Below are 144179 nucleotides of genomic sequence, written 5' to 3'. Positions count from 1 at the left end.
GTGCTCCGTGTGACCGACCCCCCCCCCCCCCCCCCCCGCCTCTTCTCTGTGTCCACTCTGCCCTTCCTCAGGCACTAACAATGTCAAAGCCTCCCTCTCTCTCCCGCTCTTGCTCTGTCTCCCTCTGCATGTCTCTTTATCTCTCTCTTCTATCCCTCTTTCTCCTTATCTCTTTGTGCCTTTCTCCATTTCTGCCTGCTCTGTCTTGCTGTTGCTTTTTCTTTCTTTTTCTGGGGATGTGGTTCAGGGAGAGGTGGAGGAGAATGTGTTTCAGAACACGCACGCAAATACCAACATCATTGATGATGAGATCGCAGCCCCTGAAAGCATTCTGAACTCGGAGTGTGTCCCTCCCCCCACCACCACCGACACGAAGGTTTGCAGATGGCTGGCATAACGCACGCACCTGCCAACACAGTTTTGCTGCGTTATACCAGGTAGTGGCCGGATGACAGCAGATGCAGTCTCATGGATCAAACCAGGCTTTTGAAACAACCGTCATGAGCTCGATATGTGCGGAGCGGAGCATGCAAACGCATCCTTTGACTTTCCACGCCCTGTGGCACCCCCACGTTGACAGAGGGAATCCTGCAGGGTGTGGTAGGCAGAGACAGGGTACAAGAGCCACCCCCCCCCCGCCCCAAAATAAAAACTTTCTAATTGTGGAGAAATGCTTGGATCTATGCCGCTGTTAGCCAGGTGGTGACCTCCCAACCCCTCCACTACAGAGCCCTTACATTCCCTCGAAAACACATTGGCGAGGGGGTGGGGGGGGGGGGGGGGTCGAGCGAGCTGGCACTCAGCACACATCTGAAACCCACCTTCTTTCTCCTGTTTCAGCCACGCAGAGAGGGAGCTCACAAACACACCCATCACCCAGGCTTACACAGGTTCATCTCTATAAAGAAGGGGAAAAACGTTTTCACGCTTTTTGAACATAATTGCAAAGTTCATTGACACGGAAAAAAAAACCTTCACTGCGCCACTGACTGCGTTTGTCTGAGTAGGACTCTGACACAGAGGAAGGCTGCCTGATTGGCCACATGGGCCATTCAGAATAGCCAATCAGGCGAACCTGCATGTGTGCCATCACGGGAAGTAGAGGTATCACACTGAACCATGCATGGAGCACGTATTAGCTGCAATGGCTTATCCACTCCCAAACTACTCACACTAACACAGAGCACCCCGGATTTCAGGGAATAAGGACATAAAATTAGCCCACACCGGAATCATCAGTTTCTCTTTTCCTTAATTGGGTAGAAGTAAATGATGGCTCATATCCGTAACAGCATCTGATTGTGATGGTACCTTGACTGTCATTAAGATATTTTGTTTCTTTGTGTTTTTTGAGTTACTGGATGTTTCTGACCAGTGGGCTTCAATAGTACCTTGGGGTGTTTTTTTGAAAGCATCATCTAAAGTTTATTGTAGTTATCTTAAGCTGGAACTAGAGGTTAACGTGAAGAACGAGCTGATGGTGTGTGTGTTTTCTGTGTTTATGTAATTTCCTGTAGTTAATGCTGTAATCCGCCCCTAATCCTTTTTAGAATGACTTTTTGGAACAATGCCCTCTTTCTGTACATCGTGGCAGATAGCATGTAGTTCCTTTCAAGTGTAAATGAATGCTTCTAATCTGTTGTGCGCAGACTGGGCAGTACCAGCAGGGGGTGCTGTGACCTTGGGATCCAGAGGGAGTTGGTTTGGCTCTCTCTGCGAAGGACGCCTTTTCTGAAAGCTGTTTTGTGTAGCTGTATCAGTCTTTCTGTGCCTCCTCGGTTTTGTAATGACGTCTGAGGCCCAGAGGGCTGCTCCGATCGCCTAATCGCGTACTGCAGTTAATTAAAAGCGCTTCTTTTCGGCGGTCCAGCCACAGGCAGGAAGAAGCTGTGGGAAGAGCAGTTAAGCACAGATCAAACCTGTGCTTGGTCCCCAACCGCCTGTGGAGCGAAGGCTGGGAGTCGTGTGAGAAAGGTTAATGCTCTGCCCCGAGGACTCTCCGCTACTTTTAATTAGTTTCCATAATTGGCCCACAGTTCTGTCTGAGGCTACAGGCCACGGTCTCTCCCTCTGTTCTCCTCTTAGAGAGCTGTGTATTTTGTGTGTGTGTCTGCGCATGTGTGTGCGTGTGTCTGTGTGTGCCTGCGTGTCTGTGTGTGTGTGTGTGTGTGTGTGTGTGCATGTGTATGCCTGCTTGTGTGAGAGCATGTGCTTATACATGTGTCCATGTGTTTTTGTGTGTGTGTCTGTACTTGTGTGTGTGTGTGTGCATGCATGTGTGTGTCTATGTGTGTGCATGTGAGTGTGTGTGTGTGTGTGTGTGTCCGTATGTGTGCATATGCTTATGTGTACATGTGTGTTTGTGTGTGTGCCTGCGTGTGTTTTTATGCATGTGTATGTGTGTATACATGTGTCTCTTTATATATTAGTGTGTGTGTTTGTGTATGTGTGTGTGCCTGTGTCTTTATGTATGTATGTATGTGTGTGCATCTCTCTGCGTGAGCGTACAGTCATTGGCATTCTCCCGACTCCTGCCTAAGCACACATGAAAGCCAGCTGTCCCATGCCAAGGTGTCAGAGCACTTCTGAGTGCGTCACTCGGCTGAGGACGAGCAGCTGGGCTGGAGATCACCTTCCGGGGGACCGTGGCAGAGCTACGATATTAACCCCTCACCTGCTGGACCATGCAGCCACTCTCGCTGAAAGCATTTCAGTTTGGCTGGTGTTGGAAGGTGCTCCCGTTGTGACTTAATCAAACCACATGTAGGCACACTTAAGCATCATGGCAGTATTGGCGGTATTGTATCTCAGAGAGTGTTTCTTTTTTTGTGAATTTGCTTCCACATTCACCATTTCAAGACAGTTACAGAACAAAAAACCACTGAATGCTCACATAAATGTAGAATTAATATAAAACTCCTTAGGTAAAGATTAACATTTTATTATTAAAATCACCTTTCAAATCATTACAAATACAACGGGGAATCAGAGCATTTTAATCTGTTTGAAAGGGATCACATTTGTCAATGGCTTTCTTCACCGACATCCCTTCAAGGCTTCAAAATGCAAGCCCATACTGCCACCTTGTGGGCAGAAGGTGAACACACAGGCTGGCTGCCCTCTGCCAGCACACACAGGGTTGCTGTCTGGGTCCCGCCCGCTTCCTCCTGCATGGCCTCCACATGCAGTTCATCTGCAGCCAGACTGGCACCTCCCAGCAGCCACTTGGTCAGTGGGTGCAGCTCATGGTGAGGACAGCTCTGGCCAGGAGATAAGCCCCGCTTCCCAGACCAGATCGAACCAACTGGAGCAAAGCAGTCTGGGTCAAAGCGGTTGGGTCAGGGCAGGGCTGTGCTAGGTACGGCCGCAGAGGATCCCATCCTACGTGGATGTGTAAAGTTTCATGTATTATTATGCATATAATGTATAATTATATATGTGTACGCATATAACGCATATTACGCATATAACTGACGCTCTGTCAGTTGGGTTACTTAATGTTTCTGACCAACAGGGTTCAATAGCACCTCTGGCTTTTTTTAAAGATCAGCAGCAGTTTAACAAACTGTTATCTTAAACTGGAACTAGAAATAAAGGTGAAGAAGGAGCTCATGGTATGCATGGTAAAAATGTATCCCGTGATACCAGTCCCACTAAGCACATGAGTCAGCTGATCAGTGGTCCAAATAAGGCTGATTTATGTAAATTCTTGATAACACCCAGCCAGTGACTTTCTTAGCAGTTCATCAAAGAGCCACCCACTGCTTCTCATAGGTCTCTCTCAGGTCTTGTGTGAACAAGATGTGTGTCAGCATCACGTACAGAAGACCACACATTAATGATGTATGGCTGAAGACTGCTTGTCAACCACACGCCATGTACATGCCAAATGATTTCGCTTCCTCCTTTGTCTGACTGTTTGGCTGCCTTAGTTTCTGTCTATTCTTTAGTCCTAAAGTGCAGCAGTCCATCTGTAAACCCACAGCCACAGTGGTTTTGCAGTGTAAGCACAGCTTGATTTGAGCCACTGTGCTGCTGTCAGAGTGTTTGCGTGCTTTTCTTGGGTGAGCGCCATTGCGACGGGCCCTTCGGCACCCTTGGCACCAGAGTGTTTGTTTGGGAACACCTCAGTTTGGCGGGAAAAGAGAGAGGGGGGCGTGGAGGCGGAAAATTCCCGCTCGCTATCCCAAGTCGCTGCAGCTCATCGGTGATAGCTGAGATAGTAATACGATGCTGTAAGGCAGAGTTCTAGGTGTGGAGGGTGAGGGGGGGTTGGCAACTAAGGGGGCCCAGGGCCTGAACCCCCAGACAGTAGCTGTGAGGGTACCCCGTCCACCCCCCCCCCCAGACCAGCAGGGTCAGGACAGATGTGGAGCTAACACGCACCTGTGTTTGGGAAGGCACAGCGCCAGAGGATGGCAAGTCGTGAAAGAGCGCATCTGCCAACGCCACTATTGTGCCTGGCCACGCAGTGTGACCAAGCAGTGTGGATAACAATCAGCAAAAACAACAACTCACAAAAAATAACCATTATGATTAAGAATAACAGCCACAGGTGGGAAGCACCCCCATGGGCAGGGAGCTGAGCCACAGCTGGGTCAGGGAGGGAGGAGGTCGGACTGGGAGTGGAAAATTCTCGGTAAACACGTCAGTCAGGCACGGACACGTCGGGGTGACCAGAGTCAACCAGGGTGAAGAGAAGCACACACATACGCGGACACACGCGCATACACACACGCATATGCCCAGCTGCCATGGTTCTGTCCGAGCTCCTGGAGGTTGTGAGCCAGCCCTACGAGGGTGCGGGGGCCCTCTATGCCCTGATCATCCTGATCCTGTTCCCTCTCTCCTACTGGAACTTGAGAATTGGTGAGTATCCAACCTCAGATTACTCCTGTAATGGCTGTCTCTGCAACAACAAACAGTAGGGGGGGGACTCACAATTGCCTTGTGGCGCTGGTGGTATATGTTGATTGTGGGTGTTCATTGAGATGTGGTTACATTTCATCTTCTGGATTTAAGGGATGCTGGAAGTTGGGACATACATTTTACATAACATTACATTGTCATTTAGAAGACACTCTTATCCATAGTGACTTCCATACATGTAGGTTAATTGTAGGTTACAATTTTATCCATTTATACTGGATATAGAGAGGCTGTATATAGGGGCTACTATGGGTTAAGTGCCTTGCTCAAGGGTACAACAACAGTGCCCCAGTGGGCAATTGAACTGGCAACCTTTTGGTTACAAGCCCCTTACCACTGCGTCACACTGCCCTTGAGCTCTCACTGTCAAAGGACAGGGCTAAGACAGTCACTCTGAATTGCTCTGTGACAAATGACGCTTCAAGTGTCTATTACACACCTGTACATAATTGGCAGCTTGAAGTTAAATCTATATTTTCTAGAAAAAAAAATGTACTGATGTGTTTTAAAACTAATGTCAGGGAAACTGTTTGGTTGGACGTACCAGGCAAGCATCAAATCAATAGCCTTGCAAGGCAGATTTATAAATGCCCCGCACGTCCAACCAAACACTTTCCATGGGTTTTTATTGTCCTATAGTACCACCAAAGTGCCTTTTAGATTTGGTCAGTACAGTACATTGCAGATTCCAAGTCAAGGAGCTTTTATCAGAACCGTCACAGGACTGCCATTTATCTTGTCAGTGTTCCTGAAGAAGCTGGCAAATGGAAGTCAGACAGCATGAAATATTACTTTTCCTCTTAGTCCCTAACAGCTGAAACTGTTACAGCATGTTATTTATTTACTCTTATTGTGTTATGTGTAGCGAGTCTGTGCTTACTCTTTCACATTTAACGCACACCAATTCTGAAAAGCATGCCTGTTTAATGCCAGCCAAAATGGTCTGCTTACAACCGATTTTTCCACTGTGTAGTAAAACAGATATTTTAGTTAACAATTAATCAACTCACGCAACAAGCCCCCCTCCTTCTGCAGCTGAGGACACCAACAGGGCTGTTATTTTTAGATTTCAGGGCTTGGGGGATAGGTGATCATGTGATCTGAGTATTTCTCCAGAGCGTGGTTTTATTTTAATGTCAGGCAGTTTTATGGTTTTCCTGGCTCCTCCTGTTGCTGTGCATGCTCATGACCACAAGGGGGACTCATTTAGCTTGCAACCCAGCTCAGTGTGAGCTTGGCAGATAGGCAATGTGGTACCGTAGTCATTAAAGGAGAGAGCCAGGTTTGTTTTGCCACATCTGTCTGTTGTTAATGCCACTCTACCTGTGTGTTGAATGGCAGCACCTAGTTGCCCTTGTTATGACTGTTTGCACTCAGTTCAAATAAAATTGCAGCTATTTCCCATATGAAGGATCTGGCCACCTTTGCCTTGGTCACAATGCACATCTGTGCTATGGCAATAAATATACCATTCTCAAAGGCTCTCCTCCCTTGGTGATTCAGTTGTCACTCAACGTGGGAAGTGGAGTCTCCTCCCACTTTGCCTCATGATGTGCGGTAGAGCCGCATGAACAGCCTGCACTGTTGTTGATGCAAGAATAAACACGTCTCTGGACCAGCATTGCTTTTCAGCAGCTTTGTAGTTTGCTTTCATCAATCATCAAGCTGATCAGTTACTGTGGAGTGTCCTTTGTAGTGTCAGTGGTCAGTGCACACATACACACAAATACATGTGAGCACAATCATACTTACACACACACATGTATAAATGCACACATACACAAACATACCATCACTTTCCATGTCTCACACTCACAGATAAACACACACACTCAAATTCTGTCGGTCACACTCACACACACACGCACACACACACACACTGGTGTTGTGTTCATGGTGCTGTGGCTGCTCTTTGCTCCAGAATCCCCATAGCTCCTCCCTTTCCCCCATGGTTACTTTGACCCCTCCCCCAGCACACCCAGGCCATAGTACTGTCCTATGTGTCTTTAGTCCAGTGTCTCCTCTACTAAGATAGCTCATTGTCTCTCTCTCTCTGCTTGGCATTGAGCATGCCTGGGTTTTCTGTACAGAGAGATAGTGGGTAGAACTGTGGGCAGGGCAGGGTATGAATGGCCACACAGACAGCAGTTCTCAGACATTTAGCCATCTTAATTCCACCCCCGCAGAGATGCCTGTGTGTGGAGGGAGCTGTCCATGGTGCTGATGCACCAGAGACACTGTGAAAACCCCATGGGATTTTCAATAATGCAGTGATCGTGACTTCAGAGAACAAGCTGTATGCTGTGTTACATGTGCAATGATGATGAATGACTCAAACACTCTATCAAACCATTTCCAACGGACATTAATAACATTGTAAAAGATTAATTGCACAGTTCAATTTCTGCAAATGAGACACTAAAGCCTATTGATTATTCTGGTGGGAGCTGACCTTCACGTCTCCTGGTACTCTGTGTCACGGGCCTGTAGAGGGGGCGTGTGCCATGCCGCGGAGCGTGTATCACACAGACAGAGGCCACGCCCACTGACTCCGCCTCTCTGTGGTGGACGCGCACCGCCCGTGCCTGGCTGGGCCCTCAGGTGAGTTACTGCCGTCCCTGAAAGCGGAGGGCCTTGGTGATTAGAGTAATTACAGCGGTGGCTGCGGCCCAGCCTCCGGTCATCGGCAGAGGTTAATCAACCTGACACACTTTCAAGAGAGGTTAATTACCCTGCTACCGCTTCCAGCGAGACGCAGACGCCACGATGGCCCTGCTTTATGGAAATGGACTCACCCGGATCATGCTTTTTACTGCTCGCCATTACTCACTTAATGTGTGTTTTGTTTTTAAACTGTGATTGTAGGTGCTTACATTTTAAAGAAGAACAATGTTACAGGGAGAGAGAAGGATCATCGCCTACTAACCGGCAGGGAGAGAGAAAGATATTAGTGAATGACTTAAAGTGATCATGGCCTGCTAACCAGCACCTTACTGTAAGAATTGGAAGAACTCTCTTTGTGAACAAAAATGAAATCCAAGCCTGAGAAAAGTGATGTTTTCTGAGCTGTGTCAGCATTTTCACTGCATTGGCCAGTTTCGATGTGTCCTCATGTTCAACAGTCATGAAAGCTATAGAATTAGAAAAAGTCACCTCTTATGTAATTGATACAAACAAAGTGGGTTCACATAGTGTTAGTTTCTTCCTTTTTTGATTTGGGGAGGTGGGACTGTGTTTTGAAGATGGGAAAAGGGAGATGGAGCTACAGTTCCAGGTTGTTTTGGTCGGGGCTTTGGAACTGAGCTGAATTTGGAGAGCATTGTTCTTTACTGGGAGAGGGTTCTCAGCAAACACAGAAAGATTAAGATGATACTATGAACGGTTGGCCTATGTCTGCTAATGTGTGTGTGTGTGTGTGTGTGTATGTGTGTGTCTGTTTGTCTGTGTATGTGCCTGTGATTGTATTCTTTGTGTCTGTCTGTTGAGGAGGCATTATGTGAAGAGGCCATCTATAATGACAGTCAAACCCTGACAGTTATATTTGCTGGGGGCAATAACTGTATCTTTCTGCAGACCAGGGCTCCAATTAACAGAAACTGCCTGCCCTCAGATACCAGCACAAACACTCAGAATTCCATGATGCACTTTGGTTTGCTTAGATGCAACATTGGTGATCTTACTGAATGTGTGGCATACCAGTCACATCGTGGGGTGGGGGGGAGTCTCTCTGTGTGTCAGCAGAGATGCCTAATGGTAAACTATGACGTGTATCCCACACAGGTGTTTAGTTATGAGAGAAACAGAACAGGTGGGAGGGGACCAGTGAGAGGTGGGTAACCACTATAGATGGCATCATCCCACCACAGAAATAGATGGAGACGAGAATCCCCCGAACTCAACGAGCACCTCTGAGCACGCCATGAATCTTTCAGGTGTCCACATTCAACCATCTGTTGCACTTTCGGGGTAGCCTTTGTCAACTATCCCACCAGCACCGTTGGATTTACAAGAACCCTAAACCCAAAAACACACAAGCATACGTGGCCTTCCAGTTTGGTCTGCCAGCCAGCTGCCTGACCTACACACACGTTCAGTGCAACATAAAACTTATGGCCCGTGGTTGATGTGACTGATAGTGCTCTCTGTAACCCACTGATGGCCACTGCTGTACACTCGACTGTCAGGCATTGCTGTGGACTTGGCTAAAGTCCTGTTAACATTGCTTGCTAACATCCCCTCCCTGGGATGGTCGGGCAAGGCAAAAAAATCAATTGGAGTGCGAAGGAGAAGGGCGTGGAGTGCCCACAGTGAGATGGTGTCAAATCAGGGAGGAGAGGAGAGGAGAGCTGCCAGCTCCAGAGGTGTGAATGAGGTGTGAATGTCTCGTTACAGATCCCCCTCCCTCTGTGCATTCAAACAGGCCCTCTCTCCTTGAGAACAATAAACCCCGCACGGCAATCACGATTCACCCCGCAAAATCGGCATGTGCACTGTCATCACTGCAGCATGATGGGATTGCACCCTGTGGTTCAGCCCTAAAACCACAGCAAGAGAATATGGCATATTTCAATCATGTAGGCATCACCGCTTTCGTTACGCTAATGCCGGATCACACACTGGCCTGGCTGTGGGCAGGACTCAGTAAAGTCCATTCTCTGGCTTGTACTATCAGATGAGTCCTCAGGAGGTGTTATTTGTAGGCGCAGTCAACAAAAGAGGCCGTGCCAGAATTATTAACTCAGATACCCCTGCTGCCCTCCCCCAGCTTTAATTCGCTTGTGGCTGAAGTACAGCTGCATAGCAATTTGGCCTTCGATCGATTCATCCTTCGTTTCGCAAGCAATCTGGCGTTGCTGCATGCCTTTTAATGGCTGCTTGAGGCAGCTGGAGTGTGCAGGGATGCAGCGAAAGAAAAGAAAAAAAGAAGGAAACGCCGAACCGTTTAATGGTTGTTTCTGCCACGCACACGTCCGGACAGCACTTTAGAGGTGAACCGTAAACCGACAAGCGCGTCTGTCAGGTCTGCGAGGCAGAGGGCTGGTGCAGGGTTTGCTGCTGTCTCTCTGCCAAGCCAGCCACACTCCCACTGACCTTGGATCTGTTTCTCTCCACCCCTATGCTGCCAGTGGTGGTCATGACCTTTGAGTTCAGACTGAGCCCAGGTCAGCGAAGGCATCCAGGCCACACATTAGATGTAATTAAAAAAGGCCCTGGGGTGGTTTGTGGTATGATGGTGGGGGGTGTGACAGCGAGAAAAAAATTCATCCCGTGAAAGGGGATGTGGGGCAAGAATAAAGAGGAGCTGCTCTTCTCTCTCCCTCCCTCTATCTCTCTCTCTCTCACACACACACACACACACACACACACACCCCACCACAAGCGAGGTGGCCCTCACACAGCCAATGACAGCTCATCAATACATTAACGTCAGACACAGGGACACTGCATGCTGGAGCTGACAGCAGGATTCTGCCACTGTGTCCTTGGAGCAGTCTTCACTCCCCTCCCCTGAAACAGCTACGCTTACTCAGTCTACCGCCACCTTCTGGACTGGAGCAGCCGTGCAAAGTCTGTAAAATCCTCTGCCCCTTCCAATGTCAGGGACGTCTGTCCGCTGATAAACTGCCAGCAATTAACCTCAAAGCTGGCACGAAGCGTTTACATTTAATCCAGCAGCAAAATGAAGTGGAATTTTCCTGGCTAAGGTGAAGTGTCTGACAGTGAATGTCACGGAACGCATTTAATGGGACACGTGTTCCAATCACACACCTGTCTGTACTCTGTAGAAACCTGGGTGTGAGAGTGTGTCCCAAAGCCACTGACAGTATTCAGTATTCCCCCCACATGCATACACGCACACCAGGCCTCAATGTGATATTGGCAATACATTATGCAGAAGGTCTCCCAGTAAGGATAAATAAGTAAAATACTTACATATTTACTCTTACTAATATAATTCATTTTTAATTTATATAATTTAATACTGTTATTATCAAATAGTACTTACATTTTTTATTCACAAGGTCCTGCGGTTATTGATATATGACCATACAGTGAAATTAAACTGCTTATGTATCTGATCATACTGTCTGTGTGCTTACAGAGGTTTATGATGCATGGCGCTGTATGTACCAGCACCATTAATCTGCTCTTCTCTCACTCAGAGTTACAGCCAGCCATTATCCAGGAGGGATCTCTTCGTATCTGTCAGGGAAGGAGTCCTCCGGGTCCAGCAGTTCCTCCATGCTTTTCTCTCTTAAACCTGTAAATCTTGTGTCTGTGTGCACCGTTGAAGGATTACATGTTGCGCGGAGTCTCCCCTTCTTCCTGGATTGGCTGTCCACAGATTGAGCCTTGCAAACCCCCAAAAAAATCTTTGAAATACTATCTGATGAGCAGATTTGACAATGGCTGAAGAGGACAAAGGAATACAGGGAGAGTAGGAGCGAGCTGACCACTGACCTGCTCAGATTATGTGGTATTAGTATTTCGGCATTAAATGTCTTTTTCAGTTACCCATGTCAGTTTTTCCCTACTGTATTTCCCCTGGCTGTGTGACTCATCACGAGCACAGAGCTGGGACAGATGGATTGATGGATTGATAAATGGGTGATTGAAAGGAGGCTTTATCTTCCCCTCAGGACGATATTCATTCATAAAATACAATGGCACAACAAAAAGAGACAGACAGAAAAGGGGACATAAAGAGAGAAGCGTTGTAACTGCAAAGTGAAAATTTGTTCTGTGGCAGAGTAATACACAAACAAATACATCACAGAATCACTGGCTTAGATTTAAAGTATCCAGAGGCAGTTGGGATCAGGGGGTGCCTTTCAGCTCTTTGGAAGGAACCAGTACCCAATTGACCAGACAGGGCGCAAACTTAAAAGTTATTGCAAACACTTCAAGAATGCTATTGCTATGGAAATAAAAGGTGTCCTGGCACTATTACTTCTGTTGTGTGGGTCATAAAACATTCCCCAGAGAGGGGGAAGCTTGAGCTCAGATACGAAAGAGCCTTTCTTTTGTATAGTGCAAGAGCAGTCCTCTGAACCCCCATAAATTTACCACTCGTGAAGGCAAGTCCCCATGTTTGTGAGTGTGTGTGACACATGCTCATTCACAGCCAATCAGTAAGTGTGCCTGCCCATGCTGTGTGCTGGTACCAGTAAGCATGCAGCAGGGTGTGAGCCTCAAAGGAAGTTGCCATAAGTGCAGGGAATCCACCAATCATTCTGTGCACACTGGGAAATCCCTGTACAGTCTGGCAAGCCTGTAGTGAAAACGTTGCTCTTAGCCAGCCTGTCCAACTGAAAAAAATTAATCTGAAAGTCTCGGTAGAGTACAATTGAAATAGGAGATTTCTGTCGATATTCAGTTCCAAAAATGGTTGAGGAATCATGTATGAAATGCTACCAAAAGACGAGGAGATAGCAGACTGTGGGCTGTTTATGTACACAGCTCCAAAGATGAGGCTTGGATCTCTGGCCCCCCTACACGTGCTGGGCAGCAGTGTACTGTGGTGGTAAGGAGTAGAGCTTGCAATGTAGAGGTTTCAGGTTTGATTCCCAGGCTGGGATCATCAGTTGCATTTAACTCCAATTGCCTCAGTAAATATGGAGCTGTATAAATGGATAAAGTGGAAAAGTTGTAAGTTGTGGCAATTGCTTTGGACAATAGGGTCTGCTAAGGTAATGTTATATGTAATATATTACATTACAGTGCATACAGTGTCAAGCTCAGGGAAAAACACAAGGTTTGAAAAATGTCATAGATGTGCAGGAAGAGGAAGCTGTGCCCATACAGAAACAATGTGGACTGTAGTGTGCAGTGCTACTCAGGGAATTTGGCCAGCGTGGAAAGCAATGTACTTAGGGAATTGGGCTGTTCCCGCAGGGTGGGACCCCAGATACCAGCTGCTGTCATACCTATGGGCACTATACTTAACCTGAGTGGCCACAGTGAGTGGTCCATCTGTTTAAATGGACGCTGTGTAAAAATGTGATAATGTGTTAAATGGTGGTGGTAGGGGGGCATGCAGTTGTTGGAGGAACACCCAGAGAGGGAGCAGGAAAGCTGTGAACGATGTGCAGACTGAGCCCTGAGTCCAGGCCCACATCCTGATTTACAACCCCTGTTGTTTTTATAGCAGTAAAGTGAGAGGTGGCTCCCGGCTAAGTGTTTTCAGAGTGCTGCAGCGCGCTGTTCATCACACCCAGAGCCAGACTGCTAGGACAGGGGGAGCGGTCGGATGGCTCTGGGCCAGGGCCTGGGGACACGAGGGCGGACGGAGAGGCGCGAGATTCGAGGACAGGTGGGCGAGGGGAGTGATCCTTTGACTCCTGTGATTGGATGCATTGCAGTGGGTACATTTTTGGATAAATAAAATTATAGCAAACAAACTCTAGACAAACACCTTGTCATCAGCTTTCTTTAAACAAAATTCAAAGCAATAAAAACCACCTTCGTTTCTGCAAGAGACAAAGAAACACATAAAGTATGCTGCGTGTGTATTGATATTTTGATATTAGTAGTTGTCATTATGTGTTTGTTTGTCAAGCCATGTGTTTTTTAGGAATAAAAATTGATTAGTGGACTGTTACACCCCACATGATCTCAGCCAGTATTGTCAGCATGAGTCTGGCAATGCAGCATGGGCCTCAGTGCAGTGTAGTGTAGGAGCAAGGCAACCTCTGAATCACACGACTTACTCCTTACCACTGCTTACCAGCACAGCTCTACTTTTACTCCATATACATCACATTCTCTCTTCAGCCCACGCTGGCTATGGATTTATAAACGTGAGGACTGGGAACATGTGTTTTGGGGTCTCTGTGGTTTCAACACCAGCTGTCTGAGGGCTGAGGTGCTACAGCAGTGCAGTGTAGTGGAAAGGAGCAGGGCTCAGAACCAAAAGGTCACTGGTTCAGTTCCCCCGAGAACACTGCTGTTGTAGCCTGGGACAAGGTCCTTAAACCACAATGGCCTCAATAATTATCCAATTGTATAAACAGATAAAATTGCCATCTGTGTAAGTTGCTCTGAATAAGAGCGTCTGCTAAACAGCAATAATGTAATGAGTCTGTTATCCTGGGTCAGTCAAGCTACACCAGTCTGCTACTGCTGCTATCCTCCTGCGTACAGCACATTCAGACAGCTCGTCTTTAAATCACATCATATTACATCTGTTAAAGGAGCTGGACAGAGGCCTTCTGAGCCCTGCACACAGTGAGATTCCAGATTCACAGTGTCATCTGAGACACTCGCCGAGTGATTGATTATGATAATTGCAGCTCTTACGTAGTAGCTGGAGTTTCGAGTGTAGTTCTAGTTAATATAAGTAATTTAAAGAAGTAAGTGGACCTCTGCAGTAAGTTAAGATTTAATTGGACCGCCACTTTGGTTTTGGGCCATTGGATGCTTTTAGAAGGCTGCGCCTTCACATCACTGTGGTAGAGATCTACCCAGCACTGGGAGAACTGAAGGATGGAGAGATGGGTGGAATGATGTGAGGGGAGGGAGAGTCCAGGCAAAGAGGAAAGATAGAAGAGAGAGGCTGAGGTCACTGACTGACAGTTTCCTGCACTCAGGGGTTTGAATAAGGATACCTAGGCCGGAGCAGGGAAGACCGGACATGCAGCTCTGAGAGCTCCGCAGATGGGACAGCAGGCACATTTAACCTCTAAGTGCTCCAAACCTGCTGCCCCCGCCCTGTGCTATAGCCAACGCTTCACTGCAGTGATTCATCAAATTACGCCCTACGACTCACCGATACCCCTGGTTTGTTTTTCAAGACGAAAGTAAATACAAACACACTTACCGAGGGGAAAATTGCCCTGGAGAGATTGCCTTCCTGGCATTCGGCTGCTCTCCGGTTTTCGAAAATAATTCAGCAGCTAAATGCCAGTAAAACATGAGTTGTGTTTACAAGCCTGCCCCACTTGATTGCCAGAGACAATAACCTCAACCCTACTGCACAGGAGCTTGTTACACCTTTCCACTCTTTTGGTCACGGCAATGTCTTTGTCGTTTTTGACCCCTCCCCCAGTTTCAATATACTGTGCACACATCGGGTCCAAATGCAGAAAAACAACACTATTTCACCCCAAAAGGATTGGGTCCATCTTCAGCCTGATCTAGAAAGCTTGTCTGTGCCATGGCATCTCTCTACTGGCTAGCCATCAAATTCAGTGCAGAACATGAAATTTTAATGGAGGTTAATGGTAGTTAAGCCTTTAAACGGCACGGGCTGGGAGATTTGCTCCCCCCGGGAATCACCACGGTCTCTTATGTCACGCAGCTGTAGACTTCCCCTCAGGATTGGGTTTCACGTGGTGTCAGGTCTCATTTTCGCTCACTCTCGCCCCTTTGGGTCACCCTACCTGACCCAGCGTCCCCTAGCTACTTGTTCTTCTAAATCTGCTCCTAAAACTCATGTTTACCACTTATCTTTACATAAACCTTGCTCGCTTTTGTTGGCCTTTATAAATAAAAGTTTTATTTATTTATTTATTTAATTTCTTTTCCTGGGTTTATCTACAATATTTCACTGAAATGCTTTTAGTTTTAAAATAGTTTTTTTTTTATCTGCAGTTTGATTTTATTACTATTTTGCAATTGTCAGGCACCTGTAAAACACTGAGATTTTGTATATAAAAGAAAATCCCTGTCCAAATATCATACATCGCTATTATTGTCATTTCTGGACTGGGAGACATGAGGGTGTGCGTTTGCACTGTAAGCTGTCTGCCACATCTGTGAATAGATTTTAATGATCGTTTTCAACATTGCACTTGTGAGATGTAGGACCAGAGGATGCCCCTGAGCTACTGTCACTGTGTGTCATTGCTGTTTCTCTGACCAGGTTATAAAGAGGAGCCACAGCTTTGCTCTCGCAAGGAAACTCATATTGCTCTATGATAATAAAACCCAAGGAAAGTGCTTGGGTGGACTAACTATACGTCAACCTGAACCATCCCTGTGAGGATACGATACTGATACAATGTACAAACTGAACACTTTCCCTTGGGTGCATTTTCAAATCACACAGGAACTTTTTTTTCAAGCTCCTATTATGTGCTTGTTAAATGGTGTTTATGAGTAAACCCAAGGTGATCATTTGGAAGTGAATGACAGGAAGGACACCCCGCTCCGATCCCCTCCCTCGATTGCTATTGATAGTATTGGCAGTGTGTTGGGAAGGACAGAAGAGAACAGAAGGAGCACAAGTAGTCGTTTTTGTCGCACCAATGTCAAATTAACTTCCAAACCCAGCACCCATCCCCAGTTCTGGAGCGGCTTTTCTGTGGATGTCACCCCTCTCCTCTCTCTGTCTCAGTGACAACCAATTTTGTCTCCGGAGAGACACAAAGGAATCCTACCTTTACTTATTAATGCACGGCAAATCTCTCGCAAGGCATTGAAAAGACAGCGAATAACAATTACCTTCTCATTACTGCGCCCCTCACCAGAGAAAACAACAGAGAATGTAATGCACCAGTGGATGATAGCTCTTTTTTCTCTCCTACCACCATCTGCTTTATTTTTCAAATAAAGGAAAATAAAAAATAAAAACCCCCCATCTCATCTGAGACAGTGGTAGATGAGAAGATCCTCCCGCTTCTGTCTGTCTTTGAAAGCTCCTCGCTCGCGGCATCTCAGCGGGTCTCCTTGCTAGCCGATTTGTACGGCTTCTCCTCCACAGGATCGACCGCAATCCCATGAGGGGGCATTGAGGGATCTAGATCAAAACCCTGGGAAAGTGTTTGGATGAAGATACCATTAAATCGTCCTCATGAGGGACGGATCCTTTTGGATGCCCACCCTAACACCTAGCCTGTATTATCATGTATTCATATTTGATGTTAAATCGATCCAGGCATGTTTTGCCAAAACATACTGTTTGAAGGAGTAATACGTTTTCAGAGAAATACCCCAGGCGCAAAAAGTCTGACCCTTTAAAAAGTACTTTCTTGTTTGGGAGACTTCAACATTCCTGTTACATAAGAAAATCATACATACAAATTTAAAGCAATGCATAAGATATCAGTCAAAAATGAGCTGGTCGTCGCACGGCCGCTCTGTGTCTTGTCCTGCACTTCGGTCCCCAGGAAACTTTCAGCAGCAGAGACTGGATAAAGTTTGGAAAAACTTAGTTGATAAAACCTTCCGTTTTTATTGGTAACAAAGCAGTTAAATAAGAGATGACATTCTCCATTCCCTAAAAGGAAGTGAGACTCTGCTGCTGTTGTAAACTGAACATTCATTCTTTTCTCCATTTTTTTCAGTACAGTCTGTCCCGTAGGCATGTTTGTGTGTGTGTGCGAGTGATGAAAGGGGGACTAAAACATTGTTTAATGGAGAGATAACCGCTGAGATCCACACCATCTCCGCAGCCGGTGGCTTGAGCGTGAGTGTATGTGTGTGTGTGAGAGAGAGAGAGAGCGACCGTCCTTGTCTCCCCCTCATCGGCACCATGAAGTTGCTCATTCCGATAAAATAAGAAACCAACTCCGGTGGCGCACAAGCTAAACCACCGTTCGAGAGCCCTTAGCGAGAGGGAGGGGTGGGGGGGGGAGCGACTGTCTGGGAATTAAACAGCCTCTATAATCAACTCCCCTACCCCAGGTTAAACAAGCATGTAAACGCTTTTATGATAAATGACTGGAGCTTTCAGTAACATTTTACTTCATCGCGCCCCCCGCCCCTCTCAACCGCCTGTCCGTAGCCATGAAGAAGATTAGCTCTATTGAATCCCCCCTCTCTCTCCCTCCCTCCCCTCCCCTCGTCTCTCTCTCTCTCTCTGCTTCTCTGTAGTTGACTGCAGCGCCTTAGCAGAGTCACTGTGTCTCAGACGCAGCTCCCCACAAGGTTCCACCTCATTATAGAGGAGAAAGAGCAGAAAGAGCTTCATATGGCTTGCCCTCTGCTGCTATGCAGTCAGGGTATGAGGCATGTCTCACACCCGCGCAGCCACCGATCCCATTTACGTTTCACATGCCAGTTTCCCAGGCATGGAGTTTGATGAGTCTGTGCCCTCTTAACAAAAAAAAAAAAAAAGAAAGAAACGATGACGATGTTTCTGTAGGGAGATTCCCACCAGTACTTTCTTTGTACATAAATACTCAATATGCCTCTCATGAGTCCCCCTCTGTGATGCACACTCTTTCGGGGCTTTTAGAAGTAGAGACGCAAGGAGATAGTGGCGATTTCTTTGCAAGCAGTGTGACAGGCATTTTCCAAGCTGTCACAACAGTTTTTTGTGACAGGGTGTTCCTAAACATCCATAACCTGTTACCTAGGAAACAACGTTAAGCAAATCAATGTAGGTAGTTTTATTGGAATGGGAGGGCATACCTCCCACTCTCTCTCCCTCTCTCCCTCTGTCTCACTCCCTGTATTACTGACTGCTTCCCTCCCTCTTTCACTCACACTCTCATGCAGGCGATCCCTGCTCAGGGAGGTGCGGGTTGACAGGACTCCTGCATTCCTCAGCTCTTCCTCTCAGAGCAGGAGGAGGTGACTTCACTCTACTTCACCCTGGCAGGTGGCTCAACCCCCTCTGCACGGGGTGCCAGGAAAACAAGGTTATCCCCTGCTGCCTGAAACGCCAGGGTCGTCACTGTGCCCCCCCCAACACCCGGGGGGCAGCTGAGGAGGGAGGAAGTGGGGGTGGACCTGTTGTTTTTGGTCTTTTTTTTTCCATTCCTTGCGGTCGGTGGAGGACGGTCAGGGATAGTCTGCTCCCAGGGATATGCTGTGCAATGAGAAAGCTCCACCATGATCACCCTGGATGGCCTGGAAATGATTGCAGTCCTGGTAGTCATGGGGCTCTTCATCAAGGTGCTCGAGCAGTTTGGACTCTTCGAGCCTGTCGGAGCAGAAGGTAAAAAAAAGTTTGGGGGGTGACAGTGGCACACCCGTTGCTCGCAACTCTGCCCGATTGAAGGGGCCGGGGTGAGGGTGACGGGAGGGGACATGGGGGAGAGATTCATTATAGCGTTTGTGCCTAGCGTCTAGGAGCCCATCATAGCCTGGTTTACAGAGGTCTGGATACCTGTTGTCTAAGTTTCCATGTGCAAAGCTCTCTGTCCCCCACTCCCACTTCCCCTCAGTCTGTGCATTGTGTATTTATCAATAACACAGTGAGAAGGTTCTACGGTTTGCTTTGGTTTCTCTCTGTCTGTGAGGAATTCTGGAGGAATTTTCTTTTAAAGTCAGGAAGTAGGTCACTTAACTCAGTAGGTATTGGGGTTCTTGGACTGCGAAGCACTGCATTGATGTGGTAGCTCAGGAGTGTTTCATTAGTCTTGTTACAGGGAACTTATTTATGTTGCTCCTTGCTTTTTTGCATTTCTTGTATCTTCAATACACACAATTATTTAATGTACCACAAGCTGGGCAGATTTACCCTTGCTGCTTAGGGACAGTTGGCTTCGTGGCTTGGTGTGTTTTTGGAATGTCTGCAGCGTCCAAGCAGATCCCCAGTCCTCAGAGAACTTTATGACAGTCACAATGCTACCAGCATTGTTTTTCTCAGTCCAGCTTCAAACAGCTCCTACCCTTCCTGTGGCTACGTGTGTGTGGTGGAGCTCTCCCCAGGGGTGGCTCCACATCACTGCAGGAGGGTGGGTGAGGGCATGAGGGGTATCAGCACTTGCATGGCTTTTAAAAATAACTCAATCCCTCTGTCCGGAATGATGCACTATATCTAGGGAGGCTACCTGTGTACAGGGCTTATAGGGGGGTTTAATGTACTCTAATACTCTATTCAAAATCATTACAGACATGCTTTCATCAATAGGACTGTCAGCGGAGTAACGTTCAAAGATTCAGTGTGAAGAGTAAGCAGGAAGGGAGAGCTGTGTCTGTGGGGAACAGAGCTGATCAGCTTGGAAGCGCACTGAGAAATGGATACAGTATTTCACACTGATGCAATATTAATGCATAGTCGGGTGTCAATATTAATATGGCCCTATTCAAAGGGTGCTTTTTAATCTTCTGGTATAAATGTGTTTGCTCAGGATGAGAGAGCCTGTTTTTGGCAGCATTTATTGGCTAAAGGTTTGTGTGGATCTGGGAAAAATGATCTATCATATTCTAGCAATGCACTGTTGTGTGCAGTGTACGGGACAGCCAGTGGTTTCACCAATATTTGATACTACAGTTTTAGTTTTAGTTGCACTCAAGAAATAGAACTGTTAAAAAGACACTTAAAAGATTACAAATATGTGTAGGTGAGGTGCAAAAAAAAACCTCTAACCCTTGTTATGTATAAACAATGGGTATAAAATATGGGTACACATCAAAAATTATATATCATATATCATAAAAGTATATATCACAAATTTTAGATCATACACGCATACATACAATGTTGAATAAAATATCCACAAATCTGCACAAAACAGACTAACAAACTAAATGAGACACATCAAGAAAATCAATGTCAGTTGTTAATATTTAACAGTGATTTTTTAAGTGGCTCTTGAAACCAAATAATTGACAATATTTGCAGAAGCGACCATTACCATCCCATAACAGAGAGCCCCTTAATTTAATGGAATATTTTCTCAGAGATGTAAGAAACTGAGAAGGAAGCTATTTATTATTCTGTCTGGTCTTGAATGAATGAATTTGTGATTTGAAATGAACACGCCCATGAAAGCATTTTGGTAAGAATTACAGGACGAATAGAACATTATGAATAAAAATATGGACAATAAGTTTTAACTTTTGATATGTAGAAGATTTTTGGAAACCAGTGAACATGTGACTATTGTTGCAAATCTTTTCTGAAAAGAAAAGTACAATCCATCTTTGGATGGATCCTTGGAAAACCCCACATGTTATCATAGCCATGCTGGATATGTATCCATTTGCAAAGACATTTTCACCATTAATTTAATAATCACCAACTCATTTGATAACTATTCCTTGGGAACCACAGCAGTTGAATTCAGAGAGGCTTTTGCAAGGTCTAACTAAATACCTAGGCTATATTCTTTATCCTAGTCTATAGAATCGTTTGAAGTGTCAGAAGATGTATTTTTAGTGGTCATTACTAACCCTATATTCATGCTCTTTTTGTTGTTGTTTTGATGTATTAGTAATCACCTCATGACTAACCTGTCCACAACATTTGAAAAGAATGGAAAGAGATGCTGGGAACTAGATTGTGAAAGTACTGGAATCCTTAGTTTTAAAAGGTGGAATCATCTTAGCAACTTAGCGAAACCAGCACCCAGGAAACGTTAAGTAGCAATTGAGGAAATGACATCTTTCACTAGGTAAGGGTTGATTGAGCCATGGCCAGCAGCTGCATTTTAAGGATAACTATGATATCAGAAAACATCTTTTGAGGCACTCCTGAGTGAATCAGTAGGCAAGTCACTCATTTTGAGCACAGGCTGAGCCCTATGGCCTGGGGTAGATATTGGCTGGGTCTTTTGCCAGCAATGCCAACATTCCACAGGGGTAGGGGTGGGCAGGTCGGCCAGGGTTTCCTTGTGTCATCACTCTTAGGCTGTCATGCAGGGCTCTATCCTTCGATTGGCGCCCACCTCTTTATGATGTGCTGTAGGACTCGTGGTGCCAAAAATACCCATTGGCTGCATGCAAGTGTGTAGGAAGAACGCATTTATCTTACTCCTGCATGACAGCAGAGGTTGCTGTGGTGAGACGAGCTTAATGTGCCATTGGCAGATCCAAAAAGGGTTGTACTGTAGACAGGGAAAAGTCATTAAAAAGTCTGGGGAGTCAAATAACCTAAAATAAGAGTAACGGCCTTTGATATACTGTGGAGGACCACTGTTGCTTGGAACAATTTTCTTGGCAAAAGCAAAGCCGACACTGACAAATAAATCATTAAAATTTTTTGCAATGTCACCTTCATTGAAGTGAGTGGGAATTCGCAGCAGAGGACTTCATATCTTAGCAGTGATGTTCATTATAGCTTTAATTTTTGGATGATTAAACAAGTTTATCTTTGGAATTCTTTGGCCATACATTCATTTGTCTAGCTTTTGGGGTTATCTAAATGTAATGGAATTGTAGTTTGGAGATACCGTTTATTCAATTTGTTTGTCCTCCTACCTAATTTCCAAAAGCCATTGGTGAACCATGTCTTATTATCATCACAGTAATGTTTTCAACATGATTTCTATGTAATGGGAAGCATTTGCTGAAAACTGAATTGAATAATAAAAACAGCTCCAAAAAGCACCTTCCACATTAGATTTGGTGTGCATCTCTTCCCAAGACCTTAGGAAAAATGTAACTTCCCAAGAACTTTGAAATCTAAAGGTTTGTGTTCATTAGCTACCTTTTGTTTATTTTAAGGAATAAAGTAAACTGAAAAATTGGAAAGTTATCTGAGATGTCATAATAACCTGATATCAGATTACTTTTATAATTGGTTACTATTAATATTATCAATTCATATGATAGTTTTGCTAGTCACTCCTGTTTATGTATCAATGGATAGAAATAATGCGAATATAATGTTTGGACAGTCATTTATGAATGATCTTACCTTTTGAGAACAGCATGATAACTACTAGCATAAAGCGCATTTTGCCCTTGTTGATGAAATCCAAAGTAACAGCAAGACTGTTCATTAAGATCATTAAAATTATTTGTATCAGTGTCAGTTCAGAAGGATGCATATAACTTATAATGCACTTTTTTACCATTAGAAGAAGATTTACTAAAAGACAGATTCGGTATCAACTACCTCCGAGTTTAATTTGAGGTCATTCTGTGAGGACATAGATACTCTGATTATTTTACTCCTTTTACAAAGATGGACAAGAATGTGTTGTGACAAGTCAGATGAAAATGATGTATTCTCAGTCAGACACGTCTCTGAAAAACAGTAATGAGAGGACTGAGGATGAATAAGATGAATGATCTTTCAGTAGACTGCAAATGTTAGGATGAAAGGCTGAGAGTACTTTGCCCCCTTAGATAAATTTATAGTAATTGATTTAAGCTATTGTCCATTTATCAAATGGGCATGGCACTTCACTAGTAAAACTGAGAAAGTTCAAGTCAGAATCCAGGCTGTCTGTGTAATTGCTACAGTGTTTTACTTTATTAAGATGAAATGGATTAAAACCCGGCTGATCTATAGATTCACAATAAATGCTGGAGTCACCAGACTCAGACAAGATTATAAAATAGGCAGAACCTTCTAAGTTGTTAACAGAAAACAGAGTAGAACAACTTTCATAAATCCAAGATGTCCAGTCATGGCAGTTTGTTTTGTTGAAAGCTGTGTATTTTGCACAAAATGCCCATTTGTACTAGGAATACTGTATAACTGATGGAATTTTAACCCTACCAAGGCATTTTATTATTGGAAACTATCTACATGTATAAAAGACATTATTTCTCTGAGATGAGAATTAAAAGCCCTCTATATGAAATCAATATGAAATCTTATTTTTTCTCTCCTGGTTCCTTTTCTAGTCCTTAGGGGTGTGTATGATGAGTGATATGCAATATGCGCCACATTCTGCTTTCACGGCTGGCATGATATCCTTTCATTATAACCAAACAGACTCTGAAAAGTCCTCATCGGTGAAAATATTTGACCCTTTAATTTTTTTGTCTCTGTCTAGTCCCAGCTGTTTGTCCTTATATTTTAAGAACCCGATGGCTATGGGTTGGGGGTTATCACCGTCTGATTCCTATTTGCCGAGACTAGTGAACTTGCTCAACTTCAGTCTGGGTGTGGTGAATGTTCAGCTTCTCCCTGAAAATTTATCCAGTACCCCTCCTCTGATTCTGACCATCTCTTGTTTATACTCACATACATACACCAGCCTGCTGCTCCCTCACTGGTAGGCCCTTAGCAGGTTTCATCCCAAACAGCGTGTTTGGAAGAATGTCATCCTTACTCTAATTGGAGTATGTAACAAAGTAACTTTACAGTTTATTCCCCACTACAGAGACTGCAAAGACCAGACTCCTTTTGTGTGAAGAAGGGTGGCTGGTCTATGAATTGAATGGGATCAAACGAGATCTTTTTGCCCCTTGAGGAATTTGTCTTGCACGCAATAACAAAACCTATCAACGTGACATAATCAATCACATAAAACAGTCAAGACACCATGAACACATTTACAGCTGTCCTTATTCAGCTGACTTTTATTGTGCATCTCTTCTGTGTTATTATTTTGGGGGCAATCTTATTTTGGAGGGAGAGTAGGAGAACATTCCTTTTTCGAATGCTGCAAAACTGTTTTTAGAGTACTGTCCGATAAATGGGTAAGTCACTTGGGCTCAGTTTGAAGGGAACATCAGGCCTTTTCTTGTGGGAGTTTTAAATGTAGGACAGAGATGGGACAGGGTGACTTAACCCCATGGCTCTGATGCATCTCCTGGAATACACCCAGGGCTTTGGGTGTGTCAACATGCCTTCCCTCTTTAGATTAAAAGGACACATTTGTCTGAATTTCCAGGTTAGCACACAGCATAGGGAGTGCTTGCTGAGCAGAGGGAAGGGGGAAAGCAAAGGGTCTCATAGCCGAGCCATGGTGTCTGAGAACATGGCCCAAAAGCATTCTGGGATGGGCCCAGAGCTGACATTATGCTAAACTCTTTCACTGTTGGTGTGTGCGTAGCCTGAATCACTGCTTGTTTAGTCCCCTATACTGTATCTTGATATTGAAGGCTGCTTTGTTAACAAGAAAGAGGAGAAAAAGGAGGGGCCTCCATTTTTAAACAGGGGTTTCTCCTTTTTTACGTTTTCTCTTGGCATGACCTCTCCTTGGATGTAGCTTCGTTTGCCATTCTGCCAGGTGTTTGCATTTTCATAAACACCCTTTTTATGTGTCAGCAGAGGCAGTTCTGCACTGTTGAGATAAAGGGTGAGGAGACAGACTCTGAGCCAATAAAACTAATTTCATTCACTTCTAACTACCTTCAGAAAAGTTTTTAGAAAGTTATTAGAAATTATGAAAATCTGAGAAAAGCTTGAAAGTCTGTCAACTACACTGGTTTAGAGACAATGCATTTCCCAAATGAATCTAGACTAATCATCCACAGCTGAATTTCAGAATTGTGTTTAAACTTGGTAAAGCACTGCAATTCTCACTACACAGATGAAATAAATCAAATATTAAATGGATCAGTAGCTATCTAAACAGCTCCCATGTGCAAATACAGCCTCCATAAATCCATAGATTGACTCTACTTATGCTTGACTCATTCACCGCTATTTCACTATGCTTTCAAGCTTCTTATGTGGAGTCACTTTATCTGACAGATTAAATTGTGTTGTTGGAGTCATGAAAAAACATGTATTTCATAGGTATGAAATACATTCAATCTGCATTCAGTCTGGGCCAAACTGACTGCTCATAGGGTTCAGGTGTGTCATTGCGTCCTCCTTCACCTGTTTATCATTCATGCCGCGTCTGTTAAATTTCGTTCATCAGGCAAACAGCCTAATGGTTTTATTAGTCATGGGCCCATAGACAATGGCCCTGAATGGCATTGCGGATTGTGCCTGCAGCTCAGCAAGGCCCCGTCAGGCAGGGAGAATAATCACACATTAACAGCTCTGCTAAACAGAGGCGCTGCAAGTTAGACCCATTAATGAAACTGATCTAAGCGAATAAAGCGTCTCCGAGCTCAGATCTGATACTCATGTTCATGCAGGGTAATGTCTGCAAACTGTGTCTTAACACAGTGAACTGCATGCTAGCTGCTGATGGTCACAGCGTGTTCATTGTGATCATACAGCTTTCTTTACAGAGATTTAACTACATTGTACTAATTATGTGCTTAAGATTGTAAGTGTTGTAGGCTGTTACTGTCTTTATTGTTATGATGATGATGATGATGATGATGACCTGCCAGACATTGCACTCAGCTTCTTCAGGTCACAGGGCTGTTCTTCCATCCCATTGTCTCACATTCCAGTCACACCCACTGTCTTGGCTCATATGTGGTGGAACGAGCTTCCTGTTTTGGTCAGAACAGCTGAAACACTGGCCATCTTTCAGCACAGACTGAAGACCCACCTCTTCATGCTATACCTCAGACCCCCTACCCAAGTGTGATCTTTTGTCTCTCTTATGTGAATTTATGTATGTGGAAGTATATTTCAGAGTTTTATGTAATTGGGTATGTGGAGGTTTACTTGCTTGCGTGTAGTATATTTTAGCATTATATTTGGAAAGTTTAGCACTGATGCCTGTTCTTGTGTTGTTAGGGATGTCCCATTTGTGCCACTTTTCATGGAACTTCATTAGAGTAAGTCTCTCTGGATAAGAGCGTCTGCTCAATGATAATAATGTAATGATGACGATGATGACGAAGATGCTCATCATTCTCTTGATTCTTAATCTAGTTTGGTAGGTTTACTACACGCTGTGTTTCACTGCTCAAATTCCATCAGTCAAATAGACACATACTCAATGCTCTAACCACTGCACCTGGTGCTGCCCTGCTCACACCAGGTTAAGTAAACTGCTGCTGTATGTCTCATCCTGCAGCTTATTATTCTTACCATGTATTCATTCATAATAGGTCTTGGAGAATTCTTCTGTCAAGGGCTGCTCTGAAAAGAGGGTAATGTATCATGTAAGAGCTGATGAGAGTAGCATGTGTTGATAGGCATAGAAACATGCGTGTGATGGGGAAAATGGCTTTAGACAGAAATTTGACCAGGTACCAGGTAGACCAAGTATCTACAGACCTAAAAGCTTTTGGATCCCTAAAAGGGATCCAAATGCTGGCTTGGAAAAAAAAGATTAATGGAACTAGTGTGGAAAAAATCCATTGGTGTAGTCAGCTGGACAAATTCTATAGTATCTCTGTGCTTGAACCTGTGCTGGTACCCTTGCCATCCTGCTTATGTCTCTATTGAGGGGGTTTCTTGTTCCAGCTCTTCTGTTCAAGCTTGTGTATTTTCCCAATGTTAACACAGAGTGGAGAGACAGGGGGTATCATCAGTGCATGCTGACCTTCAGTGAGACACTGAGAATGCTACCAGTTATTCAGGAATGCCTCATGGATATATTACCCTTTGTAATAACTAGGGGGTACTTTTTCAACAAAAGTGAACACAAGCTCATCGACTTGTGCATCATGAGATTTGCGTCCATGGCCTCTGAGAGTATTGCCTTTCTGCCATACATCGGAAGGAATATCACCAGAATGGCCTTGAGTTGCTCTTTCCCTCTAGTGGGCAGTACATCTGTGGCTAGAAACTTCCCAGCCTGGATCTTGAATTTCCTTCCCAGCCATCCAACCAATGGAAGGAGAGGGCAGAATGACTCCTAGAGGAGATGGCAGCCCTCACTCAAATTATGCCCCCTCTAACCAGGTTGTTCTGTTTGTTGTACCCCACGGGCCCCATCATTACTGCAGATTTCTGGAGGGAGGGGGACTGTTATATCCCAGGACTCCAGGAACTCATCTTTTTCTTACATTCAATTGTAACATCCCAATGTTGCTCATTCTTCCAATGCAGATCTTTTACATATTTATTAAGATGAGAGGGGAGCATTGTGGTATAGTAGTAGGATGCAGGGCTTGTATCCCAGAGGTTCCCAGTTTTATTTTCAGTTGTGCCACCACTATCATGCCCTTTCTCCCATGGGCAAGGAACCTGCCCTTAATCGCCTCAGTAAATATCCTGTAGAAATAGGTGTAGAAATGATGACGTAAAAAGTAACATGCATGCAAGTAGCTCTGGATAAGAGAGACTGCTAAGCAAGTGTAATGCAAATATAAATGTATTCTGTGAGTCTCAGAATGAGCCTGGTTACTCTAATGAGATGCCACAATGCCATCATGCTAGTGTTTTATGATTCTACTGCCTGACTAAGGGACTTCAGCCAGTTAACAAGTGCTGCTGTGTGACTAGGCAGTTTAGGGAGATGCTGTTTCAGTAGAGGGTGGGTGAGTGGCAAAAGCTAAAGGAGAAACTGAAAGCGCTAATGGAGATGTGGGCGTTCGGGATAGAGTGTCTTGTCTTGTTGTGTGAGAGGAAGTGCTGCAGGCTGGGTTTTAATAAAACTTTGGGAATATATGCAGTGTCCTTGCTTCTGTAATCTCCCTACCCTCCAACTTCCTCACCCTATAACTGACTCCAAGATGGAGTGGAATACAGAGGTTGCACAAACCCCCCCAGTCCTAACCACTTTTCCTCTTGTAAGATTGAGGGGCAGCATGGTAATAAGAGAATAATAAGAGAAATGGCTCAGAGGTGATTCTCCAACAAGCTGGCGCTCAAGAAAAACAGCAGGATTGATGGACCTCTGCACCAGTAACGCATCTTAGGAGCAGGCAGACGCCGCCACTTCACACAAATGCCTCACAGTGCAGAGCTTGGGGCCGAGAGTGGAACCAAATTCATTTACCACAAACAGGGCCAGCGCTCATCTGAACGCGCCAATTAAAACATAACCCAGCACACGGTAACTATAGACACGGCTCATCTAGAGTCAGGAGTGGTGCAGAGATGGAGGAGAGTGGAAAGTGGAGTCCTGAAGGCAGACCCTCACCAGGGTTTCAGTGAATGCAGTAGAGAGGAGGAGCTCACACAGTGGCTTTTATGTTAGTGCCCTTTAACGAGTGTGACTTCTGGAGGGATTTGATTGGCTGGTGAGTCTTTCCACAATTGGAGGGCTCATAGAGACTTGGAATGTCTACTCAGTGCCTCAGCATGCCAGACTGATGTGTTGGTTTCAAAGTGGCAAATTCTCTGCACTTCAACACAAGGCCAGTAGTGGAAAATGACTTCAAGCACGTCTGAAGTTTTAACAAGCCAAGTTGGATGTACTTTCAGAGGAGGACGTTGCCAGGCATTGTGGAAGTAAAACTGTATTGAAATAATGAGGATCTGTAGAATGAAAATGTGTTAGGGCATCCTACCAGAAGAAAGCTGTAACTTCTATATATTGATGAGCTTTGTTGTTGTTGCTGATGGAATTTTCCTGTAAACCCTGATGTATAATAAAGTGTACAATACTGAAATAAGCAAGAGACCTCTCCTGAAGGGGGGGCTGACAGTTAACTGCTTGTGCCTGTAGTGTTTGGGCCACTATGCCTTACCGCAAGGACAGTGGAGAACCAGCTGCATTAGATAGTCAAAACAAGTAGATAGTGGAGGAATTGGTGGTGCTGCTAGTCGCATACCCGTAGAAAGGAGTCCCTATATATGTAATTGTTTCTCATCTTACAGCAGGGTTAACTGCATCTCCTGTCTTGTGTGAATGTGTTGACTCTCCTCCAGAGTACAAGAATAAAGCTTTGCTCCTCTGAACCAGAACAGGTATTCCTTTTGTCAGTGGAGAAGGCGGGATTGCACCCACCAAATCATGGCAGAAGAGCATTGTTATGCAATCCTTAATGTAAAACCATTTCTGTAGTCTCAGACTGTGTAATCGTTGACACGGTTTTAATAGTCTCATTGGGATAATGATGGCTGTCTTTGTTAACAGCATCATTTGAGTGAGAGCTTGTGCATGGGGAGGGGGTCAGTTACAAACAGAACAAACATTAAAATGTTTTATAATCTCCCAGCATTCAAAAAGAAAGGCCTTTTTCCCTCTCATAAGAAGAACTGCATGTTTGTTTGCGGTTGACCTCTCCACTGTATATTTTATACAGATCCAGATCCGGCCCTTCCCCAACCTGTCTGTCATCTGTCTCACCCTTAAGCCAGCAAACACATTAGATTTGTAATTACATTACACATAACATTTGCACTGTAACTGCATCCATTTATTCAGCTGTATATTTACTGGGGCTATTGTGAGTTGCCTAAGGCTACAACAGCAGTGCCCTAGCAGGGAATCAAACCAGCAACGTTTCAGGTATGAGCCGTGCTACTTGTCTATATGCTGCACTGCTGCAACACCTCAGCCCTCTTACAACGGGTGTAGAAACCGGGGAGACCCCAAAACACATGTCCCCAGTCCTCACAATAAAAAAATCCATAGCCAACCTGGGCTGAAGAGAGAATGGGATGTACATGACCCCAGGGTAGAGCTGTGCTGGTAAGTAATGCTAAGGAGTAGGTATTGTAACCCAGTTTTCCAGTTTGATTCACCAGTGTGGCACAGCTTTTACTCCACACTGGTGGAGTAAAATATCCAGCGGCATTATGAATGATTTGTAAGCTATTTGGGTAGCTGTGGATAAAGGCATCCCATAAGCAAATTAACAAAAGCACCAGCTTGTCCTTTGTCCTGTTTATCATTGTCAGCCCTTCTCCCTCTCCTCTGTGTAAGAGCACATTTTTGGCCTGCGTTATTCAGGATGGTCCGGTTTCGGTACGCTCCTCTGCCACCACACGGGCCCATCACTCCCTCACCACTCATCCTGGTGGCATCCATGTCAAGGACAGGCGCTCATCACTCCTTGCATGCTCCATTGAGGCGAATCGTGTCCATTTTTGCTATTTTGGGGGTGGGGGTGGGGGGGTGGGTTGAGAGGGTTTGAGTACTTTGAACCTGATTTACTGAAATTCTAAATGAAGATTTGTGAGGAGAATTTTCAGATAATCCCTGTGCAATTAAACAAACCTAGACAATCTATTCCTATCCACGACTATAAAAATCCCACTTACAGCATCCCTCCTCTTTCATCGTCATACTCATCTCCCCCCTTTCTTGTTGCTTGAGGCGTACAGCTTGTAGCTCGCGGCGATCCCTTCATTAGACTCCATGCCAAATATAAGTTCCATTTTGCCCACCTCAGTCGCAACCTTCAAACTCTGACTGTATGGAAACTCATATCTACTAAATTATTATGCATAGACCTGTAGGACTTCGCTAATAAGAACAATCCATTAGGGCAGAGAGACTGCTTTCAGATTCACACATTTATGCTGAGGGACTACATTACAAAGCAGGACTCCTGTGCTGTCTCCCAGCATGCTAATGAATGGCAGTTATAATGCAGCTCCTCTGCCACTCACTGAGAGAGGCAGACAGGGCCGAGCCTTGATTAGCAAAGGTGTGAACCTTTGGCTCAAGAATAATAATGATGATGTTTATTTTGTAAAGCACAAATCACAGGTCACAAGTATTGTATATACAGGTCAATGGCATGATTTGATGCACACATGCAGGGAAATGAATGCAGTCCTCTGTTACAGGGAAGGCAATGCGTCTTTGTTGTTCATTTCAAAGCAGACTGACAGAATGAAGCAACACAGTTGACAGGTTGTACTGGAACAACAGGTGGTTTAATAAAACTTACAATTCCGAGTACACTGATAGTAAGCATTCTCACAGCTATGCTAAATTGAAGAAAAGCAAACAAACAATTAATTTATCTCCTCTGTAGTTTTAGATATTATTTTAAGGGAAGTTGAAAGGGATGGCCAAGAAGTTTGAGATGGAGTTCAATATAAAAGTCATGTATGGCATAGCACTGTCACTGTTTGCAACTCGTTAAATCCAGCTCCACTGCAGACCCAGTAATATATTTGCTGATTAATGCTCTCTCAGGTTATATCACTCTTTGAAACACAGTAGTGCTCAAGCAATAAGTTGCTCTTAGGCAATTTAAATATTAAAGCTTTGGAGTAAAATCTGTCTTAAATTCAGTTTACTTATTTCAGTTCCAGCATCTCAAAGCTCCAGCATCTCAGATTCATTTCAACGCTGTGGTGCAGTGCATTAAAAGGCCCTGCACCACAATTTAAAAAAATTAAAAAATTAAACACAGCACAGAATTTAAAAATTCTAATTTATCGAATATTCTAATATTCTAGGTTTGGAGCCAAAGCAAACTGTAACTTTTTCACAGCTGATTACCAGATACATATGAGGATACATGGGTTGTTGCATCCAATGGGGGGGGGGGGGGGGGGGGTAGGTGCATTTCATATGGTGCAACATATGAAATGTCTGTATACAACCACATTCATCTGAACATAATGTAGATTATTTTTGAGCAGTATTGCCATGACCATTGTTCTTAATGGGGAGGTTTAGTAAAATAGATGAGATGAGATGAAACTATGTTCGCCTCTGCTAGGAAACAAAAAAACCCCACAAAAATTAGTCTTGGCTTACTAGACTTTTGATTACTAGTCCAGGTGATATGTGCCAAATCTGAGGTGATATGTTCACTTTTTCATAAAAGCAGGAAACTCGGTACACTTTGGTACATTTTCAGAAATGGAGCCATCGCAAAAACGCCTCATGTCGGCCATGGCGGTTATTTTACCTTCCTCCATAAACAAGTTATGTATTTTGCATCATATCTACTGAACCAAACATGATAACACAGAAAAGGTGATGTCATATGTTTTGATGGTCAAGGAATACAATGATACCACAACATCATAAACTGTTCAGGTTAATGGTGAATTCAGTGACGTGAAAAGGAAATCACAGTGAGACATCTGAGAACCTAAGCTAGACTTTATAATATCATGTCTGTTGCATGCATGTTGTGTAGAGTTTTAAAAGCTTAATCCTTTTGTTCATTAACCCTGACAATACAGTGACTGTAAAGAGTAGAACAATATTCAATATGAGCTTAACAACTTAGCTTAAAAATAATGTGTCAAACACAAAGATTTACTTCAAAACATTTATTTCAGAAACATGTTTGTTTGATTGTTTTGGAAATAGCATATTTGGTGCCACCTCAAGTGCTTGTCCCCAACTGGTACACTGCTCTTTTGAGATGCTGCGCCAGTGCTTCCTTAGTTGGGGGGGATACGCAAATAAACTCTTCATTCAGTCTCATCACAGTGCAGTCTTTGGGTAACTTTATCAAACAAATGAAAGCAAATTTACATAGGTGGCTATCATGCCAAAATGAAAACCACCAAGGGCCAGACTATTACTGAACAAATGTTTGGATAGGGTGGTTGACATAGGCTCAAGTTCAGCTGATGAAGTGGTCATCAGGAAGCAGTCAGGAACTGTTGCAACTCTTGTGGTCAACTGCACATCAAAAACAGACAGACGGATAGTTTGGCAGGGTGGGTTAGGGGAGTAGGGGGGACAGGGCAACCCCGGCTGGGTGCAGGGAAGGTTTATACTCCAGCACCTCTTGTTGCGTGAGTCCCATACCTGCAGGACAGCACTGCAGCAAACACACATTCCTCCGTCAGCTTCAGCAAGTCAGATTCTCTTTCTCTGCTGCTAAAATATTTATATGGAGTCCGCCTACAGGTGAGGAGCGTTCAGCAGGAAAGACGCAATCGGTCACAAATTGTGCCACCACCCAGAACAATTCTGATCCTTTCATTTCGAACGGGAAAAAAGCATCCAATAACGCTCAGCTCGGGGGAGAGCCCGAGGGAGCTGACGCACTTGTGAGCGCTTGTGCTCGGAGCACTCCACTGCTTTAAAAAGATGTATTTTCTTATTTCCTGAGAGGTGCGGATGAGCCGGTGTCATCTGAGCCTGCCCCGTACAAAAGGATCTGTGGGTTTTTCTAATGACTCTGTGCCACATTCTCCCATGCTAAATCACACGGCGCTGTCTGCTGAACCATTACACTGTCATCGCCGTGATAAATGACCCGGCACCATTACAAAAATAATTGGGTCCTTATTTAAAAAGACACTTTCAGCAGCGCCTGGGCCCGCTGGATTCAGTAAGTAATAGCGCTATCATCGCAATCCTTTATTCTCCCGTAGTAAAGAAATACATTTGGCTAAATCTCAGATGCTTAAGAAATGTAATTGTCTAAACTGCTGCCAAGCTCCGAATGAATCCATGCAGATGTAGAGGCATTGAAGTCCACACAAATTGGTCTGTGGTCAGGCTTCTGCTGTGCTCTCACGCACACAAGCGCGCACACACACACACACACAGATGGCTTGGATCATCATAGTAATATGTATTCAGCATCACTTACCAGCTGTCTGACATCCAAACATTTCAGATGAAATGAGCTATTCCTGAGGTAAGGCCGTGAATGGCAAGTAAAGTTATCCCCACTCTGTTCACATACTTTTCAGTACTTCTCAGACCCTCCAATGCTCCTCTGTCAATGTGCCTCTGTGTTTAATGGAAAGTTACAGCTGGGGGGGTTTCCTCCACTTGGGGATGTGTATCACCCTTAGTTCTCTCATGCACAGTACTGCATTTCCCTACCTGTTGTGATGCACACCCCCCCCCCCCCCCTTTCTTTAGCAGAAACAGTAGTGTATATAGACTAGATACTATAGGAATTATAGTATCTAGAGAGTAATTACATGCCATTGTATAGTAACTATATTGTAATTGTCAGTTACAGTGCCATTACTTGAGTGGTGATAGAGAGATCCAGACTGCAGGGGGACAACAGTGAGCAAATGAAATAGCAGCATTCTGGTGGGTCTGTATAAAGGTGTCCAGCTTCACCTCATTGTCCTTGCCACCCCCCACCCCCCAGGCAACGTCATTGCATTTCTGAGACACTGCCAGATCTGGGACAAGCACACAAAAGCTTGGACGGCAAGGCCGGGGAGCGATTTGCCCCGCTTCACAGCCCCGTCTCGTCCGGATCTCTCTTGCAGGGCAGCAGGTGCCAGTTTCATCAGGGCTCCTGGCTCCGAACGCCGCCTCTTGCGCCCCGGCGGGAGCCGGATAATGAGCTACCATCACCGCTCTCCTCCACGTATCCCCTGCTCTAGCCATTGCTCTGTCTGCACCGAGAAAAGGCCCCGAGACCTCAGAAAGCAAGGAGAGTCACAACCAGCTGCGCTAATCAGGGCGCGATTAAACGCTGACAGCTGAAACAGAAGATACAGGGTAGAAGGGTGTCAGTCTGTGCCTTGTGAGACTCTGGGAATCAAGCAAGGGCTCTCATTCATCTCATGTCTGAATCATTCATTCCGGATCACTTTGCTTTGACTACCAGGAGACACTTACAGGCCTGTTAGGGAGCACAGCTTACAGGCCACAGGACTCATGAGTCTGTTTTTATGCTTTATTTTTGTCTTTTCCCCCTCATTTTGGAATTATCAATTTGTTCCACCACAGTGGGTTACTGGTCATTGCTGGCAAATGACACAGCTGAGATTGAAGCCAAGCCCTAGAGCTCAGCTTGCACTCAAAGCGAACACCTTAGCCACTGAGTTTTTTCGGAAGTGCTATGTGCAATGCTGTTAAGCCTCCTAAATTATTTATCTGTTCATTTGAGCACAATGTATCCTATAGTTCGATTGAAATACAACTGCCTGCTGGCTTTGTCAAGCTGCACTTGGCATAGTTAAATTTCACTTCTAATGAATCACTGCAAATCATTGCAATCCGCCAACTTTACAGAGCTACAGACAGCAGTGGAGTGTCACTGTTAAGTGTTTAAAGATTGCATGTGAGAGTATACGGTCTACATATATCCTCATGCAAGATGTATGCGCTCATGATCTCTAACAGAGATTGTCCAGTGCAGTAAATGGCTGTGTTTGTGCCTCACAGTGCGAGAAGGCTGCTGTGTGAATGTGCTCTGTGTCAGGTTTGTATTCACTGCAGATTCATCTTGAGTTCTGAGCCTGATGAGAATGCATTACCTGCGCATCACAGCGATGTGTAATTTTGTGCCTTTTTTGAGAAATGAATGGAGAAGTGAAGTAATGATGGCAGGGTTGTGCACACTTTGTCTGAAGGGGTAAATTAAAATGGACAAGCAGAACGCCAAGATCAGGCACATTCACAAAATGCCAGTGTGTATATTGACACTATTAGTCTGCAGTGATGCGTAAGGCCAGAGCAGGAGAGGAATGTGATGGGCAGACAGACAAGACAAAGGTTAAAGAGGAGCAGCACCCCAATTACAGACCTACAGTTATCTCTTTACTCTGCAAGTGTACATGTAGGTGTGTGTGTGTGTGTGTGTGTGTGTGTGTGTGTGTGTGTGTGTGTGTGGGTGTGCGCGTGTGTGCTGGCCCAGCACAAGCCCGGAATATACAGCAGCCATGCACATGTTTTCTGAGTACTCTCTACATGTGTTAATTAGCGATGTCTGCCCATGTGGTCTTAATCATGTGGCAATGCCCTGGGTGTGAGATCCTGAGGAGGACGCATCCCCACTCTGCTGACACCAGGCTGTCAGGAGCTGGAGGGAGGTGATAACGTAGCACTGTCCAGGGCAGCTAACAGCAACACAGCACTCTTCCTCTCCCTCCTCTGTCCCCTGCAAAGCTGCAAAGAAAGCCAGCGCTGACCTTCAATTTTACTTCCTATAATTCATTAGTCAGGGCTTGCTGTGACAGTCTTTCTCTCTCTCTCCCTTTTGCTGTTTCTTTCTCTCTCTCTCTCCTGCTCTTCCTCTCTCCATGCCTTTCTGTTTTTCTACCTCTCTCTTTTTGCAGTTTCTCTTTCTCTCTCTCTCCCTCTTGCTCTTTCCCCCGCTCTCTTCCTCTGTCTCTCTCACTTTCGCACTGTCTCTCTTTGTCTCTACCTCTCTCTCTCTCTCTCTCACTCTTACTGTTTCCCTGTTCCTCTTGCTCTGTCTCCCTCCCTCTCTCTCCCATACCTCCAGCTGGGCAATAAGCAACAATGTTCTGCATTGGTTCCTTTCTGCTTGGGATCCTGCTGGCATACGAATTTAAATGGCATGGGCAGCAGCTGGCAGCCTGGTCCAGCCATTGTTCATTAATGGATTTTTCTCTCAGTGAAATTAAGAGGCTTTGGGAGCCTCTCTGTTCACTTTCCTTCCACCATTTGTTACAAGTGGTGAAGTGTCCAACTTGCATTCTATCACATTTGAACTGTCACACAAATGCCCCCTCAGAGCCATGAGGATTGATGTTATAATTGACCCACATAGCAAATCTTGTGTGTGAATGTGCAGTTTATTTTGTGCATTAGAGAAGAACTTGTTCATTAACAAAGAGTGTAATTATATTGTTCTTCATTTAATGGGTACTCTTAGCAAGCAGTCAGAATAATAGTCATATATAATGGGCATATAATAAGTGACTATAAAGCATGAAGCAGTTGTAAATATGAGCTGTTGCTCTTATGGGTATCATGGATGCAAGGGAGCAATACATTTGAACTGATGTTTCCATGAAAGAAAAAATCCTTGTCCAGTTTCTACATTACATTACATTATGTCATTTAGCAGACGCTGTTACTCAGTATTTTTTTTAATAGAAAATAGGGATAGATGGGATAGATAGAGAGGAAGGTAGACTAGAGACACAGCTTGAAGAGATGAGTTTCCAACTTTCCCTTGAAGGCACCCAGGGAGTCTGCTGTATGGATCTCAGCAGGAAGCTAATTCCACCAGTGTGGAGCAAGTACTGAGAAAATGCCCTTGTATTTCGGGACATAGAGGCACCCCGAGGCAGCAGAGCTCAGCGCTCTTACTGGCTTGTAGGCATTGATCATGTCCTGTGTGTATCGGAGGGCTGATCCATTAAGTCCATTAGAGGTTAGTAACAAGGTCTTGAACTTGATCCTTGCTGCAACCAGTAGCCAGTGGAGGGACTCAAAGAGAGGTGTCACATGCTTGGGGAGGTTGAACGTCAGTCGGGCTGCTGTGTTCTGGATAAGCTGCAGCAATTGGATGGCATATGCTGGGAGGCTGGCAAGCAGTGAGTTGCAGTAGTAGTTTCTAAACATTGATGTTCCTGCCAAACCTAATCCCAGTTCAGTCAGTCAGAATCCTAATGTCCTTTGGTGAGAAATTTGACTGACTGAAGTGGAATATCAAACATCACCTCCCTTTCAGAGAGGTAAAGAGTCTGGCCTGGAGGTTAGATTTCAAAGCTGCAACACATAAAGGTCCACTTGCGAAGAGGGGAGCAGGGGTCACAGTGCCATGGCTCTGTAATGCACATGTGAAGCCAGCTCTGACTGCAGAGATAAGAAGAGCTTCCGACTCTTTCCCCTGCTGCTGGCAGGTTGCCACGCATAGGACTCGTGATTAAAGTCACGCTGTGGAGGAGATCCTGTCATGGATAAAGAGTCTCAGATGCTGTAAAGCCGTGGCTCTGCCCGGCACAGGTTGATCTCTAATAATTAGGCAGCGCTTCCTAATTGAAATTTGAATGAGTATCACCAGAGTGTGTCCATGCAAGTTTGCAACAGCAGCTGGAACTGAACAGTAATTGAACTTAATTCCAACTCAGCCATGATGGTTAATTGGACATAACTTTTTTTTCTCCCATCCCCCTTTGGGATTTGCTGCTGTCTGTCAACTGTAAGCTGCCTTGTGGTGTACAAGGTCGACTATATGAAGGTTTGGACAATGATAGAATGTGGACATGTTTGTGTCACTGGCTTACAAAACACTGAAATACTGGAGAAGACTGGAAAAAACTCAGTGAGACGGCTTCAAAGCCCAGTATAAACATTTCTCAAAGTCTCTCCAACCACTGAAATGAAGTTTGACGTGCTATCTGTTGATTATAAACTTCTTTTGATAATCTTGTGTGTGATGTAATTTGCTTTCTGCCTTTTTATTCCTGCTAAGGTAGTTACATCGAATTACTGTCTACAGAGCTGTCTGCTCTATTACCAATCTTACATAACTATGATCTGACTTTTCATTTAAATAACTGACTTTTAACTGACTTTTAATTGTTGTTAGAGAAAAAAAATTAGCTAGACCACTCCTACTGCAATGTTGTTGCATCTGGACAAGCTTGCAGGACAGGACAGCTAGCGACGGTGCAGGACTCGGTGTTACACTTAGGCTGTCATTGATTCCCAGTGGAGTTCTGCAATGACTCGACACTCCTGCCTTGACCATCGAACTTGGACCTCCTCTCTATCGACTGGTCTCTCATACACAACAATTAATACATCATTCCATACCTCTGTACCGTGCTTTTTCATATCCAAACAGGATGGTCTGCTCAAAACCCTGATTCATCACTGGTGAGTCCATCTGAGGCGTCAGCAACACCATCCCATCCTGTTGCACGTGCTGAAATTTAGTAAGCACTTTCAGAGGCGACTGTGTACACACACCTGCCCCCTAGTGGATGTGGAGGTGTGCCTTTCTTTGAGGGATACAGGAACCCAAAGTAATAATGCTGGTTGTGTACATTAACTACACATGAACGGCACTGTGACATTCTGTGAACGCATGTATTTATGTGGACTTGTGGAGTTGTCTAACCTGTGGCCTGCAAAGACCCTGCAATCAACAATGCTCTGGCTTTGTGCCCTATGACACAGATATGTCCTCCTCTTGTTTTTCCTTCAAGATTTTCAACAGCCCTGATTTTCAACAGGTTGAATGAACTCATCAACAGGCCCCAGTCATGTCTCTGACTAATGAGGTTATTGGCTGCTTATGCTTTCAGTCATGTAATTCACATCTCTCATAGTCTGATGGGCTCTATTACAATTAAGAATGAATGATGAGAAAGCACTACATGATCCTAAACATTGAGGTAATATTGAAGAAACATTCTATCAACATGCACAGCCTTAGTTGGACGAGCAGTGCTTATCAGCCTCAAAGTAAGATGCCTGATCCCTGAACCCAACAGAGTTCAGCATTTCAGGAGGGTTTCTTTTAGCAGAACAGTGAACTGTGCTGCCTTAGCCACTCAGATGAAGGAATTATCTTTAGTTAGATACCTTTAACTACACATGTCTGGCGGATGTGTCGTAAAATGCAGGGCTTGTAAACCAAATGTTTGTCTGTTCAATTGGCCAATAGCGTTCTACAATGTATATAAATGGATAATGTGTAAAAAAAGTTTGTTAAGCTATGTAAGTTGGAGTTCAGTGGCATCTGAAACGACAAGCATTGTACATGCTGGTAGACAGCTACAGCAGCCAGGCCAGAGCGCCACCTTCAGACGACATTTAGAAAGCACTTAGGATTCTGTGATAAAATAAAACCCCAGGGAAAGCATTTGTTTGAACATACCAAGCTTTGGTGCTTGCTTGAGACTATAGATACAAAAAAATATTTTTCCTTGGGGTTCATTTTCAAATGAACAGAAGGCTTTAAAGTCCTGCCAGTTATATATATATATATATATATATATATATGTGTATGTATATATATATATATATATATATATATATATATATATATATATATATATATATATATAGTTGCAAGATGAACTACTGATGTTATTTTGGAAACCCACACTAAGCACCCTTTAAAATAACAGCAGAATTCCCTTCTTTAGCTCGCTATTTGTATATACGTAGGTGTTGTGTCACAGTAAAAGCTTTTCTCCACTTCACTTACATGTCAACAACCATTTTTTCACACTACAAGTCCCATAGTGCACCAAGAGAGTGAATACCGAATAGAGGAGCGGCACATCTCCCTGACATGATAGACTGACTGGTGGGCACCTGATGCGTCGCAGGGTGTATGAGCAGTGCAACAAGATAACATACCAAACTCCACCTTTCCCCTAACCACGCCTATTGCAGTCAGCCTCTACAGGGAACTGTAGTACTCAGCCTGTGCTCAACAGCTCCACCTAACTGATGTCATGTCAACCTTTGATTTATTTCTTTCATTCAAATAATTGAATCATAATGAAATTAGAGCATGCTCAGGTAAAACAATGAGAAGTAAACTGTCCCAGTTCTGTACAGTGAGGCCTATGCATTGTTCAGTGGCTTCATTCAGTCATCTGGCATATCAAAGATGGCGCCGTGGTCGGCCATCTCGGTGCAGTGCTCTCTTGTACTTTCTTTGTTTTTGTTTGTTTGTTTATTCTGTGCTAAGTGGAAATTTTAGGATCACTTTCAGTAGAGAGGAACTGCTGAACACTAGGTTGTCCACACCACCTGAGCTAACACCAGACTTTTTGTCTTTAACTTATTGTACAGTAGCTGCTCATGTTTATTTTTATATACCTCATTCACTCCATCCTTACTCCATTCCATGTATGGATCCTGCAATACTGTCGCTGTTTGTTGTATCGCCACTGTTGGGTGGTATTTGTTGTTGTCACCTTGATGTTGCATGAAAGCATTATGAGAGACATTGGAATTGGAGTCAAATTCCTTCATTGTGTAAAAGCATACTTGGCCAATAAAATCTTGATTCTGATTCTGATACTGATTCCAATTTGCATGTCATGTGCCCTTCGAGGTATATATGTCAGCCTTGCAGTACACATTCTCTCCTTGTATGGGGCACTGCCACGGACCAAATCTGCAGTTTTATCCACTATTGAGAGGATAACCAGTTGGGAGGGTTACATATTAACCCATCAGCTATTTTGATTGTATTTTTAAATAAACAACACATAAATCCATTTCCATTTTAATAAATGCTTTGAATTTGTATGGATTTATTTTCCTGGAACACAAGTTCCCAATTTGTTCCCAGTTAGATCACAAAACATGTGCTATAAGGGTAGATGAATGTTACACTGCTTTTTCTCCCCAGATTTTTCTTGCATTTTAAATAACCAGAAAATTAAACCTCCAAATTCAAAGTGCCTGAAATCAGTAAAATATGCTGACTTGAAGCGCATGAAGATTTTTTTTTCATTTTCAGAAGTGTGGTGACATTCAAAGGGAATATTGGCTGGTGTGTAAATCATACTCATAAAATATATATTACAGCACCAGATTATGAGGAGACAGACTTCATAGACAATATTGAGTGCACCACAAAGATTTACAAGAAAGTGATAAAAAAATCACTGCTAGTAAGTCTGTAACAATGGTAAACAGCGGTAGACTTGTGCAGTAACAGTTAACACGCCCGTAATATGGATAAAAAGATGGCTGGGAGGAAAAACTTGACAGGAAAGCCAACAGGATTAAAAAAAGAGTAGTGATACTCCCCTCAGCCAACAGAGCGATTAAAGATGCAAGGGTGCTGGAGAAACAGGAGCCCTTTAGCCAGAAATCTTCAAATAAAAGTTTAATGGCCGAACAGACACCGGCTATTACTCTTCTCAGCCCAGTTTCTTAATGATACTTTGGGGAGAGGGGCAATATTTCACAAGGGCAGGAGCTCACCCCACCGTCTCAGACACAATGCAGTGAAGGTGTCTTACATGGCAGGAGATCACTACACTCCAGTGACGCAAAACCTGTTTGTCCATGGATAAGATGTCTGTTTTTACTGCTACCCTGACTTTTCAGTATTGTTAATGTTTTTTGTAATATTTGTGAAGAACAGTTACGTTGAAAAACAGAACAAAAGAACAAAACTGGTTTGTATCAAGAGTAGATCCTTGTATATCTGGGACATGTTGATTAGCATGTTAATACAAAAGGATACGTTCTGAAATCTCTCATGACATTCTGCATTCTGAATGCTTTCTGCATGCATTCTGGAGTCTGTCATCACAGGCACTATAGACAGTAACAGGGGATTTGTGCTGGAAAGACACACTTGCATGTAACTGTGGCTGTTAAAATTGTCTCCTTGGTAGGAGGAGGAGGAGGAGGAGGAGGAGGATTCTATTATGAATACAATTGTACAGAAATAATCTGGATGAACAACACTCTTTGAAAAGTTAAAAAAGTGCGTTCACATCATCAGGCCCAGATCAGATAGCATCTGCGGATGAAATGCTCACACTTCAACAGTGCTCCAGTCCAGCAGGTCTGGACAAGTATTTTAGTGATGGCACTAACATACTGTATATGTTATGGTAACTTCGGCTACAGAATGAAAGCAAGTGGAAATTAAAAGCCCTCTTCCCACCCAGGGTAGTTGGGCTTGACATTAGATAACGTGAAACTGGGTACAACAGGAAGCCTACCCAGTGCTTTTAGTGCAGAGGATGCTTCTTAAGGCCAGCTCCACCTGTACTTTTCTTACCATCTTTTAGGATGTCTCCCCTAATTGAATTTGAATTGTCCAAGGTTATCGCAGAGCTTCACACTTAATGAGACCTGACTGACTACTTTGCACCCGTCAATCATCTGATGACTATGTATAATCAATACATAAGTTGTGCAAATCAATTTGCAGCGAGAATCTGCACTTGATTTGATTTGTGCTTTGCCATTACAGCAGTGCTCCTCCCATCTTTGAGCTGAGTTTCTGTGTCAGGTGAAAAGAATTCCCAGCAACAGCTGCCACAAGCTTCAAGGCAGAGATAATTTCTGCTTATTCTCCTCCAACTGTGTCATCTAGCATTTTGGCACTTCAAAGCATCTCAAGGTTCGAGTGAGGAAGTGTCCTCTGCCGATTATTGTGTCCTTTGTTAAGCAGTTTTGGCAGTGCCTGACATGCACACATGGTTTTAATATTTGATGTGGTTTACTAAAAATGCATTGGTCCAAGAAATTCTGGCCTTTGATTTGACAGTACGCCTTCCCACTGTCAGGGAAAGTGGTCTCATATAAAATTTATTTATTTATTTATTTAATTTATTAAATTTATTTATATCAGGGACCATGTACAAAATACATTAATCTCAAAAAGAGGAAAGATGCTTTGTACCAGATTTAGCTACGAGCAAATTTCCATCTGCAGTCCCTGGGCAGGTGAAGGAAGCAATTAAACACATAACAAGCCCTAACATTACAAATAGGCCAACATCCTATTCATACCCATGCAGGCACACGCAGATACACACACACACACACACACACATAGAAGTCTGTGCAGGTTTTCAGATTGGCGGGGAGTTTATTCCATTCTTTAATGGCTTTGGAAGAAAAGGCTGATTGTGCAAATGCGGAGCCTCATTTAGGGACGCTACAATCTCCCCTTGAAGCAGACCTTGAAGCTCTGCTCATTTGCTCAGAGCAGAGCTGGACAAAGCTCTTCAATGGCAGAGGAGCAGTATTATGAATAATCTTATATACTAAACAGATGTCTGAATGCAAAATTGAGTTGTCAAAGCTTAACATTTTATATTTAACAAGTATATCACAATGGTGATACTGTTGTGATTTCCTGTCCAGGACTTTAAGGGCTTGTTTGTGAAGTGCCCTAATAGGTTTTAAGACAGTCTTGCTTGCCTGTGACCAACATGATATGCAGTAATGAAGATAGATGTCCTCTGTGTAGTTCAGTGTCTATACTGTGTGTTGCACCGAAGTTCGCCATGCAGGAGCGTAGAGGAGGAAGGAAGGGGAGCAATGGATATGCATTATGAAATAATAAATATCCAAACTGAATATTAAATGAGGGCCGATTAGAGCTGGCTGCTTTATGAGTAATCCATCCAGGGAAAGACGATCGCTTTGGCACTGTAGTGCAGGGCTGAGTGGTCAGGGAGGAGGAGTAGGTTTGCACACACGCAGCGGGAGAAACTCCATCCTGTTGCAGCGTGCTCTGCTTCCCGACCTCGCGTCTGAAATTTCAGGAAAAGTCTGGCTCTTCTTCTGATTTGTGCTCTCTGTCCCTCGTCTCTGCCTGCCAGAAGCAGTCCTGGAACATCGCCAGACTTCACAGGCTCAGGATTCACTTTCCTCACATCCCAAGGGTTTTAACGTGATATTACAAGGGTTCTTCTTTTACAAGGCATCACTATCACAGGCATTTCACCTGATAGCATGACCTCGGTAACCCTCTCCTGGATTAACCCTTTACCAACAAGACTGTTTCCATGGCATTGAGCTGTCAAATTATTGTACAATCACACACAGGGAGTATTGAAACATAAATCAGCTAATATAAATGCTAAAATTACAACATGTGCTATTTAGTCTGAGCCTGCTATTTATTTTATGATTTTTCATTTGCTTACATTTTTCATAGAACACATTTACTTTAACCAGTTAAACTACTATTGTTTCTATGCATAACCATTTAACACTTTAAAAGGATATTTCATTAATCTGACCCACGTAGCAAAATCCTGAGTGGTTTACCAAGATAAAATGAAAAACTGTGGGTGAAATGACTTGTAAAATGGTGTGTGGCAAAATCAGGTTTTTTGGTCCATTGGACTCACAGGGGACTACTCTCGGTGCAGTGAGTAAAACGAGGACAAACACCCTGGGGATATCACAGACACGAATCCCCTGCAAACAGGGCTTTTGTGATAGGTGGGTGAATTCATCCAGTCCTGAGGGAGAGCTCATTCTTCTGCCTGTATAAACCATGCAGGTCGAACGAGATGCCTCCCTTACACGTGGGTTTGGCCAGCGAGGGGCATCACTGTCAGTGCACTGCCAATCAACAGGTCTCGTCACGCTCAATACACCCACATCCCCAAGAGCTAGTGGTGTTAGGCAGCCAGACCCTCAGAGATTAACAGCAGCGCAGTAAGGAGCAAGTTTTGTATGAGAGGGATAGCAAGGTTTAGGAGAGGGGCTATCTGTAGGGTGTAGATTAACAGATTTGCAGATCTTGATGGGATCAGTGGTGCTTTTTAAATAAGTACTTTTCGTTCGGCAAGCTGCTGTGGAACCCTCTTGAGCATGCTGGTAGAGCAGTGGATAGGGTGGGGCCGGTCTGAGTGTGGCTTGGAGGGTGGCGGACGGGCGGCAAGCCGGTGGATATTTGTGAGATATGGGACAGATTAACCAGATTAGAGGGGGTGGGTGGGAGCAAGGCCAATGTAATTTGGAGGGAGCAGTCGGCAGCCAGACTGGAGGGGTCTCCCAAAAGAATAGACGAGGGCAGACTACAGCTAGAGGCTTCAATACAAATAGACCCCCCCCAATCCCATGTGTGTGTGTCTGAAATAGAGGAGGTGTTTGTGTCTCCGTGCCTCTGGATACATTGTGAGCAAAGAAAACTTTGTAATTTTGATTTTACTCAGGTGCTTGATAAGGTTTTCCCCGAACTAAGAGCACAGCATGATCCAGAGGGTTGTGATGCAGTTCTACAGAGATCATAACCCCAACTGTGGCCCCAGTCCTAGGCAGAAAATGGAGGGAGGGATTGGAAAACAACTTTTTGGACTGTTTTTCTGTTTTGTAGCTTTGTTGACATCATATCAGATGTTGTGGCTTGAAGCAAATAAAGTCAAATCATACATTGAAGATAACTGATCTGCAAAGCTTGGTGTAATGCTTGATTAAATGCATATAAATAATTTAACTTGTTGCTATATTGTTCTTAAATGGCTTCATTTGCAAGTTCAACAATTTGCTCACTTTCATTTGCAGTGCCCTTGTGGCTTAGTTTAAAGACATCAGAACTGGATTTGAGTTGTGATAATTAGCTTCATGATGTTTTTGCAACTAAAGGCCAGATCAAATCATATGTGTCCTGTATGTTGAAGTCCAAAGGAAGCATAGTACAGCTGTTTATTCATCATTTGTGTATGATAAGTAGAGGGGTGTGTCTTTCCTCACTTGGACATAGGGAACAGAAGCTAGCGTGCCTGAGATTCTCACACTGTAAGAGCAGCATTTATCTCTGAGTAATAGCAAACCATCCAAGCTTAAATGTTGTTGGAGAAAGCACTGTTTGAGTTAACCTATCTGTCTGTGTGGTATGAGAGGGAAGCAGGTTGGGCCTAATCAGTGTTTATGTGTTTGTGTGTGTGTGTGCATGTATGTTTCTGTGTGTGTATGCACACGTGTGTGTGTGTGTGTATGTATGCATTGTGTATGTGTACGCTTGTGTGTGTGTGTGTGTGTGTGTGTGTGTGTGTGTGTGTGTGTGTGTGTGCGTGCGTGCATCAAGTGCCTCTGGGGGTCTGGTCAGTGCCGTGAGAAGGCCAGGTCTTTAGGGTTGAATTATTAATGCACTGGTGTAGACTGTGTGTCTCTCTCCAGTTCTCTCCTGTTACACTCTGATCGAGGGAGCTTTCAGTACCCCAATCTCTCGCCGAGGTACAGGGTCAGAGTGATGAGGGTGGGGGGAGTGGGGGGTTCCTTCGTGTAATTCCCTGTACCGCTTCAACATCTCCTAAAACACACAATCACTCAAACACTCTCACCTGTAGGAGAGAGAGAGAAAGAGAGAGAGAGAGAGAGAGAGAGAGAGAGAGAGAGAGAGAGAGAGAGAGAGAGAGAGAGAATATTCTCAGGGAATATGAGGTTGCATGTGAACAATGGCCTAACGTGTCTCATATGCAGTCAGATGAGCTTAATCCCTCGTGCCTGTACAGTAGTCCTTAAATAACCTCCCTTCAAAACGGTGATGGAGGAGGGGACTCCTTTCACTGGGTCTGCCTGCATGACACACTGACTGAGAGACTAGATGCTGAGATGCAAGATGAATTGGGCTGAGAACGCATCGAGTACAGAGAACAAGTTGATTTAATAGTGTGTGTGCCAGTGGTTTATCAGTATTTGTGCTAGTAGTTTACCAGTGCCTCTTGACAGTGGTTTATGAGTGTGGTTCATGGTCTGTGGCCAGGTGTGGTTCCTGCCTGCCTCAGGGGGAGGGGACAGAGATGCTGTCACTAGCTGCCCAGGACTGTGATAGAGATCAATTCATCCAGGAGAAAAAGTAGATGTTTGGGGGGGGTCGATGCACCGAGGGGTATCTTAGCACCCCCGCACGAATGATGGCTATTCTGTTGAGTCTCTCTGCAGGACAGGCACAGACAGGCGGGCATTGCCAGGGGGTGGCAGGCAAAATCTCCCAGATAAAGTGGGAAATGACATCACACTGATTAGAAAAAGACAGGGAAGAGTCAGGGATTTGCTTCAAGGGCTAAATGTAGCTCATAGCTACATAGCTGTCATAGCTCAACAGTGTGTGTGTGTGTGTGTGTGTGTGTGTGTGTGTGTGTGTGTGTGTGTGTGTGTGTGTGTGCGTGCGTGTGTGTGTGTCTCTGTGTGTCTGTGTCTGTGTTGTGTGTGAAAGAGAGAGAGAGAGAGAGAGAGAGAAAGAGAGATGCATTACCTCTTTTTTGCAGTCCTTGTCACACACCATCTTTTCCTCCAGCCATATTTGTCATTGTAGTCTCTTTCCTTTAGCCCACCTGCTGATGGTGGTGCTGTGAACTGGTGATCCAGCAGGCTTTGCAAGCTGGAGACTGGACAGATGTCACAATACAAGAGACAAAAACAGCTTGGTTTTGTAAAAGTGCAAGATTTTAAAGCTTAAGAACAAAGTGCTCAATCTTTCTGCAGCAAGACAGAAGGCTATAACATGGCCTGTCATTTCTGTTTCAGTCATGAACTGATTGTAATGTCCTGAGCTCATGGCTGTTTTCTGTATTCCTTTGAGTCTTCTTATAACTCTTCAAATGACACATTCTTTGTGTTATACCCCTTGAACTTCATGTACTGCATTAACACTATAATGTTCACAAACTATGTTAGGTATTCCTTAAGGTCTTGTCATTCAGTATATTCTGGAGCTTTTCAGTTTGGTACAAACCAAGTGGATGAAGTACTGGTCAAGATCATAACTGTAACGGTTATCATCCAACTCTCAACTGCAGATACTACCTTAATTTACTATTCACAGTAAATTAAGACTGGCACTTTGGGCTACATTTATATTGACAGCTGTTATGGGTCTTGCTATTTCATTCTGGCAATTTATATCAATGAAAAAAGGGGCAATGACTCAAAAGGGAGAAGTAAAACTGAGGTGAGTCAATCACATCATTGCGTATTGACCTTTATAAATTCTTGAGTGAAATTATTCCCTCCTCTAGAGGGTAATTGGATATGTAACAATGGGTTTTTCTGAAAATTAGCATCGTGCAAGACTGCCCTGCAAACACGGGAAGGCCGATGAATCACTCCCTGAATACAATTGTCCTGCGAGTATTGCAAAAGAGCTTGCAACCCATAGCTTGTCTGCCCTCTAGTGGTTGTGAGTGCTAATGATCATTTTAGATCTGTGGAAACTAAGGCAGACATTCAACCCACAATAGACTATGATTGATTTCACATGCTGGTAACTCCTCTGAAATATAGAATTATAGAATAATGACTTTTTTGTGTTTCATTCATCAACCTGATTAAGCATACATTTTAAAAAGCTCTTGATTGATAATCAAAGTTATTTTAACCAGTGAAACAACATCAAAGCCAACCATTTCGTCACTGATTGTGTTACTTTTGCAATTTCTGTAGAAGGATATTTAAAATACAGTATACATTTGCCATTTTTATAATGTAATGTTTTTAACTTAATCATGAAGCATACAATTGTGTTTTGGTCCCAAATGAGGACTTATGTGTCTTAGCAATATCCCCAATAGATAACACTCTAGTTAATGAGTACAGATTTGTTCCGACAGTCATTCTGAGCTCTGAGCCTAATTGCTGTAGCTTTCTTTGCAACTTGGAGCTTGGAATAATGTGTAATTGATAGAATGAATATTGTTTGTCAAAACACATTTATTTATACAGTACCTTAGAGTACTGTGCACCATCGTTTATTTTCTGCTTAGGGAAAAACAGTAGACTGTAGACGTTTTAGTCCTGTCACTAATGGTTTCTAAAAACATATAATACTGCATGTATAACAAATGGTCTTTAGCCAACTTAGTGTCTCAGGGTTAGAGTGTTTATTCTAGAGGGTGTCGTAGAAGGACAGTCTCACATCATCCATCTGCCTCTAGTACCCTAATGGAAGACAGAGAACAGGGACAGGTGATTAGACAGAAATCAGAACTAATATAGAGAGCGCAAGCATTCACGTGTATGTCTGTTTTGTGTATGCACATGTGTGTATGTATCTGTGTGTGCATTGCATGTACTGTAGGCATTGTTAGTGGGTCTGTAGAGTGGCTCTGTTTGCCACTAACTGGCACTGTAGGCAGTACCACTGGCTCTGTAGAGAGTATCAGTCACTCTGACTGGACTGTAGCTACTTACAGTTAACTACTTTAAAGTTTACTTCAGGGCCATCAAAGCGTCAACCCCTTCCAAAATTTAAGTTTATGGTATTGAGTTTATGCCAAGTTCTACAGTTTACTATCTTGACATTACACAAGTTTATACAAGTCTCAAAGGCCAATACACAGACCTTATGAAATAAACCTCATTGGAGCACATCTCTCATCTTTGCAAATAGAGTTCACACGATCCTCGCCTCTCGTGGCATAAATAAAAACCAGATGGACATCAAACATGCACGCTCCCAGTGAGTCAGTAAAGAGCTGGGAGATTTGATTTGGCCCGTTTCTGCATAGAGCGGCCCTACCTGGGCATGCCCCACGGCACACAGCATGCCATTTAGGGAGATACGTGTGGCTGAGCGCCATGATCAGACAGCTATGAGTAAGACACCATGGTCACTAGCACCGGGCTGAGGCAAACCCAGCCTGTCTGGCCACTGTGAGGGATTTTTCTGATTGTTAATGGCTTGGTTTGTAAAACCACGGGGAGTAATTTCACCTTTTCAGGTGAAATAGTGGCTAATGTATTTTTATTTTATGAAGTTAGGTATAGGTATTTCCTAACATTTCTCAGTGAGACAGGCAAACAGTGGAACCTTGAGTTTCATGGGAGCAACAGTACTTTTAAGTATATCTACAGTAAATGTTATTTATCAACAGTGCTGGAATTTGTAGTATATTCCCAAAGCAGAATATGAAGCTCTCATCTGGCACCATACCCTCTATATGAGTAGGCTAGCTATCTTTAGCTCTGTGTAGACTAAGTCATTGGTACATTTTTATTTATAAGGCCATACTGAGACAGGTCCCATCTTAGCTGTGTTCAGTACCTACATTGTCCAACAGACAAATTATAACTATCACCTGTGTTCTAAAAACTATGTATTTTTGATGTTGCCCCAAAGCATTCCAATCCCCCCCCCCCTTCCACTTAGAATGAGTTGCAGAAAGATATGAAATTACAGGAGCTTGTCTCACTGAATGACTATAAAGTTAGGGTTAAAAACATGATTGTTGATGATATTTCCTTAGTGACACCACCTTTCCCAAGCACAGTATGTTAACTGATGTTTTCTTTCAAACTGTAATGCCTTGTGTTTCATGCTGTAAATGTGTTATTCTTTGAAATGTCATGTGCTGCTATTTTTGGCCAAGTCTCTCTTGAAAAACAGATTTTTATCTCAATGAGGAGAGTACTACCATACCGGTAAAATGAAGGTTAAATAAATAAAATCTTTAAGTTTGAGGCTGGATAATAGGGGTTTGATATTATTCTTTTCTAATGTCAGAATTTATAATGGACTTTTCCAGGTCAAGACTGAAATGTGTACTATTTAAAGATGCTTTTCAAAGACAGGGAGCTAATTTTGTCACTCCCATTCTTAATTACCAGAAAATAGAGCATATTTTCCCACTTGGAGATGGAGTCAGGGGGCCAGCATGTTGTGTTTTACAGTAGCTGTCATTCAAACATGAAGATCAGGAACAGGGCAACAGACAATGCTCTGGCCATGTAGTCTTCTTTCTGTCTAAACCATCAGTTCCCAAACAGCTCTGAGAAGCACACTGGTGGTTTGATTTGTGTCATTAACCTAATTAGAGAATGTTAAATTTGTGTGGCTGTGTGTACATATTTCTGTAACGTTTTGGCAATCTGTCAGGCTCTGGAAAGAGTTTGATTCGTTCTCTATTGAAGAGGTTTTCCCTGTCTGGTTTTCGTTCTGCATACGACAGAGTGTATTTGTAGCCTCTGTTGATGTAATCTAATTTAGCGGATCATGCTCAGACTGCGGCTGTGTAATGATCCCCACGCCGACGGCTGCCGTGGTGATCTGGGTCCGCTTGAACCCGGAGCACATTAATCACACAGTCTCCAGCACTGTCTCGCCCCTCAGACACTCCCTCGCTTGTTAGCCGGCCCCATTGAGGAGGAGCCAAAGACCTCCTGAATAACATCTAGCCCCGCCTCTGAGCCCACATCCTGAGAGCTTGGCTGGGTTGCCATGTTAATGTGACACCAAAGTGCCCGATCAGGAAGATGTCCTGATGTCGCTCAGGGAAAATGCCTTAAAACGCATTATCTTAGTATTGTCTTGCAGCGTTGGCTAAGGGGAAAGGACTCTTAGCAATGACTGTAGGACCACTGCAGGCATTCTAACAACTTTCCCTCACTTTGGAAACGTGTAGTGCACATGTTTGCATGCATGTGCGCGAAGTGTCATGGAGTGTGTGTGTGTGTGTGTGTGTGTGTGTGTGTGTATATATGTGTGTGTGTTTAGTCCTCTCATGGAGCATGTGTTCCGCGGAATGTGTTCATTTGTGTGTGTGTGTGTGTGTGTGTGTGTGTGTGTGTCTTGTAGTGCATGGGGGAGGTCGTGTTGGCCCTCTTAGAATCGGGCGGCCATGGTCCAGATAAGGGAGAAGGCTGTCTGCTCCTGGCCACCGATACAAGATCAGCTTGCCCACCTTTAGTCCTAACCCCAATCATAAAGTGTGAAATGTTGATTCTGATTCAGGATCAGCTGCTAAGGTGCAGAAAAGTACCTACACTGGCGCCTGCAGACGGTCCTTGGAGAGAACATGTCACATCTGTCTGCCGGCCCGCCTTCCCCCTTCTCCTTCTCCCCCACACCCCCAGCCCTTCAAAAAACACACACAACTGACCCAATTAAACAGAGGGAGGAGAGCTGGGAGGGAGAGAGGGAGGGAAGGAGAGGGGAATAAAAATAAATCAGTTAGGGAGAAGTCCATAAAAGAGTGACCACATCTCTGCTGGAGTGGCACAGGAGCGTGGAGCTGCCTCAAAGAGAACCAGAGAAGGGACTGGGCGGGGGGGGAAGCATCGAGTCCCCTCCGGAGGGGGAGCAGTTGAGGGGGCTGCTCCTATACCAATACCCTTTTTTGAAGAGACTTAATCAGCACGGCGCACTGAACCCTGCAAGTTCATGTGATGTGTAGGGAGAGTCTTTGAGAGAGAGGGAGTCTGTCACACCTGCAGGCAGAGGCAGCGGCGCATCTGGAGTGGCGGGGGATTGGGAGGCAGCCCCTGGGGGGCCCGGAGGTGTGAGGGCGTGTCAGGGAGGGGGATAGAGCTCTGCGCAGGTTCCGCTGCCCGCCGCCTCTCGGGCACCATGCTGCTGTTCTTCAGGGAGGAGTGGGAGATGGAGGGGCTGCAGACCGTGGGCATTCTGCTAGTCATTGGCAGCTCCCTGAAGCTCCTGCACTTCCTGGGGCTCATCGATTTCTCCAGCAGAGGTAAGGGAGCTAGGGGTGGCATCGGGCAGGGCACAGGGCGCTCCCAGGGAGAGAGGAGAGGCAGACAAAAAGGGGGAGGGGTGGTTCCTGGAAACCTGCTGTTGTGCTGAGAAGTCACATAAAATCCATTTGGCGAGTGGTAACTTATCAGAGTGGTTTCAAAGAAACAGGTTGTGTGCCAAGAGCTTCTATATACAGTATTTAACTTCATGAGGTAAAGGAGCGGTATACCCTATGTAACCGAATAACAGCAACCAGAGGTAATAGAGAAAAGGAGAGGCTTTTAATCAATGCCGTGCAAGTTGTAGCCTGTGGGGGTATTGCAGCAGTTCAGATGGGAGATGGTCAGATGAAAGATTGTAGGTGTCTCCGTCTATGTTTAGGGAAGGCATGAAGTAACGATATGGATTTGATCAAGAAACTTTTAAAATCCAGTAGCAGTAAACAGTAGCTGGTGATGGGCATTTTTGTCTCATGATGAAAGGATTTAGATGGGTTGAGCTGAAGTACACAGATCTGTTGTATCACTGCACACTGCCTGCTATAGTACAGTTGGGAGATATTTCCATTCACACTTGATGGAGTCTTGAGCAGAGTATTGTTATGAGTCTGGTCTGCCCTGATTCACACTTTTAATCAAATAATTGATTGTTTCAAATGCAAATATTCAAATGCATCAACGATAAAATATTAATGCAGGATTAAATATATGTGACAAATTTGAGACAAAAAAGGAAGCAAGCTGTATTGTGGTTGGCTGAGGTACATGTTTGTGTAGTATTTAAAAAGCATCAAGCTTCAATATCTTCAAAATCTTATGACCCAGAACAACAAAAATGACTCACATCTGCTCTCAGGCACATTTCAAAACAAGTGTTCAAGCAGCTGAATTAAGACAGCCTCCGTGAAACAAGTATATGCGTCATACCAAAATGTTATTGTGACTAATCAATACTTCTAGATAATATTTTTATATAATGCTTCACTATAAGAAGTAGAATATAAAATAATACATTTATTAAAATAATATATTTTATAATACTATTTTGTAGTGTATAAATTTTTGTTGAATTGTTATTGTGTGCATGTGTATTGTAAAGTGTGAATTTAAGCAGTTAGTCCTACAGAGAGTCATTCATTTCCTGCTTTAAAAATTACATCTGCTAATCACCTATCCAAATGTAGACTCTCCCCTACCTCCTCCCTCTTTCCCCTATTTAGTGAATTCCCCACCCTTCCCCCATGTGTTCTGAGCTAAACAGTGCCACACTTGGTCAGCACACCCAGTGTGAGAGATTCCAGTTGGGTTAACTCAATCAATGGTGATGCATTAACATGACCTGGTTTTTAGATCCGTCATATTTCATATGGGCCACCTGAAGTGCATGCTGTGCTCTGTAGGGCACGGGAGTCACAGCAACAAAAATCTCATGCGTTGCACAGGTGTCAGGCGTAAGTAGCGCATTGGTTATCATCCCTGAATGGCTGCGCTTATTGCATTCTGTGTGTTCGGAGTATGATGTTTCCATGATGATTCCATGTTTATGCGTATTTCATGATCAAACCTACCTTTGCAAATTTTGCCATAATGCCAGCACCTCACCATGTTGCCTGATTTGGGAACAGTCAGTATTCTTGGACTAACAAGTATTCTGGACACAACAATGGCCAGATGGTGGCAGTAAGATCCTTGCCAGAATGGGATTAGCATCAATGTCTCTTCCTCCAGCTGTAAGAGCACAAGCTTTTAGTGTGAGATTCTGACTGGCACCCTGACTAGACATTACTTCTCCCCTTGGGGGTGAATAAGGAAGGTTTTGCCCCTGCAGTGCCACCTTTACAGCACCAAAGCACCACCCTGCTAAAGCACTATGCCACTACTCCTTCCTGGAAAGCAACTGGACTCTGCAGGAGCCACTGCTGTGGCCAGCATCATTTCCACGGCAGCCAAGGGCCACTTAAATCTTTGCAACCTCTGTGTCCTGGAGGTGTACAAAAAGGGCACTGAGCGTTGGCTGTGGTGTCAGGGGTCTGTGCCTGCGGGGCATGTGTGGTGCAGGGCTCAGATTGGCTGAAAATAGGCCCCAAAGCGCCAATCAGGCACCTCAGCTGAATGATTAAGTCAGTGCCCATGGAATTGCACTTCTGCTGTGTATGATTTATTGTCAGGGTGAGTCATGGTCAGATCGGCCTCTGTAAATATTAATACAGGTACTCTGTGTCCCTGCTGTTACTCAATAATTCAACTTCATGGACAGTTTGTGGAACTGTAACAGCGAGGCATATATATACGTACAAGTATAGTTTTGTTTTTATAGTCATTGTATTGATTTGTTTTAATGTTGTTATATGCACAAGTATGGTTGTATGTTGCACCTGTGTGTATGAGGTCTGTCTCTGTTAAATGGGCTCAGAGGACAGTGTGATAATCTTTTTACAGGGTGCACTTAATACTGGGTAAGATGCCAGATATCAGAACACACATAAACAAAAACGTGTATAAACAGACATGGACACACACACACACACACACACACACACACACACACACACACACGCACGCAAGGGCGGGCACACGCACACACACACACACACACACATGCACTCCCTCTCGCTCTCTCACGGGCTGAAGGCCGAGGCCTTGCTGTGCTTCCGGTGCCGTTAATCTGAAGCCCAGCAGTCTGCGTTATGGCTGGTCAGCCTCCAAGTGACGTGGATGAGATGGGCAAAAACAGGCTAGGATGGGCGGAGGAGAGAGAGAAAGAGAGCGAGAGAGAGAGAGGGGTACAAAAGGAGAGAAAAGGCAAGGCTGAGAGAGGGAAGAGTCTGGGGGACTGAGAGGTTGACTGAAAGAGCAAACTCCTCTTTAAACATGGCTTTCATTCCTCAGACAGCAGGAGCATTCTTCAAAAGCATAAAGGAGCTGGTCCCAAGGAGACACAGTGGAAAGAGTGAGTGTCCTGCTGCGGGTTTATTCTGTTGAGTATATCCCAGTAGAGGTTTCTCTGTAGGGTCTCTACCAGTCAAGGTCTATTCTACAGGGTCTAAGTAGCACAGTGAGGGCTGTACTCACGGTCTATTCTGTAAAGGCGAACAAGGTGGACAAGCTAATTTTCTGTATTCAACAACAGGTTTCTGGATGTCTTGATGTCATGGGATTCATGTCTGATGTCTTGATGTCATGGGATTCATGGTTGGGGACTGGGGTCTTAAGGGTTTGTGCTACAGTTCTGTGAAAGCACAGCATGCTGATTATAGATGTGCAACTGCAACTTGTACTTGAAGCCTTAGGTGATGTGCTTCTGTTGGAGGTGACCTGTGGGCATTGTTTCAGTTGGGAGGGTTAAGGAGTCAAGTGCCATTGGAGGCAGCGGCAGGGGTGGGTGTATGTGGACTGCAGTGGTGGAGTTGTGGAGTAGCAGTGGTGGCAGTACCGTCTTAACTCTTCTATAGACACTCAGACCCAGTCTCCACCTTTCACTGGGGCAAGACTGGAAACCACAACACAAGCATAGCACCATTACTGCCTAAGGAGAACAGAACAGAGAGAAAAATAGGAACAACACTAAGCAACATGGTTGGGATTGTGATTCCTTTATGATCACAGTGAGGTGTAACGGTCATTTATACCCCCCACTGCCCCCTCCTCGCCTGTTAACCCAGCTGGTGTCCACTTGCGTCCGATGTCCAGGGGTGAAATTAATTAAGGAATAGGATCTAAAGCCAGGTCAGCAAACTGCTACGCGCCAGGTTATGTGAATCCGCCTTGCATGCCTCAGAGCCTCGCATGACACTAAGTTTGCCATCTGGGAGTTTTACTATGAATGTGTGCATATGGGTGAGTGGGTGAGTCTGCTACTCCAGTGTTTCCTTGCATTCACCTTGCGGACTTGCGGGTCATCTTTCATTTCATATAGGTCAAAGGTCTGCTCACATGTCCCCCTCATCACTCCATCAAGTTATCTCTATACCCAGGGCTCACTCGTCAGCGCTGAAGGGGATGAAAACCCATATTCATGTGTACTCCACTGCTGTAATAGGGCGTAAAAGGGAGCTGTTGGTGAGATGTAAATTTGCATGCAGGGTTAGATGCATACATACCAAAGGCCTGATTTGATGCAGCGGTTGATGTTGTTGCCTTAGTCCTCTGTCATCAATTCAGTCAAATGAACAGAGGCAAAATGTGTTTGTGATTTGTACCATTGTAAAAAAAAAATGAAAAAAGGTTTTGGTGTCCTTGGAATGTCTATATTATGTATTTATTTGTTTCAATATTTATTTATCTGATTTATTTTATGTGTATATTACCCATATGCAAGGAACATCTGGGTAACTTACCTAAACAGAGGAAATTATTATTATTATATATTAAACAATACTAAACCACAGTTGGAATTTTTGTAGGGGGGCTTTTGTGCCACTTTAAACTCTGATTATTGTGTTTCATACAGAGCAATTATATAGAGCTATGGGGTTTATCACTGCTTATTTACAGTGAACTGTGTTGAAGGGAAAAAAACCTGGCAATCTCATGCACCCAGTCTGGCAACCTCAAACTCAATCTAACCCAACAGAGGGCTGCAGCTCTGCTCCTGGCTGGTAACAGCAGCATGAGCCATAAATCTGTTGTTGTCCAGTGTGAGGCAGCCAGCCAACTCTGACAGGTGTAGCAATTCTCAGAAACAAGACCTTACTGCATCTTTCAATGTCCAGACACAGCACACAGATACTGAGTCACTGGGCTTATGTTCCTGATTTTGATCTACTTTACAGGCTCACATTGCACACCATTGTATTGCCTATGTTTGCTTTAAATTTTGAGCCAAAGACAAGGCCACATTTCGATCCAGCTGGACCTTTGCCAGGACAATCAACGCAAACACATTCACATATATAAAGGCAATGGACATTTTTTCATTTTTTCACTTTTTCACATCACCTGAATTGCATCACAGTGAGAAGTAAGAATGTACATTGTGCTCATTAGATCATAATTTGCATGAATGTGTTGAGCAGTTGCCCAGAGAAATATTCATTCAAAGTGACAGATGAAAGGAAAAAAGATGAAAAAAACTAGAATCTTAACATGTGGGGCCTCTTACTTTATACATATAGCTAATGCTCTCCTTAGCAGCTAAACAATAATATGGGGATGCATTTAATCGCTACTTCTCACCTCTGTTTTACTTTATGTCCACCTTTTTTAACTCTCCTCCTTTATCATGGAACCTGAGGTAGCATATAGGTGAGGCAAATACTGACACACACACATACACTCACAATCACATGCACAGAATAAGTACAGCAATGTCCATAAATTAACACTTTCATGTAAGATCCTGAGTGGCTCAGTTGGTTAAACCACTTGGTGTTTCAAGAGCAGGCTGAGCCCTACAGCCCGGGTTAGATCCCAGCTGTAGCATATGCCAACAAAGACCAGGATCTCACGGCAGAGGAATAAACTGGTTTCATTTTGCCAGGGATACACAAGTGGGATGGACAGCCAGGGACTGGTCTGTCCCATTGCTCATCAGTGACCTCTGTTGGTCAGTTGGCACCCACAGTCTGCCTGTATAAAGCTGCACATGGAGTATCTTCCTCCACCTCAAATTTGCGTAAGCTTGGCATGGGGACTACAGTGTATAAAGAAGATATATTGGCATCACATGTTTCGGAGGAGAGCTTGTGTTTGCCTAATCCTCCCAGACTGTCAGTGGGGGTTGCAAAGATGGGGTGGCATTATTGATAGGAACTAGGGGGAAACATAAATAAAAAATGAAAATAATGAAAATAAATCCATTCATCTGTGAAATCCTTTCTGTAGTATACTATAAAAGACACTGTATTCACTCATGTAGGCAACACACAGTTCATGTTAAGAAGTATGTGGTGTGGGACTCAAACGGATGGCAGGTCTTGCTTTGCATGTTACCAGGTTGGTTTCATTGCATGTGAGTTTATCCAGCACATAAATCATGCCCAGTGATTCTAACTGCTCAAAAGCATGGCCTCCGCATGCTAAGCTTGCTCCACAGATTCCCAATGCATGGGCCAGATATTCAGCAGCGGAACCTCCTAGACAGGGTGGAAGAAACACTGGAGCTGAATGTCTGGTCATAATAAAACATCTGTGTTTACTCTGCTCTACCAAGGGCGCCAAGGGCTGTTCTCTGAAAAATGATCAGTAGTTCACTTCTCAGTAGCAACAACATTTAACACAGCATGTAACAAACGTGCTTGAAGGCTGCCTAAAGTTGAGTTAGAAAATTGAAACTCCTGGAAAAAGTGAAAAATTATTTGAAAATGAATCCCAGGGAAGCCTTGGTGGAGTTACAAAGAACACACCCAAGTAGATGCCCCTAACAATGCTGGTTTATATATTCTTGGTATATGCAACCAATCTCCCTGGTTTTACTTTCTCACAGAACTACCCTTGGTGCCCTTTAATATGTGTCATGCATTCAGTGTTGAGGCCATGCAGCCATACGAATGTAGCTGTCGCTGTGCGAATGTTTTGAAAATTTATCATGCCCATATGTACTTGCATGCGCGAGTGCGTGCACCTGTGTCTGTGCGCGCTTGCACACGTGAGGGCCTGTTCGCTCCACTCTGTTTAACCTCTCTGCTGTGGTTGGTGACTTACAGGTAATCCTCCTTCCAGCCAAAGCAAAAAAACCATAAAACAGAGATTCCTCAAACTGCTGCCCTGCTGCGGGCCCAGCGCCGCCCCCTCAGTCAGTCAATGCAAGTGCCTCTTTGCTTTATTCCACCCTGTCTGTTTATGCGTCTCCTCCCCTCACCCTCCACTGTCCTGCTGAACACACCAACAGCCGGGGGGGGGGTGGGGGCATAGCCGTGTTTATGTGGATCTGGATATATGTTACCCCCCCCAGGGGCAGAATAGGTCTGACAGAGCGTGAGGCAGAAGGTGTGAAGGGCTGGCGGTTTCCAGCATCTCCCCGGAAGGGCCGAGTGATGTCGCGTCTGCGTCAAGGTGCAGCAACTGTGTCAAGCGCTGTATGTGGCACAGGAGAGGGGCGAGTGGTGCTAACAGCCCTTCAGCACCAGCTCAGCAGGGCATTTAGACCCTCTGGGGCTGAGGGCAGATTGCAGGATGCCTCATTGGGCCAGATATCTTGGACAGTAGCTCTCCATTAGCCAGCATCGGATAAATGAGTTTGCACTGCTCACCATATAGACAATACACACACAATGGGACAGACTGTCCTTTATCACAATTGATTGTTTGATTTCTCAGAACATGTGGCTTGTTTTATTGCTGGTAACTTGGTCGCTGTGGGGTTGTAATTTGCTTATTGACTCTTTTGTCAAATGACAGTAACTACAGACTGTGTATTCAGGCAGTGCATCCAATCATCTTGTTTTACTTTGAGCCATAGATGGCGTCTTGTTTGTTGAGTTGGTTTTTTGTTTGATTCTTCAGACCATTTGAAGCAAACTTGACAGATTCTGGACTAAGTCCAGTTAATGTGTTACTGAAGAGCATAAATGCAGGTCAGCTCTTTGAAACTGTAGTTATGACATTTCTGCTAAATTGCAATCATCATATTTCAATGCAGAAGGAACATCTTGCAATGGCCTTGGCACATGAATACCTTATAAATACTAAAACAAGCATCTATCAGGACTGTGTTGACTCAAAACATGTTTCAGAACAGTTAGCTTTAGAGAAAGGGTACATGAATGTGCAGCTTGATCTTTCCAGTTGAACCTAAGACACTTTCCTGTCTAAAGGAAAACATACTGTTCCACCGTCCTTTCATGCTTAACAATGAGAACAACAAGGTCTGTAGTGCCAAACATGACTCTTACATTGACTCTTACATTACATGGACCCTTATTCACAATGCCTTACAGAAAGTTGCAAATCATACTAACAGTCAATAAAAGGCTTCACTCCTCCTCACTTACTTAATATTTGTTTGTATCTGATAGGGAAATTTATGAATCTAAATCTATGAAAGTATCTAAACCTATGAAAGTAGCATCTAACTTGTTTCCAGACTCACAGTAACTTTCCAAACATTTTCCACATGATTCTGCTGAATTCACTTGCTTGCAAGTGAATGAGCTAGCTAACAAGCTTGTTTGTGAGACATCTTTTGTTTATTTCTTAACTTTACACAGTAGAGTTCAATTGTTGGCTTACTATGAGAACTGCTTGCTACTCTAAAGAGATGGAAACATCTCAATCTTTAGTAACTTAAATGAACTCTTAGTGATATGGAATGAATCAGTCGTAATATTTATGTTTGTGATGACATGAAAATGATATATGGAAATTCCATTTACCCATGCTATATGAGTGGCTACTGTCACAACTGGAATGCAAACTGACAAGTAGGAACAAAGGATCGGAACTCATAATACATTTCTCTTAGTTTAAGGACTAATGGACAGAATGAGTAAAGCCAATATTTCACGTGCATGATATTTTTTAAAAAATGTATATTAGATTCTAGCAAGTTTTAATGCAAGCCATGTGGTAAACTGATTTCATGTATGTTCTCCAGGGCACAAAACATTTTGTGAAATTTTTGATATTTCATCTCAAGCCTATTAAATACTGTCTTGAAACCTGCATCATTAGCTTTCAAACCTTTCAATCTTTAACTGTAAGACAATGCTGGCACAGTGTTTTCAGCACAGTTGTCATTTTACAATTCTCCACTAGTAACAGTAGCTAAATGTGACAGACGTCAGGGCAGACCGCTTCCGAACTGTGGTGGAGAGCCATATCAATGTGTCACTGTCTCCCACAGACAGCATTGAGGATGACTTTGAGCTCTCCACTGTCTGCCATCGGCCCGAGGGTCTGGACAAGCTGCAGGAGCAGACCAAGTTCACCAAGAAGGAACTGCAGGTCCTCTACCGAGGATTCAAGAATGTGAGTGTCCCCTTCTGTCCTGCTGTCTCCTACCTCTTTTCCCATGGACCCTGCATGTCCAGTCCTCCACCAGCATTCATTCTTTATCATTTCTTTAAAGAAATTAAGAGTTATAAAATTCCTTCCATATTACATTTACATTTACATTTAGGTCATTTGGCAGACGCTTTTATCCAAAGCGACTTACAAGTGAGGAACAGCAAGTAAGCTACAGTAGTGTAGGAGAGCTTGGAGTAAGCTTTAAGTGCAACCAAAACAACTAACCTCAACTAAATAAGTCAAGAAAAGTAGAAAACAAAGGTAAACGAGGTGAACACACAAAGATAGACAGGCAGAGGAGACAAACAAGTAGTGACAGGAGAAAGAAGTGTGAGGCAGAAAGTACTACTCCCATTGTAGTTTCATATTTAGGCATGATGATAACTATCTATGATATCTATCTTTCATATTGAGGTTGACATGGTATTGTAAGTCGTCCAAGGTAAGAACTTGGTGAGTGTAATAATAACCATGAGCATAATGATGACGATGACATTAGTAACAATGATAATAACAGCAGTAAATCAAGTTGTTGTTGATAAGAAGTAGGGGATTGGTTAGTGAAATGGGGACTGACCAGCCAATCATTTGAGTCTTGCTATATTGCTGTGACTTCCTGTGTACTGCATGCAATGTCCTTCCTAACTCAGATCCTCCACATGGATATGAAAAGTCTGATTGATACATAGCTGGCTGGGTGCAGTGAAATGATAAAGTGCTCATTTGTGGGATGGCATTTGTTTCCCAGGCCAGTTATGTTGTGTGTGCTCTCTCTCTCTGCTTTAGGAATGCCCCAGTGGAGCGGTCAATGAAGAAACCTTTAAGATCATCTACTCCCAGTTTTTCCCCCAGGGAGGTGGGTGTTTCTTACCTTATCCCCAGCCCTCTCATCTCAGGTTTAGGGTTAGATCAGGGGTTTATGTTTAAAATGTTTCATCAATTTATGACCAAAAAAGAACACCATATTCATAAAGAGAATCCAAGCCATTCCTTTCCTGTGGTCTTTAGGGTCTTTAGTGTATCAAGCATCATGTCAAACCTGGTTTTGAACAGGGTCTCTGCTTTGTCTTTTAATAATGGTGTGCTATTCCATGCATTAATAAATGCATGAATACTGGATGTGGCTAAATACTTTGGACACTGGATATATATGGGTAAGTGTGAAATTTACCTTTATCTAATTCCCACCCATGCCTTCTTGTTTTGCTGACAGAACTTGAGAGAGCCTCTCTAGTCCACTTTATTAATCCCTGTAAACATGTAAAAAGCAATCAAACCTGCCCTGCTCTTAGTCTCATATTCATCCATGTTTGGGAGCTTTGGAATCTACTTAGATTTAGATTCAATGAAAGCACATCTATGTGTCTGAATGTAAGTATCAAGCAAGTATTACTTTTTTTTACTGATGACATTTTTCTTATTTTCATCAGCTCCAAAAATCACTGTAAGCAATGAAAAAATTAATCTAGAATGGTGTGGGCCTTAGTTTGATATAGTGCCTCTGAATAGATAAGGTTTTAAATAATTTTTCAAAAAGCAAAGAGCCTGACTCGAGATGACATTTTAATTAGGTAAGTCATTTTTTTCTAATGATCAAGGCTACTTCTTGTTAATACTTAGCTATTTTTGGTGTGGGTGATATATTCCAGAGAAAGACTTCATAAAAAATGGATGGAGACTTATTCAAACAATGTGAACCTTTCTTTTTTCCAGATTCAAGTACATACGCTCATTTCCTGTTTGAAGCGTTTGACACTAACAAGAATGGATCTGTTAGTTTTGAGGTGAGATCTATTTCTGTGTTTACCTTGGGGAGCCTGGGGCAAGCTTCTGTGCAGCACTGAGGAAGTAGTCTCGACTGCATTCAGTTCAATGCTCCCCCAGGAATTTGCTGTAAGTGGACTTTGCATCTGGGACCTCCTTAATGTATTATGTGGTGAGCAGCTAGAAGTTTGAAATTGTATTCTTCAGAAAGAAGCTTTGGCTCATGGGAAATGTCATCTCCACACTCCTGTTCTGTTAGAAACATGTCAATCCCTCTCTGTCACAGGACTTTGTCGCTGGGCTGTCCATCATCCTCAGAGGGTCCATTAACGATCGCCTGAACTGGGCTTTCAACCTCTACGATCTCAACAAGGACGGCTGTATCACCAAAGAGGTGTCTGCACTTGCAGCCACACACCCCACAGACACAGGAATGCCTGTCTTCACACAGTACTTCTCAGGACATTACACACACGTCCCCTTTAGAGCAATATGTGCACAGAGTAGCTGAATCACTAGTGCTACAACACATAAAACTATAGCCAGGATACAGCTAATGTTAAAACACATAAGCCAGATCATTACTACTTCTAAAACTATGGGGCGCCAAATGTAACATCTTTTTTCGTGGACAGAATGCCTTCTGTGCTACAAAACGCATAAATTCCGTCCACGAAAGCAAAGGCTGCTGGCACTTTCATAGACATCAGTGTTTTGCCTTCGCAGACAGAATGCTTTCTGTGCTACGAAAAAAGGTCTGTTACATTTGGCGCCCCATATAAAACACATACAAACATAGCCGTATCACTGCTACTGATAAAACACGTAAAACTACAGCCAGATTACAGCTACTGCTATAACACATAAATCATAGCCATATTAAAGATACTGCTAGAATACGTAAACCGTAGCTTGCTACTGCGAAAACACATAAACTCTAGCCAGATTACAGCGACTGCTAGAGCACCTAAAACCACAGCCAGATTACACATAGGCTACTGCTAAAATACATCAGACCGTAGCCAGATTACAGCTACAGCTAGAACACACTACATTTACATTGATTCATTTAGCAGACGCTTTTATCCAAAGCGATTTACATAGGTCACAGTTCTTCACAATGTTATCCATTTACACAGCTGGATATTTACTGAGGCAATTGTGGGTTAAGTACCTTGCCCAAGGGTACAGCAGCACCTGCTGAACCTGTAACCTTTCGGTTATGAGTCCTGCTCCTTAACCACTACACTGCCGCCCATCACATAAAACCGTAGCCAGATTACAGCTACTGCTAAAACACATAAAACCACAGCCTCCTACTGCTAAAGCCAGATCATTGCACTTGCTAAAACACATAAACTCTGGTCAGATTATTGCTATTGCTAACATACATAACCGGTAGCCACAAAGCTTGTAAGGCAAAGGAAATTCCCAAAATCTGTATCTGAATTTTTATTCATGCATCTTGCAAAATTACATGTTACTTTTGAAAATCAAACTTACTGAACACTTAAACAGAAATAATTTAGTCAACATTTTGACACAAAATCTTTCCAAAAAGCTAACACTGATTTAAAGTACAAATCTGGTAACCATGCATTCTCACAGCAAAACCGTGTGCTTCAAAAGTCTTACGTGACACAGTTTTGTGTTTCATTTGTAAAAAGTTCTCATTATCAGAAAAAGCAAATGCCCAAATCTCACTTCCTCCTCCTGGTTTTTATTTAGTCAGTGATCTGGCCAAACATTTGATGTTGTGGGGTTTTTTTCTAATGCCCTGCTCTCTGCCCTTTTACTGCACATCCTAGGAGATGATGGACATCATGAAGTCAATCTATGACATGATGGGGAAGTACACCTACCCCTGCATGCAGGAAGACGCCCCCAGGGAACATGTTGAAAACTTCTTCCAGGTAACGGCGGTCACCAGCCAGGCTGGCTCATTGCCTTCCCATCAGCACTCTCATCATCTGCCCAGGTCACAGCAAGATCTGCTCACAAACAGTCAGGCTGTTATGAAAGACTGTTATGAAATCTTCAGGCTGTTTTCACTCTGACTTTCATTCTCCACTCTTAAAAAGGATAACAGATATGCAGCATGTGTTGCAAAATGTACATTGCTGTGTTGTTTGGGAGTAGATCCAATATGACCTAACCCTTAGTGCACATACAGCAGTAGTTTATTAATCAAACACGACCCTCTTTAGCATGGAATTACTGTAGCACCACAGTGAACTACATTTTTTTCATTTACAGACAATTATAAGATGTTCTCTGTAAAGTTTAACTTTACTTTACTCACTGTTGTGTAATCTCTTAACTCAAACCTTATTGATCCCAAAAAAAAGTGTTAAGAATGGAGAACTGTATGCATTGGTCATGGTGTATTAAAATATTACTGCATGCTGCTGTATATCATTACATTTGTTGTTAAATTTGTTTAAAAAAATACTTTTTACCAGTGCATAATATTTATAACCTGAGTTGCATTCATCTATTTTTCAAATCAGAAAATGGACCGTAACAAGGATGGAGTGGTCACTATCGAAGAGTTCATCGAATCATGCCAAAAGGTATGTGTTCTGAATCAGAATGGGAAGCTTATTGACCTTCACCAACAAAGTTTAATTTTAATCCCACTTTGTTGGGACATAAAATTTACATTTATTCATTTGGCAGACACGTTTATCCAGAGCTTACATAGGTTACGGTTCTTTACAATGTTATCCATTTATATAGCTGAGGTAATTGTGGGTTAAGTGCCTTGCCCAAGGGTACAGCAGCAGTGTCCCAACGGGGATTGAACCGGCAACCTTTCGGTTACAAGTCCTGCTCCTTAACCATTGTGCTACACTGCCACCCCAACATCACAGACACAATTCATTGAAGAAACACAACAAAACAAACAAATACCCCACCCCATTAAAACAGACAAAAACCTTCACAGAGAATGAGAGAGAAGAGAGAGAAAACAACCTGTTTGCATTGTCTAGACAAGACATTTGCTAGCTGTGGGGCAGCGAAAGTGCAGCCTTTTGAATGGTTCCAGGAAATGAATCTGACATTAACAGGGTTTTCACTGTATGAGGGGGGGAGCTCCAGCCAGCTATATCTGAGAGTCTGCCTTTGAAGCAGGTGAAGGTATTTTGTTCCAGCTGATGCTAATGTCTGTCCTCCCTTTCCCCAATCCTTAGGATGAAAACATCATGCAGTCCATGCAGCTCTTCGACAACGTCATTTAGGAGGAATTTCCACGGAGAAGGGCATGGCCAATGCGAGCCCTGCACACGTGTAGCCCGGACTCCTCACTGGCCCACATGCCCGTCCCATCCCTCCTAAACTCCACCCCACCCCACCCTGCCCCATCAACCACCAGTGAGGGGCTTTAGTTCAGTTTCTTTCCATACCCCAGAGACATGGAGGTGAGGGAGATGGGGAGGGGCCTGGTGAACTGGGAAAGAGGTTTTTTATTTTGATCCTCATTTTATTCTTGTTCTTGGAAGAGCTGTCATATTGGATGGTCACCAGAGGGTGCCCCTATCCTCCTTGAATTGGGGGAGGGATTCCAGCATCTCAAGGACCACAGAAACATTTGGAAAGGGATCAACTGAATGGCCCAGGATGTAACATGACAAAATCACAGATGGCAGTAATATTTCCAATAGACTGATTTTTAAACAGCATGATGTCACCACTAACCTACACTCTTAAGTATTTAGCAAGATGCTCCAAAGCCTGCCTGCTATTCTGTCTGTCTGTCCACTGGTGCCTCACTCTTACCTTGTGTGTGTGTGTGCTTGTCTGTATGTGTGGGTATGTGTGCATGTTGTTTTAGTGTGTCAGGCTTTCTTGCCATCACTCTGAAGGCCAGAGTCCCTTTACCCCTACACTGGTACTCTGATAGTGCACATAACTCTTCATTCCTAAAGGCTTTTCCTTTGCTGAGTCATGTATGAGCCATGAACTCCATGTCTGTTGATGCTCTCTGGCCGCTGTCACTCTTGCCCAAACCTGTGGTCACAATCTTGATGATTTCCTATATACCTGTGTGCTACAGAATAATGACAATAACGAATGCCATGCTGATGGTTACCAATGGTGGCATTAATAGAAATAGAAATGTTCAATATAATCCGTTAAAAGGTGATGTGGGTGTCCAAGTCATAACATGGCCTAGTATACTAAAACTACAGTTAGCTATCTCCTTTATACCTTCGTCTCCACTCTCCCACTTTCATCTCTTGAAAGACTGCAGTACTTTGACAGTGTGTGTGAGTGTGGGGAGGGGGGTGTTTAAGGTAGCATGTGTGGCAGGGAGGCATGTAGTCATTAGTATTAGACACCAGCAATGTCTGTCCCATAACCTGTTCCCCCCACACCCTGTCACCTCTGTCCCCCTGTACCAGAGACACCAAAGACACTTCAGTCTGAGAGTGACATCTGACTCCGCCAGCCAATCAGGTCTCAGTGCTGACAGTCCCAAAAGTCACACAGGATAGCAGATTGATGTGGCATGGCTGAGGAAACATAGTGAGAGTAGAGGAGTTACAGATACAGTGAAAGAGAGAGAGGGAGAAAGACAGAGGAAAAAGGCAGACCTCACACATTGCACAGACTTCATCTCCACATGACATAGGAAGGAGCTGGCATCTCCAGTCTGCCTGCGCTGTCAGGGAAAAGGACTCTGGTTCCTCTCCAAATCTCATACTGCAGTCCAGCAGAGCCAGGCCCTATCCCTAAAGCAGCAGAATAAGTAAAGTAAGAGTCTATATAAACTGATGTGGTTTGTTAATTAGGGTTAATAAAGACTGTTACCTCATACAGGCATATACTTGTAATGCACAGTCAAAAAAGTGAAAAACCTACCAAACTTCTTCAAGATTTTCACAGGGTGGGTTAGGGGTGGATTTATACCAATATAATGGCCTACACAGATGTTTGGTCAAAATCAAGGTTTTACAGTTACCGAAATGATTGGAAAGGGAGTGTTGAGGTGTTCTCCCACATTTAGTTCTAAAGCAGAGGACCAAAGAGTTTATTTCCATAAAATGTGGGCCCTCAAAGAGTACCACCATTTTTTATTTACACAAAAATGTTTTGCATGTTCCAGTAACAGTATGTTTCTTTCATGTGTCTGTCTGCATAACCCATGGCTTTCTAGGAAATAATTCTGAATTATTTTGTGCTTCTCTGACACTTTTTGGTGTTAACTATGTGATGGGGGAAATGTATTGCTGACAAATAGTGGAGACTGAGGTAGATGAATGAGTAAAAAAAACACACATCCCTGAAATGGTTACTTAAACAAATATGCTTGAAAAGAGTGGGATGGCATGAGCAATAATTCAGCCGTTTTAACCCTCGGCTCTTCTTGTGACAAATTTACATTATCTGTTATGGAATGTATGCGCTGGTCTGACATGTAAAGGGTTGCACTTCTGCCAACACCTGATACCAGAGAAGTTTCATTTCAGCATTAGCATGACAATGGGCAGTGTTCAAGAATCTACAAGCCAGCACAACCATTTCCCAGGAACTTATGATATGTTGGGACAATGGGCATCATTGGTGGCTTCTTCTTCCTCACTGAGACAGTGACCAGGTGACACCCCAACTGCCCCCCACCCCCACAACCCCCCTACCCCTGTCATGTGGACCCAGACTGTCACAATGTCACTTACGGGAGTTTGGTGACCAAGAGTACGGTGTCAACCACTTGATGCTCCATCCGTGGCCCTTTAAAAATTTGTGTAAATGTACCTCTTTGAAAGGGACAATAGATTAACTAATCGTAGAATGGCTAGAATTTGTGGTCCCATTTTTTTTTCACTCCTTGCAGACATTGTAAACCTAGCAGCTAACAAGGTATTTCTGTAGGATTTCAGCTTGCTCAACACCAAGACCATGGCTCTACAGTAGGGAATCCTGGCCCTCTGCATGGGTCAGAGTTCTTGGAAAACTTCCCAGAGATGGAGAAACACAGTCTGTTTGCTTCAGTGGCATCCTGTCAGCAGTGCCATCTGAGGCAGTTCTCTTCCCACTCAGTACCAGAAAAATCCATATTTACTAGCAAGTCACTGAATAAGGGTGACAAGGCAATGCAGACATTGTCCTGCTTTTCTGACCGCCATTAGCAATCTGAATGATTTATATACAGTTATATAGAGTAGAAGTTATAAACAGAGCTGCACTTCTGGAATGATTGTCAAGGGATTGGGTCAACAGTAATGGAGGCAACATCAAATATAACCTGCACTCTCTTTCCAAACCTGTTCAGTACTTGCAGTGTGAGACGGTTTATCTCCTCTTTTGTTTTGGGGACGGGGGGGACAGGGGGGACGGGGGGGGGGGGGGGTGGGGGTCTTGTCCAGATTGCTTCCTCGCCATAGTTAACTCCCATTACTGACCACAAGTGATCCCTGTCAATGTTCGCATGTATTGTGTCAAGAACAAGGAAAACTAATAACCCATTGTACTTACCGTGTGTCTAGCTAGCTAGCCTCAACTAGCTTCTTTGCATTTCAAATATGTATATTTTGTACAGAGACAACAATAAAATCACAGTTGCTATGCACACATGTGTGGATTGACTGATGTAACTGTGGATTGTCATGATCATGATTTTTTTATATTTCTATGTTTTATTATGTTAGAGCATTTGCCTAAAATACAATAAATATCAGACAGAATCAGTAGACACAATCATAATAGTATTTTACAAAAAGGCATTTAAATTTATGTTGGTATTAGCATCATATATTGGTGCTTTAGATCCGTGTTTCCCAACCCTGCTCCTGGAGGCACACTGTCCTGCATATCTTCTATGTATCCTTGCTGCTTGACAAAATCAGGTGTGCTCAGCTAATCAAAAGTGCCACTGATGAGTTCAGTCAGGTAGGTAGAGCAGGGATAGATAGAAGATATGCAGGACGGTGTGCCTTCAGGAGCAGGGTTGGGAAACGCTGCTTTAGATATTTTTTCAATGTCTGTCATAACCTTGAAACTATCAAATCAAAGCATGACATAATTCATTACATCATTAGGACTGGCATAAATGCATCAAAAGCTGTGCAGGACCAGAACTGAAGAATCTGCAAAGTTCTCTTTCGAACGCAAAAAGGAACATGTATTACAGAAATTATATTCCCACCAGCTCCCCAGAGATCAAGGTTTCTGCTGCAGAAACGGAGTGCGGAACTAGATTGGAATACAAAGCAGTGGGCCTTTCCACATGAGCAGTCACCATCTTAGATACCTCTTAGATCATCAGCCAGGTCACAAAATGTATTTGGCAGCTCACAGACAGCACATTTCTATGATGTGGCCATGAACTTCATTCGCGTATAAAGCCATCATCAGTCATTTCCCTTGTAACTGCCAAATCAATAATGAGTTATTGTACAAAAGCGCTCCTCAAATGGTTCCCTTGAAGTACCACTAGCTAGGTGCTTTTCCCCCTTGCCATGCCAGGAAGATGGTTTAGGCCAGTGTTGTCCTGTGATATCCAATGTTATTATTGAAGACAACAAAGTTGATGGGAGGTATCTTTTTGCATTGTTTATTTGATTAACAGATCTGAGTGATTCTGTTTAAAGGGAGAAGAGGGACAAGTAAAGGTCTGTTTTCTGTAGAACCATAGCAGAAAGCAACAAGACAGGCAAAGAATAAGGCTGACAGAATGCTAGCCATTCAAGTGCAACACAGAAATACAACAAAAAGTGGATACTGAGTAATTAATTAGGCTATGGCATGATCAGTAGGATTTGTGTAACCTGTGTGAAAACAGCTATGACTAATACAAGTGCACAAGCACAGTAAGTGCAAAGAAACAGCCAGGTAGGAATAAACAGGTAGCTATGAGTTATGGTCAGCAATTTACCACCCTATACCCTCAGGCCACATCAGTGACCAGTGGGTGACACCATTATGGCTCTGTGTTGCTGAGTCTTGAGGTGGTGGCATATTGTACAATTAACCCAATTTCAAAATGTGTGTTGTGTTAGTCACTGTGTTAGGGCTACTGCATAATCACCTTGATTATGCAGTAGCCCTATGGCAATGTATGTCAGGTTGATACTCACAATGGTCACACAACGTTAAAGAACTGTATTTATATGCACTGAGAGAACCTTCAGCTCTGAAACTACACTGGGCAGGGTCAAGAGGGGTTGCTCTGACAGAGAAAACCAGACAATTTGGTAAGTGTTTTGGAGAGGGAGGACAGAATCGAGACAAGAGCAGTTCTGTGGACTGTTTCCTGAGTAGTGTTGAGTGTCCCCGATTGAAGGCAACAGGAAACACACTAGTGATGAAGGGAGGCATTAAAGGAGGTGGAGATGGAAAGCAGATCAGGAGAGACTGTTTAAAAGAGGTAAGGGGGGATAAGGGAGGGAAGATGGCTATTTTTTGAGACAGAAGGAGCCCAGAGACCTCAAAGCCTGACCAAGCAGGTATGGTAGGGAGGGAGGACTCAGCTGAGAACAGTGGGAGGGTAAGGCTGTGAAGAAAAGCTTTCAAAGTTGGGTGAAAAAAATAAGCCAATAAACAACTCATACATGGTCAGCTGATGCAGTTTTAGAAAATTCATCAGGAGAACTGTATTTGGCATAGGCTATTATAACCATCTCTTTATTGCTTATGGCAAAAACTGTTCTGCTGGTGTACTAACTATTGGAGGTGATTTACATTGTTCTCAGGCCTGGGAACAATGTAAAGCTGCTTTGTGACAACTTGTGTTGTAAAAAGCGCTATACAAATAAAAATGAATTGAATTGAATTGAAGGGGAAACCTTTATTGGGGTATTGACATGGAGGTAGCACACCATAGCAGGTCCCTCTTTGATGGTCTTCACTGATCTTCACTGATTGTATATATATATATATATTTTTATCCTTTACTTTTTTATTATTCAACCATCTGATCATCACTTTTCATTTGTATTTTTAATTTTGAATAACAAACCACTGAATTTGTAGTGAGAGCTAAACTGATCATGGTGTTACTGTTTTAACTTCTGTGTCCACAGAAGCTGGAAATACCACAGCACCAGTGTGAGATAAAACTGAAATATAAATTTATAGCTAGTTAGCTACCTAGATAATTTACTGGACTTTAGGCGTCAGATGTTTAGCTAGTTAACACAACTTAACTGCAAGAAATCAAGTTAATGGATTAATAGCAAGAACCTCTCCCTTGTAGTCTTATTTCCCTCATCATAACATTTACGCGAAGGTGTCCTAGCCAAGTGACAGCTAGTCTAGTAGCTGGCTAGTCCACTCTATAGAACTACGGTGGCTAGCTAGTTAGATAACTTGCTAAGTAGTACTGTTTAACTTTTTGAAAGCTTGCCGACTCAGTTAAAAAAGTAATGTTATCTAAAGTTAATTTAGCCAAACAACAATAAATGTCACTTTCCGTATGCTGACTTACCTGTTCATCTCACGTGGTGTTGAAAGACATTAATGTATTTTTTACTTTGTAAAGCTGGGTTCCTTCAGCGACATAATTGCTTGCCGGCCCAACCACACAATTGATTTTCCACTTCTCTTTGGAAAGACGGTGTGTGTGTGTTTTTCTGTAGGTATAGGTATCGTTACCTGAACACATAGGTGTTTTAGGGACGGTAAGTGAAAGACAACGTACAGGCGTTGTGCGCCGCAAATGTAAATGTTGACACTGTCTGGTAATTTCACACGCACTTAAAATGTAATTTTGTAACTCGATTAAGAAAAAAAAATTGTGTATTTCCAACGCTGGAAAGCAGTAGTTCAGGGTAAGCTGCATGCTCTTGAGACACATTTTTGAGACAAGGTTTGACTCACCACAGCCCACGGCTGATCATGACATACCGCAGAGGAAATATTGGATATGTTTAATTTTGATAGGGAGATCAATACGTTGTTATAATATACAACCTGACTTTTAGAATTCCCTACCTTTTTAGTACATCTAATCCAAAAGAAATCATTTCTTTCTGCCTCTGAATTCCTAGAGAAGTAACAAAGTAAAATGAAGGCAATTGATGGAGTATCACTCACACTAAACAGGAAATAGAACAGCACCTGGGTATTGATATACAGTACACAGACACTTCAGACAGCAATCCCATGGGGAAAAGCTGTTATAATCCACTTGTCTCAACAAAGTGAATCAGACAGGGACATGTTCAGCGATGTCCCAAGGGGGGGGAAGAAAAAGCAGAAAACAACCCAAGAATCTGTCCTGATTACATAAATTTATTTATCACAGTTAATGACATTTTTTAGATTAAGCAAAGGCATAAAAAACAGTAATAATTTAACTGTACACCCTTACACTTCTGACTTCACACCTAACAAATCTGCCCCATTTGTGAATATGGAAACTGCTATCTGTCATTATGTGACCCACTTCCCTAACACCAGCAAGCCCATGAAAATTTCTGCACTGTAATTTAAATGCATGTCTTTATGTAGTGCAAAAACACCCTCACTGTGATACCTGGGCAAACTATGCTTGTTAACCAGCATAACCATAATTAAAAGCAGGCAATAAAAAGTGCTCTGTAATCTCCCATGACTGCTCATTTCATTTAGCCATTAAGCAGTCAGATTCTTTAGTCCTGGGGGACACTTCTTGTTGCATCAGGTGTGTCTGCAAGTCATTGGACAAATTTTTGAACAAGTTCGCCATCTGCTGGCGAGAGCTAAAAAAAGTCCCACAACAAAAATTTTCAGAGCAGTCCAAACTTCTACTTCGCAAGTAAACTGAATGAAACAGCGGAATGCAAACTCAAATATACACAACCCAAATGAAAAATTATTTTGGGGAGGCCGTTCCAGAAGAACTGCGGGAAATCTTGCTGTGAGACAGACATCTGTCTCCATGACAGTGTTTTTTGTGGCAGTCTCTTGGAGGAGGGTCCTGCGACTCACTTGGCCACCCTCCGCAGTTCTGTCAGAACCCAGATCGCCAGTGTGAGCAGCGCCAGAGATCCAGACTGGTGTGTTGCAGCCAAGGGTGTTGGCACATACAGAAGCAGGGTGCTGATACCAAGACCCACCTGAGGACACAGACATGGAGGTTTACCTGGGTTCAGGTGGCACAGGTACGGCATAATGGGCTTATATACACAGTGCCACATCATTGAAAGAACCTTCCAGTACAAAAGTACAAATTCCTGAAGTACAAACAGCAAGAAGTCTGTCAGTTACTCTTGAAGGGGGTTAAAAAGCACGCGCACACAGAACCTTAGAAAATGTAATAAATTTGACAATTTGAAAAAACTGAAACAATCCGGAAGAATCAATCCTGTACACATAGAGATTTGGTTCTTGTCCTCAGTGAGAGGTTAAACCAGCTACGCGCTCACCTGTAAGTAGGCCATGGCCGTTAGGCAGCTGATGGCTATCTTGGCCCTCTGGGGCAGTCGCATCTTCCTAGAGTACAGGAAAAGGCCCGTGATCGCCGTCACGGTGCCGACTCCCTGTGGAGAGATGGAAACAATGCATGTCAGGATCCATGTTTCTGACCACACACAGAGGACCGGGCTCACAATCAGGGACCTCTTTCACACCAGGGGGCACCCTCCTACTGCCCAAATTCCTGGAGGACAACCCAAGCATGCAAAAACCCCCCTTTAAAACCTCTGTGCACCTGTCTCTCTCCTTATCAATGACTCTTCCAACTTTTAACCTCATATCTATGCATTTTATCTATATCTACAATGAAGGACAGTTGAATGATAGTGTTTTGGTAAGTGTAGTATAGGCCTATTACAGCATATGGAAAGAAACAGAGGTGATAGTCTACGCCTAGTTCAATGCCTTGCAGCACTCCTGTCACAACAGTGTGCCCTTATCTTCTGAGCTGCTCCCAAAGTTCTTTGTTTAAGAGAACATACGTCATTTCCAATTCATCTGACTAGACAGTCTACGGTTGAAGTGCGAGAGCTCTCATTTCCAGCTTGTCTCAACCTTAATCAAACCAATATCACCGAGGCAGACTTCAGATGAGTGGCAAGGAGGAAATCCATTTCAACGCTGGCATGACGAAGCGCAGCCCACACTTCAGTCAGGCCAGGCTCCGAATTACATTGCAGTGCCACATCTCGCAGTTTCTATTTAGGACCATAATCTCCCTCTGTTCTGTGCCTCATTTAACAGGCGACACGCACCGACTGCACATGCAAGTCGATCACACGCAAAGGACCATCAAATTCACTTCCTGACACTCCGTTCTCAACCTCCTCCAAGCCCCTGAAATATTGTAAATGTTGTTAAGAGTTTGCAGCAGGCATAAAATGTGTGTTCCATAAGTAAAAGACAACTAGGGAGGAGATATATCAGTCAAGGTTGGAAATAAGCAGAAGATGACAGAGACATTTGACCTCTTTGTATATATGTTTATATGCATGTCCCTGTCGCTTCCAATTCAGAGTTTCTGAACATTTCCCACCTCAAAATTCCAGATATTACATTACAGTATTGTCATTTAGCAAACGATTTTATCTAGAGCTACTTATGTAGGTTACAATTTTATCCATTTACACAGCTGGACATTTAACCCTAGGTTATGTACATTGCCAAAGGGTACAACAGCAGTGCTCTCGTGGGGGACTGAACCAGCAACTTTCAGTTATGAGTCCTACCCCTTACCATGATGCCGCACTGCTGCCACCACATCTCATTTTACAGGCCTGCTCAACTGATTCTGTTTTTGCTTGTGCTTTGGTAGCTTAGGTTTCCAATTCAAGGAAATGTTCAGTTTCAGCTCTTGGTTCTGATAGAAGGCCATGAGTTGAGTGTTCAGACTCATACCCTTCGACTCATATTACTGGACTATCTTTATGTAAATACTATGGATTCTTCTTCTCCTGGTACAGCGCACAACATATTTTATGTGTGTTAGATATTCAGAACACAATGCTCCCTTTCAACCCCTTTTGCCTCAGTGCCCCCTGGACACCCCCATTGAGAAACCCAATGATACAGCATATAATTAATTTGATGCAGAGTCACAGATCTATAATTCTCTTGATTGCATTCTAAAGTGATGAATAAAAATGCTGAATTTATATTGAGTCCTTGGCTTAAGTATGGCAATGGTTTGGAATCACAAATGTTTTCCCCAGATTCTTACCTCTTTTTTTCCCCAGACTTTTCAAGTATTATTAGTAAATATTTCCATAATTTTCCAGACCTGTGTGGGAATGCTGAATTCCCTCTGTATATGCATGTAGTAAGAATTGAAGTTTACAGGCCAATCACATATAACCAAGAGCATGTATACAGTCATTTTCTAACATCCGCAAAATGGAATGGTAATGCCATACAATATTAGTGCCATTTTTAACCCAGCAACTACACTTATTACGCCTAAATGCACAATGACACAATAGCACTGGTTCATCATACTATCAGGAGTTGGCTTTATCGATGGACAATGGCTAGTGTACAGAAGGGCTAGAGTGCATGCAAAGGCATTAACTAGCAGAGTCTGTGTTAACAACTTTGTGGTACTTGCCAGTATGCGGTGATCAAACTGCACTGTGGTGGGGTTCTCAAAGAAGTTCTTGAGTGTTGGGGAAAAAGCCAGCAGGTCGTCAGGCAACCAGCGCTCGCCCATCTTGGGGAAGGAGTTGTAGACCAAGCCTGCATCCAGCCCCGCCACAAAAGCTCCTGAAACACCAATCAATTAAATCCTTTTTTGGGACAAAAAACATCCCATTTCATTGCCCTGAGCATCTCACCTGACCACTGTCCCATGTTCACCCATGTCTGTTACTGCCGTTACTGGCCACCGTCTCCCCTGCAGCTGGTTGTCCAGTATACATGGACATCTACACCATCCTTACCTGAGAGGGCGGTGAGGAACACTAGGCCACCAGTCCCTGCTGCAAACCGCCGGAGAACAGTGAGCTGCCGTGTGTTCGGAAGCTGCAGGAGAGAGAGGGAGGGAGGGAGAGAGGGAGAGAGGGAGAGAGAGAAAGAGAGAGAGAGAGAGAGAGATAAAAGAGGACAGAGGGAGGGAATGAAAGAGGAAGGAAGCGAGGGGGAGACAGAGGAAGAGGAAAGATATATGAAGAGGAGGAGAGGAACAGCGAGAGGAATGAGCGTTAGGTCTGCTATGAGGAGACCAAGATGGTTAAAGGGCCCCTGAGGCTGTTCTATGAACATGATGAGCATTTTACCTTAACCAATTATCATTCAACAGCTTTAATTAATTGGAGCTGGGAATTAATATGATAAACTGATAAATATTAATAAACTGCCCCCGGGTCAGTGGATGTGCGTACCTTGTGGGTGGGCAGCATTAGCGAGAGCCCAGTCCACAGGCTGGCACAGTACAGCAGGAGGGCCGAGCCCAGGTGGGCTGCCAGCCGGTACTGGCTGACCCGTGGGATGTCGTAGGAGTTTGGCTTCTCCTCCAGTCCGCTCTTCACCATGTACCAGCCCAGCAGGCCCTGAGCGGGACATTCATACACACATTATTCAGGAGCGCATTCTGATGCACTCCAGTCAAATATATTTCCAACAGTGCCCTCCATCTGATTATAAACTCAATTTCCCCCTTTTGATAAATGCCAACCTAAAGCCCTGATTATGGAAATCACAACCTATAGTAAAACAACTGTCTGTGACCTAAAGCATGGGCAGAGCCACACCCCCTCATCCTGGCCCCATCAACAGAAGTGGTGCAACCCATTAAAGTGTGGCTAACAACTGCCCCATCTCCTTTCCTCCCACACTAGACTACCCCAAGAAGAGCTTGAGCTAAAAGTTAATCAGGCCACATGGCCGTTTCTTAGATTTTACAGTTTGTAATAAGACTTTCCACAAGAAATACCTCTGCCAATAATTACAGCAAGGCAGAATAAGCTCTCGCACAGAAGAAACTCTAGTAGCCAAGGTAGCCTTAAGCCCAGAGCTCCACTGCACATACCTGGAAGAAGACGAAGCCGCACAGACCCAGCACGCGGCCCTTCATGGAGCGTGTGAAGTAGCCCTTCCTCCAGAAGTAGACCGTGGGCAGGATGTAGGCCAGCCCCACCAGCCTACCCCACATCCGGTGGCCCCACTCCATGTAGAAGATGAACTTGAACTCCGTCAGGGTCATGTTGTGGTTCATTCTGCACAGAGTATACTCTCTTGTCACACGCAGTAAGACTATTTCATTAGTGTGGTGTAGTGTTAAGAAACAGCTCTTGTAATCCAGAGGGTGTCAGTTCGATTCCCATGAGGGCTACTACTGCTGAACCTTTGATGGTAAATAGTGAAGGTACTTGCCTCACTATTTATCCACCTGTATAACTAGATATAAATGGATTTGGTGACATCAGGGCTTTCTGCTGGACAGCACTGCGATCTCATTAAGAAACAGAGCAATGAAGCTGAGTGTGCATGTTAGAGGGAAGGATTTACTGCTTTAGGGCTGGTGACATTCTTATTCTAAACAAACAGATTGCCATTTCTACACCATGGAACCTGTTCAAAGATAACATCCCAAGATGTTTAATGTTCTCAAGGAGCCCCCAGAGGCTTTCAGAGGCCTGCCCCCAACTTACATCTTAAACTCTGGGTACTGCTGGTACTTCTGGAATTCTGCTTCCCATTCTGCCTGCGATTGAGGGGGTTTCATCTCCTTTACCAAGTGCCAGTCAACCATAGAGAGGCCCGACTCCGTAAGCCTGCAGACAGCAAACATATTTCCCCTTTAAAGCTTTGCGTCTGGAAAAAGACTGGGAAAATGGGACTGATTTTCTACAGCACTCTGCTCTTGTAAGACTCCCATTGCTCAAATGCAAAAAAATTCTTCAAAGAGACTAATTCAAAGCAGGGCATTGGGATTATAGGTTTGTATTGCTCTGTCTAAAAGATGTTGGTCAGTAATTCTTATAAGTGAAGTGGCCTGCATGTAATCAACAACCGAATGTCAGATGATCACCTCTTACGCAACTTATATAAACCGTACTACACAATGTCAAATGTAGTCTGTACACAAACAACGTAAAAAGGCGATCCGTATATTTTGAATTATGAATAAATATAGAGGACTTTTAATAGGTTATTAAATTGATGACATCCATAGTATTTGGATTTCATGTAGGCAGAACACACTTTAATCTCCAGATTGACTATTATTTAAGGACAGAAAATTGGCAAATTCTTCAGCTGTCTAGTAAAGGCCACAATCATCTGTCTAGTTAGGAGAGATGAAGACATTCTGTTGTACTCGACCACTATTCCACTACTGCTTGGTATGAGGGGAAATCTGCCTTGCTCGTTCCCAGGACTTTTTCCATTTTGTTTGGATCATGCTTGACTTGTCTTTTCGGAGAAACCGTTTCCTCACCTGGTGACACCCCCCAGTACGACTGCCCCCACCACCAACCCGCTGCAACCCACCAGCCATCTTCCGACAATGCGATTGGTGGCTGCGTTAGGCACCGATACTGCAGCCGGCGTCGGTGTAGCACCGGCCTCTGCTATGACTGTGGACTTCTCCCTCCTCACCAGCCACTGCCTCAGCGGAGACCGCTGTCATTAGAACAAGGGAAAGAACGCAGCAGCATCAGCAAGCTTGTCAACCAGATAAAGCCATCACAATGTAGCAGTTCATTTCCAGGTTTACGACGTCAGGCTAATTAGCGGTTAGCTACATAGACTTGGTACATAGTAACCGCCCACTGGGTAACGTTATGTACGTAGCCTAACTAGCTAATACATCGCAACGTGTAAAAAAAGATTTAACAATCTAGCCCAGTGATTCTCAGCCTTTTTTGGCTTACGTACCCCCTTTTCATGATTTTTTTTAAACCAAGTACCCCTTGACCAGACTACAAAATTTTGCTTTAAAATACTATGAAATTGTAGGTGGCCAAGCCCAGAGGCTAGAGAAGCAGTCTAGCTGCCCGAGGGTCACCGATTTGAGTCCTGAATAAGAATAACAGTAAGACAGTTATTATATTTGATGCCTCCAGAGCAAGTTTATTTGTTACAACTCCCAGCACAAATACTTCAGTATGTAGCTTTATGCAAGTCCAGTTTTATGTCAATAATTACCGGCTTGCGTCGGGGTCCTGCATCACCCTGTCGGGGTTTATTTCGCAATAATGACCGGCTCTCTGTACAATATCCCGCTTATTTTACGGTTACTTACTAAAGAAATCAATAATTTGACACAAAATATTGATATAAAAATGATGTTACTGATTTAAAAATGATTTTATTGCTACCGCTAAAAAATTAGTCCGTTAGATTCTACGGTTGGAACCTGCGTCCATAGCAACGTAAACTCAGTGGCCTCCTTGAGATTAGCCTACTTAACGTTATAATTCACATTAAACTGAACATTTCCATTGATGGTGAAGTGAGGCAAGGTGAATGGGACTTCTTTGGGAATACTGATGTTGACGTTTCTGTCCTCGTTCATCTCATCCTTCTTGCCGGGGCTTTGCAGTTGACACACTTTGCATTTTATGAACCGTGCTTCCTTATTATCTAGCTGCTAGACTAGCTAAATGGATTGTCCACACGCACTTGATTTAAAATGACACGACTCGTAGCTTCACCATCCAAGGACCGTGGTTTTTAAGCTAGTGTTACCATGCAAAGCATCTCAGCATCCTGGATCGCAACAAAGTAACATTACCAGTCACATATCACGAACTCAGCGGTGGCTACTTAGCTGGCTAACTACACCGGTAGGCCGGAAACTGCACGTTAAAAGATAAAAATACAATTTCTCACATTTTGTAAGAATCTAAAATGTATGCACATATCCATGCAACAGAAAGTATGTTCTGCTGTAGCTACATCTACGCGTACCCCTATTTGAGAAACACTGCTTCAGCGTGTATGATCAGAACTGCTTCCGTAACAACGGTCTATTATAGCAGCGGTCTGCTATTCAGAAATAACAGAATGCCGTAATTGACCAATCAGAATCAAGTATTGAACACAGCCGTGTAATAACTCTATTTAATACACTGAAATTCATTTTTAATTTGTGTGTAGTCCTAATTTTATTTAAAAAGTGTAATAGCCTATTTTAATGATTAATTCTTAAATGTCAGTGTTCCTCTTTCTCTGACGTACCCCCTGCAGTACCCCCAAGTACCCCTAGGGGTACGCGTATCCCTACTTGAGAAACACTGATCTAGCCAACCAACAAGCCGCCTCTTCTATTCACAAACCAGTGTGCAATGTAACTGGCTAAGCTACGTGACACAAGCAGTGGCGGCTGGTGAGCTGGAAACAGGGTAAGCTGAAACTTTACCTTTAAATCTATCATTACTTTCAACTGTTCCCCTTTATCCTCCTTGATTAACAATAAAACAAATAATTCACAGAATAATTGACACTAATGCGTAAATATAGTAAATGATTATGCTCGCGAAACAGCGCAGATTGTCTATTGCGAAAGCTACAGCATGAGGTTGTTTAATTAACAAGGATGGCAATTTGAACAATTAAGTGGCAAGCAATTCCAAAGCTTTCTCTTAAATGTTTCACATTATAGCTTTCTTGTGTTACAAAATTCAAATTACAAAACGGAGCTAAATTTAGTTAGATCGATTTAAATTACTGAGAATAAACTTTTAGGTTAGGTTGAGTGCAATGGACAATAACGTTTAGAACACAGACCTCACAAAAGCTGTGTTGTGTCATGAGCACCTAACGTAATTTAAATCGATAAATGCCATCCTTGTTAATTAAACAATCTCACGTTGTAGCTTTCGCAAGCACACAAACTACAGACAATCTACGCTGTTTCGCGAGCATACTCATTTACTCCATTTACGCAATTGGTGTCAATTATTCTGTGAATTATTTGTTTTATTGTTAATCAAGGAAGATAAAGCGGAACAGGTTGAAAGTAATGATAGATTTAAAGGTAATGTTTCAGCTTCCCCTGTTTCCAGCTCACCAGCCGCCACTGGACACAAGATATACAGTAAACATAGCTAAATAGCAAGCTGTAATTGAATATACAGCAATATCGTGATCCCTATGTCCGACCTTCAATGAGATCTGGGGAGACAGTTAGTTCAATTCTCCATTCATGACACTACGTAGCATGTTCACCAGATTCTTTGATTCCTTATCGCAAGCTACCTATAATTAACATCAACATTAGACACAACGCGCTGAAATCCAATGCACTGGTTAGCTGTGGCTGCGTGCAGATACGCACGTTTCCCAGTTAGGACGTCTAACGTTAGCCAGCTAACTTAGCCAAAGAGCGTTACATACCTGATAATTCCCCTGTTGTAGTCTTTTCCCGGCTGTTCTACAGCCACACGACACGAAAGCTCGCAGAGATGGTAGAAGCATCTTTGATGTCCAAGTCCACCCGCCTTCATAACAATTCGCTAGCTGTACAGCCAGATGATGCCCTGCTTTAACCTTACACAACCGAAAGTGTTTCCGTTATCCAACTATTTCAACTTTGACCTGTGACGTCAAGTCTTAGCTAACGATAATCAACATTGTATTTTTGATTAAGTAACAAAACCCACGCTTTACAATATCTCTTTACAATATTTGTCAACCGCGAAAAATCGAATAACAATAGTTCGTGTGTTAAAAACGTCAAAAGAAGCATGCCAAATGTGATATGAAGGCTTCCAAGCGGCTTCCATTTTGTAACCATGTGATATGAGTAATCACTGTTTGACCTTTTTATATAAATGGTGTTTTAAGCCAGTTATATATCATATTAAACGGTAACAGTTCTGTAGTGTTTCTGAAAATGCATTTAAATTCTCGTCGTTGGGTGCAACCAATACCACACTTGATAAATTGCTATTAAAGTAACTTTTTTTATTATTATTATCGCAGGCTGCTATTATACCTGAACGTTATTGGTCTGCCCTCGGCAAGAGGTCAAGAGGACTCTGTTGAAAGAGATCCAATCATGTTGAGTTCATATTCATAACGCAAAGGCACGACCAGTTTTGAGCTTAGTTAGCATTACTTGGTATATTAAGACCACGGCGACATGCAACATGTCTAGCTAAATATTTTTCGCGTTTGTGTTAATGTGACAAGGTAATGGTAGGATAAGTAGAGTATAGCAATCGGTTTGAATGAATTTTGTTCGCTATCTGGAAGTCCCAGCAGTAGTTACAATCTGCGGCTCCCTCTCCAAACATGTTAATCGCTAGCCACGATTGGCTAAGGGGGTTACAGGGAACAAATCAGATGCCGCCGAAGAAAGGGTGAAAGGTTGGAGGATTGGAAGAGTTCTAAAAAAGTTGACAGGTAATGAGGGCGGTGGAAGCGTTAAAATATGTTGCTATTCACATTTTAATAAAAAAGCATTGAGGAACAGTTAACAGAGAGGCATTGAAATTAGCTTTATCCGCCCTGGAAGAGAACAGTTCTCGCACTGTTTCCCTGTGACAGCGATATGTCCAGTCTGTGATGTGAATTGGGGATATGAATAGAACTTGCAAACACAGCTACTTAGACTATAGCTGGCGATCTATATTGATTGAGAGAACTGTTTTTTCAACGAAAGTACATTTCCGTTATGCTATAGCTGTCTATTTTTGCACTATGCCACTTTCACAGTTTACTAAAACATCACATTTCAGCGTGAGGACGACACCCAGCTTCTTACTTACTTGAACAGAGAGAGATGAATGCACCAGTAAACTGTAAAGCAAATGTAGTTGGTTAGCAAGCTTTTCCTGTTTCAAGACTATAGTTTGGCTTGCTTTAGTAACTCTCTAGCTTGCCAGCCAGCTGTTGGTATGTCTATAATACTCGCATCCATCTGTTCTCAAGAAAACTGCCCAGCAATTCCTGTCCTGGCACTTAAGAGTGAGGATGCACCAACAAAGCGGCTGTTCTTTGTGTGCATTTGCACGCATTCGAGTTTGACACTGGGTGAATCAATGTGTAATGTGTATGTGCGGAGTTAATGGTTATGTATAATTCATAGCTGTGCGTGCTGCTGCAATTGCGAGTGCTTTCAGTACATATTTAAAAAAAAAAAAAAAAAACTATTATTCTCTTTCTCCCTCCCTCTAGGATGTCAGACGGCTTCCTTATGGAAGTGTGTGTGGACTCAGTTGAGTCAGCCATTAACGCTGAGAGGGGAGGTACGCTACAATGAATGCAGATCCGTGCATATGCCTGCAAGTGCTCGTCTAGAGCTACCTCACAGGTTCATACAGCACTGAGCAGTATTCACATGTGTTCTGTGCACAGTGCATGTCCTGATATCTATGTATGTCGTTCCTTACTGGTGGGTCACCAGTTACAATCACATTCTTCTCACTGATTTTAGTTCCAAGTGCTGCAGTGATGTTTACAGTGGTTAAAAATCAAACCGGAAGGTTGGAGGCAAACAGTAGGCTGTGGCAGTTCAGTATCTGCTGTGTCATTTGGACAGCATGACCATCTTCATATGTGCTTCCAGGCGCAGGTCGCATCGAGCTGTGCTCCAGCCTTCTAGAGGGAGGAATCACACCCAGCATTGGTGAGTTATATATGCTGGCAACCCAGAGTGTCCAGAGGTTTAACAGCAAGGCTCTCTCTGGCGATTGGGTGGTTTAACTGTGGTGAGCCCTTGTCATCAGAGCCCACTTCCTGTAAACCAGAACACAGAACATGCCAGAATTAAACATTCTGGAAAGACTGGAAAACACAGTTGTAACTCCTAATTATCACGCTCAATCAGTACTCTTCAGGGGAAAATACATACAACAATTAGAAATCATTAGAAGCAGCAACATACAATTTTAGTCAAATATTTGTGTTATTACAATAGCAGAGAGCCACTTTAATTTTCTTTGAAGGCATTGGGTGAGATGTGCACCAAATTTAACTGCTTTATTACAGTTTTTTCTCAAAAATGAAACATGTTAACATTTGACATTTGTATCTTTTTAGATTAAACTACTATATCTCTTTTTTGGTAATACAAAACTGTTTTACAGTAAAGTCATAATCATTCTAATGTTGTTCCATCCATTTTTCAGTCAGCGACAGCTCAGGTTTGATGACATAGTGATAGTTAAGGTCATCATTTGTATGACCAAAATTGGCAGAGTACCATTCTTCACGGATAAATGTAGACTTTTTTTTGTCTGTTTGAAGCATCATGAATCACTCCTATCATGTGTCTCAGTATGACCTCTTGCCTAGGATAACACTTGTTGCAGCAGTGTTTTGCAGCATCAGTGATTGTGTTCGTTCCAGCTGAGCTTTAGTGTGTAGATGACATTCCTATCTGATTATGACTCTTTGTCCAAAAACCTTTGGTAATAGGTAATTGCTGTTATTTGAAATTCAAATGCATCTTGTTTATATCAGAGGTTATTTTGATTGTCCCTGCCTGCAGGCCTGCTGAAGGTGGTGAAGCAGTACGTCCGGATACCAGTCTTCACCATGATCCGGCCACGGGGTGGTGACTTTCTGTATTCAGACCGCGAGGTGGAAGTGATGAAGACGGACATCAACCTGGCAAAGAACCATGGGGCAGACGGGCTGGTGCTGGGGGCGCTGACGGAGGACGGGAGGGTGGACACCGAGCTCTGCATGGAGCTGCTGGGTAGGGCATGTGACGCGGGGCAGCTGGCCGGGTCCCACCACTGACCTGGGGTCAGTCTGGCATCAGAGGCTCAGCCTAGGCCTCCCCTCAATCACAAATGCACAGCTGGTGACCTAATATTGTAGCATGAGTATGGCCGCACCAATTTAGCTCTTTCTCTACTTTGTGTACTTGTATGCAAGTAATGTCTGCATCGGTTGCCGTTGATTGAGTTTGAACAGTATTTTGAATTAGGTGTTATTGTGGTTTAGTCTTAGAGGCTGTTAAATTGTGTATGTAAGTAATGCCAGTTTGTTGTAATGTGCATTTTTTGGGGTCCAGTCTGTTAATGGCTTTCCCTCTCACTCAGCTGCTTGCCGACCATTACCAGTCACTTTTCACAGAGGTAAGAACAGCAAATTAATTTCCTTTTGAGCTTGTTAGTAATTAATTGCAGTTAACTTAAAAGATAAATGCTTTAAATTGATCCAGGATGGAATATTAATGCGAAATGATCAGGTTTCTAAAGCTTGGGAACACTTATTAATGAGGGTTTCCTTTAAGGGAGAAATCTACCTAGAGGACCATTGTTTCATGTGTTGTTTCTTATTTTGAGTTTATTCAGCATCGGTGGAGAAATCATTGAGTTCACTTTTGTCCTGCCCAAGAGTGGATTTGGAGTTCTGGCTAATTTGTTATATGTCAACAGAAATTAGCACTGTCTGGCACTTGGATATGAAGTGCACAAGTTTCCTGCCTGAAGTACATTTTGTCTCAGCAGGAGCTTGGGTTACATTTTCCATTTATGATTGACTTACCCTTAATGCGTGTCAAGAAACACTATCAGAGATGCTGCACATTGTATCATAATAAGAAATATAATTTCTGCACTTGAATTCTACACTGATTCAATAGGACTCAACATGATAATTTGGGTAATGGGTATTTTTAAGGTAAGATATGAAGAACTTTTATGGTCTCCTCTAAGAACGTTCTCTTGATAGCAGCAGTCAAATAATTGGATAATTGGTTCTAATTCATCTGAGAAGTCTTTCAGGCAAGGTTTCAGAAGTAATCCAAAAAAATCTATTTGATGGGCTCTCAAACAGCAAACGCCGCTTTAAAAAGAAAATCTTTTGATTGATAATCAACCTGAGTTCTGTGGCTTGACTGCCATTAGCACTTTGTGAATGTTTTTCTCCACAATAACGAGGGCTGCTAATTGATTTTTCCCTCATCATTGTTTTCTCTGACTGTTGTCTCTTGGGTTGTGGCAGTGCTGAAGCAGCAGGTTTGGTGCAAGTTAAATGTGTCCACCCCACCCCTCTGACTTCCCGGTGTGTTCCAGCCTTCGACATGGTGCGGGACCCTGCCACCTCCCTGGAGACGCTGATAACGCTGGGGTTCGAGAGGGTGCTGACAAGCGGTTGTGACAGTTCCGTCCTGGAGGGACTGCCAGTCATCAAGCGGCTGGTGGAGCAGGTGAGGCCCCCGGAGATTCTTTCCTGTATCTTATCTTCTGGTTGGCTGTGTCTGAAGATGTTGTGTTCACTCAGATTGTCCTCCACACCCAGAGTCACACATCTGAGAGTCCAGGGGACCACGCAGAACTTTTGCAATTAAGAGAGAAAACTCTGTCTCAGAATCTTTAAAACGACATAAGAAGGCTAAGCTTTGACGATAGAGTTGAAGTTGTTGTGGTGTTGTTTACTGTTGATCAAAATGCACATTAAATTAAAACGTTCTTTGTTGTAATTGTGGAGTTTTCTTTCATATGCACATAAGTGGTTAATAATTCTGTGAAGTGTGTGTATGTGTTATAGCGCCCCTAGCGGCGATGTTCCCGGGGGGTTTATAGTACTGTATAACTCTGTTGTTGCTCACTCGCGTTTGACCGGCGAAGCTGAGCTGTTGACTACCTAACAGGCTACAACTATAGCTACAGCTAACAAACTATAGCTAACAAACTACAACTATTACTACTGCTAACTACTATCTTTTCTAACTTCTGTAACCCTGCTCATGTGTGGATTGTAGAATAAACGTGAAAAGGACAGAAGATGTGTGGTGCTTGTGAACGCTGTTGAGTGGTCGCTGTCTTCGTCGGTCGAACGACCCCGTGCGGTGGGAGTTGAGGCAGGTTAAAGCGAGTAACCCGCTAAAACCGTACAGTAATAATTGTGCACATTCAGCAACATAAGTCTGAGAACAGGCTCCCCGGTATCTGTTGAGGGTCTGTATGCACATTACATTGACACACATTTCATCTGTAATGCACGGGAGTTCTGTATTTTCCACCATTGATTGCAGTGTGTGGGAGACATTAAGAGAATAAAGTGTGCAGCACAAAACATACCTAACTTGGTTTTGCATTGTATTTTGATGCCAGCTGCTCCCCCAGTGATATCATTTTATCAGAGAGATGTTCAGATTGTAATTTTACTTAAGTTATGACAAAAAACACCACAGAGACAAAACAGACAGCTCTAATTGGCTTGCTGGCTATCTAGTTGTGTTGATGTCATTTTTATCATACAACTGTCATAGATTCATACAAGAATCTAATAGAACTGTTGATTAGCCAGCTAGCACCCACACTTGATTTGCCATGTGAATTATTTGCAATAGGTGAGTCAGCACTAAGTAAAAGCAACAAAAAGTGACAAAATGACTGTGATTTACGAAAATAATTTTTTTTATACTCAGTATTAACAGTCCTATCAAGCTTGTTTGTTTTTTATTTTTCCAGTGGGTATTTGACTCTCCCTTCACATACATAAACTATAATACTAGATATGAGCTGCACCAAATACTGCACCAGAACTGACAGTCCTTGGAGTGTGGATGCTGTATGCAAGGGACAGAACAGGAGCAAGGACAGAAAGCATTCCTGCCATTCTGTGGAAAACATATGCTGCTGTTTTTCAAAGAGCTTGGTATTCGCGATAAAGCTTTTCAGTTTATCTCAGGAAAACAGATCATTTCACAATCATTTCTTTTGTCCACTAAATCATGTGTTTTGTAAAAGGACAACAAGGTTACGAATAAATATTATATGTATATATATTTCAACATTTGTAATGGAAGGTTCAATAAGAGTTCAAGTTACTCTCACTGTTCTTTCTGGTGCCCTGTTCTATTGAACGCAGTGCTGTTCTCTGTGCTATAGTGGCTGAAATGGAAATCTCTCAGTGAAGGTAGCAGTTGGCCACATGGAATGAGGTCATATTCTTTCAGGGTTTGACACATCCTCTCTGTCTCTGTCTTTGCCAAGTCTGTGAGCAGTGGAATGCATATTAATGTACTTTTTTGCTTCCATGAATAGGCTAAAGGGAGGATAATCATTATGCCTGGTAAGTGTATTTGACTTATCTAACATTATATCTCTCAAAATTCTGCATGATTCATGCATACCAAATATATATAAAAAACACAGGCATTAAATAATATTGGTGGTTTTGAGACCTGTAAACTACACATTCTATAATCAAGAATCTGGGCTTGGCCCAAGGGAAAAATGGGAGGCTAATACTAACAAAAATGTTAACTATAAGAATACCACTAATGTTAGCAATGCTAATGCTATATTTATCATTACATCGTTATTAGCATTGTCTTTAGCATTATTAGTGTTAGTGTTATTGTTAACATTTACCTCTTCTTGTTTTGGGTGACATTTATATATTTTTATTTAATTTTATTCTTTGATGAAGCCCCTCAAAGTATCCTTTCAACATGCTTACAAGCTATGAAAGTCGCCTTTCAAAGCTTGTAAGCAAGTAATATGTTTCACAGGTATCGCTTACACAGCCGCTAATTGCAATTAGTTTGACTGTGATTAACAATTGGTGATCTAAAGACTCTCATTGAAATGGATGTTTAACACATCCACCGCAATCAGTGAGTACTACAGACTTAACATTTACCATTTGATTATCATCAATAGCTGAGGAGTCAGAAGGGCTCTATTGAGGCAGTTGCATTTCATGCTCAGTTCACTTTAATATGGAAGGAACATGCCAAATTCTAGACCCAAAAGATCCAACTTGGTCACTTTGGCCAGATAATATAAAGAAATGTTACATATTTTTTATAAAGAATATAAAGCTTAGTGTTACACATCAGTATTGTCCGATATTGTATTCTATGAAGGCTGCTAACTTACACTGATATGCAAAAACAAGTTATCACTAAGTTACAGTGCTTACTTGTTTAAAAATGTCATATATTTATTTACAGTGTAATTCTGCTCCCTAGAAAGCTGTAACAAGCCAGTCACACTTTGAGACTTTATTATTAGGTAAAGGTTATTGGAAATTTAGTGGAAATATTTTTTGAAATTCCATATGAGTGTTCCTATGATATTGATACAAAAATGAATGTAAAATAAAATGCTTCAGATTCTGATTTGACCCAGTTCTTGTTGCTAGTGGCTGTTCTAGAATATTAAGTAGTTAATCCCCATGTCCCCTTGTTTAATCAGGATATGATTTTAAAATGGTGACATGAACAACCATTGACAGACTGGAACAGGAATGATGGTCATGTGTGTCTCTCTGTAACTGTCAGGAGGGGGGATCAGTGAACGGAACCTGCAGAGGATTCTGGAAGGCTCGGGGGCCCAGGAGTTCCACTGCTCAGCTCGCTCCAGCAAGGACTCTGCCATGAAATTCAGGTGAATTGAATACACAGTGAGATGTGTATATTTTCAGTAGCTGCCAAACCACACTCTTTGCCGCACTCACCTTTGCATGAAAGTAGTGGGCCAGACGGGGACTAGGCATTAAGATGGGAGACGTCTTAGGAAAGCAAGAGCATGCTGCAGAAAGTGGTGTTGGTTGCTCAGTGGGAGGCCATCTTTCTACAGGTCCCAACATAGTGATCATGTAGCTCTGACTACTTTCTGACCCCAAAAACTAATACAGGTTCAGGTCACCCAGCCCTAACCCTAATTCCAGGTATTGTATAAAAAAGATATTATTGATCATTGGTCATTGTTGACAGGCAGAATGTGCACAGGTGTGGACAATGTGCTTTATGAGGTGCCAACTTACTTTAGACTTTAGTGAAGACTTTAAACTGAGGCCAGTTTTTGTTAAAAGTTTGCTTGACACTCAGGCCCCCGTTTATACTTGGTTTTAAAATGCATCTTGGGCGATCGGATCACAAGCGGACAGTGCTAAATACAAGTGTAAACAACCACCAAGATGCAGTGTGATCCGATCACTCAAACCACTTGCCGAGGTGGTCTGGGACGCATTTGACCACATATCTTTTGTAGTGTAAATGCTAATGTGTCCTGATGCTTCCCCGACAAGGACGTAACGGGAAAATTTGTCATCAATGCAGGACGTGGTGGTTGTTTTGGTGACAGCATGCCATTGCTCAAAAAAAATGCTTTTCTAACATTCTTCCTTTCTCGTCTTGTCCTGTGCTCTTTTGCAAGTCGCAAATGACTTTGTCCAGTCTTAGGAGTTGGAATAGCCCGTACATGTATATTAGGTCTTTAGACATTTTTGTTTTCTTGTTTTGCCCGTGCTAAACAAATCTTGCGCTTGTCTGGTGACAGAGACTGACGTAGTAATTGTAGGCAGGGTGATGTAGGCAGTAACGAAATCTGAACACAAGTGGTCAGCTGGACACCTTGGAGAGGCATGTTAGACACAGGTGTAAACAGCGATGTGTCTCGGTAGTCCACTTGTGATCCAATCGCCCAAGACGCATTTTAAAACCAAGTGTAAACAGGGCCTCTGATTTCCTGACCCTCCTTTGTTTATCCTTTTCTGGACTCTGATTTGTAGTTATCATAACCAGTCTCTCTCTGCACATCTTTAAGTACAGTGTAGGTAATCCTCTTTCACAGTGGGACTCCAGCCACTGATCCACTCTGTAGCTTTTATCTTTTACTTATAATGTAATCTCTAATAAAATGGATACAAATCCAAAGCGAATGTGAATTTCATTTCTGTTAGATGTTAAACCACATCTTTGAGTGGCTTTTGCTGTGGGCATATAGGGGCTTTGCTGTATGTGAGGGACGTGATACGCGTGTGGCCATTGCTGTAATGTCGAGGCTCTTGTCTGTCAGCTCTGTGTGTGGTGATGACAACAGTGTTGTGGTGTTTATGTGCATACATCCATGAAAAGAGGGGGTGGATCTTTAAATGGTAACACACTGTGTCCATGTTCTGTCAAACAGGAACTCATGTGTGAACATGGGGGCCTCGCTGTCCGCTCCAGAGTACGCCCTGAAGGTGACTGATGTGACCAAAGTGCGCACCCTGAATGCCATCGCCAAGAACACTCTGTAGAGTCCCGCGGGCGGGTCTCATGACCACACCTGTGGAAGTGAGGGTGGTGTTTTGGGGGGGGTTTGGGGGGTTGGACGCTAGAGAGAAGGAGGTGACATATGAATGGCTATATGGACATTGTGCTTCCATGGGTAAAAAAAGGACCAGCCTACGGTAGGGACGGTGTTGCAATTGACAGAAACACCAAGCAAGTCAGTGAAGACTGTTGTGTTTCAGAACCACGCTTTCAATGTTGGTTAGGACTTTCAAAATTGCGATCACAGTGTTTACAGGACTGCTGAACTTGCCGAGGGACTGCTTTGCTTAAAAGTTTAAGATTATCGAATGTGGAAGAATTCATCTGAACCCAGAACATTGACCGGATGCATCAAGGAGTTGATTCAAGCTCTGTTCATTGATGGTCATTCACTGTGATTTGATTTTTCTCGAGGCACAAATGCAAAATCATTTGTACAATGTATGTATTTGATGTTCATGACACCCAATGTCCCAAACCATTCAAGGGAAAAGTACACATTTCATTAACAGCCTGCTAGTGCCTTTAATCCCTTCGATGCCAGATGTACAGTTTACATGTACATTACAATCCCAGATCCCTATTTGCATATAATATTGTGGTCAATAAAATGCTTATATCGACTTTAGTAATAAGGTTTCATGCAAAATTGGGCCAATATGTTTGATTTGTCAACATGCAATGGTTATTGCTTTGTGTTTGTTTGAAAATAAAAGGATAAATAACTGAGATTTCAAGACTAATGGTGATCCAAGATGCAAATTGTACATGATGCTGTAAAAGTCATCAGTCTTTCAAAAAGCAGTGATGGAACAAGAACACGCTCTGCTCAGAAGCTACTTTGGTGTTCCGCTTATTAATGTCTTCTCGCCATTTACAAGAAGCGCAAAGGTACAATCACAAAGCTGGTGCAATCGCTCATTCAGCCAGTCGGGGTGAGCCAGTGAGCATCAACATCTCACTCGACCGCTGAAAAATCCACAAACAATGTGTAATAATTTAATGGTGCTGGTAAGTGCAGTAAACATTTTCATCTGTGCATACGTGTCGCTTCTGTTTGGTTGAAGGTGATTTCTCCTGCCATCAGTGAAGTGCCCACAAATGTTCTCACCTCCCTCTGTGTAATTGCCCGGGTGTAATCAGTACCGTTGTCTGGCCTCCTCTTGAAGTAAACATGAGTCTCCCCTCTTGTGTGGCAGGACAATAATTCTGTGATTATTCATCTGGTGTTTGTTGACTGATCTGTCTGCTGTACATTTAAATGATTGCCTTCCAGTTTGTTGTCTTTCAAAGACAAAACTCGAGATTCCTCTTTACCTGATTGCTGTACAAAGCAGCACTCCAGTTCATGGTGTCTCTCTGGATGAAGACAGCAACGACTTGCTGTCATTTTCACTTTACACCTGGTCTTCTGCTGCTCTCTCAGGTCTTCAATAGAGGTAAAGGTAACAGCTAGGACATTCTGTCATGACAAGATATTCAGCTCCTGTGTTCCCTCCATTCTATGAATATGGATGTTCTGTTTTAGAACACATACCTTCCAGAATTTTCATAATGGACCACCAAGTCAGAGCATTTGTAGTGTCAACAAGCAGGGAACGAATTTCTGTTGGAAAGCACAAAACTGACTGGTCCAAAAATAAAACAAAATCTATGGTATGTGTTTTACACATGAAATATAGTGCCTACCTTTGTGCTAGTGTGTAGGTCATTCCCTAACCCAAGCGCTAGTGAGTTCAGGGAACTTGTGTCAGCCGCACCCAAGAATTTGTAGATGCAGTTTCATGTTGGAATCTTGTTTGCTTTTTTCTCAAACTTGACTGGGTCTTGAGTATCAAAATGGTTTGGGTTTTATCACTCTGCGTCCCTCCTAACTGACCTGGGAACAGAGTGGTGGACAGTTTCAGCAGTAATGTGCACTGAGGACCATGTTTTGTTTTTCATCGTCATGTCATTAAAACCCATTCTGACTCACACATTGGCCATAGATATGTGATGTTATCAGCGTGATGTAATGATTAACAGGATGCACTGCCCGTTTGCAGAAGGTTATCTCAGTATGTTGAATTTATATGGACTATCCCGTAGACGGCAATTCAGGGGCTTACTTTTTGGTTTTGTAAAATTATGTGAGGAGAAAATGATAATGTTTGTTAAACATCTACTAATTAGTCATGCTTGATAAAGTGACATTTTTCTCCAGTTTGGACCTGTGCATGTGTTTAAAAACACTGTCATTCAGTATTCAGTATGCACTGTTGGGCAAGCTACTTGGAAAGTGTAATGAACTAAGCTACCAAGCTACTCTACATTAAATGAAGCTTCACTACACTGAAGCTACCCCCAGAAAAAATGTAGCAAGCTAAGCTACACCAACATGGCAAAAGTAGTTTACTACATCAGAAGCTACTTTTAAAATTTTTTTTTTTTTATTGAACCAACTTCATGCCAAGTAAATGATATCTCAGTGATCAATATAACTGTCAGTCAAAATGTTCAGTTCAATTGTTTATTAAACAATAACAGGTGATTGTTACTCTCACTGCTCCAAAACCAATTTGGCAACACAAACAAATAATAAATAAATAAATAAATACATAATGTGCTCCACACAATAACAAAGAAGTGTGGAGTTCAGTTAAACACATGTAGGCCTATTTGTCAAGGTACGGCCATGTCGATGCATTCTGGGTCGATGCATTCCATCCTCAGCGTTACAAGTTCCCTTTGCCATCTTTCCACCAAGTAAACTCAAGCTCGTATGTCTGTTAGGGATGTACATCTCCATCACTGAGGCCGATGCGATACACATCTCAATGCATCGCTAACGATCCGATACATTAAAGACACATATGAAGCAACTATTAATGCCATATGATACGATTCACCCCTATTGCGATGCAGTGCGATACGATGCGATGCAAAAGAATATGATGCTATGCAAGTCAATACGGTACAGATAGTTTGATTTTATTTCTTTGGTTCTTCTTAAGCAGACAACAAATCATAAATTAACTAAAAAAGTGCCATTTTACTTCACATATTTGTCTCTCTAGTGCTGCAACTCAGTAATCATCTCATTTATGATGTTTCTTTTTGACTTAAGTTAGTCGTGCTGCCTGTGTACTTTATAGCGGCACAGCATATTTTGCAAATTGCATGCGTCTTGTCAAATTGTCCGTATCTCTTGAAAAATCTGAAGTGTCGCCAAACATTTGTTTTTTAGCAATTCGGTGGAACGTGTGACTCTTTCTCCACCTTGATTACCTGTGACTCGCCGCAGACACGCCTCCAACTCGCGCGAGACTTGACAGATTTCATGGTCCTCAGGCAAGACGACCAGAGCAGCAAGTCTTCTGAGAGGATGTAAACAGAATGAGAAAATGGATAATGGCAGCTTCCTTTTTCGGGAACAGGGTCTCAGCAGTGTTTGAAGCGAGTTGGAGAGCAGTGAAAGGTTTTGCCCTCTGTTTCCTGTGACTGACCTAGTGTTCTGGGGCTGCTGGAAAGGAACGTATTTGAATCTTGTGTTCATTTACATTTACATTTACATTTATTTATTTAGCAGACGCTTTTATCCAAAGCGACTTACAAAAGTGCATACAGTAGGTACAGCGACAGTACGGGGACAGGATGTGTACAGTTCCACAATGAGACAGTTCTCAGCTGAGAGCAAGGTCTGTTTGAGGACGCAGTACTATCAGATTTTTACAATTACAGCCTAAAGGGCAACTAGTACGATACACTTTCGAACGGCAAACTTCAACAACTTCAAACGGCACAATGAGCGTCAGGGTAAAGGCGGCAACAAGAGACAAAATTTAAAAGCACAATTTAAAAAGTACAGCAATTTACGACAGCACTGATGGGTGGGGGGGGGGGGGGGGGGGGGGGGGGGGGGGGGGCAGCAATTGTGTGCTGGGTCAGTCCAGGTAGAGTCTGAAGAGGTGCGTCTTCAGGCCCCGTCTGAAGGACTGGGGTGAAGAAGCTGTCCGTAGTGAGACCGGGAGTTCGTTCCACCACTGGGGAGCGATGTAGGCGAAACGCCGATGTCTGGCAGAACGAGCACCTCCTGCCTTGACCATGCAGGGAGCAAGGCGTCCAGTTGCTGCTGAGCGTAGGGGTCGGGCTGGTGTGTAGGGCTGGATGAGTTCTTGGAGGTAGGCAGGGGCTGTCCTGTTGACTGCAGAGAAGGCGAGGGTCAGGGTCTTGAATCTGATCCTGGCAGCGACAGGAAGCCAGTGGAGGGATTTCAGCAGGGGAGTAACATGGGAGAATTTGGGGAGGTTGAAGAACAGTCACCCGATGTGACCTAATTTTTTTTTTTTTATAAGCCCAACTCCACCATCCAGCTTTGGGGAACCTCTTTTGTAATCAAAGTGGAAGCTTTGAAGAACTTAGGCATAATCTTATACTTTACATAGGGTGAAAAATGTGTTACTATGAGATTTTTCTCAGATAAATGAATAAACAAATAAAACTTGAACAAATGAATATGGTAATAAGAATAATGACTAGAAATTATGATACTTAAATGAATAAATGAGTAGGTTGTACTTCATGTATCCCCCTGAATCATACCAATAAATTCAATAAGGATTTGAACATGTTGTGTTCACAACATTAAAAAACACCTATTCAGGAGATGGGACTATCATAAAAAGATAAATGAATCAAGACACGATAAGTGTATTGAATAATACACCTTTGCCACACAGACAATCTTCCTTCTTAAGATAGTAGAACTGTATACATTTCAGTTAATTTTCCCTTATAATTTTTCTTAACCAGGTTTTCAATGTTATCTGGTATATGAATTCTAATCAGCTGGGGCACTGCTCTGTGTAATTGGGGAAGGAGAGGGTGATCGGAAATCTGTTATGTATTTATTTATTTATTTATTTTTGGAAATCATTTTTTGTAATTAACCTATTCTCAGAATGGTGCATTTATCATAGTTTGGATTTAATCAAGGTACCATAGAAAATTGATTCATGTTTTTGATAAGAACACGAAGTGAAGATGTTTGTGGTTTCAGCAGACAAGTTGTAGCACCTGTATATAGTGAAATTATTTTTGTTTCTTTACCATGAGTGCATAAATCCTTTATTTCTACACTGTATGGTCAAGTACTAAAGTACCTCATTACAAGTAAAATATTAATGGGGATAAATATATAATTTTGTTAGTAGGTGTATGATATAAAACCTTCCATTTCAATTAATGAGGGAGTTACACAAATTAAAGAAAATGACTTTTGTAAATGGGGTCAACTCCATCACAGCTCACCAAAATGCCTACCCCAAGTCTGCAACAAACACAAGGCCATTTTTCTTCATAATAATATCCAATAATCTCAGGAAGCTGTAATGTATTATATCCGATGAATTCACCCTCAATAAACGCTGTTTGATCACAAGTTTTTCAAGATCACAAGAGTTTTTTTTTACTCTTACATGATAGGTATTTTGATAGATTACAAGTGTAACAAGGTAATGTCAGAGGTCTCCAGTTTTTAGGATGACCTGAATTTTTGTTTGTGTTAAAAAGCAGTGGAATTACACCTTCTCCCATAGCTTGCCCTGTTGAAAGGAGAAGTTAAAGGCTGACGATAAAGACTTTTTGAGAACAGATGCTTTTATAAACCTCAGTTCCAAGGTAATTCCCTGTTTGAAATGAATTTAGTGTATTAAATTCAGATACAGAACCTTCAAGTGTTTTGTGTTCCTCCATGTTTGTTACTAAGCTAAGAAGAAATTGTCATGAATAAGTTCAGACTTAATGATATGATTAATATTTTGGAATTATTGTGATATTTCTAGGTAATTTGTGTCATTTGTCTGAAAAGTATGCTGTGTATTTTCACCTTATGGCTCCAAGTGGCCCTAGCTCTTTAGGTAATACCACAAACTCATTCATAATAGAATGTGGTAATTGGTTTTTTTTATTCATTTATTTTTCATTAGCCACTATAATAGAATTAACAGCCATTTACATTGAATTGCCACAAAATGTTTATTTGAATGAATCCTCACAATATGTGGATCACCATACATTATGTAGGACACAGTCAATGATAAACTATTTTTTGAGAAAAGGTTGAGTAGAACTGGTTGAATTTACAATAGATAGGGCCTCTGGGATTTTCTATTGTAAAGTGTAGCACAATAAGAAAATGTTCCAGGCTTAGAGGGCATGCATCGACTGACTACATTTGTGTGGAAGCATTTTGCATTGTCTCTGAAATTCATGGAAGAGCTAACTTGCTATATACAGTTTATCTACAGTGCTCACGGTATGCTAGTTCTGTTGGCAGCCCTCTTTTTGAATAGGGCAGAGCACTTTCCATCTCTCTTTCTAGGAGTTGGTCTATGAATTCTTAATCTGTTTCTTTTAGTTAAAGGTCTCTTTCCTGTACCTGAAGTTCAAATTTTGCAATGATGGTGTGAGGGCTTTGCACAATCCTACCTATGTATTCTGTGGAATTGGATTTTGTTGACAACCTTGCTTGTAACTTTTAGTTTCAGTTAGGCAATTTCTGCATTTATCTGACTAGTTTCTGACTAGACTAGATCTGTATAGAGGATCTTGTTTTCCCTCATTGATTGTGTTTGTACATCAGGATGTGCCTTTTTAATCTTTTTCCATACCATCGCCTTTAGTTTCAATGTGTTCTTTCTGCTGCTCCTCCATGAGGCAAACGTATACACCTGATTTTTCTTAATTCTCATAATGTTCTCTTTCAGGATGTCAAGGAAGTGAACCTTTCATTTATTTATAGAAGCATTGTAATTGTAGTGCTGGCTTCCTTCCTGAGTCCTGTTTACTCTTTTCCTTTGGTGTTTTGCAGTTGGTTGCTGGAGATGAAAAATGCGTGCAGTTTAGTATAAGTATAAATTTCCTTCAGCCTTCCTGCTTTGCGAGAGCTCAGCTGCAGGGATTGTGTCTCCCCCCCCCCCCCCCCCCCCCCCCCTCTCTCTTTCTTTCACTCTTAGGACTTTGGTTTGTTATGTAAGTGGAGGCATTACCAGGACAGGAATTCTGGGGAAGAGAAGGGCAGTTGAAAACAGTGGTAGGTTTTGGGACCGGAGGCAGACAGGGCTTACTTTTGCCGGAGACCTGCATCTGGCCTTTCGATAACTTAAAAACTGACCTCCCCAAAAGAGAAGCTACAAAGGGGCATCCAGGCATGTAGCGCAGGTGGAGTTTACTGGCTCCACATAAAGCAGACTGAAGAACTAAACGCTAGGACTGCAAACAGAAGCCCAGAGAGGGACACCTGCTGCTTTTTCCTCATTACAAAACTCTGCAGTCCTGCTGAATCACCACTCGCCTTTGGCCCAGAGAGCCTGTTTGTGGACTGCTGATAGACTAAGTGGGAACATCAACCCTTCTCTCGCTGATTGGACCCAAACTTTAAGCACTATGTCGACTGCCTTGGACCACTACTGTGGCTCAACATTCTGGGTAAGCTATCTTGTGAGTTGTGCAGTTGCTACTTTCAAATATATACACTTTTAAATCGTGCTATGTTTTGTTCCAAATGTGTGTTAGCAAGACATTTTTCTGTTTTGACAAATAAACAAAGCTATTCATAAATGCAATATGGTATTTGTATTAAAAAATGGAGTCTGCCTAAAAGACATCCAGGACTGTCATTAATAATTTTTGATTTGGTTCTGTGTCCTTATCAGCTGTGTATCACATTTAATTAAGAGTGTAATAAGGGTTTTTATTGAAGTCTTTCTTCTGGATCGGCTCTTCAGAGGCTCCAGCTCATTAGCCATTAAGCAGCAGGGGCCGTACTTCTGTAGTGCCTTCAGCTGTGTGCTTGTGTCTGTCCCAGAATGCCTCATTCCTGGAGCGGCCTGACCCGGACTTGCCGGTGTGTGTGGAGCAGACGGTGCTGGTGTGGGTACCGCTGTGCGTCCTGTGGCTGTGTTCCCCCTGGCACCTCACTGCCCTCTTCAAAAGAAGGCTTTCCAAGGCACACTTCTCCAGGCTCTACATATGCAAACAGGTTAATTCCAGCATGCTGCAGGGCAATTTGGTACCCTTTAGCATTTGGAGGGGGCTTGCTAAGTGCAGCATCCACATTTGGTGGATGTTGCACTTAGCATTGTTCTGCTGTTGTTGACTGGATTATTTGATATTTTTATAATTGATGTGTGCGCATCTCCAGTTCTGTGTTGCCACAAAGTGCCTCTTTTAACTCTTAATTGAGTTTGAAATCACAATAAATACAGGAGATAAAACCCATGTTAAGTCTTAACCTATGCAGCTGAGGCTTGCAAATGCAATTTTTTCCCCAGCACAAAAAACATTAAGCTAATGTAATGACATATAAACAATAGTCAAAACAACTTATGGCATTCTTGACAATCTAGACCATGGAAATCTATCTGAGGTTTTCCATTCTCATTTTTCTGAACCTTCACTGGGGAAGAGTTGTCCACTGCCTCACTGGAGACCCCCGGTGGTCCGGCAGAGGTCCATCAGCTGATCAAACATGGTGTATGACTGGCCTACAGCTACTCATTTCTCTGTCATGTCTCTTTCAGGTCCTGGTTAGTCTTCTGTTTCTGACTGCTGTCGCTGGTCTGGGGGTCACTTTAGGAGAGGATTATGAGCCTTCAAGTAAGAGAGATACAGATGGGACAAACCCAGCAGTCCATTACACCAACCCTTTGCTGTTTGCTGTCTCCTGGGTAAGCCAAAGCAGAGGATAATGCACTAATACCAGTTCATATGCTCACCCCATTACCTACACATGCTTGTGTATAGGTCTATGTTAGTGAAGATTTTAGGCCACATGTATATTATTGCAGTCCAAATTGTTATTCGTGTTTTAAATTAGGCACAGGTATCACTTGTGTTTGGCTAAATATGTGTTGCTCTCACTCTATTTTTGTTGTATATATTGTGTATATTTTATATTTTACACAGCATATTTACATTTAACAGCTGCACTAGGTGTTTATTTAGAATACTGTATGTACGGTAGTATACAATAAATTGTAAAAGCTATATAGCTTGTTTCACATTTTCTTGTTTCAAACATGACCCAGGGATGGGTTTGGAAACAGTACAGTTCATATTTAGTTTTTTCTGCCTTGTGATTTTTTTTTGCATGTCACAATGTGAAGGTAAATAAGGTAAATAAGGTCTGCTGCTACACATCAGAGCTATCAAATGGTGCACAGTCAATATTTAAGCTCAAAACACAAGGATGCAGAGATCAGGCCAGTCATGTGACTTAATTATTGCCACATCCCTAGCCTTCACATGACTACACCCCTGGTCTGACTGTATCCCCAGATCCTGGTGATGTTGTGTCAGGAGGGCGTGCGGAGGAAAGGGGGCGCTGTGGACTCCGGCTCCCTGTTTCTCTTCTGGCTGCTGCTGGTGGTCTGTGAGACCTTCGCCTTCCAGACGCTCCTGCGGGAGGCCCTGGGAAAGGTAAGGGAGGGGGATGGAGACTGATGTCGGGGGCATCTATGTGGGGCTGTGCCACATGCATTGCATTGGTTGCTTATGACTCACAGACCACGCTGGTGGCCACTCTCCAGGCCCCCTCATTATGCCTTCTTAATGGCTGCATACCTGTAACCAGCTTCTAATATTGACTCCTTATATGGATTTTTGCTTGTGTTCTACTCTGCCTCACTTGTGAGTCGCTTTGGATAAAAGTGTCTACCAAACATATGAATGTAAAATGAATAAATGTAAACCAGAAGGTTTGCAGGTTCCAGTCCAGGGCTGAGTACTGCTATTGTGTCATTGAGCATTGTTCTCTACAGTGCCAATAAATATATGCAGCTGGTATGTAATCTATGTAAATTTCTAAGGTTAAGGAATCTGCTGAGGAGACTAATATTGTAATACTATAAACATTACTACTACAGCTCTGAAGGGTCAATTTTGATGGCGTGGTCCTGCTGTCTCTCTGATTCTCTCTCTGCATCTTTTATTCCTCAGGGTGAAATAGAAGACCTTCCACGCTTCTGTCTGTTCTACATATCCTATGGCCTGCAGGTGCTTGCCCTCATCCTGTCCGCTCTTGCTGACATCCCCCCAGAAGCTGCGGAGTCAGTGAAAAAGGTATCTACCCCTGAGATGTCATGCAAGCAACCTAGTCTCACTTTCATGTTAGGTAGTCCATATTGGCACTGACCAAAGGGTGTAAATGTCAAGATCTGAAGTGATCCGCTAATGTTTAGCTAATGTTTAGCCAAAAGGCAAGATCTGAAGCTATCCATTAATGCTTTGGTAATACGGTAGGTGTGATTCTTAAGTCAAGCAAAAACGGCTTGATTATTCAGAAGATCATAAATCTCTCATGGTAAGATGTGTCCATGTCCTCTGGATAGATGATGTTATGAGCATGCTTGTTATTGGATTGGTTCATTTTATCTGAATCAGAACCCTGAAGCTGGAGCACCGTTTCTCAGCAGAATCACTTTCAACTGGTTTAACAGGTAGGACTCATGACTCATAGGCCTATGTGCATGTGTATGGCCTGCTGGAAGAGCAATGGAGGTTGCTTTCCGCCCCATGCTTGGAACCATTCCAGTATGTTAAAGGTGGACAGGTCAGCCAGGGTTTCCCTGATCATTCTCATGCACCGTTGCAATTTGTCTGGTGCCTGGGAGTTGGATGGATGAAGACAGTGGAGTAACGTCTATCCTCCTATTGGTGCCCATTTCTCTGTGGTGGTCTGTGTTGCTTGTAATGTAATAAAAAAAAAACTGCTGGCGATGTGCAAGTATATCAACCGATGATTCTGAACAGGACTTCAAGAGGAAAAAGTACTTTCAAAAACCTAGTCATTCCCTTTGTTTAGTTAGGAAACTTAGTCATTCTCTTGTGCTCTCCTAACAGATCCTCAGCTCATCCAACTCCAAATGTAGTTGACCTTTTCTGCCAGGATGGTGAAGTTGTTACAGAAGACTTGGTGTGAAAATCCATTGCAAAATGTGACCCTGCATTTAGGGTTAGGGTCAGGGTTAGTTACTACTCCAAATGCACTAGTGTTTCATGGACTATTTGTCCTCCATCATTTCCTCCAGGTACAATATACCAATATAGTACTACAAGGCATAACAGACAAAGGGCTGTCAGCTGATGTAGAAATGATCATTGGGGGCATGTTTATGTTTTCCTACTTTAAATCTGTTTTCAATCCAATATTTACAAAAATTGGCATTTGTTGTGTCACTGTGGCTGATGTAGCGCTTTCTGCTGCGCACCAGAACTCAAATGTCATAATCTATAATATGTCAGGTAAAATTTTTCTCTCATGTCTCTGTATGTAGTATGGTTGTAATTGGCTATAAGAGGCCCCTGGTGCAGGAGGACCTGTGGGATCTGAATGAGGAGGACAGCACCCACAGCATCTGTCAAGCCTTTGAGGGGGTGATGCACTGGGAGCTGAGGAAAGCGCGGTCCAGGCTGCAGACCCGCCGGGGGAAGGCCAGTCAGAGGGCAGAGGTCCAGCAGAACAGGCTGGCCAAGGGGGTCAGCCAGGATGTGCTGGTCATGGTATGTGTGTGATACACTCTGCATTAGAGCAATGGATCATGGTTTTTGACAGCAGAGCTATCATATGATCTTTAGCAGAAAACATTATTTGATTCACCAATTTGGAAATAGTTTCATTATGTTTAAATGATTAAATGTCTAATGATGTCATTAGACATTTTAGACATTTCAGATGTTTTTTTGATGTGAGTTGTTTCTTCTCTTGATAAAAGTTTTTTGTATGAGTTTTGAATTTTGTGTAGTTTTGAAAATTAGATTTCGTTACTCTGTTGTTGGCATAGTTACTGAGTTTCCTTCTCACTGTTCCCCCTTTTTCGCTCAACTTCTGCATTCATAATGCATTTCAGTTCATTCATCACGGGAACAACAACCACTAATTGTAGGATGATGGAGACGAAGTGAAGATCAGTGAAAACTAAATTACACTTTAAACTGTTTAACTCCTTTGATTTTAACTGGAATATTTTAAGCCAATCATTTTTCATCGGATGAGCAAGGGGGGATCAGATGGGGTCATTCCTATGTTCCCAGGGTCCTATGTTCCCCAGCTGTATTCACTTAAGATGACATGGATAATGCTTCCAAGGACCCAAATGGAGGTTCAGGTTAGGGTTAGCTTTAGCATTAGTTCTAGGGTTAGCGTTAGCTTTCTGGTTAGCATTAGCATTAATGTCAGATTTAGCCTTGAAATTTGGGTGAGAGTCAGAGTTCGGGTTAGGTTTTAGGGTTAAGGTTAGGGTTAGGGTTAGGGTTGTGTTAGCATTAGCATTAGATTTAGCATTAACATGTGGGTAAGCGTTAGCATTAGATTTAGCATTATCTTGAGAGTTAGCATTAGCTTTAGGGTTAGCATTAGCATGTGGGTAAATGTTAGCCTTGGCATTTCGGTTACTATTAATATTAGCATTAGATGCAAGGGTAGCATTCTCTGGTGTGTTAACAGAATATTGAACTGGGGAACACAGGACCCTGGGAACATAGATACACTCCCAATCAGATGAGTCATGTAGATAACATTAGCCATCAATCAAATTCAAATTTTAATATATAAACAGTCAACGTAACATAAATGAGTGAAATAGTAGCATTTACTGTATGTCTCTGAGATATCACGGTGGACAGCATGACATGGGAAGTGGGAACTGCATAGCTAGGTAGCAACATCATCTTACCTGTGATAGCGTTATAAAAGTACCTGTAAATAAGGGTACAACTGAACGTCTAACAGCTTTTGAACATCTAACTCCCTTCTCTTTACTTTCGCTGGGTGAACTGTCCTGTAATGTTCGCTTTTCAAATAGCCCCGTTTCAGTGGCCGCTTTGAATGACTCCATATTTCAGCATTTGTTACATATTTAAAAGTATAAATGCTTTTCTTCACACATTTTGTTAGTTTTAAAATTATGGTGGTTCATAGAATTCATGCTCCCATGGTTTTAGTGTAATTCCATCAGTGAGTTAGCTCGCCAGGTTTAGCCAGATGCATGCTAACTTCACCTGTCAAGCCTTGCTGTAAAAACGTTAGTGGACAGTGCATCTTAACCATTTTTCTCTCATTGACATCCACTCTCAACAACAGCATTATTAAAAAAAAAAAAAATTGTTCTTTACTCTTAACTCTTTTTAACATGACTGACTGGTGTAGATTATTATTATTGACACATATATTAATGCCTGAATGTACAAACAGTTACAATTGGTCATGTGTGCTCTTGGGCACAACAATACAAAAACCTATTGTTAACATGCTTTCAGATTGAAATTTTCTCTCTCCTTCATACACATTGATATATATATATATATATATATATATATATACCTATAATGGATTCAAGACAATACAAGTTATAGAAATCTAATTCATTTGTGACTAGTCATGATTCTAAGTCAACATATCCATAATGTAATTTTGACTAGTATTAATACCAGTTCAAGATGTCTATAATGAAATGATATCTACAATGACTCATAATACTAATCATGATATCTAATTAATTTATGACTAGTCATATATTCAGGTTACAATATCTCTAATCCTATTATAGCTAGTCATAATGGAGAAGTTTTCATAATTGACTTTGATGGAACCTCCAATTTAAGATATCTACAATTAATTTATAAATAGTCATAATTCCAGGTCAACATATCCATCATGTAATTTCAAATTCAAGATAGAAGATAATTCAGTTATTGTCAGGGTTTGCAGGGAAAGGACCCAGGCACAGACAATATGAGTAGTACAAAAAGGCAGTTCTTTACACGTCCAAAAATCACAAGCAAAATCAAAGTCAGACAAACAGTCCAAGTCAAAAATCCAGTGAAAAACAGGACACATCCAAAATGGCAGGCAAAAGAATAATCCAGGTCATAAAGAAGTCAGCAACAAGCAGGAACAGAGCATGTTTACTTACAGAAGGAGGATTGAAACAGCTAAAACATTGAGAGGACAAGGCAAAGAACAAAGAAAACAGCAGGGTATAAGTAGGCAGGCAGATGATGAGGGGACGAGACACAGGTGTGTGGAACAAGCTTCAAATGACGGGCATGGCAGAGTAACAGGAGGGTGGGGAGGCAGGCGGGACAAGGAAACACAAGGACCTGTAAACAAAAATATAAGACTCACCCACACAGACAGACAGGGAGAAACCAAGTGGCTCAGGCTGAAGTGCTTACAGTATTGACTAATCATAATATTAATTCCATCTTTAATGTTTCTAATTTCTCTAATCTCTTAATATCTCAATTTTATTAAAACTATTCATAATTTCAATTCAAGATAACTATCTTATCTAAAATGGAATTATAAATAACTGCAATACATTTATGACAAAAGTATCTCGTTGATTTATTGAGGCATAATAGTCAAAGTCATATTGATTAGTCAGAATTTAGTTTACCTGAAATAGAATACGACTAGTCCAAATTAAATTGTGACTGCTCAAAATTATTTTTCAATGAGTGAAAATAGAATAATTGGGATCTGTAATTGTTATCACTAAGTGGCACAGGAGTTGTTAATATCTATGATTGAATTACAGATATCTGCTGGGCAGTTTGACTAGACAAAACATAATAATGACCAGCCAAATTGTTGTACATATTATCTTAAAGTATTATTCTGACTAGTAAAAAGGTAATTAGTTTTAGTACTTCTTAGGAACAGGGGCTGTATTCTAACTTGAAATGGACATTGTTTGAAATTGCAAATGTGAAATTGCTATGGACTTACTAAAACTGTATCCTTGGACAAATCCTAAAATCCCACATTGAGCTATTGAAATGTTTCTTTAGAAAGTTAGCTTGACATTTTGCCATTGTATATTGAATCTTTGTTCTGTATCTATTAGGAGGAAATTGACGAGAAGAGAAAGAAAAATAAGAAAAAGTGTGGCGGAAAGGAGCCTGGCTACCCCCATTCCTGGCTAGTTCCCTCGATAGCAAAGACCTTCAAGAGGGCACTGATCAAGTCTGCTGTATTCAGAGTGCTGCAGGACTTGCTGGCCTTCATTAGCCCACAACTACTCAAGTGAGTGTTTCGGAGATGAGTTGGTTACTCAGACACAGTGTCATTTAACTGCAGAGACATAGAAATCAAGTCACAGCAGTGGCGGCTGGTGAGCTGGAACCAGGGGAGGCTGAAACATTACCTTTAAATCTATCATTACTTTCAACCTGTTCCCCTTTATCTTCCTTGATTAACAATAAAACAAATAATTCACAGAATAATTGACACCAATCGCGTAAATGAAGTAAATGATTATGCTCACGAAACAGCGTAGATTGTCTGTAGTTTGTGTGCTTGCGAAAGCTACAACATGAGATTGTTTAATTAACAAGGATGGCATTTATCGATTTATATTACGTTAAATGCTCGCTAAATGACACATCACAGCTTCTGTGAGGTCTGTGTTCTAAACGTTATTGTTCATTGCACTCAACCTAACCTAAAAGTTCATTCTCAGTAATTTAAACTAATCTAACTAAATTTGGCACTTAATTGTTCAAATGCCTAACTTGTTAATTAAACAACCTCAATGCTTTAGCTTTCGCAATAGGCAATCTGCGGTGTTTCGCGAGCATAATCATTTACCCCCCCCCCCCCCCCCCGCACCTAAATATGAAATTTGGTTTGGTTCAGGGTGATGATCTCCTTCACTCAAGACCCTTCCATTTACGTGTGGAAGGGGTACACATGCGCAGTGCTGCTCCTGCTGGTGACCATCCTGCAGTCCATGTTCCTGCAGCAATACAGCCAGCGCTGCTTTGTCCTTGCCATGCAAGTGCGCGCAGCCCTCACTGCTGCTGTCTACAAGAAGGTACGGCCATCCCTCCCTCCCCTCCTCCTTCTTCCCACGGCTCCTCTCATAAAACTTCACTGGATTTCATGACAGTGCTTGCAGTATGGGAAAACAGGTTTTACCCTTGAGCTAGGTACTTAATCTGAATTGCTTCGAAAGATTGTTATTCAGTCATCCTGGATAAGGACCCTGCGTTTGACTCACCACATTTACTGACTGGCACTTGAAAACAATTTTAAACATACTGGGAAATGGTGTTAAGTGCTTGTACAGCAAGGAACACGTGGGTTATTCCTCATAATTTTTAATTTGCTATGCAACAGTTTAAAAGTACCAAAGGTTGTACCATAAGGAAATTAACCCCCAGGGTAAAAGTTCGTTTGGATTTACCAGTGATTTTTGTGGTGGCCATCAAGATGGTGGGCTTGGTATATGTAGCTCACCATGGTGCATTCTTACTTTCTAACTTTTTATTTAAAAAAAAATCAAATGAGTTCTAAATCCTTTGAAGCCCTAATTAATTTGAAATGACAATTGCAAAATAATCTCTTAAGTAAGCTATGTTTTCTAATGAAAGCCCTAGCTATTTATTTAGACATACCAAGCCCTCACTTCTAGGGTTGATTTCAGAATACGTGATGCAATCAATCCAACTAAACACTCTACCTTCAAGTAATGCAGTGATATGTTGAATAATGTGTTATATTACAATGTACATTTATCTGCCCTTGTAAGCATCTAATGCTTCATGGTTTTTCAAACAGAGTAATGTGCAGTGCAAGAGTAATGTGCAATAATGTACAGTGTATTTGAATCTGCACAAGAAGGGATGTACTGAATCATTGCCCCCCGCCCCCATCCTGACCTGTAGGCTCTGGTGATGTCAAATGATGCACGGAAGGAGTCCACAGTGGGGGAGACGGTCAACCTCATCTCTGCCGACGCTCAGCGCTTCAACGAAGTCGGCACCTTCATCCACCTGCTGTGGTCGTGCCCGCTGCAGATCATCCTGTCCATCGTCTTCCTGTGGCTGGAGCTGGGGCCCTCTGTGCTTGCTGGCCTGGCCGTCATGGTGCTCATGATGCCCCTCAATGGACTGCTGGCCATCAAGTCCAAGCGTTTCCAGGTCAGGCTAATGCCATTCACCTGCATCTTGATTGTGTCTCTTTCCCATCCTCTTCTTTATTTCTCTATAAGTTAACAAGTAACATCAAATTTGAAAAAAAAAATGGCAATAGAGAGTGTTATTAGCCATGTGAATGAAGATGCTGGGCTGGTGTTGACATGATTGAGATAAGAAAAGGCAGCATTCTTTTAGCATTTTTTAAATGGTCAGTACTGACAGTGTTTTGTGTCCTCGATGTTTATTTGCTGTGGATAATCTGGACTTTTATAGGATTTAGGTGCACATACTGTTCTCTGCAGGAGTCTCTCATCATCTTTCTGTCATCTTTTTCCTGTCATTGGACCTCACTTTTAGACTCTACTCTTGTCTTTTTCATCATCCTGCTCTTTCCAATTAATCCTGCCAAATTTAAATGGGTCAGACAATATTGACCCATTGACAATAGTATTGACAGTATTGACAATTGTTTTTGTTTTCACAAGAGCAACTGAAAAGAACACTTACAGGAAATTGTGTTTGATACTGTAGTCAGAACCTGAGTTAAGATGCACATGGCATAATTAAACTTAAACTCCCTTTCAGATGAAAAACATGATATACAAGGACAAGCGCTTGAAAATCATGAATGAAATATTGAACAGCATCAAGGTAGTTCCTTTTTAAATACTTCCTTTTAGTCAGTTTCCAACACATTTAATTGAATGAAGTCACTTATAACACTTCTGTGTTAATTAAACAAAAATGCAATTAACTGCACAGGTACTTCACGAATGAAATAAGCTTTTTGGGGATTTTTTCTCTTTTTTCAACAATTTCTTAACCTTATTCCCTATAACATTAGTGAAGACATCTGTATCTCTGTTGTCAGTGTAGCTGATTTTTGCTGTTGTTTAGTAGAAATAGCTCACCACCAAATATAAGAATGGCAGGTTGCAGTTAGGGTTTTTATTTCAGATATTGCTTTTTATTAGCTCCTATTTGCAGGTGTGCTGTTTCAGGACACTTTGTGGCCCTATTTTTCCTCCCCCTCTTTCAGATTCTTAAACTGTATGCCTGGGAGCCCTCTTACGAGGCCCAAGTCCAGGCTATCAGAGAGGAGGAGCTGAGGGTGATGAGAAAGTTTGCTTATTTGTCCTCCGTCTCCACTTTCATATTCTCCTGTGCCCCAGCCCTGGTAAGTGTCCTGCTGCAGGCCATGATGGGCAGGGATGCTCTTTCTCTGGCTTAATGAATAGCTTTATTCTGGGTTTGTAACCCATGGGCTCTACTATGATATCTGATGGGGCCTCCCTATGTGTCCTGCAGGTGTCTCTAGCCACCTTTGCTGTGTTTGTGTCAGTCAGTCCTGATAATGTGCTGGATGCTGAGAAGGCCTTCACCTCCATCTCTCTCTTCAACATCCTGCGCTTTCCCCTGGCCATGCTCCCCATGCTGATCTCTGCCATGGTGCAGGTATGCATACTAAAGTGCACACACACACACACACATACACACACACACACACACACGCTCATGCACACACAATTCCACAGGTACACTGACAAAGGTTCGCACATTGATAGACAGGCTTATACATGCACACGCACGCATACACATTGAGACTCACAAGGCTTACAATCATACATGCACATACGGATTCACAAAAAGACACACACACATATATATACACATGCACCCAATGCGAAAAGAGGAATACAGACAAAGACCCGTAAACACCTCACAGAAGTCCATAGGCAAGAGCACACACATGCATGTGGTGAACACTACTCTCACAGATGCCTTCTTGATTCCAGACTGCAGTGTCTAAAGAGCGTCTGGAGAAGTTCCTTGGAGGAAATGACCTGGATGATCGAGCAGTTCAGCACGACTCCAGCTTCAGTAAGTTTGCGTACAACTGGACCAGCTGGCTCACAGAGCAGAAACTAGTTTCACTCAGCTGCAGTAAATGTCCATAATGCCCCTCAGTCCTCGCAACTGTGAAAATTTCTGTGAGTGCATTGCATCTTACAGTAGCGTCATTGAAATTAGGGAATCTAGGATTAGAGAAATTAGAGGAAATGGATCTATGGAATTATCTAGATTATTGCTTCTCCTTTAAATTGTCTGTTTAATAAAAGCTGAACATGTGAGAATCAGACTTTATTTACTGATGGTAACTCTCGCTCTTGCATTCATCAGACACTGCTGTGAGTGTTTGCGATGCTACATTTGCATGGGAGAGAGATGCTGAGCCCGTCCTGAAAAGGTGAGAGCATTCAGAGCAAAACGCTTGTTTCTGGAATTCAGGACAAGCTCTTCATTGCGCAGGATTCTCTCATGTGTTCTCCACTGTGCATCTGGTTTGCTCAGGGCACTTGCTGCCATTGCAAACAGGTGTCAGATCACCTTGCCCACCCTACCAGTTCTGTCCCCAATCATTTTCTTTAACATTTTGTTTCTGATCCAGAGTTAGTTACTAAGGGCAGAACGTATCAGCACGGTTTTTTCTTAATGTCGCTCTCCATCCCCTCATACTCCTGTGCGTCTTCTCTTGAGCTCCCCCTACTGGCTCCTGTTTACAGCCCACATCTCATTCAAAACTCCTCAGCTGGTTAATCAAACCTTCAGCCAAACTGCCCCACAGACTCTAATTTCCCTACTTCCAGGCCTATATCCTGCTCCCTCCTAGTGCTGTCTGTCCCTCCCAACGCTGGTGCGTTTGTACCTCCAGTCCTCATTGATGGACCATACTCTGTACATCAGTCTCTGTATCTTAGTTTTGTCCAGCAACAGTGCAAATGAACTATTTAATATCTCTGTAGACTACCTATTAGTTAACTGTAATATTACTGTTGGCTCTGTTGTATCAGCTCTGTATTAGGTATCTGATTGTGAAGTGTTAATGGTTATGATAATGATGGGAATGGGAATGATAATATGTTTGTTCTATTTGTATAAACGTCTACGTTTTATACATTTTACTCTGCATTGTACGTACAGGTGCCCTGTAAAAACTTCCTTAAGTGAATGTGTTGATAAAAATGATTGAAATAGCAAGAAGAGGAAGAAAAAGAATTCAATTGCTAGTATGACTGATACTGCAAATTATAATCATCATAACAATGACCATTAGATGGTGATGTTTCTCCTGGGGTTTTAATTTTAACATTTCGAATAATGTTACACAGTCTCAACTCTGCTTGAGTATGACTTTTTTGTCACCCCCCCCCCCCCCCCCAATCAATTATTTCTCCCACTGCAGACTCTTTGTTACTGCATTTAAATTATACCTTAAATTAGAAGATGGAATAATCTGACTAGAAGTCTTGCTAAGCAGTGTGTTTCATCTCAAGTAGCATTTTATCATCCCTATCAGTTTACTTACCCCCAACTCCCCTGTCAAGTCCAACCCAACAGGCTGTGTGCATTACAGCAATAGGGCCCAGTAAACAAATGGAACAAAAATGAACTGACCTTAATCAGTTCAATAGATCACCCTTTGTAAATAGCTGGTGAAACTCCCACAGCTGGCTTGAATGAGAGCAGCTGTTTGATCGATGTTGTGTCTCTGTGTGGTTACATTTTCTGTGTGACAATGCCCCGTCGCTTTTGCTCACTGGAATCGGAAATGCCTGCATTTTTTTTCTCCAAAGTAACATTGTTGTTTGCTCTGCATGAATAAACCCAGCTGAAAAATAACTGCTGTAATTCTGCTGCAATTAGCAGAGACGCTGCCTGGACCATTGTGGCTTCTAATAATAGTTGCTTTTACATTGCATTTGACTGCTGAAGTAAGATCAACATGGAGAATAGGTAGAAGGGTAACTGAGAGGCAAAGAGCTGTGAGTGTGTTAGGCTTGGGTGATGTTAAAATTCCCCTACTGATGATACACTGATGTTACAATGTTTCTTGCTGCACTAAAGACTCGCTCTGTGGTGGTACTGGTTGCACACACACAGGCACTTACAGGTGAGTTTAGCCATAATGGGGACGTACGGCTCATTTATTTTCCATTAGCAGATCATCCTCAACATCAAGAACATCCTCAGATACGTTGTGATTTCAGCCACAGCCATCTCATCCATGGTCAGGGGTGCATCTTTTCCTTTTCTGAGCAGACTTCCCAGAGCAAATTGCTCTCTTTCCTCTTTCTCCATTTTCACATGAATGAACCCTTGCTATAGACTTGTCATTTCTTCTTTTACTCAGGCCTGGGTTTCCTGTAGCTTGTCATTGTACTCTCCACAGTAATGAGCCAGACATTACAGGTGGTGTACATTAGTTATAGGATAGGGTCACTCTTATATTTTAGAGGAATTTGGGTAGGATGCTGGTCTTTATGTCCACAGTAATCACATCCTCATCTCTTGAACCTAGGACCTACTTTTCCAGTAGATTCCAGTAGAACACTTACATAGATAGACTTACATATATAAAATGTAAGCGAATTTGCCAACAGGCTTCAGCACAGTGTTCAGGCTGTTGAGCGCAACCTCACCCTGCCAAGTGAGACTTGCGGGTGATCTTCCTTTGGCAAAGATGTGTTTGATGGATTGGGCTTGTTCCAGTATTCTATTCACCAATGGATTCATAACAAAAACAGGGAGTGAATTTAGATAGGCAATGGCTATTTGGAAATAATTAATGAAATTTACTCGCATTTAACAAATCAATAAGAATTTGTCTACTAATGTAAATGCAGCATCATTTATGTTTAGGGAACGCACTAAAATGACTATTTATACATGATAAATAGGCTGTAGGCCTAATGACAAGCATTAATGTGTTTACCATTAGAAGGGTACGCTGCGGAATTTTAAGGTCCACTTGGGCAGCTATAGTATCAGGCCTTAGTATTAATTAGCATCAACTTCTTAGTTAGCGGGCAAGGTATTCTGAATTTTAGAATCATAAGGGATAAGTATCAGACCTGAAAAACATCAGAACCCATCATATTCTTCCTTGAGTATATAGTATATAGTAGCATAAGCTGCTAGCAAACTAGCAGGTTATTGGTGTGCTTTCTAGCTTTAGCCATGCCTGTTGGATATTGTAGGTTACTTACTGTGTAGCTACAGTCTTACCATTTACATGAATTGACTTGATGATGTCTAGCTGCATTGATCACTCAAACTAATCAAGTGTTTATCAGTTTAATTGTAGCCATGGCAGTATTATCCATCAGAAAATATTCCAACAAGAAAGCTGGAAAAATACAGAAAACCAGCGAGCAAAAATAATCACCCCAAATCAATATTAAAGCAGTGTGCTAATAGTTCCTAATGCTCGCTCAAGACTGTACAATTTTCTAGCTCATACTCAGTAAAGAATTAAGTGATAGACGGTTACACCTGATTGTCTGAATGAAGAGCTGTACTGTATGACGGTGAGTGAAATTGAGAGGAAAGAGTCTGTGAGCACAGCGGACAGACTCACACCCTTTAGTTTACCCTATCCACATTTGATTTTCTTAATATCAATACTATTGTCATGTTTCCACTTCCAGTACACAAGTGCATGGTAATATCATCATATTGCCCCAGTCTGGTGTGTGTGCATATATACATGTGTTTCTGTGTATGTTTGTGTGTGGCTGCCAGTATGTATGCATGTTTGTAAGTGTAACAAAATCTGTTTATACCTGTGTTGCGCAGCATGTCCTTGGACATAAAACCAGGCCGGCTTGTGGCAGTGGTGGGAGCAGTGGGATCAGGGAAGTCCTCCTTGGTTTCGGCCATGCTGGGAGAGATGCACAGCCTGAAGGGCTACGTCAACATCAAGGTAATAAGAAACCATACAAAACCAACAATATGGCTACAGTACTAATATACAGTATATCTCCAAAAATGGGTCCTTTATAGGTTGAGGAAAATTTTTTTTGCAAGATCTTCTGAAGAACAATTGAAATATTATGAACTTTGTCAACAGTGATTGTTAAGGCAGACCCCACCCCCCCCACCCCCACAGGGCTCTGTGGCCTACGTTCCCCAACAGGCCTGGATTCAGAATGCCACACTGAGAGACAACATCCTGTTTGGGTCCCCACTGGAGGACAGCAGGTACCACAGGGTGCTGGACGCCTGTGCTTTGAGGCCAGACTTGGAGCTGCTGCCAGGCGGGGACGAGACAGAAATCGGAGAGAAGGTAAGGCTAGCGGTGCTGGAGTAACACTGAGGCTGTCCTCTCAAAAGAAACAGTTTACTTTACAGTTATTCCTCACTAATGTACATGTCTCATTTTATCATTATGAAATAAAGTCAGAGTATTTCAGAATTAACTGCTTATGAAAATTAAGTGGACACACCGAGAAATTGCCCTACATCACTATACAATTGTTATAGAACAGCTTTGGGTCCATTTTAAATGGGTAGCGCTTAAAATAAAGTCATTCTAGGGAAGGAAGCATATTGAGCCTACCGGTCATGTAACAGGAAGTGTCTGAGGCACTGGTCTACCTTGCGTATTGTGGAGTGGTAACGAGGCCCATCCATAATGTGTCTCACAGGGAGTAAACCTGAGTGGTGGGCAGAAACAGAGGGTCAGCCTGGCCAGAGCCACCTATAGCTCAGCTGACATATACCTACTGGACGACCCCCTGTCCGCCGTGGACTCCTGTGTAGGGAAGCACCTTTTCGAGAACGTGCTGGGGCCAGAAGGCTTGCTCAAGGACAAGGTCATCCAGCCTCCCTCCTGCCCATTCTTCTTTCTTCTTCCTCCATCTACATTGTGAAGTCTCATCACAAAACCTCCTCAGGCTATGCTTTGAATAATCACTGTATACCATTCTAACACCTCCTACTTTAGATTGCCTCCTTGCTTCTTGTTTTCTTATTAGTCTGTATATATCTCTATGTATAATGTCTGGTTTTCCGCAGTTACTTCGTATAGCATCTTTGGGATCATGAACAGTGCTTTATATGTTATTTATTAGTAGTAGTACACAATGCAAAGGCTCTGGTGTAGACTCAACACTGGTAGTGGGCCATGTCATTTGCAGACTCGTATCCTGGTGACACATGGGATCAGCTTCCTGCCGCACGTGGATGAGATTGTGGTCCTGGTGGATGGGCGGGTCTCAGAGGTGGGGTCCTATGAAAGCCTGAAGGCCAGTGGGGGCGCCTTCTCTGAGTTCCTGTGCACATATGCCTCAGAGGGGGGCAACAAACCACAGACCCTGCAAGGTGGGTGTGCAGAAAAGGTGCTCTACAGTACCAAGATTTACAGAAACATCATCAGAAATCCCCTTGCCAAATTATTTAATAGCCTCCAGAACTTAGCTGAGTTATGTGAGAACACAGAGTCCATTGTCTCTTACCTCCACGACCCACAAACCACAGTTACAATGGCATGCAAATTAATGTCTTCACTGCATGGAATGAGTCTTTACTGGTACAGTAAATTTAGTATCATAGTAAATCTTACATCTAATAATCGTATATCTAATAATATTCTAATATCTAAAAATATTATATTGATTGATTTTCAATACTCAATACGTGTACCCAGTTGGAGTGTTTCATATGACTAATGGCCTGAAAGAATCATTCTGGCATACAGAAACCATGCTGTAGACTATTAATTTTCAGAATGCAGAAAGAGAAATCACTAGGTATTTAAGAAAACCTTCAAAATTAACAAATAAACAAATTGTGCACTTCATTTGAATGGCTGACATGATAATAGCCTCATTTACCCAAAATATTATATTCATTTTAACATAATGTTTTCAGGTATTAATTGGTCCTCTCACATAGAACCCATTATTCTTGTAGTTCTATTGCATGTTCCTGCTTGAAGGGGTCATTTTTATAACTGGCATGATGATGTTTTCCACCTCCAAGACTGGGTCATCTCTGTTGATTTTGTAGTAGCTACTTTCCTTGGATACTTCAGTGAACCTTGGCTCTAGGTAGAATCAGCTCTTTAATCTCAGCTGTTTTGAACTGTGAGGAATGAGATGGCATCCCTCTTTGTGTGAGTTCAGACATGCCATCAGATACAGAAGAGGTGGACACAGTGCCTGAGGGTCAGGAGCCCCAAGCAGACTGCCCACCTGAGGATGTCGTCTCTGTGACACTGAAGAGAGAGAGCAGCCTGCACCACAGCCAGCGCAATAGCAGGTACACACAACACAAAGACACAGAGAGGAGAATAACAGCAGTTACACACAGTGCAGAGATACAGAAGGAACAGTAACAGCAGGTATGCACACTGCAATGACACAGAGAGGAGAATAACAGCAGTTACACACAGTGCAGAGATACAGATGGAGTAACAGCATGTACACACAACGCAAAGACACAGAGAGGAGAATAACAGCAGTTACACACACTGCATGAATACAGAAGGAGCAGTAACAACAGGTACACACAATGCAAGGACACAGAGAGGAGAATAACAGCAGTTACACACAGTGCAGAGATACAGATGGAGTAACAGCAGGTATGCACACTGCAGAGATACAGTAGGAGAAGTAACAGCAGGTACACACACTGCAAAGATACACATGGAGTAACAGCAGATACAGACTGTAGGGGATATGGACACATATCTACAACCAAAATCATGTTATTTACAATGCTTACTTGTGTATGAATGTATATGGCCCTGGTCATCTGGTAAGGAGAGGATTGGGCTCTGCATGACCCCTCACCCTTATCAGGCCATAAAAGAACACCAAGCCATTTATTGTTGGGCTTCATGACACTGCTCTTGTTTTAAGATAAACACAAACATCCTGGCACAGCCATGCATGCAATACCTCTGAGACACTTGACACCTGAAACGTGAGCCCCCAATGGGATTACACACAGTTCACTGGAGATTCTCAGGTCTTTGTCACGTAGCATCTACATGGGCTCCTCTCGTCCAATCAGATCGCGCGGCAATTAGAGGCGCGGGTTTTCTACCAGTGACCGAACTGTGTGCCCACGTGGGCTATAGCGTTTGAAGTGGCTCTATATACGTGGGGTAAAAGCAGTGTCCCTCGTCTCTCCCTGTTCCCTGGGGCTCCCAGGCTCCCTGTTGCTGATGGCATCACACCTCACATAGCTCTGCTAGGGGACCCCTGGGAGGGGGGGGGGGGGGGGGTCCTTTCCCTCCGAAACAGATGCACTTAATTTTTCTGAAATCAGCCAGCTCTGAAAGAGGAAGACTCTCCTGCCGATGCCTCCTGAAATCAAACCGATGCACTCTTTGCAGTATGCCCCATTACGAATCCAGCCCCGGCTCTGGAAGCAAGTCCCTCAACAATGAATGATGCAACCTTAGAGAAATGCCCCGACATGAAGTTGGAGGCTGTCGGAAAAGACGGCTATGTCATTGAATGCGAGGACGACTGGATCTCTTTGTCATTCCTGTATCGATGACATTTGTACCTGGCGAGGATGCCAGAAGACCTAGCTGCGGTTAATATGTAGCGCTTCTTTTATGTGTGTCCGGCAAGGAAAGCCAGAATAAGTGGACCTCCAGTGATGGACATGGATGCCGCGTTTGTTCCCCAACGATGGTCAGGCAACGGATCTCTCCAGCACGTGTCTCTCTGTTTTCAGCGACAAATCCAGAAGCCTCCAGTGGAAAACGGTCTGTGGCCTCCCAGTAGGCCTGCCACAAATGAGCTTTCATCCCCCCAAGTCTGATGGACTGGCCCTCCTCAATAGCTCAATGAGTATTATTATTACTTAATACTGGCATAGTTTATTGCTTACCTGATTTGATCTTGTACGAGATGTGATTAGACATATCTGCGACTCCTACGACGATAATTTTTCCCCGTTACAATTACCATTACAAGACTGGTTAGATTGACTTACAAATAGGTGAGCTAAACTTGTCAAGTTAGGTAACTTGCACAGTTAGACACACATCTAATAATGTATGCCAGCGTGTGTCAGACTATGGTTATCACTTCATGGTCTCCTGTAGTTTGATGTAGCTGCTGATAACCACTCCGAAACACACAAATCCTTATCACGTTTCCCCTTTCGGTCTTGTCCTGTCTCAGAGTAACCTTCTCTGATTGATTAATTACTTCATTTTCTGTTCTGTTCTGTTGTCTATATATTCTAGTTTATGGCGTTTCGTCAGTGTTTCTCTGCATTGTGTTAATAAACTTGTTTTATTAATTACATTGTTGTCTCATCTGAATTTTATATTGACAAACTGGGCTCTAATAGGCGTGAAAGACGTCATTTTATTAATTATTATGTTCGTTGAGGAATGTTAACTATCCTCGCCAAATGGCCGGTGCCTCTGTGGGGATAGGCAAGTCCCCTACATAATTGGTACCCCGTATGAGGAACACTAACATTCCCCCGTCAACACACTGTATAAATACCGAAGGAGCAGTAACAGCAGGTACACACACTGCAAAGATACAGTGAGGAGAGTAACAGTAGGTATGTGTATTTTACTAATATAATGGGAGAGGACAACAGCAATAACAGCAAGTAGCGCATTGTAAAGAGATAGAGAGAGGCAAACGCAATAAAAACCTATTATGGTTGTGACTTACAGTGGCTCAACCAAAAACAAACAAACAAGATGCAGTGGCTTAATCTGGTGCTGGTTGTAGTACAGGAATAATGTTTTATTTTTTCATTTATTTATTTAACATGTATCATATATTCTTTCATTTTATTAGTACTGAACTGTTTTTTGTCTGTTTATAAACCATCTTCTTCTCTTTTATTTTGCTAGTATAAGGTTAAGAAAACAGGGCTCTGTCAGAAAAGTCAAAGACGTTCCGCCATCAAAGAAGGGCCAGTGGTTAATAGAGAAGGAAACTATGGAAACTGGACAGATAGGTCCTCCCTCCTTTATCTTTGCTTTCTTCTTGGCTGAAGGAAAGAATGTAATTGACACATAAATTTAAAGTTACCGACTGTTAACTTTCAGTCGCTCCACAGCGCCCTATCAAAGGCACAGCAACTCTATTATTGCCTACAGTGTGTCGGACAATAGATGCTGAGAATGGAATAAGCATTACTCACAGATGTGTGAATTTTACAAAGCACATATTACTTTTTCTGTCAGGGAAAAGTTTCATGAAATTCGATGCGAAAAACGAAGCAGTGCAGAACAGAACAACAACAGTTTGCTGGGGACTTGAAGAAGCAAACATGATGGGAATAGTACACTGAGATCCAGTTCATTCCCCCTTTATTATATCTTTGTGAAAAAAAGCAAAAAAGCAGTGTGTGCCTGTCTTACTGTATCAAGCTGTTGGGAACATATTATCATAAGGCGATCCAGAATTTTAGATTCTGGAAAAATACACTTTCTTAACTTGTCTTTTTTCCACCTTCTCTTACACTGCTCTGTGCCCACCCAGGTGAAGTTTTCTGTGTACCTGCAGTACCTAAGAGCCATGGGCTGGGGCTACTCCACCATGGTCTTTGTGGTCTACTTCATCCAGAACATTGCCTTCATTGGCCAGAACCTGTGGCTGAGTGACTGGACTAATGATGCGGTCGAGTACAATGGAACATACCCCGCCTCTGTGAGAGACATGAGGGTGGGCGTCTTCGGCGCCCTTGGGGTGGCACAAGGTACAGACACATAAATGTCACAGTTCAATGTTCACTGTTCATTTCTCGTAACTCTAACATCCTTTTTGCATCTAGAATTTATTTTGTGTTTTATTTGCCAACCATGGCCATTTGCGGTTGTGCTAGATGGTTGTTCACATGCCATAGCTACCTAATCACTGCTATTCCTGATGAATCGAAAAGAGGAACGTGAGACAGGAGGTTGTTATTTAAAACAGTGACTTGCATATCTCAATTGATTAGCTTTTGATAAGAAAAAAGGTTTTTCAAAAACCTGCTTTTAAAAAGTAGGTGATTCTGCACTGTGCAGGCATGGTTCCTGTGATTTCTGAAGGTTTTACTTTACTTTTTGGCATTTTAGGGCATTTTGTATGTTTGTATTGACAGAGTTGCACTGAAATAGGCCATGGCACTCCCGGCGCCACAAAGGGGCAAGAGGGGGCTTTGCCCCCTCAGTTTTATTTTCTGCCCCCCCCCAGTTTAAGTTTTATGTACCCTATAGACAAGTAGCAAAAACAACAAAAATATTGGAAATGTTGGAATACTTGTTGGAAATGACACAGGGAAGTGAAGTTTGCTGGCTATTATTTTGTTGATTTTAGCAGTCATCTCTCAGTGGTTTGAATCATTCATAAATTCTATTATTTTGCGTCTTGTAGACCTACGTTCTGACTTCTGAGTACTCCGATTCCCTAAGTTGTGCGAGGACACTGGCTTCATCACTGCTGTGAAATAAATGTATTATTTGATTTTGAAACAGTAGTCTTGTGTTGTGTAGCCTTTCAGAGGCTATTGCATGGTTAAATCAATGAATTTCATGAAACCTACCACCAGACCAATTTTCTTATTTCATATTATGGCAATGACACGTAAACACATGGAAAACACCTCCTGTTTTACTATATAAAAATATTTGCCCCCTTGCCATTTTTAACTGCCCCCTCATTCACTTCATCCTGGCGCCAGGCCTGGGCCATGGCCTTCTACTGTGTTTCAGCATACATTTCAATCAATTAATCAATCAATCAAATGTTATTTGTTGAAGTCCAATATTACAATTGAGATTGTCATAAACTGCTGTACATATATCATAGTACAGTTTCCAGAGGGACCAAAAAAAGCTAGAAAACTCAGGCGAATTGGAGAAAAAATGGAAAATTTCCTACGGCAGGAAAAAGCAGTTGAGAGACTCCTGGAAAGTAATAATAATAAAGATAACTTGCTGTAACACATAAGGTCATCTCAAAGGTTCATTACGACAGTTCCATTCCACAGCCAATGAGGTGGGCAGGGGATCAAACTGTTGGCCTCAGGCAGGTATGAGTGGGGACTCTACTGAGAGAGGATGGTGGTCCAGGCATGATATTCATTGTAGCGCTGTTCAAATTAAATACATTTAAAATGCATTGAAGTCCTGAAAACAGAATTTAAAAACTACAGTAGTATAGAAGCATTCAGCTCATTTTGATTTTGAAAAATTATCCATTGACTTTGCAGATTGACATGGATCTGTTTTTTGCTTTTGTATGACACATTTGTATTAGTCCTGTGTTAGCTTTAAATTAATTTAAACATTTAATTTTGAAACATGAACCTTTGCCTTTGCAGACAGACATAAATGGCTCATGGGTTTATTTTTCACTAAATTCATCTGTGTCCACTTAAATGTGCAATGCTGGGGCACCGACCATTGAAGCAAGCCACAGTTTTTGATGACGTTAGTCATTTAACGACGTTCAAAAGGGAAACAGAACTTTATAGTTACCTACTAGACTTGCCTCAGGTTTTGTGTATCAAAAGGTGTCACACAGACGATTTTTCCAGGGGCTATCGATAGCGTTACCTCAACACGGGCTTTATGGAAAGTGGGCCTGGGATAATGGTCCATGATGAGAACATGAACTCCAGCGCGCTGCACGCTTCCAGACAGCCAGTCGTTAGCGTTCTTCTTAGCTTAAGTACCAGCGCTTCAGTTTTGAAAAGGCATGTGTCGCTATTGAATATGGAGTAGTTGGCAATCATAAGGAGCGAATTAGCGTGTTGGCTGGCACATACACATCCACTTAAAATGTAGGTTAATATTTAGTCATTCCTTAAGAATAATTTCAAGGATGTTTTTTAATGTTGTCACTGTGATTTTGGGAGCTTGTTGTTGTGTATAGTTATACAGTAAGCAGTATTGTGCATTTTTATTGGAGGTCAGTTTGACTGACATTTGGCTTTTGCAGTTACATGTGATGTAAACGCATCTGATTGGTGAATGGATATTGTGTAAGTACCCAGGGGTGCATGTAACCATTGCTCAGTTAATGGCCGACAGCCAGGGGTATCTGTGCCACTGTTAGCTAAGTACATCAATGCTATATGTAAGATCCGTCAAAAGAGAAGGGATATAAAATATATATAAAATATATATTTTATTTATTTTTCTGCTTTTGCCTATACTTCTTGCGATTTCTGCTGTGGTGACTGGTGAGCTACAGATAGGGGAGACAAACAGCTTCTCTTCAGTTTATGATAATCCTGAACCTGTTATTGAGTAACAATCAAGTACAATTAATACGTCTCATCCATCACAAGCTGATTCCTTCTTGCATGACTCCATCTAATGTGGTATCTCTGCATTTCTGCACTTCTCATAAAATCATTATAGTTACACAAAAATAGGTTTAGGTTGGCAACACATCCCCGATTTCTTTACACATTAATACATTGAACTGATGCAACCTGATCTCTTTGCTGAAAAGCAGATAATATCATTGTGAGTTGTACAATGGTGACCACATTACTTACATCTTACATAAAAAGAATAATCTGCTGGTGGTGATCTGTTCCAGCACTAGGAAGATGGTGAATTTTGGAAAAACACACTCAGAACTCATTGGCTCATTGGCCATCATGCATGTCATGTGTGTTTAGTTACCTCGAGGCTGTGTGTTTAGTTATGAGTCACATTTCCAGCACACTTAGTTATGAGTCAGAGATGAAGAGCTCCATTCACCCAATGAAATCATTTATTTTGCTTTCCTTGCTGATTCAAAGGGAACTCTGGGACAAAATCCATTTTGTTTAAGTGGATGCAAAAAGTCATTTCACAGATCAGAATTACGTGATCGGGTAGTTTCAGTTGTCTGAGTGGATGAAAGGATTACATGGGCAGGTACCTCTGGCTGTCTGAGCAGACAAATTAATCACATGACCAGATAGACATACGTAACGTTGTCAAACAGGGGCACTGGTGTTCTTCGGGACCCTGCTGCTCGCTGACAGAGCCATCTCTGCCTCTCGGATCCTGCACAGTCGACTGCTGTCCAACGTGTTGCGTGCGCCCATGGTCTTCTTTGACACCACACCCTCAGGCAGGGTGATCAGCCGGTTTGCAAAGGTAGGATGCCCAACTTGACCAGCTCATGTTCAGGTTTGCTTTTGGGGTCTCCACAGATCAGCTTAGTGTAGACTATGTTTGAGATGTAATTGGAGCATTACACTGATGTGATGTTCATTTGATATGTTCAGGAAATATTCACGGTGGATGAATTGATCCCAGTGTCCTTCCGCTCCTGGATGCTGAATTTGGTGGAGGTCTTCGGGACTCTTTTTATCATCTGTTTGGCAGCACCGCTGTTCACTGTGGTCGCCATACCCCTGGCGGCGGTGTACTACTTTGTGCAGGTGAGAGAGGCAGTCTGTGTGGATACTTCCTCTCAGACCAGCTTTATATGCAGAGAGTGTCTTTTCATCCTTACATGTGTGTGTGTTTATGTGTGTGTGTATGTGTGTGTATATATATATATATATATATATATATAGTATTATAGTATAGTATTAGTATAGTATAATATATATATATATATATATATATATATATATATATATATATATATATATATATATATATATATATATATACTGCTATTATATATATTAGGTGGCAGCCCACCAGGAAAACATGTGTGGTCCACGATTTGTGGTGTTAATTTAGGTCCACAGTTTCTCCTTCATAAAAGTGCAATGGGATAGTGTGACTCAATCAGATTCAGCGCCAGGAGAAAATAGAGAGGGGTGCAGTTGCAATCCACGTAGGGTGCACAAAAAGCCATAAATACTATGTAGACAAGGGGATATAAGGAGACAACTGGGGGTACGCTGAGGTCCGTCTGGGGGTGCAGTGCACCCCTAAGCACCCCCATAGCGCCGGGCCTGGCCTCAATACATCCACTTACTCCCAAGTTATTGTTTTGAATTTACAGAACCAGCCAGTGCAGTGAAAGTGCCCCCAGCTCTGAATGCCCCAGGCTGCTAAAGGCCGTCGTCTGCCTTTTTCGTCCCCAGAGGTTCTACGTGGCCACCTCCAGGCAGCTGCGTCGTCTCGACTCCGTATCCCGCTCTCCTATCTACTCTCACTTCAGCGAAACGGTCTCGGGGTTGTCCGTCATCCGGGCATATGGCCACCAGGAGCGCTTCCTCAGGCAAAACGAGGCCACCATCGATGACAACCTGAAAAGCGTCTACGCCTTGATCACCTCCAACCGGTCAGGCCTATTAGTGGACTCAAACCGTGTAACTCCCTAATATTGTTATTATGGGTCAGTTTGATCCAGTCCAGTTATTAAATTCTCTGAAATACAGCTCATTTTGTTTGCTTCTGCATAAAACATAAAATGACTCTTCCTGATTTGGGTTGGAAGGGCACTTTTCCAGCCACAATGTCACTTGAAACATTTCACATATTTTCCAAAGTGATTTGCTTTAATAACTGTGACACCAAGTCTGGTTGGAGGGAGAGAGAAAAATTAGCTGTGATCAGAGGTGTTTCGGATAGATGGGTGGAAGCTCTTCCTCTCTTGTACAATCCTGGAGATGCACCTGAAAAAACCACTGGAGATGACTGAAGGCCTGCAGGGTCACAACATCACATTCTTTACATCCTACCATTTTGGAGCTGAGCTGCTGAAAAGAAAGCTGTCCATGGAAGGGACAGTGAGAAAGAACAAACGAGAAGTGAATTTTTGAGGATACAGGGCAGAACTATGCATTCCTCAAAATTTGATTCTCTGAGAGTACAACAGTAGTATCTTACTGCCCCAAGAAAAATAATAATATAGTTGTGATTATCACAATGGGCAAGAATGCAACTCTGAGCATCAGAGGTGACAGTAAGTCACAAATGATTTTGGACTACCAAAAATGGGGTTTACAACTTAGATCCACAGCAACCTACAGACTTTATTCCAAGTAACAGCAGCAGCAGAGCTTTTGGGAACAAAAGCTGCAATGGGTGATACCTCTGGATTCATTAGGGTTTGTCAGATCCCAGAGTGTTCTCTTTCTCTAAGCAATGACTGTCACTTGTTTGAAAGGTGGACCCAGAGTATAGTTTGGTTTTGTCAGTTTTCAGGTTTTGTCTCCTGGTCTGCACTTCCAACACCATTCTAACTAATGGAGACAGAATTATAGTACTGATGGCGTCTGTTTGTGAACCCCCTTTGTGAGTTGACCTCTGTAAAAACATTACAATGAATCCGCCACAGCAAGTGAATTGGCTAGTTTTGTATTGCTTGTCTATTAAAGAAAAAAATTCTCTCAGAACAGTTTGACCCCAGTCCCCCTTTAAACCTTGGGCTGTTAGGTCATGATGATTTCTGCTAAGACTTGTGCTCCTGCTGTCTTCCCTGCTCTTGCTGCAGGTGGCTAGCCATCCGTTTGGATTTCCTGGGCAATCTGGTGGTATTTTTCTCAGCTCTGCTTGCAGTTCTGTCCCGTGACACCCTGAACAGCGGCACAGTGGGACTGTCCATCTCTTACTCTCTCAACGTGAGCAGCGATCTCCTGTGACAACAATTGTCATCTACCATGCCACCCACACCCTTTGCTGCCAGTGTGTGTGTCTTGGATTTCTGTTAAGAGGAAAAATACAATGGAGACAGGAAGACCATTACAATGTTGTTTTGGACATCTGTATACCCTGAATAATGACTCTGAAGTTAATATTACAACACAAAGTGCCATAAACACAGGATAAGTGCTCAGCTAATACAACCAAAGTGTGTAGATGCCGGTATATCATTGGGGTTACCAAGTGAGCACCTCCTTTCACTGGTGTTTCGTTAGGCCCACAACACCTCTGGAAGGCTCAACAGTTAGTTCTGGTGTCCCAGAACCACCCCTCTCCATACCTGATCTCAACACCTATACTACCCACCTACCCTAATAAACAACTATGTAATTGAAAACAACTGGTTACCTAAGTGGCTCACCATATACTCATGTCTGATCAACCACACTGAAACAAACACCGCTAATAGAGCACACTAACTTCAACAACCACTAACAGAGCATGCTAACTATGCTAACTTCGACAATAACTCAAACTCCAACAAACTTCCCTGTTACTGAAGTACACTAGGGCACTAGTGTCCTTACACTGATCCTACAAAATACTCACCGCAATAAAGCTAGCTAACTTCACACCAACACACAAACAGTAGCGCTCTTACTACCAAACTTATACTTACCCTACCATTGAACAATCACCGTTGAAACGTATTCCTCACACACTACACATTGTACATCTTCTTTCCTACCCCAGCTGACAATATTTCTTCTGCACCAAATCTACTTATGTCCTTGCTCTGCAGCCTCTGCCATCTTCTCAACTGCCTGACATAAACTCTGCCTCCGAATTCTCAACTCTCTAAACAGTGTCGTAGTTGATCGCACTACAAAACCTCTCCAGCCCACTTCTATTGGACACATGCTCTCCATTTTTGCTGCTTTACCTCTGCTGCTAAATGTACATATTATCTAAGCTTTTTCCTTCCATAAGCCTTGTCCACTGAGTCCTCCCATGGCACCATCAGCTCTATAAATTGCACAACCTGCTCAATAACTGACCATAAAACTATATCTGGCCTCAAACTAGTGCTAACTATTTCCAGCGGAACTACGCGCTTTCCTCCCAAGTCTACCTGCATCTCCTAATCACTGGCTCCCTTTAGCTGGCCTAGTTTTACTTTTCTCTCCCTCATAAACAAAAAGAATAGCTAGACTCTCAGTCCTATTACATACCGAATTCACCTGTCTTCTCCTCTCAATTGCTGCTGCTATACACTTCAAAACCTGGTTATGCCTCCAACTATACCTCCCCTGCAAGACTTGAACATGTATAAATGACCGTGTTTGATGGGTCCCCCATTCGGATTCCTCAATCCCTTCTCATATGGAGAATGTAAATGACACACATTTCTGACCATTGAATAGCTGATGGCTGAGAAGGGCAATTATCAATTAATGGTTGTTAACGGAGGATGAAGTATTTTTATGTATATGTTTTAGAGGATTTCACTGAAACAAATGCACCAGTCACTTTAATCACAGAACATGAGATAAAAATGTAACAACAAAACAAACAAATGTAGCCTGCTTGATTTTATTTATTTATTTTGGCTTCTTTGCATACGTCATAGGTTAATACTCTTTCTGTCATCATGCTTCATCACAGCAAGCCCCACCAGAAGAAGGCTACCAAATAACATAAGAAACTGTGTTTATTTAATGAAATAAGGTGTTTCCACAAAATAACGAATAAGCCCAATTAAAACCTAGGCTTTTCTGTATGAAAGTCTTCACCATTAAATTATACTAAAACATTAATAACATACTGTGCATTTTTCTGTTTTGCCATGTTATTTTCATATTTTTCCACAAAATGTTATCATTGGCTAGCTAGTTACTCAGGATTACTGCTAAGATAGTATTCATATTTGTAGCAGACTCCCTTGATCATGACTAGGATGCTGGAGAAATACAAGTTCTAAGAAAAGGATAATGAAATTTCTTCATAGCAAAATCAATAAAACTAACATAGCCAGCTAAACAACATTTACTTGGTTGGCTTTGGCCATCAGAGATGTGTGACTGTGTTCACTTGAGGATCTTACATGTCCGTTAATATTCAACTGCAGTTTTGTCTCCTTCTGACCCTCAGCTGACCCATACCCTGGGTGCACTGGTGAGGATGACCTCTCAGCTAAAGACCAACATTGTGGCAGTGGAGCGCATAAGCGAGTACGCAAAGATTGAGAAAGAGGTAGAGTTTCAGTGAACATATACAGAGATCGAATGCCATGAACAGTTTCAATGAGTGTGTACACAGGGATCAAGACTGAGATCAGGTTTCAATGAACAGGTACACTGCAGTTGAACAGGACGTACTGTTTCAGTGAGCGAGCACACCAAAATATTGAGAATGAGGTCAGGTTTCCTTGAACGCATATACACCGAGATTGAGAATTTGGTTGGGTTTCAATTAACACATTCACTGAGATCAAATACAATGTACAGTTTCAATTAGGGAGCACACCAAGATTGGGTCAGGTTTCCTTGATCACATAGGCTAAGAGAGAATGCAGTTGGGTTTCAATGAACACATTCACTGAGATCAAATACAATTTTACAGTTATGTACACTTTAATAAAGCAAGTACTAGAACATAAACCTTTGCTGTCAGGGCTGTTGACAAACTCCATTGAATTTCAGCCCACTGCTTTCAACAGTGCCTGTTGCTTAGCTCTACCATAAAGGCCACATACTACTACCTCCTGGCATTGATAATGTGTAATGATAATGGCCATGTCCTACAGTAGCATTAGTAGACCTACTTTGTCTTTCCTACATATTAGCATGGCTGTTCCGTGAAGGCCGTATACATTTACATTTATTTATTTAGCAGACACTTTTATCCAAAGCGACGTACAAAAGTGCATACAGTAAGTATAGTGACAGTACGGGGACAGACATACTGTACTACGCCCTCCTGGCATCCAGGCATTCACAATGTGTAACACTCATGCTTTGCTTTGTTGTTCCTATATATTATCATTATTTTTTTCATCTTTCACACATTTATTTTCAGAAAGTGGCAGCATCTGTTCATTATTAGCCGTGTTGCTAGGTTTTCTAGTAACCTCAGAGAGCAATAAATAATGCCTTTCGCTGGCTGGGTCTGCAGGCAGCCTGGATCACAGAGAAACACCCCCCCGAGGGATGGCCTGATGCTGGGAGGCTCCGGTTGGAGAACTACAAGGTCCGGTACCGGCCTGAGCTGGACCTGGTTCTGCATGGGCTCACCTGTGACATTGACAGCACAGAGAAGGTACGGTATGCATAAGGCCCAGGCATCCCATGGTGATTGTTAGGTCCTCCTCGCACTCCAAGATGACAACCGGCATCCCACCTGCTGCTAGAGACATGCTGAGCGCAAAACCATGTGTTAGCATTACACATTGCCTTGTCAAATGAGTGTTTGAGTGACAGCTGTTTGCCTAGGTGACAAAACTCAGAAGATTTCAAGTTATGAAATTTTCAGGCAAGTGACAGTGCAAGAGTTCATTTTCATAGAATTTCCCAACAGATCCCTGTGACTGACAGTCAGGCATGTAGTCATGGAGCTTACATGCGTGCTACACTTCCCTTGAATGCTACTGTGACCATGAACGTAACCATGACCGCGTCCGTGTTCCTCCAGATCGGCATTGTGGGTAGGACAGGGGCAGGGAAGTCCAGCCTCACAAACTGTCTGTTCTGCATCATCGAGGCAGCAGAAGGGCGCATCCTTATCGATGGGGTGGACATCGCTACCCTGGGCCTACATGACCTGAGGAGCCGACTCACCATCATCCCACAGGTGTGTGGGAACACCCACACACACACACACCAAGAAAGGACATAACTTTTTTTGCAGACAGAGAGACATTTTGGCCCATTTGACCTACATGGCCAATTTTTTGTATGACACATTTTCAAATAAAACAGACTCTGGCCCTTTACTATGCATTTCAGATTGAAACATACAGTTTATTGCAGCTTATATTAAAGTACATTGAGGTGCCTAAATCATTGAAACACAAAATTAAAACAGCAAGCAACTTCAGTATTGTGGTAGCATTCATACCATGACATGGTGTCTCAGGATACAACAGAAATACCAGCTAACTTTATCTCAACAGATCACAAGAAATCAAATTAATAAGTAGCAAGAACCTCTCCCTTGTGAGGTCATTTCACACACCATAACATTTATTCACCCATGTCAAGTTACCAGTAGCTAAGTACAATATCTAAACTAGTAGCTCACTAGCTGAGCTGCGCTAGTTATGGATAGTTTTCCAAAAAATGAAAATAGCCATGTATCATTAACTTCACTAATAAACCAATAAAGTGACATTTAGAGTATGCTGATTTATATCCGCACTTTACCTGTTGCCAAAGTAATGTAATTTTTGCAATATTCGGTGCCATTGAGTAAATCATTACTCACCACTCCACAAACTTGTCTGGCTGCGGTGAATGGCCTCACAAGACCACCCTAGACTGCGGTTTATTGTTGTTTTTTTTTTTCTTTCCTTTTCAGGAGGTGTCAATACTGTTAGCTCAATAGGGGCTTTAGGGACTGTGGGTCAGTAAATGTTCAGTAAAAATGAAGTGGGTACCATGCAATTTTACTAATATGAAAGTACAGTTTTGGGGCTGCTCTAGTGTGCTTTTGATGAAATACAATGGTGAAATATTATGCTGTATTACTCGCAAAATGTCATCTGAACAGCAGTTGTCCAAGGTAATGAAGACAGATGCTATGTTTAGGGCTTGATGCCAGCATTTACTGATGGTGTATTGCATAATCCAGTAAGCCACAGATGAAAGATTGGCTGAACTTCCATTAAAATGTCCATGTATTTCACAGAATAATACAGCAGACCTACTCCTGCTCTTGGTAAGAACAAAAGAAAAAGTACTCTCTCCCCCAACAAGCCAGGTGTCAGGACTCAGGCACGGACTCAGACGCGGACCACAAGAGCTCCAATTACAGGCGTTTATAAGCAGAATCGTCAAACAAGCCGGTAGTCCAAAAACAGGCAGGGTCAAAAATACCAGGTAGACAGTCCAAGGGGAAAAACAAGGATCAAAACCAGAAACAGGCAGGGTCAAACCTTGAAGGCAGTCAGATCAGGCAATCAGGACAGGAGGGCAGGCAAAAACATAGTCAAGGAACAGGCAAGGCAAAAACCAGCAAAATCCAAACAGGAAAACAGGCGGGAAACGAGACAGGCAGAAAACACTGAAACGATCTGGCAAACAACACAGAGACAAGCAGGGTAGATATAGGGCTGGGCTGATTAGGTGATGGGAAGCAGGTGTGCAGGCAGGCGGGTGGAGACAATCAGGTGGGCGGAGACAGGGCGGAGAGCGGGGCAGGGCTAGAACACAAGGAAAACAAAGGCACATGGACAGGGAAAAACAAAAACACAACAGCTAGGGGGCGGGAGCCCTGACACCAGGGGCCAGACACCATCTGACCAGCATTTGTTTGGTCCTTTCAGCAGCAGAATGAATAGCAAGAACAAGCTTGAGTGGGTGCTGAAAACAAAAAACATATACAGTGTATGAAATTGAATGAGTGAAACTCCTATTAAAATTTAGCACTGAATTTAAATGATTAATGTGGTTAGACTTACAGAAGTGAATGAGAGCACTCCTGCTTTTGTGTTAAATCAATATTTGTCCTTAACTGTGACTCTTAATTAATTGGAGGTGTGACATGTTTCCCACAAACACAGCACACACATAGCCTAAATTAAAAATTCATTTGCGGGACTCTCATGTTGGTGCTTGGTTAAGGCACTTACCTTGAATGCAGGATGAGCTCTGCAGGCCGGGCTTGCTCTCATCTCACTATAATCAGAGAGCCCACGGCAGCAAAACACATTAGCTTCATTCCTCCAGGGATAGGTGTTGGCATGTCAGCAGGGGTTGCTCATCTCATAACCCTCAGGCACCCTGCAATTCACCAGGCACCTACAATTTGCTCAGATGATGTTAGCAGAGTAGTGCCCATCCAATGAATGGTCACTCCACTGTATTGTGCTGGGTGACTTGTAATAGAAAAATAGCTATTTGCTACATGCGAGTGTATTGAAAGATTGCATTTGTTTCACATCAGTGCTCTATGTGTGAGTGCAGAGATTGTGGCATTGAGATAAGGTATACAATTGGTCATTCCACATAAGGTTGCGTAAGGGGAAAAAATAATTTGCATTTGTAAGGACAAAGCAGGCCTTTGCGATCTATGTTAAAGTTTGTAAGTCATTAGTTAATCATGCAGTGGGTCCTCTGTGGGCTGTATCTCTTTTCAGGATCCTGTGCTGTTCTCTGGAACTCTGAGGATGAACCTTGACCCCTTTGAGAAGTTCAGCGATGAAGACATCTGGAGAGTTTTGGAACTGTCCCATCTTAAAGAGTACGTGGGGGGGGTGCAGGATGGACTGCACCATGAGGTCACCGAAGGGGGGGAGAACCTCAGGTGTGTACAGTGTGCATGCCTCCCTTATGTGCCAGTACTCCCTTTAAGAATCACCAAAACTATTAAAAATTAGAATGATAATAACCATAATGTACACATACTGACATTGGTTTCCTAATGGCACAATATGTCATTTTAAGATTTTTTATAAACAGTGTTAATGTTCAGATCTTAATAAGCTAGCACATATGTGCTTCGATGTTGTTTAACAAATAGCTCTGCTTCTGTATCGTAATTTTCCAGACAATTATTATGTTACTGTACATCCCAGACATTGGTGTAGTCTTCTAAGAACAGTATTGCATAGTTCTTTTTCCCACTGTGTTGTATTTATGAATACTTGCTTTGAGAGACTTCTCAAAATTGTGAATTTATGAGAATTTATGAGAATTGTGAATTTCCTATTCTTGATGGATGAGTGCATCAGAGTTTTGAAGGTAGTTTGATTTGTGTAATACTCTTATGGGTGGTGTGTCAGTGCTAGGAGAATATGTGAGTTGTTTGTGCTTTGGTCGTTATGTAGTGTTTTTCAGGGGAGCATTTCAGAGTTGTGCGGTTTGTGGTTTTTATACTATTGCTTTGGCAGTGCATCAGAGCTGTGAACATATGTGCAGAGTTGTGAGAGTTGTGTAGTTATTTGTGGTATATGAGCATGTATGAATTGTGCAGACAGTTAGTGTTTTGTGGCTGTAGTTTATGAGAGTTGTGTAGGTGTTTGTGATGTGTGAAAGTTGTGTAGTTTGTGGTATATGAGCATGTATGAATTGTGCAGGTGGTTAGTGTTTTGTGGCTGTAGTATATGAGACCTGCGTAGGTGTGAGTTTTCTGTTTCTTCTTCTGTGTGTCCAGTGTGGGGCAGAGGCAGCTCCTCTGCCTGGCCAGAGCTCTGCTGAGGAAATCACGCATCCTGATTCTGGATGAGGCCACAGCTGCTGTGGACCTGGAGACGGACAACCTCATACAGACCACCATCCGGAGAGAATTCTCCCACTGCACTGTCCTTACCATCGCCCACAGGCTACACACCATCCTGGACAGCTCCAGGTAAGGGGTTGGTAGCAACAAGACAGGAAAGAGCAGGTACCACATGAGAGAAAAGGACAGATTCAAAATTCAAAGGCACTAAGTGATCTTCTGAGAAATAAAATCAATCTTGTAGTGGCCATCGTTGTAATGCTTGGTATGTTCAAATTCATACTTGGATTTACACACACACACACACACACACACACACACACACACACACACACATACACACACACTCACACACTGCACACACACACACACACACACACACACGCACACACACACACACACACACACACACATTGTACAAGCAGTCTCCTTTCCAATGATCCAGTTTACATTAGTTTGTATTTTAAATATTTATAAAAATGCAACTGTCAGTCTTTTTTCAACATGAAATCCTGATTACAAATAGAGAGGCTGTGGAGTAAGTACAAGTGAGAAAAAGAGGTAGCAAAGTAAAACAAAGTTTGAAAAGGCAGCAAATTTTTCATTCTCACTGGGGCTCTTTGCTTTAGCTTATTACATCATCTTTCTTACTGTACTTCATGGTATTTGTTCGTTGACATCATTAGCAGGAGATGAATATTATTTTTCCATTCTACCCTTTGCATGTGTGCACTCTCTCCCTCATCCTCTAATAAACACCTCTGAGAAGGTTGTGTTTTGTGTCTCGCCATTCTCCATGTCCTGCTCTCTTCAGCTTTTCAGTTGCCGAACAATATTGAAACATTGTACCCAGACATGGGTGTACTTTCATATTTAAGGGCGAGGCTTGTTTCTCTGTATGACGCATCTCTGCTTGCCACATTAACTTGGTTAATGAAAGAGGAGAAAATGTCACTTATAGTGTGGTCATGTTCCATCTGAGACACAGATGCACTCTAACAGGTATATGCTTTTTCCTTTCTGTGGAAAGAACATTAGTTGAGAAAGCAAGCATCACATTTTTTGTTTTTTCAGTAATGCTTTGTCAAATTACTGAGGTCTAACACATGTAATCTGAACAGATGCAATGCTCTGAATGAATGTCTTATTATGCAGTTTCTTATTTTGAAATAAGAAACTTTAATTTATATTTATATATAAATTTAAGAAATTTAATTTAATTTAAGAAATTTTAATTCTTAATGTTATTATTGTAAAATTATGCTAATTGTTATTACGAAGCTAATTCATTTTGAAGACACACATTGAAGGAAACACGTCTTATCCCCTCTAGATTTGTCTTGACTGTGAAGCAGAGAAATGTCAATGATCTTTTTTTTTTTCTTTTCGCTTAAGGGTGATGGTCCTTGATGCTGGGAAGATTGTGGAGTTTGACTCTCCCAGTGCATTGTTCCAGAAGGGAGGCCATTTCTATGCCATGGCAAAGGATGCTGGGATCACATCACTTGACAGCACAGCCCTCTGATCAGTCATCAGCAGGACCCTGAGTTTTTCTCGACCACATGACCAGTGGGGGTTTATACCTGTATTTCAACTGTTACCCTCCATGTGTTGCTGTAGGCACTTCAATATCAGTACTGTTGAAGCAACAAACACCTTACTAATTATGTAATTAGTAGCTAATTGTGAAAACATGGCAAAGGAACATAACCATACTGCTACCCACTGTCACAGCATATTTGTCTGCAACCCAAACCAAACCGCTTGGTCAGGACCCACGAGAGGCAAGGATTTCTTTTAAATTGTAGGCTAAATGCACAATGATGTCATAAAGTTTAGAGTAAAGAAGGCTGTCTGTCCTTCTAATAAATACAAACTATAATGGATTTTTTTTTGTTAATAAGAATATTGAAATGGTTCCATATATGGGAATCAGATTTGAATTATTATCCATGATGAGGGATTCACATTATGGTTCCATATATGGGAATCAGATTTGAATTATTATCCACGATGAGGGATTCACATTATCCATTACCGTGCTCTGTTATTTACGTTACAATGCAAACTGTAACTGTCCCTTATTAGGTTTCCTTGTCAGCAAACTGTAATGATTAATGTTCCATTTCCCTACTAGTTATTAATTTTGACATTTGGACTGCAACCCAAACTGCAAATTTAGAATATAATTAAAACCAGGCTGCTGTGCATATGAGTCTCCCACAGATACCCAATATGATATGAGATTCTGAGAGGCACATGGGGCTGCTGACACAAAAAAATGTGAGGTCATACTGTCAACCTTCAAAAAGAACCTCATTTCCCATAATGCAATGGTGGTTGTCACAACTTAGGTGTGACACCATTCCCAGCTCCGACTTCCGAGGCAAATGGGACGCAGCATTACCCTTTCTACCATGACAAACCCTGCTTTGCAGTCATTGGGGAGGGACACATTTTAATTGGTAATCCATGATTAGTTAACTTCATGCACAGTGTTTAAAAATCAGTTGATCTAATTTGACACTGTTGTAGGACTTTGCAATGTTACAGCATGATTATTGGCAGTGAGTCTTTCATGTTACATTCATTGTTGGACACATGTCCTGTTACTGAATGTTTTTAGACACTTTGTTCTTTTTTGTCAACAATAAAACTATTGACACAAATGAAATGTTGCATATATCAACTTATTTTCCATAAAATACAAATAGAATATTACAATACTCCATACAATGGTTTTCTAAGCCATTTCAATCAGTTTTAATCTTGTGAAAATGTCACATCTTGTGACAAAGTAACAGAAAATATTTAATAAATATGATACGTTTTTTACGTATGTTAATGTGTCATCCTAGAATATATAAGTTCCTAACGATTCTGGTTTATATGTTGTTTACAGTCTGTGGATTTTAGTTTTTTTTTTTTTGTAATACATCAATTGTAACACAGCAGGCTTTCCAGATGTTTTATTATTAATTATGTATCCATTAAATAATTTATTTTGTGTACATTTCTGTGCAAATATGTTACAGATATTTTGAAGTTGGCATACACATATTTATCATCATATATAACTGGAAGAAAATTTCAGTAGAACTGTTAGTACTTATTAAGAAGGGAAGAGATTGAAATCACATCACTCATCACATCAAATTTCAACATGTGGTATCTGAACCGTAGTCAAACCCTACAGATGAAAAATCAACTGCAGCTGACAAACTGGGAAACAGAAGACTTAAAAGGCTGTCTCAGAGGGCTGAACCAAAAACAGGCAATAGATTGAGTTGTACTTGTCCATCAACAGTATGAATGTTCACCCTTGAAAATCAGGAATTTAAAGATGCGTTGCAAACAGAAAGCCTTTCTTGCAAAAGTAGAACAAAGCTAAAATATGCACAATGTTTCAGGTGTCATTAAAATCTAAAATGTCATTTGCACATCACTGTTAAAAGCTGGAAGTACAGTTTTTAATTTTTAATGTTATTAACAGGAAATTGCATTATTGTACAATTTACACAAAATGTATTCTTTTGTAGTTAATACAATTATGAGAGCTCCCAGCTACTGCTGAAAACTCAAATGGGTAAAGATCCCAATCACAATAATCTGTCCTCAGCCTTGATATTGTAATTTGACAGTGGTATTTTTCTTGTCATTTTTATGTGACAAATTTAAATGAAGAGTTTTAAAAGGCAAAATTGCATCATCAAACAAACCAAAAATCTTTCCCTTGATAAATGTGATATCAGTTGCTTTGCTGCAATATATATGTGGTGTTCTTATTTTTGTATTAAGGGAACAGTTTTATAGGGCAACCTACACTGCAAACCCCAAGAATGTCTTTATGTCAGTAGACTGACAGTTTGGCTCCTTGTCACAAGTCAAAAGAACACTCAGTGCAACTGCCATGATTGGCACAAGGTACAAAACGACAAGCCTTTGGCAGGTGTAAGGGACGATGTAGCAGGTCGACAGAAATGATTGTGATAAATAGCATTTGCAGGACTGTGGAACTTACTGAGGGATTGCTTCACTTAAGTTGAAGATTATTTTGTGGAAGAATTCAGAACGTCTGAACCCAGAACGTTAACTGGGTATGTTATAGAGTCGATTTAAGCCTTTTGCCATTGGTCATCATTCACTGTATTTAGAGGCATGAATGCAAGATAATTTGCTCTAGCTATGTATTGGATGTTTATGTTCCACCCCATCCCAAACTGGAAGGTATAAAGCATTTAAAGGAAAAGTACCCATTTCTTAATCAGCCATTAAGGGCCTTTGGTGGAAGTGCCTTGTATGTAATTTATACATGCACTACAATCCCAGATTCCCTGTTGCATTATGGTGAATTTAATGTGTATGTCAACTTTAGTTATAAAGCTTCATGCAAAATGGAGCTAATGTGTTCCACTTGTCAGTATACAGTGATTTTTTGTTTGTTTTATCACTTTAAATTCAATCTGGGAATCTGAGACTAATGGCATTCCAAACTACAAATAGAGTGATACAGTAATATCACAATCTTTGAAAAAAAAAGCAGTTGCAGACAAAGAACGCGTTCCATTCATAAAGTATTTTGTTGTTTCCAGTAATGCATTCTCGCTATCATGTAGTAGAAACACAAAGTTACATGAACGTTACTCTGGTACACTCACACACTCAGTCTTGATGAGCGAAAGTGCAACAATGGGTGGTTTGTGGCCAGTTGAAAAATCCACAAACGATACGTAATGACGCAATGTTCCTAGTGCTGTCGGCGCCGTTAACATTTTAAGCGAGTGCATGCGTAAAACGGTACAGTATGATGCACCTTTCCCCCGTCTTAAATGGTCGCTCCTAAGGAAAAAACTAAAGGCTAACCATTGCCAGAAAGCACCCAGGATTACTTTTAGTTAGCCGCAGAAAAGTCCACTGTTACACGCCAGTAAAAATGGTATGTTGGAGAATTGACTTAAACACAATTAGACTGTTTATCTTGCCAACACTGTCGGTAGCTGTCTAAACTATAGCAACCATCTAGCGTACCTGTTAACTCTGACAGACTGCATCCTTCACGGCTGACAGGATTTACCGTTCCAAATGTAAATCTTATTTTCGGAAGTCTGCAGGAAATTCATCAGATTTTTGTTTATTGTGTCGTTTCAGACTGTGGCGATGTCACTGAGTTGTACTGATTCGAATTTTCCACCTAATGTATCAATTGGATCAAAAGTGTCTGACGCAAAGATTTAAAAAAAAAAATTGGTTTATTTTTACGCCAATATTGGTGCACCCTATATAATTATATATATATATATATATATATAAATTTTACGGCCACGCTTTAACCATGAACTTATTAGAAACAGCGAAACCCCCTACACGTCTGTATGAGCATTTCATATGTATGTGTGACTGTGTTTCATACAAGTCTGTATGCGCGTTTCATATGTATGAATGCACCCGTTTAATGTGTATCTGTACGAACATTTCATAAGTTTGCGTGTGAATGTGTTTCACGTGTGTCTATATGAGCGTTTCACATAGGAGTTTTCAGTAGTATGGATGCGTGTGTGAAAGTTTCACATGTGAATGCGTACGTGTTTCATGTGTGTTTGTGTAACAAAAGTCTGAAATATTTCCTAAACGGCCCCTCATAGTCCAGACATTTTAAGTAGAACGTGAATTCATTTTTCGTCCGGAAACATATCGTTGCCTCTGTGTGGAGCTGTCTTCATGCAATCAGTGCCATTGTTTAGTGTCCTGGGATAAAGGCAAGACAACTCTCCTTTGTAAGGACAGCGACCCTGTGATGACTCATTCGGTCACTGACTGTTCTGTCTGTCATTTATGTAAGTGGTTGCCTCTCAATTTTTTCTTTTAAAGTCAAACCTCAAGTTCCTCTCTGGTGATTACTGTACAAAGCAGCCCTTCGTTTCAAGCTGTCTCACAGGCCAAAGACAACAGAAAATTGCTGTCACTTTCACTTTACCCCTGGTCCTCTACCTTCGATAGTGCTGAATGCAAGGGATTGCTGTAGCATGGTACAGCGAGAGTGTCTTAGGCGCTCCAACGAATTCATGTAGATATGAAAACGTCGCCCAAAAGTTGAGACGAGGGAAATGTTTCTCAAAATTCCAACAACAGCTTTGAGCCGCTGGAAAAACACGGGTGTTTTTATCTTCATAGCAAGAACATTTTCTTGATAAGTGCGTTTTGCATCGTTTTTAAAACGTTTTAACGTTAAACTTTATGGCTGCAGACGCAAAGTTGAAACTTTGCAGGGTCGCTAGCTGGGTATAAGGTTAGTCAATTGTTTTTAATTGCAAAAACACAACATAAACGGCTAGCAATAGATTAATTTAGTCATTGTCGGAATGAATACTTTTAACAATATAGCATAGCTGTCAGCAGCTAGCTAGTTAACTCTTGAAACGCAAAGGGAAGGGTTAGAAAAAAATTCTGATTGATTGTGCACTCCAAAATAACCAATAACCTACTGGTTACAGTAATCTATCATTATCTGTTCTCCGAATGCTAGGAAGGAGTCTTGCCTAGCCTGTGAAGGACCTGACTTTAAGGTAGTGATGTGTCGGTCGCGAACAAGACGGCTATATGAGCCGGCTCCTTTACGTGAACGTCCCGTCTGAGAGGTGATTTTTTTTTCTATTTATTTATTTATTTATTTCATACAAGACAGAATAATAGGATGATCTTTTCGCCACACTGCTCGGCCACAGGTAGCCTACTCCATGCACTGACTGCATGTTAGAATTGTTGCATATATTTATGCAAGAGGACCAGATGCACTGTGTTTAGTGTTTGTAGCGAAACGCTAATTTACAACGTGATATATAAATAAAACGTTCAATACACATGTGAAACAGTGTTTGATGTTTTTATATTAATGTTTTTATACCAAACTTAATGTAAAATGGTATTCTGGAAATTATACGGTTTGGTATAATTACATTGAATAATTTAAGTGATAGCCTATACGTGCACACATAACATTGCTAAATTTGGCTTAATTATAAAAGCCAGAAGTGGTACTAAATGTAGAGCCGTTTGGGAGCCGAAAGAGCCGGCTCTCATTGCTGAGCTGAGCCAAATGATCCGGCTCACTAAAAAGAGCCGGAATTCCTATTACTACTTGGAAGGACCCGTCCTACCAAGGAAGCATTCTTGACTTTTGAGAAACAGCCAAAAGCTGCATGTTCCTTACGTGTTGATGACGTAAACGGACCTGGGTTCCCAACCAAAAAATGTAATGTGAAAGGAGACCAGCGGGGGCAGGGGGAGGGGGAATAATCGCACTTGAGTTCGGACCAGCAAAACGGACCAAGTGTGAAAACAGCTTTATTCTTATTTTATAATTCAGAAGTTGGGAGCTGGAAGAAGTTCTCCAGTTCCAGCTCCTACCAAGAGCAGTTCCGAGTGAACTATACAATTTCGGAACTCTTTAAATGTGGAGCACTCTTCAAGGACTGCCCAGCAGACTACATGGGCAGCGGGAGAAAGGGAATCTTGCCAGGGTTTCACACAGAGCAGAGAAGGAGGATCTTTCAAGTGCAGAGCACCCAATAGTTCATAGTACAACAAACAAAAGTTATACTTTTATAGTGATGTGATTTATTCTATTTATATTTTATTTGAATCCTCAGTGTTTCTACATTTACATCCATTGTGTTCAAAATAAACCATCTTTTCCATTTCAAATGACTGGAGTCATTCTTTCAAGACATTTCCACAGAAGAGGACATGCATAATGAGGAACACACAATAAAGTAAAACTTACAATTTAAAACAGCCTGCTGAAACTATTTCATAAGCGTTATAGGGTTTACAGCAGATCATTTTTTCCCATTTCTACCATCATTTCTCTGACATATGTTGTTGGTTTCTGTGTGTTATATTTCCACAATGAGCACCCTTTTCATGAATATATATCAATCTTTCCATCCAATCTGTTCTGTGTATGTCTAGCTATTTATGTAAGTATGAAAATAACAATACCACTTTCACATTATAGTACTCTTGTGGAGGCAGTGAATTTCCTTCTATAGGTTAATTATGTTTCCTATTTAAAATACATACAGCATGATTGCTGGCTGTAAAGCCATATAGTAATTTTCATAAATCAATTACATGTTTAACATCATAATGTCAAAGTTACAATGTAGGAAAGAAAGCACTGTTCTAAATTTTCATTTTAGGGGTCCGTGTAATTAAATCATTGCGTGAAATAATTTCTGGACACTGTAAATTAAGTTATAGAAATGTAATTTTTCTGAAAATAACATAGGTCATTGTCTTCCTTTAGCATCATTTATTCTTTTACAGAGGCAATGAATTTAACTCTTTTAACTTTTATGCATGAAGATTTACAGGGCGTGACACTGCAAAAATTTTTTATTCTTTATAAACAAAATGATAATGTCATATAAATTACCATGATATCAATAGTTCAATGTGGTTTAGATAATTCAGATGGCGTTATTCCAAGTCATGTATGGTATTATTCAAATTCATTTGAAAACATTTAGGCGAAAAATACAATGAATAATGTGAATTTAGTTCCATACTAATTTAGAATTTAGTATCGTACTGATCTCTTGTAGTACTTTTCGATAACTACTCTTGGCATTCTGATATACTTATTTGGAAGTCACTCTGGGTAAGAGCGTCTGCTAAATGATGTAATGTAATGTAAGTACACTGTGTACCAACTAATGCGATTCCTCAGAAGAAATTGGATCATCCAGCCCCACCCCAAAAAGCCAACACCCACATTTTCTGTCTACTGCAGCAAGATAGCACCCGCCCACAGATGTTCTATTATGACTACATATTCAGCTCCTGGGTTCTTTCTGTCCTCAGTCAAGGAGGTTAGAGTGCGGTTTGTTTACTATGGGATGTTCGGTTTTAGACAACACCCCATCAAGAATGTTCATGATGAGCCAGCAAATCAGAACACTGACATCATGGACAGTGGCAGAGTGACATAGTGACAGAGATGTCATGTCCCATTACGCCACTCCCAAACTGACACACAGTTCAGTCTATTGAGCGGCTGATTTTGCGTCTGCTGTTTAACACTGGAACCTTGTTTCCTTCTTTCTCCTCAAACTTGACTGGTTCTTGAGTATTGAAACAAGCTGGGTTTGGTCACTCAGTTTCCTTCCTAACTGTGGTAATGTGCAATGACGAATGTGTTTTGTGTCTGGTGTTTTATGCCCAGTCATGGTGTCCTTGAAGCTTGCATTTACTCATGCTGTTGTCATAGACACGTGAGCTTGTCTGCGATGATGTAATGATTAACAGGATGTGCTGGCAGTTGGCTTAAGGTTATCTCAGCATGCTGAACTTGCCATGCCATAGATGCCATAGATGAAAATGCAGGGACTTACTTTTTTGTACAATCATGTAAGAAGGACATGAGAATGTTTGTTAAACATCTACAACAATTAGTCATACTTGATAAAGTGATGTTTAATCTAGTTTGGAACTGTGCATGTGTTTAAAAATACTTTCATTCAGTATTCAGAATGACATAGTGCAAACTCTAGTAGCCCAAGCATTGTGGCTGCATACCCAACAGCAGGTGCCCCAATGTACCTTTTGTGTTGCTGATGAAAGATTTAGCAGTTGCCTCAATGTGGAGAGTGTCATATCTTCACATTGGTCACCCATAACAGCACATATGAAATCAGGCTCAGAATGTGGCAGTTGCGCTACTGAAGTAGAATTGGTTGGGCCTCATGTCATCCTGCAGGTGCTGATGCATCACAACTGTCTCAACAAGTCTCTTTAAGGATCAAATTAGTTGGGACTGATTTCTGAACTCAATGACTTCAGTTGTTAATGCCCGGTCCATGTTGTGCCACCTTCCAGATGACGTTGCTGCAACGTAGGAAAAACATTTTTTTTTATTTACCTCTGCAGCAGGCACCATACAGATTTGGCTCCATGCCAGTACAATACTGCTCACAGATATGTGATTTCCTATCTGGGCTGTTGATATTTAACTTTATGGCAAAGTGTACCACAGGTGACTCCCTTCTTACATGTCTCCCTCACA

At 42.3% G+C, this 144179-nt stretch overlaps 4 protein-coding genes across 5 annotated transcripts in view; 3 read left to right on the top strand and 1 right to left on the bottom strand.

Annotated features, from left to right (window-relative positions):
* The window catches only part of LOC118789729 (Kv channel-interacting protein 2), a 171778-nt gene extending 103131 nt beyond the window's left edge, over positions 1–68647 (top strand). Inside the window, exons 2-9 of one of the 2 annotated variants that reach the window (XM_036546302.1) lie at positions 59432–59534; positions 61574–61694; positions 62520–62589; positions 63447–63517; positions 63784–63891; positions 65306–65410; positions 66008–66070; positions 66692–68647. In XM_036546302.1, the coding sequence (XP_036402195.1) occupies positions 59432–59534; positions 61574–61694; positions 62520–62589; positions 63447–63517; positions 63784–63891; positions 65306–65410; positions 66008–66070; positions 66692–66739 (689 nt within the window). In that variant the 3' untranslated portion in view covers positions 66740–68647. Of the gene's footprint in view, positions 1–55580; positions 55738–59431; positions 59535–61569; positions 61695–62519; positions 62590–63446; positions 63518–63783; positions 63892–65305; positions 65411–66007; positions 66071–66691 lie in introns of those variants that run through there. The other variant, XM_036546301.1, reaches the window with a different exon arrangement.
* Positions 68648–73722: 5075 nt separating this feature from the next.
* LOC118789728 (cytochrome c oxidase assembly protein COX15 homolog) lies at positions 73723–82954 on the bottom strand. Its single transcript, XM_036546300.1, has 9 exons — positions 82734–82954; positions 79831–80015; positions 79043–79165; positions 78421–78607; positions 77774–77941; positions 77333–77414; positions 76998–77156; positions 74849–74958; positions 73723–74539 (listed from the first exon to the last, which is right to left on the bottom strand). The coding sequence occupies exons 1-9, from the start codon at positions 82812–82814 to the stop codon at positions 74408–74410; spliced, it is 1227 nt and encodes a 408-aa protein (XP_036402193.1). The 5' UTR covers positions 82815–82954; the 3' UTR covers positions 73723–74407.
* A 743-nt stretch (positions 82955–83697) lies between these two features.
* On the top strand, positions 83698–92333 carry cutc (cutC copper transporter homolog (E. coli)). The gene is made up of 9 exons (XM_036547373.1): positions 83698–83744; positions 84519–84589; positions 84910–84969; positions 85834–86043; positions 86393–86428; positions 87371–87504; positions 89348–89375; positions 90592–90697; positions 92222–92333. Exons 2-9 carry the CDS (start codon positions 84520–84522, stop codon positions 92331–92333), a joined length of 756 nt encoding a protein of 251 aa, XP_036403266.1. The 5' UTR covers positions 83698–83744; position 84519.
* A 7053-nt stretch (positions 92334–99386) lies between these two features.
* Positions 99387–135672, top strand: LOC118789849 (canalicular multispecific organic anion transporter 1-like). Its single transcript, XM_036546537.1, has 32 exons — positions 99387–99816; positions 100196–100369; positions 100911–101057; positions 101668–101808; positions 102328–102450; positions 102772–102827; positions 103665–103890; positions 107238–107416; positions 108029–108206; positions 109060–109314; positions 109897–109962; positions 110351–110488; positions 110620–110766; positions 111108–111192; positions 111493–111559; positions 114949–115075; positions 115262–115438; positions 115800–115967; positions 116292–116475; positions 117279–117414; positions 119993–120091; positions 120623–120843; positions 124074–124228; positions 124360–124515; positions 125176–125375; positions 126531–126657; positions 128831–128932; positions 129854–129997; positions 130370–130528; positions 133035–133201; positions 134051–134245; positions 135512–135672. Exons 1-32 carry the CDS (start codon positions 99775–99777, stop codon positions 135639–135641), a joined length of 4671 nt encoding a protein of 1556 aa, XP_036402430.1. The 5' UTR covers positions 99387–99774; the 3' UTR covers positions 135642–135672.
* Positions 135673–144179: the final 8507 nt, after the last annotated feature.

Source organism: Megalops cyprinoides, chromosome 15 (assembly GCF_013368585.1).
Source record: "Megalops cyprinoides isolate fMegCyp1 chromosome 15, fMegCyp1.pri, whole genome shotgun sequence".
Taxonomy (NCBI): domain Eukaryota; kingdom Metazoa; phylum Chordata; class Actinopteri; order Elopiformes; family Megalopidae; genus Megalops; species Megalops cyprinoides.
Note: the sequence above shows the minus strand (reverse complement) of the source record. Positions and strands in the feature narration are given on the sequence as shown.

Bases quoted from the DNA above. Each gene is read 5' to 3' on its own strand.
- LOC118789728 (XM_036546300.1), bottom strand. From the start codon at position 82,814: ATGCTTCTACCATCTCTGCGAGCTTTCGTGTCGTGTGGCTGTAGAACA. The intron at 78,608-79,042 runs GTAAGTTGGGGG...TACTCTGTGCAG, and splicing joins CAGTACCCAGAGTTTAAGAT to AATGAACCACAACATGACCC. The intron at 74,959-76,997 runs GTACCACAAAGT...CTCCACAGGGAG, and splicing joins TGATCACCGCATACTGGCAA to TCGGCACCGTGACGGCGATC.
- cutc (XM_036547373.1), top strand. From the start codon at position 84,520: ATGTCAGACGGCTTCCTTATGGAAGTGTGTGTGGACTCAGTTGAGTCA. The intron at 84,590-84,909 runs GTACGCTACAAT...ATGTGCTTCCAG, and splicing joins CATTAACGCTGAGAGGGGAG to GCGCAGGTCGCATCGAGCTG. The intron at 90,698-92,221 runs GTGAATTGAATA...TCTGTCAAACAG, and splicing joins GACTCTGCCATGAAATTCAG to GAACTCATGTGTGAACATGG.
- LOC118789849 (XM_036546537.1), top strand. From the start codon at position 99,775: ATGTCGACTGCCTTGGACCACTACTGTGGCTCAACATTCTGG. The intron at 120,844-124,073 runs GTACAGACACAT...GTTGTCAAACAG, and splicing joins CGCCCTTGGGGTGGCACAAG to GGGCACTGGTGTTCTTCGGG. The intron at 124,516-125,175 runs GTGAGAGAGGCA...TTTCGTCCCCAG, and splicing joins CGGTGTACTACTTTGTGCAG to AGGTTCTACGTGGCCACCTC.